Raw genomic sequence first — 144,179 nt, forward strand, 5'->3', positions numbered from 1 at the left:
CGGGTTTATTATCCACCAGAACAGGTGGACAATAAACTCGAGTTTCTGGGTGAAATCTGGACTGTAATCCCCGTGAAACATATAGGGATTACAGTCAGGAATATCTACCTAAGACCCAGCCATAGGTCTGATTTGTTAGCTACGGTCACTAGCCCGGATAAAATTAAACGTATTTTATTTATTTAACGTATGATGATACAACTGCCGTGAGGCCTTTTTAACGGAAAGTACGGCACCATCTCAATCCCCCCCCCCCCCCCTAATATAGAAATGGGCTGCTCTGTGGAAGAAAAGTGATGAAATTCCCGAAGCACGCAAAGAAATATTTTATAAATCATTTAGCCATATTTACTGCCTAATGCAATTAAAACCTTCAAGATTATATATTCACATAAACATCGAAGAACTATTTATTCAGATTAAATGAATGTTTATTTGTATTTTAAACGTATAACATGAAACTTTTCTGGTAAATGATATATGTTATATTTGACATTCTATGTGTTATCTGCTATGTACACAGTGTCATGGAAGCCTTGGCAGCTCAGTCTGTTTCGAGAAATTTCTTCTGTTGAAATGATCTGGTATTCAAATCCTGGTTTTTCCAACCAAAGGATCTCAACCAGAGGTTTAGGTTGGTTTCTGATAAAGGAATCAATAAATTCTTCATAATAATTTCGTATCAGGGCTTTTCAACTAAAGGCGAGTTAACCAGTGTCATACGGAGATTTTTATTATTTTAATCTGTCTTACGAAAAACGGTCTTTGATACAATTTTATAAGGAATATATTGCCTTCAAGTGATATTTTTAAATAAACAATAAGGCTTAGTTATACAGTATGGATAAACACTAATTATCCATACTGCATACGCCTTTCTCCACTTTTATATGCATTTATTTTTAATTTTTTATGCTTTTTTCCCGTCTTTATAATTATCACTCTTAAATAAAGTATTACATCATTATTATATTATATTTTTATTATAACTTGCATAACCTCAGTAGCAATAAATTTGGTGCCGATCATCAAGTAAGCAAACCTTGAACCGTTTTAACTGCTTATTTGTCTGACAGTCTCCATAACGCAGTCGCACATTTTCATTTCACCTGGAGAGAAGTGGGTTCGAATCAAGACAGTAGGCGGGACAGTTTTTCCTTTGTACATTCGTGTATTTCATCCAAAAAACAAACTGGTCGGAGAATTATTCTATCTGGCTTTCTGAGAAAATTATTTTTTTAATTTTTTACTTCTTCCTATTTTGGACTAAGCTAAATAACTGATGACTGTAAAACGGATTTAAAATAAAACTGGAGAAAAACAAATATCCTTTAACAAAAAGCAGAATACAATAGACAATGAAAAAAAATCGTTAACCTGAGCTGCTTACTGGGCCTTATTTTTATGTCGCATAGTTCGATTTTGCTATGTTTATTCTAAATGTTACACATTGACTTTCTCTTGTGTCTATTTTTAGCATGCATGTTCCATTAACGGCATCGTTCGCTTTCATTTCTGGTCTGGTTCTATTATTAATGTGATGATGTTGGTAATGTTTGAAGTTGGTCTCTCCGGAGCACCAAACATATCTAGATTTTACGTCATGGTTATTTTGACAGATCTGTTGATACGCTTTGCTTTTCTAATTTTTTTTTTCTTGTTATTTTCTTCTTATTCGTTTTCTCTTTCCGAATGTTTATTTTTACATTAAAGACTCTTTAGTATCTTCAGTCAAATCGAACATTGATTAAAAATTCATCGACTGTTCTGGTTGTATTCTGCTTTTAAGTTAGCAAAATTAGTGGTTAAGTTCGATGTGATGTCTCTCTTGGGTATATCCTGTCAGAAGTACTGGCATCATTTGAATTAATGGTTCAATCAGAAGTTAAGCTATTCGCTTCAAATTATAAAGTTTGATAACTAAGTTAATTTCAGTTTTTACCCGATACGATCAAAAAGACCATTACAAAATACGAGATTTTACTCAATGTGAGTCAAGGAGCTTGTACCGACAAAATTCTACTGACACTATATAGAAACCCCCCCACCCCCCACCCCCATCAAGCTGTGTTGTTAGGGATTTTGATTTTTTTGTTTATATCGCTAATTTTTCCTTTCATCTAACTGGACACACTGTAGTATTCTCTGGCATTATTTCTTCTTCTGAAGCTTATCAATTGTATTGCATTGATGCTTTGCTTTCATGGAAAATAGACTAACGATGAAAGAATTGTGTGGATATACTATGTTAGATTGTGCATACATACTGTAGCTATAGATATGCAATGTACGCACAATCCAAATTAAATGTAAAAAAGTAAATGTAAGAACTAGAAATATAATCACTGACCAATATTTAATAGAGAATATAACTGGCTGTACTGTACATATTAATTCATAAAAGAAACGAACAATATGCTATATAACCATTTTGATTTCCATCTTAGTAGCCTTATATGTAGCTTATCCTATTCTTTGCCTATCTATGACCTTATTTGAGATTACTAACTGAGTAGGGATTGTGGTCTGCTATACCTACGGATTTGGTTTAGATTTCTCTGCAATAAAATTGATGCAGGTAAAGCCTATCATATCGATCGAATCATGCTGAGTAATGGATGAAGTAATACCTCAGATGCCTTCTTGAAGAGCCTTTGAAATTTCCATTTCGACCGGTGCATTAATCTTATTTTGTTTTTAATAAACGAGATAGTTTGCGACGCCTGATCCTACAGATCATTGCGGATATGCAACCTGTCTGGAAAATGGATTATCATAATAGAGAATGCTTTTATATTCTTCGGTATACTGGGAGATGAAAGGTCCTGTACGTCTTGGTGAGCTTCTTGTTAATCGCTGCTGCTTGATCTTTTTCTTCTGATGTTCTTTATATATTAGCTTCTTGTCCTAGGATATGGAATGAGATGATATACATCTCTAGTACCGACTGTACGTTCAGGAGAAGTACGTTTCTGCTGAAATAGAAACTTACTTCTATTCAGTAGTACGTAACTTTGATAATGAAACAGAAATTAACTTGATCGTTCATATCTGTTTCAAACGAAAATCATACCCAGTAGTATAATTTTCTAGAATGTTCAGCAGCGTTTTTGAATGGAATCGCTTATATTTAAATATCAATAGTCACCCTAAAGATATTGACTAGTTTCTTCCTCTTAAGTTTTGGATTTGTTATCATCAAACTCATCCCAGTATCGGATTTCAGCTAATACAGGAATTTCTGTTCGGTTAGTGAATAATTTGTTAAAGTGTAGAACTCATTGCATGCTGTATGAGTCAATTCTTTTTGTTTACTTTTTATGGAATGAGATGGTTTAATAGCATTGCTTTTTGCATTATTCAAGGCATCATATTGTCAATGGAAGAGGATGATGTCTATTCCTGCATTACGTATACAGTCTTCGTGTTGTAGCCAACATTTTGAGAGAATTATTAGTTCTAGTTTAAACCTAATGACGTAGTGAATTACCTGGAAATCACATCGCAATATATGGACGGAAAACACAGATTGCAACTGGCCTTCTGACAGTATCTCAAGTGAATAAAAAAAGGTAAGTTGACTTTTTTCCCACCTAATAAATACGAAATTAAAACATTGTATTTTGAAATTTCCTTAAAATACAATATGATATTAATAATCATGAACCATAAATATTTCAGAAAAAATTATAAATAGGTTACTGGAGATTGATACAAACCTATAAATTTGACGTTTTAATTTCTGACTAATCGGTAAACTTAAATAGGGATTGCACACAATGCTATACAGTCCTTCCTTCATAGGATTTTCATTATTTTGCTGATATTTTGAAATGTACTAGAGGTCTTCCTGAAGATTTTAAAAAGAGTTATAGCTGATTATTTTCATAATCATACTGATTAAACGAAGGACTTTTTAAGATGCATTATTTTTTCAATTGATGCCACAAATTTAGTACAATTGTTGCGGTATTATGGGAAAATTAATGAGTGAAATTTAGCTTTCAAAGGTTAGCAATATTGCCTAAAAAGAAGATCCCCCCCCCTTATAGTTCCTCTTTATAGATAGTTTATTATCTGAATGATCTGAATTTCCATCATTGCAGAAGTTGTACAGGAAAGCCAAGGCTAGTGACAGATAATTTTGGAAATAGAAAGCTTATTCAACTGTTAGAGGATTTTATCCCTTCGTCACATGCACCCCAGAATTGAAGCAATGAATCAAATAACACATGCTAACTTTATTTATTTAAAAATAAAGCCTTATTTGATTCATCGAGTTTATATGACCGCTGGTTTCCTGTTTTGCTGTTGTATAGTTGGTCTACGAGAATATAGTTAAGTGGAATTTTGTTCACTATATTCAAGATATAAAAAACCCTTCCTATCATGTTCTGTTATGTTTGTCATCAGAAAAGAGCCGACTTTTATAGCGATATTCAAAATTAAAAAAAAAATCAGAGAGGGAGAGAAAGAGAGAGAGAGAGAAAGAGAGAGAGAGAGAAAATTCGGAAGAAAGGATCCCTCAGTAATGAAAGATCTAAAATGGTGGAGTCTCAAATATTATATATTGAGTTACAAATGATGTACTGTTGTTTATATTCGATAATTTCCATCGAGAGAGAGAGAGAGAGAGAGAGAGAGAGAGAGAGAGAGAGAGAGAGAGAGAGAGAGAGAGAGAGAGAGAGGGAGAAAGAGAGCATTTTCCTGGGATAAAAATGACCGGAGCAGTGGCATGTCAAGAGCAGACCACAAAGGGAGGGGGGAATAAATAACCAGTCCTCGACTATTTTTAGAGAGTTCACTAAGGAGACAAACACGCCTGACTACCTAATGAAATTCCCCGCATGCCACTCCTCCTAGTGGTCGATTAATTATTCGTTCTTGAAGTATTAGTTCGATGGTCCACAGTACTTTGCTCGATAGGGTATGTTCCATATTAGGTAAAATATTCCTCCCAAATTGATCCTTGGGGAAGGGAAATATTTTGTGCGCTCAAAAAAAAACAACAACATAAGATGAACTGGATGTTGAGAATATTAAGAAGACATTCCATTATTACCCAAAAGAAAAAAATCTATCATTCTTTCTCCTCTCTTCTTTCAAAGTTTAGCTTTATCATTTAGCTTTTTTGTGTATTACCCTAATATGACTACCGTAACAACTCTATGGATTTTGAATTAGCAACTTATTGTTCCAGTATGTCGGAAACAGTTTTTAAATTAAAAATGCTCTGAAAATTAAGAACTTTACAAATTGTACTTAAAGTAAATTCTCTTCTCATTCTATTGGTTGTTGTAATGATTGTTCATAGAAGAATGGATGAGATAGCTATGCAGATTTCTTCATTTACATAATATATAATTAAGGTGTGTTAGATTTGTTTTTCCTGTGATGGATGTTTTAAAACATATGTTAATGTTGCGTAAAGTTTCGTATCTTGCTTCATTCAGAATGGAAAACAGTTATTTACGTGCATCAATTTATTGGTTGAATATTGTATAAGTATAATATAACAAAAATATTCTATAAAACATAAAAAAAAGTTGAGCAATTGTTTTTTTTTTTGGGGGGTAAAGAAACTGTATTAGTTATTTCCTGTGGTTTATTAAGTATAGAAAACTTGGTATTACTGTATACAAAAATATTTATATTTCATTAGTTTTTTTAAAATTATTATTCTTCATTATTTTAAACCATAATATTGTAACTATAATATTACTGAAGGAAAAAAGTATCATAAATATGCAATATTCTTGAAATAATGTTATATTTGCGCTGCACTAATAAAACTTACTTATTATTTCAGAGATAGACGAGCTCTAAAATTTTCTTTTTTATCTTTTAATTGTTGCTTTTTTATATTTTTATGACTTTAACATATACAGTACATGGAAATGAATTTAAATGGTGATTGTATTTCTTTTTGTTTTTTTAAATTTAAGTACAGTACAGATGGTAAGTGCAGTACGAAATATTTTTCACATTTGTATTAAATTTCAAACATATGGTGATTAATAACTTCACAAGAGGGATACGATTCAATGAGAATATTATTATCTTATTAAGAACTTATTATTTAATAAAGATGTCATCACTGGCGTATAGATTCAAGAACTGATAATATGTATATTGAATTATTTAAGATGTGTAAATAAGCTAACGTTATTGATATAAAATTACTACAGATGTAATTCTTTGTTCAACTGTACAAATATACATTTTCAACCATGCATTTTAACAATATTTCTTATATGGAAAGACGTAGTCAACAGTAACTCGGCGATTAAAATAATATAATGATAACTTTTAATCTCTAAAAGTAATTCATCTTTTTCTTCATATCATTCGTATTTTCTCACTGTTGTTATTATCTGCATGCTTGGAACACACTCCCACATACAGGGGCGATATTTTAATATTCCTTAAGTACTGTCAAATCTATCAGCGGCCATTTGACATAGAACTGAGCGGAAAAAAAATACGGAGCTTCGATGGGGGAGTTAAAGACGTGTGCGGATATCGCGTGACACGAGTCCATTTATAGGTGGTCTCGCTACAAGACAGTTGACGACTGTCTCCGTTGACATGTAAGAGAACGATTTTTCTTGATGGCTTCAACCTCCGGTTTAATAACCTTCTATTTACCGTGTGTGAAGGAGTTCAACTCATTTCTCCCTTCTTGGATAAAGAAATGTCGCCGTCAAGTTTTGTACTATTGTTAAAATGATGCACCGAGAGAGGCTATTACTCAATATTCTTCAGTAGCCAATAATATTCGAGAGAGAGAGAGAGAGGGAGAGAGGGGAAGGCAGTCACAAGGCAACGCACATTGTTAGTGTTTACTTCTGAATTCAGGTTAGTTTCATTTTTTTCCCTCTCCTGAGCTGAGTATCGAAATGGATGTGAGGACGTTTTTTTTTTACGAGTGCATTATAGCATTTCCGACTTTCACGAGGTATTCTTTGAAACTTGAGCATGCTTTATGTCTCACGGCAGAATTCCTATCTCTGGAATTTAGCTCAGATGGCTGTCATATGATTTGTTCACTTGAAAAATACACTACGGTTGTATATGTCATATTCTCGTTATTTCAATTTTTCTTTATTTCGTACTTTTTCTACTTTATAGTAATTCTGTTATTATTATTTTTTTTTTGAACACCTCTCTAAATCAGTGGTTCTTAACCGGTGTTCCGCGAACTGGTTACAACTGCTGCTGAACGATGTCAAATGACATCTTTCTAAAACATTACTGGCAATATTAAAACCTGTACTAGACCATGTTGTAAATATGGTAAAATACACGTAAAGTTTTTTTAAAAAAACTTTGCGTGTCTCTGGAAGCCAAGTACGAATCTTTGCTTTTGCACACTAAAATAAGATGGTTATCGGTAAAGTGCTATTCCGAATTTCAGAACTTAAGAATGAATTGTTGGCCTTTTTTCAAAATGAAGGTACAGGTGCGTTTGTAAAATATGTTCAAAATAATATTTTTTGGTGCTAAAATGGTATATTTAGCCGATATTTTTAATTACTTAAATAGCGTATTAATACAAGTATCCAATAGAAAATGAAAATATGTTGACATCCACTGACAAATTGTCAGCTTTTCAGGAAAAAGTATCTCTTTGGAAAAACGGCATATCAGAAAAAAAAAATACAGTAGATATGTTTCCTTCACTCCATAATAAAAATGGCGAGGAAATTATTTCCGTTATAAGAGAACATTTAACAATATTGGTAGAAAAGATTTCAAGTTACTTTCCTTCCTTAAATATACACAATTATAGGTATTATTTCTGGGAAGATTCCCATGTTACGCACACATACAGTTATGACTGGATACGAAATTCATTTGGCACAGTTAATACGTCAAGTAGTGAATTTTCGTTACAAGAAGAACAAGGAGTTACTTTCTCAACGGATCGTACTCTAAAAATGAAATTCTCTGAAACAACTCTTGAGGAATTTTGGATTTTTGTCCAAGCCGAATTCCCAACTCTCTCCATAAGGGCACTGAAAATTTTGTTACACTTTTCAACATCATATTTGTGTGAGCTCGATTTCTCAATATTAACCAATATAAAAACTAAAAAGCGTGAAAGACTTACTAATATAGACAAGGAGATGAGGGTAGCTATGTCGCATATTAGACCTGATATTGCTGAAATCTGCAAAAGCTCAAGTATCGCATTTAAATACGTTCCATTTTTATAAAAGGCAAGTCCATGCATATTTTTATTGTTAGTTGTATGACCCTACTAATGCTTTTGGTGTTCCCCAATTTTTTTTCTTATAATCAAAAGTGTTCCGTGACTTCGAAAAAGTTAAGAACAACTGCTCTAAATGCACTGTGGGTTTTGTAATTATTTATACTAGAGCATCAAACAATGTAGTTTTATTATGTCTATAAAACAGATAAAATGCATATGACAGCAAAGAACAAGAGAAAGCGATACGAAATTTAAATATTATAATTACGAGATGAAATTGCATTCAACAAATTCGGGAGTCAATATGAACCTTCTAGAACAGACAGGAAAGCATATGACGAATTTCACCGTATTTTTTCTCACGTAATACGTAAATAATACGCTTTTTATTTTAATTGCATCTGTTTCATGTTTTGTTTCGTGATAACATTAAGTCTTCTTTGCATATACTAGATGAAGAAGAATCAGTGTATGCGTCCAATATTTGGAGATGAATGCGATGTAAAGTTTCTGTGTCTGAATAGAAAGAATTTGTTTTGCTCGCGTACACCAGGTGGCAATGTATATTACTGCAGTAAATGCTGCTATGAAATATTTTCTTGAGATGTCTTACCTTGAATAGTAAGAAATGTATTTATATTGAAAACGAGAAAAGAGGCAAGACAAGAGAGAGAGAGAGAGAGAGAGAGAGAGAGAGAGAGAGAGAGAGAGAGAGAGAGAGAGAGAGAAATAGCATAAAGTATTTCCCCCTTATTTTTAAAAATAGGTCTCTATTTAATGCTGCCTAGTTTAATAACTCGTGTATTATCCCTGCATAAGCCTGTAAGATACACCTAATCGTAGAAGACTATAATGTGCGACTGTTACCGTATTTCTTTGATGCTGAGTAGAAAACTGGTTTCCCATCCATATTCTGTTTGCTGGCACGAAGAGATTTCTAACACACAATAAGTATTTCACATTGGATCGCTGAAGTCCTCTGAAAGAAAACTCTATAGCTATTGAATGTAATCCTCGGCTCAATAGATGTCAGGGGCTGTGTCCGTCGAGCTTGAACGACACAAAGACGAAAATGCAACTTGCTCGCACTCCGACGGAATAGGGAGATCCAATCATAGGAAAATAACAAATTTTAATGGTTTTTCTAAATCTGTTTTATGCCATAAGTGGCGCGGAAGAAAATGAAAACACTTAGGGTAAAAGGACGTCTTATCCATTTTCATCATACGCAGCCTGGCCGGCAGTTCCATTTTTTTTCGACACTGAGGAACTTGGGTGAAGGGCAGTTCAGCGTTCAACGCTTTGAATAGATAAACGGATACGTCTCTCGCATCTTTTGGGATTACATGCTGGGAATGCATGCATTATACGAAAAAATAACCTATTATTAAGAAGGGGTAAAATAGAAGATGAGGGCGGTTTTGTGTGAAAGCGATATACTAATGTATCGTTTCAAGTGTTTTCTGTTTCATTTAAAATCTAAAGCAATGGCTTTTTTTTATAAAAAAGAAACAATATAAACTTTGGGAATATTAACAGATCCGTTTCTGCTATTCAATCGCTATTTGTATTATTAAGAGATGATTATGAGATAGTTAACAGAAATGCTCAAGATAGGACAAAATGGAGGACTTTGGTGGTAGAGGCCTTTGTCTAGCAGTGCAAAGAAAACTGCTGCTGCTGATGATGATGAATAAAAGGAAATATTTTCAAGAAAGAAAAATAAATTTTATAAGTTACATCGATGAACAGTGATTTATTTTCTTTTTGTTCTAGTGTAAACTAGATCCTATCGAATTTTGAGTGAAGTATAGAGTAGGTGCATGCGTAATACGCATATTAAAAGATGGAGTTCGATAAGGAAATCAAACGGCTATACATCAGCCTGTTGTTCTTGTGGTATTAGCGAGTTTGGTTAGAGACTACCAAATTAGTTCTGGAGATATCAGAAAAGATGACTATATAATATGTTCAAAACGAAATTCACAAGTAGGATCTAACTTTAAATATTACGCTACAAAAACGTGGTAATAGTCCCAGAAATAAGTACGAGTGATTTGCCTTATCATCCAGTTCAAGGAGAATGAAACAGGATATAAAATAAAATCTGACTCATTAAAAAATGACGCACATACACAAATGCATTAACTGTGGAATATTTCAGGACTGAAAAAGCAAACTCGTGTGTAATGAATGTTGTTTTATATAATATCTGCATCTTGGGAAGTACAGTATAATATTCGTACTGTTAAAAATTAAGTTGATTCTGATGAAGTAGTACAAAGAAATACACTAGATCAGTATTGTCTATGTGGCAATACTATGAATCATTTAATTAAAATCGCATGATGGGTTCAAATGAAAGTCATTGACATCACAGAAAATTAAATCAACCTAAATTATTTTGGAAAATTTAGTCAAGTTTTCTCCCCGTATCTGCTCTTTCTTCTTCTTCAGTCTTTTTTTCATCCACTGCCGGATATAGACCTTCCGTTTAACTTTTGCAGTTGCTTGTTTCTGCAGCTAATGTCCACCATCTCTTGTCATATCTTTGTAAGTCATTCTACATCCTGTCCTTTGGCGACCTTTCCTTCTCGTGGTATTCACTCAGTGCTTCATTTTGTCCATCTTTCATCTACTAATTTAGTTCAGTTGGATCTGAATTTGTCACAAGATTTGTTTCAAAATTAAGTTTTAAACTCTTTCCTCCGAAAAGGTCATTAGCATTTTTTGAGCTTCTTTACTTTTTGCTAACAGAACAATGTCATCTGCGAAACGTAACTAATTTAAATTCTTACATTCATGTTAATCCCATAGTTTTCCCCATGATACATCCCTAAAGATTTTTTATAATGTAGTGAAATACAATTCGGATGAAGTTAGATGCCCTATAACTCTCTCAATACCGAATTTCTTTCCCTGATGGTGTAACTTTATACCAGTATAAAGTTACACCATCCTGATATACAGTGTTTAATAAAGTGTATACTTTGCTCGGAATAGTTTGTTGTTTTAAGCTATTGATTATTTCTGACTGATATATAAAGAATCAAAGGCTTCTTAAAAATCTGCAAATCCTAAATATAAATAAGATGATATTCATTTACTTTATCTATTATTCAAGCAATAATGTGGACATGTAGATCGTAGAGAATCTTGCTATGATGCATACTTATTCATATGACTGCTGTGCATCATCCATAATTATTCAATGAAATAATATACGGAACTGTGGGGATTAAATTAGATGGTAATTATTAACTCTCTACCCTTTTAAAGGCTATTAAAACAAACACTTCTCATTTGTAAGATATATGACAAATAACTCCTGCAAATATTGTTATTCCCGAAAGAAGTAGACATCACTCTTTTAACCCTAACGTTTTCGAAACTTAGGCGCTTGGTCGGCCCCGCTTTCAAATGGTGACTTCATTTCTAATAAGTCAGTGTTTTCTAATCCTAACTAATATTTATTTTTGCGCATTCAAGTATGTTTTAGGGAGCGACTCTTCTGAGTTATGAGATTAAAAATCAAACTGCCAATGTACATTCGATTCTAGTTGGTAAATAGAGTCAAATGTGTGTTGGTGTTGTTTCTTCCAACCAAGTCTCATGAAAGTTAAAGAGGTTAAGCAGATCACCTTAGTTGTAATGTTTTAGCGGAGTTCAATTATGAATCTTTTGTTCATCGTTTTCTCGAAATCATTACAGTATGATATTTGGACGAGGTTTTTCTTTGGATATCGGACTATATACGATCGATGACGTGTACACAATCAGAATAGAGTGCACAGGTCACTTATTAGACTACAAATAAATCATTGAAAGGTTATAGGTTTCGTATATGTGCAGTTCCTTTAAATAACCAAGTTCTGAAAAGTACTGGAGCTTAGAAGGGGGAGGAATGCTTCAGAACTGAGTGGAGAACTACATCATCGGAATCCTAACAAGAAATATGGAAAATACATGAGAATAGACAAGAAATAGATAGAATGTAAGAAATAAAAAAAAACATATAGTTCGGGATTGTTGTTGTTATTGAGCATCGAAACGAAGACAACGGTACAACATCTATAAAATCGCTTACAATAGAAATCAAATAACACTTCTGTGTTTCGGCAGATTCAAAATGCAGAATGATAGCAATTTATAAAAGGAGTTCATTATGCGAAATGGGATTATTCAGTGGAGGAAAACTAGAGAGAGAGAGAGAGAGAAAGGCTAGTGGTTAGATCGGTGTGTGTATGTATATATATATATATATATATATATATATATAGTATATATACACCGATAAAAAATATATATTTTATATAGATAAACTGAATAAAGAAAATAATAAAAGGAAGAAAGGCAGTTCACATAACTATATGAATCACATAGTTCACATGATTCATATAGTTATCCCATTACTGTGTTCCAACCAAATCCTATACCCCGAGGACCGAAGCACGAATATTTTAAACACATTGACGTCATAGCTATGCTGAATATTATGACAAAATTGCCAACGTTGAGGTAAAGTTTGTTACAATGGTGTGGAATCGGCAACAGATATCTGAGCCGATAAATGTCCAGAGGGTATACGTATATGCAAGCAGCGTTACCTCCAAATATTGGGGGATTAAACTTGAAATTCAATTAACCGGACCATGTCGTTTGGAAGATTTCTAGTGGGGTGTTCATTTTCAATGGGGGAGGAGTGTTTATCTGCCGGTGACAATATGATGCAATAAGGTGCATCCTCTTTGAATAGATAAGCTAGGTAAATCCTGGTGAGTTAATAGTGAAATGATGAATTGTGGTTTGGTAGAAACATGGACAACAATTTATTATGATTGATAGATATGCTTCGTCAAGTTCTACTGCAAATTAGACATTCCGAAATGCTTCTCTTAAAACGTGATTATATGTTATTTTGAAATATGGTCCTAAAGTGTAGTAATTATTTCTAGATATTAATTGGTTCAGGGCGTGGTATTTTTAGTTCTCTAGAACAAACGGTCCTATCGTTGCAAGTATTACAAACTGCATCTCCACTACTATTAAAAATTTTGGTTCGCCATGAAGAAAATCGAGATATCTCTGATTATATGGGACTTTTTGACTCTGATGTGGATAACAGTGAAATAGTAATCCGTTTTTACCTGCTGCTTTTCCAGACTATTTATATAAAAATAAATGAAGAGAAAGATTCTCTCATCCGAACTACATTTCGGTTTGCTCTTTCTCATTTACAAATATATGTAACAATTATCGATTTTTTAAAAGATTCCAGTTAATAGGTTTGTCATTTTAGAGTTATTAGGTGTAAAATTATTTCAGTGTATTTGAAACTAATTATTAAATTAAAATTATATAATAATTGTTTGCTGTTAATGTTTTAGGCAAGTTTAAACATCTAAGAATGTATAAAATTGTAAATATAAACTAGTATTTACATAGAAAAGAGAAAATATTTAAAATTTAAAAAGTAAAAGGAGAAAAACTGACTGTGCATTAGTTGATATAAAAAGACAAGTATATAGTTATATATTTTAAGGAGGATTGTTATATAATCATTTTATACTAGTGTGTTTTTGAATAGTTCAAAAACGTCAGTTATTCACTAGTTAGTAATTATTAAGTAAAGAAGGTGTTGTGGATGTTACTGTCTGTTATTGTTGATAAATTTCGAACGATAGTTTTATGATAATGTGTACTTCAAGTTGACATGAATAGAAAACTAGTTATTTGATAATATAAGCAGATAAACATTTGATGATATTATGTAATTAGCACTTCTGAACATATTAATATTGTTTTTCTGTTGTATATCTCAAAATTTAATGAAAATAAAAAGATTAGAGGGAAGAATACAAGAGAAACATTGTGAGTGTAAGGAAGCGGCAAATCATCCAGTTCAAAATGAAAATTAATATGATGACATGTTTCAGTTGTTGCCACAATAGTTTAATCAGTATGTGGCTTAACTCTATTTGGGGTTGGTTCTTCTCCGGGACCTCCAGTTTTTTCTAAAAACATTGGTGTGTCTAACTCCTCAAAGTCATTGAGTGGGCATCCTTGACGCACTAAAGTCTCCTCATGGAATACCTAAGTCTTTGAAATTGTTATTATTATTATATTATAAAATGATGATTCTTCCTTCAACATTTTTTTCATGAGGAGACTTTAGTGCGTCAAGGATGCCCACTCAATGACTTTGAGGAGTTAGACACACCAATGTTTGCAACAGAAAACTGTTGCCTCAGAATTCTGTGTTCTTTTGAACACAGAAATCTGAAACTACTGTTGATATTTATTTCTATATTTCCAAAACTTTCGTTCTAATTCATTACTTACATGTTTGAAAATTATGCGTTTGTCAGAAAATGAATAATAAATCTGGATTAAACTTGATATCAATGACAGTCATGCTCAATATTTCGCCATCCGATTTACACTTTTTATACATTTTTAAAATGTTTTAAATTAACTGATCTACTCACCATTCCGACTTATTATAAATGAACGTAAACAAATTTCTGAAGTGATGTCACATTAATGATCCAAGAAGGTTTTAGAAATCCTTCACAGACAGAGGAAGAGAGTTTCTTAAAAAATACGCAATCAGTTAAAATCTTCGATTGCTTTTACGCTTATCATGTAGTTAAACTCGAATTTGCATACTTCTCTTACCGTTTCACTACATTAAAAATCACTTAGCCAAAATTAAAAATAAATTCCTTAAGCCGATTGCTTTCAAGTTTTGGTCTGTTCTTTTATTCCAAGATTGAAAACACACTTCAGATGTGATTAAAACAACAAAATTTTATAAAATCATAGACAACTGCCCCAACGACTTTGAATCATTCTTGTCCGGTATTCTGATAGATTTCCATCAGAATTCTCCCGAGGGTCGCGTGGATAACGCGCTTTCTTTATTTTAATAGCTCTATGAACGGTGAATTTATGGGCTGAAATATCCGATACAACATGGTTTTTCTTCAATAACCTCTGGTTTTCCTATTAAATAAAATATTTACTGGTTTTAATTTTATGCCACAGAAGATGAGTACTAATAAACGAACCCAGCTCACAAGTGAAAAATCCCAATACGAAGTGAAGGTTTTCGGAGCCAGAAATGGACACTCAGTGTCACATCTAATCTCTTTTCCACTGAATAAAATCACATTCATTAAAATAATTTCAGGGGCATAACGTGCTGAATGTTATCACATGAAGGCAAGTTTAATTATATATTTTTGTAATACCGAATGATTATATAATTTGTAATATCGTAAAATGATCATGTAGTACTATCACAGTATCCTGTAAATCCCTTGAGGGTACAAGTGATGAGGATGATGAATTTATAAACGTTTTTAGATCGATCGACAGGCATCAACATCTACATGCAGACCTATGTAGAGCTGCCAGCCTCGCAGTTATTAACCCACGTTTCATGTTAGAACGGTGCAATATTCAATGTGCTCGATATTTGGGCTTCATAAAAACATTTTTCGATCTTCAGTTTCGCTTTTTAAATAGAAAATATATAATCTTGGAAATATTATGAGTTCGTAAGTGACACTGTAAATTTATATAAACACACGTTAAATTTAACTTAGTTGAGGAAGTCAACTAAGTTTGTACTTAGTTGACTTTCTCATACTACCAAAACTTCTATAACACGTTCTGTTCTCGGATTATACTATTAAAGTGTGTGTGTGTGTGTGTGTGTGTGTGTGTGTGTGTGTGTGTGTGTGTGTGTGTGTGTGTGTGTGTGTGTGTGTGTGTGTGTGTGTGTGTGTGTGTGTGTGTGTGTGTCCTCTCAAGGATAAAGGTCTTTTTTAAAACTAGGAATAACTGCCATCCTGATCGTGTTGCTGTCGTGTTACCCTAGCAAAAAACATACAAGTTTCATCTAAGATGATATATACTGTACATCAAGATGGACACCAAAAATGAAACAAAATCCCTTAAAAATTAATTCACCAGAATCCAGAATGCACAAGAGATTAGCTATTGATTTGATTTGAAGAATTGATTTCAATCTGGAAATATTATGAAGTCGGCTCAGTTAATTTCACCAAACCATTTGTTAAAATGAGAGAGTCTACCATAAAAAGACATCGCGACTTGGTTTTAATTGTATATAACAGCTTATGACAGAAATAGGTCTTTTATGTTTTGCCGCAGTTGTGAGTGTCCGTTGGCTTATTTGTTAATTTGCAATACATCGTAATCACAAAGTATTTCAAATTAATAAAAATTATCTATAATAAGACAGGAATATTCATTTTTTTGTCATAATCTCAAAATGTCATGGTTTCGAGACTAGTTTATCACTAAATTTATACGAATCGTTTGATTTGTATAATCTTTTTATACCTAGTTAAACATTACTTAGTTCACAGATAAATTAAAAGCGTGTTGATGTCGCGACAGAAAATCTCGATGTAAATTAGTCAGTAGATGTTCATACATTTTTATATTTGATCTTGAAGCAAGCTTCTTCGTTAAGATCGCAACATCCACTTATGCGAGCTACTAATTTAGAGTAGTCGTCTATCGGTTTTCTCTAGCAGTAGCATCATCATCATTACGTTTTTGGTATCGAGTTGGTGCATATCCTCTGATGTCATTTAGCAAATAAATAAAAAAAGATTTTTGTGTGTTTGTTTGTATCCCATCCAAGAGAGGTTGTACATGTAACCCATATTAGCATCGAGGGAGCTAAGGATTGGATAATCCGACATTCTTGCTGTAATGACCAAACATGGAACTTTTTAAAAATCCTTTCGCGTTTCCGATAAACAGGATGGTGAAAAATACATTACTTACTAAGTTCGCACAAAAACACAAAACGGTCTAGCAATTGAAATTTACACAAAAACTAATGACACAAAAAAAAACGAACGTATGAATTCTACTGCCAAAACATTGGAGAACTCTGATCAGACGATGTTCGAGTATACCTCCAAAGTGTTATCAGTATAATGAAAAGGTTGTTTGAACATGAATGCAGAGCCTCCGTAGCTCAGTCGGTATAGATAGACTAATCCCTTTAGTCGGTAAGACCTGGGTTCGATTCCCATCCTTGAAGTAAGGAACTTTTTTCTGGTCTCTTTCGACTAAACGTGAGTTATCCGGTCTCATACAGAGATAGAGGATTTTTTCACCCAGAATCTCGGGTTTTTCGTCCCTCACAACGGGCAAAACGTCCCCGTAAACACACAGGGATTTACAGCCATGAATACAATATGTGAAAGCGAGAGGGTGCTCACTACATGTTGTAACGCCCGTAGTTAATCACGAGTCACATCACGGTAGTCAACCTCCTAGATGGGAGACTGTATATGAATGGGATGGGAACATGCTCGCACAAGCCACTTTATTAATTAATTTATTTCTATGTTATTTATTTTTTTTGGGGGGGGGAAGCAATTGAATGCGGCAGATAGGTTAAACTAAATGGAAAGACATTTAGGAAATAGAATGCACACACATACGAGAGAGAGAGAGAGAGATAGATAGATAGATAGAGAGAGAGAGAGAGAGAGAGAGACTAGAAATGAACAATAGAAGCTAAACGTAATAACGACTTGCATGTAACGATTTTTATTCTTAATTGTTTTTTTTAATGCGTTTTATTGATTACGTAATCTGGTAAAAGTTATACGCGACGAAAATCCTTGACACGCTTATTGTTCAACTTCTCTAGGGACATCGCCTAGTCGAGCGGCAGACGCGTCTGAAAAACAACCCCGCTTTGCCACCGCTCATCGTAAAAGCAGGAGCAGCGAGTGTTTTAAAGAAATCCCAAGTAGATGTAGCAAGTCGGAGTATTTATTTTTCGAGGATCCTCATCTCCCGCAATTCCACTTGAGATGGTCGATGGGCGCGCGGACACGTGAAGTGCGTCATTACGAAAACAAACAGAAGACGATCATTTCTTCTCTTAGGACGCACCATTGCGAAAGAAGTTCCTGTTACTGTTTACCTGGTGTGTTCGCACCAGTAAGCGGCGTTGACGGCCGTCAGCTAGCACGTTTGTTTGGTCGGAGCACTCCAAAGTGTATTTTTTTTTAGTGTTTCCAGAAGTAAAAAAGACACTTGGAGGTCGGAATTTAGCAAAGAAAGTAATGGGGAAGAAAGGAAGAAAAAAAAAAAGAAAATTATCCCAAAGATGTTATTTTAAAAACATCTTGGTTGTCTGTCCTCAGTTAATGAAGTCTTCGCGATTAATGAAATTATATTTTTCTCCTTATCTTTTTTTTTTTTTTTTTTTTGCTAAAGTGTGAATATCTCACATAACATGTTCAATTCGAGCTTTATCTTAACAGAATCGGATAATTAATGTGTATTGAAGTATCCTCAAATTTGGGAGTTTTTCTGAATGTTTTTCTTCTGAACCGTCATCTACTTTTACAAATATTTTTTTATGAGCTGTGGAATTAAAACGGAAACTCCACAAAAATGCAGATGAAAATTTATCAATGGAATAATTTTATTGTTCCCCCCCCGCCCGATAACAATATTTATTCTTGCACATTGATTCTTGCACTGAAAATAGAGTATTTTCATTTCTTCTTGTCACATGAAGTTGAAACTGTTCTGAAGCTCCGGTAACTTACGATTTCTTTGTTTCAATTTATTTTTTTGCATTATTGACAAATATTTGTTATGTCTATACTCAAATATTATAATGGATGGAAAAATTCAGCCAGTAGAAAAACGCATTCCGATGTATATATATATATATATATATATATATATATATATATATATATATATATATATATATATATATATATATATATATATATATATATATATACACACACACACACACACACACATATATATATATGTATATATATATATGTGGGTGTGTGTGAAGGGAGCAAGTTTAAGAATAGGTGCTGTTTTGGAATAAAATCCAAAAGTTAATTTCTGCATATCAAATTGATGTTTACTTAAAAATAAGAAAGACAATCAAACATCTCTTAGTAATTAAAAAAAAAACTATCAACGCATAACAACTGACAATTTAACGTGCTCTAATCTTTAAAGATAGTTTCTCCAACAATGCAGTGTAACACAGGCTTTAACTTTAACTTTACTGACTCGAAGGGTGAAGCAAGATGCTTTTCATATTCCGCACTGTCTGAATGGATACACTGAAAGAAAACGTTTATGAGCAATATGCTCGCCCTGAGAGGGGAAAGGAGATTATAGATCATGTCTTGAAATCAGGATGGCTTTAGGTCTTTTGTTTTGTAGAGATTCGTTTCATCATAGTCAGAAGCTTGTTGCACCAGTAGATTGGGATGTGTAATCGTTTTTAGGAAATACTTTGCTGCAAGTGACCGAAGGAAAGAGTAGATATAAGGGATGTCGGTGTCCCGATGAAGTTGAACGTCTCTGAAAAACTATGAGGCGTTCAGTATCATACGAATGTACTTGTTTTGCACTCGCTGCAGTTTGAGGATATTAGTATCAGCGGTATGATACTAATGATACTAATACCATGCTGGCGAAGCATATGTGATTATCGCACGAATCATCAGTTTGTAGAGGAGCAGTTTGATTCTGGTGTGTAATTTACTGTTTCTGTTTATTAAGGGATAGAGCTGGGTGATGGCTTTCGATTCCTTTGGTGTAATTTGGTGTTAAACATCTTCCTGTTTAACACCAAAATTCCTTGGAAAACAGAAGTCGGATACCTTGGTATACTGCAGGACAAAAGACTAACTTCTGTTTTCCAAGGAATTTTGGTGTTAAACAAGATGTCCCCTGTAGGAGATACTGTTCTTCTGGATAAGGGCACGGCTATGCTCTTCAAGGGTTTTACTTGTAATCTCCAATTGGAGAACCATTTGTCTAATATTTGTAGGTTTTCTTTGAGTTTTTTGGTGATTAGGTGTGGGCGGAGAGATCTGGTTAGTATCGCTGTGTAATCAGCGTAGAAGGCCAAGATATATGACATTGGATTGTATCGAATATCTGGAATTAATATCGAGAACAGACGTAACACTAATCAGATATATATAAAAAAAGGCGTATTTAAAAATTCTCATGTATCAATTTAAAATTTTCATAACAAATAAACTCTTTTTAAATATTTTATTGAAGTATATATTTTCAATATATTTATATGAAATATGTAATTTTTTAATAAAAATTATTTTAGTTTTGTTGTTTTTATATTATTTGTTAAATCAATTCTGGAGCATCGTGTTAGACATAAGTGTGTTAGTACTGCCTTCACTAATTAAAAACGAAAAATGACCAGTGATTAAAAAAAACATTCAACCTTAAATGAAAGAAAAAAAAAGGAAATGAAAAACTTATATTAAATTGTATTAAACAATAAACGATATTAAATTTTCTCAATTGGAAGATATCAAGAAAAAAAAAGAAAAAAAAATAGGAAATGTACGAAAAAGGAGTGAAGAGAAAGAAAAAAATTAATAAGTGAAACCGCAAAATTGCAGTTTTACTTATAAAACTGCAATTTTGCGATGGGCAGGTCACAGATATTAGTCCACAGAGGATGTCTACACTTTGGCATCATGCCTAAGTGAATTACCTTCAGCTAGCTGTTTAAATGTCGCATAATTCAAATAAGTTATTAGAATTTTCGACTTTGTCGTTCCATAGTAGGGTATGCATTGGAACAAATATTTGATTTTTTTATCCCTTTCCTGATTATATCTTTTCTATAGGAAATGTTCATAAATTAATAACGAATCTCATAATAGACTTTTAGAACTGTCCGTAGAGAAATAAAGGTGGCGACCGAATATCTAAAGGATAATCCCAGGAACTGGACGCCGCCCGGAACTTTTATGTGCATGGTTTTTGTGATGGGCGGAATTGGGCAGAGTGAACTAATGATGCAAATCTTGTTTGTAACGACATTTATGGTATGAACGAGGGTGTGTTTGTATGTTCGATGAGTTTTGGAGGGGGGGGGGGAGGGGGATTAAGAACTAAAATTATCTCCTAACATCTCGCTAGAGACGTCAGTGAATGAGAGATTGGAGTGAGTAATGGCGCTGTGCCTAATTGGCGAAGATAGAGTTCAATGATCATTATGTAGGAATTGCCATTATAGAGGATGGATTAATGGGAATGGTGTAGGACAATGCCCGTTGGTAATTATGTAGGTCAGAAGATATGGAACTCATAAATTATTGGGAAAAGAGGTAGTTTTATTTAGAAAGTTATGAAAAAAAAAACGACTGTAGGATAAATGAATAAATACGAGATTAATATAAAGGGGAGAGAGATTTAAATGACAGTAGTGAAATGATTATATCCAATTCCTGGCTTAAAATAATAGAAGGTTTTTTTCTGATTGTGTGCCATCTGTAGTCCCATCATTTTTATTGTTGTTGTTTTGTTTCAAATAGCGCATTTCACATTTAATAAGGTGATAAGGGAATTGTTCACTCAAGGAAAAAAATAAAAACTGGAAATAAAACTTGATTAACATGTCTTTTTTTTAATGAAAGTGCCCACTGCTCACCATCATATCAGCAGCAATTGCTCTTTTTGATACGAATAAAATCCAATCAAATGACCGAGTTCTACTTCCTATGTCCTCAACAAAAACCAGAGCAAATTTCAACCTCTTAAAAGTTTCTTCTTGTGGAAATTGAAGCGCATGCTCAAAACACTACAAAGAGTATAACACATATTAGCACGTATTACTTGTCAATAAATCCACTATAGGACACTGAAAGAAATGGGAAATGACCCACATTCTGCTCTTGCTAGCAGAGGAAGTTTTTTTTTTACTAACTGCAGTTAGCGTCATAGGGGAATAAATTTAAGAATTTTTTTTATCACATCCTTCTAATTAACTTGAGTGTAATAATATAAAAATAGAGAGACTTCTGACATTTAACAGTTTAAAATTTAGTTTTAGATCACGTTGTTTCTAGTTTCTAAAAATCCGATGGAGGCTCTGTTTTTGTTTAATCGTAGAGAATAATGCAGTTAGAAAAAACTACGCTTCCTGTTATGCTTAAAATACATAAAAAATAACTCTCGCATCACTTACATAAGTGAACCAATGATAATACTGTTACAGGATTATAAGATTTTTGTCCTCTGTGCAGAATACGATGTAATATTCATGCCCTCTGTTTCAGAATGCCCTTAATGCTTCTGTTTTACCACAACTAAATTCATATTTCTAGAAGTTATATAAAAAGGCATCTTAAAAATTATAGCACAAGCAATCTGATCACAAACCTAATCTCAAGATTATCATGTTCTATTATTCGTGATTTTTTTCCTAGCTCAATACTTCGACAACATATTCCAATAAATAATGATAATTAGCTTTCTCTTAGCCTTCTGTTCCTCATACTCTGACCCTCAGCTCTTTTAGCCTTTAAGCTATTGTTTACCCTTTAATTTGAATCTCATCTACAAAACGTAGTAAGCCTGTCCTACATTGCTTGTATTGTGACCTACTCTTAAAAATCATACATGGAAGTTTGGTTTCTGAAACAAAGTTACTTGAAACACTTCTACAAATCACCTAAATTTTTCATGAAGTACGATGTTGGTTTCACACCACGAGACAAAAATCATTTATCACCTAAAATTGCCATTTATATGAATTTTTTCAACATCTGATGATAAATTTCGGGAATTTTGTTTTTTCATTGGCTAAATAATCCGGGAAGATGCAGTGTCATAGCTAACGGTAGACGTGAAGTGGGACATTTACAGCAGCGAGTTAAACATGCTCGCTGATTTATAAAAAAATTCTTCAAAGAGAAAAAAAAAGCAATTCTAACTATTAAAAAAATTAATTAAAACCACAAGTCAACCATAAAACCATAACTGATCCAAAGTTAATTAAAGTACGCCATTCAGAAAAAATCAATTAAATTAGTGCGGATTTACAAAATTTTTACTTAAAAACCAGTTTAATTATTTTTTTGTCTAGAAAATATCTGTCTCGTAAGAATGTTTCAAATCATTTTGGTTCATAATCACGCAAGGGTACTTTTATATAATATAGGCCCTACCCACGAAGGTTTCGTAAACTTGTAGAATTTTTGTACTGTGGGTGGGCTAAGGATTTTTTCTATTTTTGTAGTAATTTTTATTTATTTTTTACACATTCCGGAAACTCTGCTCTAGAAACCAAACAAGGGAATTTTTAAAGCCACTTCAAGCCTGTGGTGGTCCCATATTGGGTTATGAAATTCATGTGGTTTTGAAGAACAATACGCCAACCATCGGTCAGTCATTATATATTTCTTAACCCCACCCAAAAGATCGCAAATATATTACTGCACATTAATATATTTTTTTTCTCTCTTAAATTAACATCATACACGAGAAACTGCAAAGCCTATTATTATAGTATGTTAAGGCCACGTGTGCGGCCATTGGCTAATGGTTAAATAACCGGAAAAACCCCACTGTACAGATTACTGTATTAACATTAGACATTAAATCCGGGCCTTCAAGCAGGATGCTGGTCTAATATCGGGCAACAAAAACTATCGTGCCATTTAGAGGTATCAAAAACCTCTACGACCACACTGAGATTCGAACTCATAGCTTGAGGTTAGAGGGCCGAAACGTTATTCATATAGCAAATCAAGCCTTTTTATTAAAGAGACACACACACACACACACACACACACACACACACACACACACACACACACACACACACACACACACACACACACACACACACACACACACACACCATCAAAAGTATTTGTGAAGTAGCTAGGTAGAGAAGATTCAGGAATGTGCGCGATTTAGCCATCAATTACATAGTTGATGTTTCCTTGCTGAAAATAATAATACAAAAAAGACTTTTACAGAGAAATAACCAAACTGTTCATTACCCAAGTAAACAGACTTGAGTGTAAAAACGATATTCAGTTCATCCATCATCTCTGTTTATTCACGGAGAAGGAGCGCATGCTTTATTTCCTGACTGGCATAGAACCAGTCATTCTGTCGTGCTGATTATATTTGTACACCACCCAAACTTGGCAAAAAACAGTGTCGAAATTGATGATAAACCCTACAAATAAATTCCATTCTTTTCTAGTTTCAATATCTATTTTTTGAATGTAGATTATCTTCTACTAAATAAAAAAAAGCCTTAGTTTCCTATTAGGTGACTTCCCAAGAGCAACAGTTCGACTTCATACTCATCCACATTCTCTGCCTCCACTCGAGACACGAATGCTAAAAACCCATTTTTAGAGAGTTTCAGCATCCTAATGAGATGTCTAACAGGTCCAATAAATCATCGCTATTACTGCCTTTTGCTCACATAGAAAGAGACGAGCTATAAATAATGGTGTTCTAAGCTGCCTCATCACGGCTCTCACAAAATATATACGGAACGTGTTAGGAATATTGGCACAAACCAGCAACTACTTCTGTAGGAGGCTAACTGCAATTCTCCTAATAAGTTGCATACCATAGACTGGAGAAATCTACTGCCTATTTCATATTTTAAAATATTGTTTACGTTTTCAGCACTCCATACAGAATTCGTGACAATAATGAAATCTTGCAGTTGTTACCATGGTACCGGTTGCTAAGGAAACACGTACATCGTTAAAACATCAGAAGGCTTTAAAAAAAATCAAAAATAGCTTATGCTTATTAATAACGTACTTAAAAGATAATAAATAAAATAGTTCATGATCTCCACTCGTACTTTAAAATCCCACTACGTCAACACGTTAATACTATTCTATTCTCATTGTAGCTAAGGATATTAAACTTACTTTGAGTTACATTCAGTGAAAAAAAATTCTCTTAATTTTTTCAAGTCTGGTCTTTTATTGGACCATAATTGCACACTACACGACTGATATCATTTGAATGATTAATGCATCAACCGAAGTTATACCTCTCTATTATAGTCTTAATTTTACTGTTATCTTGAGTATTAGCAGAAAAGGTGTAATTTGCATGTAACGTTCCCAAGACAAGATGAGTTTTGAGATTTTAGAAGTTTTTTTTCTTTTCATCCTTGAAAATATGGATTGCTGAGCACGGTGAATTGCAGCAAGAATTCTGAAAGAATTAAGAGATTATTGATAAGGTAGGAATTAACACCAGATGTGTCCTTTCACATGGGTAAGGATAACTATTACTTTTTTTTTGATTCTCAGGTTTTTCACTTTGTGTAACTTTGTTCGTAGTTTTTAATGCATTTAAATAAACTACCATATCGACGATGTTTGCAATATTCAACATTGTAAAGAGTTTATATATCCAACCGGATGTAGACTGCATTTTGAGTCTGTTTGTTATGACGTGTAGGTAAATCAATGAATAATCCAAACAAAATTATATTTTATGATTATTTACACTTAAAAGGCATGAATTTATTAAAAGAAATGGAATTCTATGAGTTTTTACGTTGTTTTAAAAATGACACAAGTGGTTTCAATGATTGACACATCAATAAGCTTGAACAATACCTTACATCCGTACTTTTCGTTTAAAATACACCACAAATTTATGCGGACTTTTATTGCATTCACGTGCTGTTTTGAATGCCATTATGTCACAATTAGCATTTGAATGATAATCGATCGCTTACTCGATTACGAAACGCATACAGAAATGCAGGTTTTTTGTCATTCAATGATCGTAAAACTTCTCTTGTGGTGTAATAAGGATATATTAACACCATTGGGAGCATTTACTGACTTTGGGATTACACAAACTAGAATCAATCGCAACACACGGATAATAATAAAAAACATATTGGCATTCTATATCGTTATTTAAATACTGTAAATAAGTTGTGATAATAAAAATAATAATATGAAGAATTGGCGGTTTATTTTCACAATAAATATTTAGTTGAAATATGAATTAAAGATTGCATTGACAAATGATATTTAAGCTCATTTAATATTTGCCAACCTCAGTGTATTTTTTGTTAACAGATAGACAATGTAATAGAAAGGATCTTAGTGGAATGCAGTTTGGACATCCCCTGTCGAATAGTCTTCTGGGAGTGTACGGCTGGATTTTGATGTTCTTGACTGGATATTGGTAACCCTATTTTGTATTGATTTAGTGTCAGTTTGTTTACATTAAGCATTCTTTGATCTAACGCATTAAGAGTATTATGGATAACTGCGTCCGAAGGAAGTTATTAACTTTTTTGCAGGATTTCTGTTTCTTTACGAAAAAGAGGCATGCATTCAAAAACTTTTTTGTCTTTGTTTTAAAATCCTCTTTCCCTGTTAGTATTCGAACTATTTTCATCGTGAAGAAACTTAAATCATCATGGAAAGGATGATTTAAGTATCTTCATCCTGGAAAGGATGATGCTTCCTTTCCAGGATGATGCAAAAAGACATATACCTATAATTTCTTGGCAAGTTTGTAGAAACTTGGCAAGATGTAGAAAGTTTCTTCACTTATAACCAAGAAGAAACTTTCTACATCTAACTCTAATCCAGATGATAAAATCTTATCACTTATATACATACTAGGGAAGTGACTATGAGCAAGGTAGGTGGTTTCCCGTTGCCTTCCTTGCCGTACTAACTGTGTCCTATATGTTCACGGGTACGGTTTGCCTGTTTGTGGGATGAAAAACCCCAGGATAAACCGGGGAGAAAACCCTACTGTCCTCCACGCCCAAGACCGGCTAACTTGCCTATGGTTGAAGAAGAAGATCCTTCAGCTCCTCACGTCTTCGACGAGATTCGAACCTAGGACACTCCTTCCCCTGGCGGACAAGTAAAACAATAAAAATTAAAAAAAAATCAGTAAACAGAAAAATCATCATCATTAATTATTTTCATCGTTTCAACTTTATCTGTTTTATTCTTCTTTACTTTCTTTTTTCTAAATTATGACTTAATTATACTACTTAATGTCATAATTAATTAGTTGTATTCTAAATTAATTATAAGTGAATATTTTCAAAAATATTTTTTTTGGGGGGGGGATTTTAACAGTACTTAATATATATTCAATTTTGATTTGTCATTAGCCGTTAAATCTTTCGTCAAAAGAAAAATAATATATTTTCATGTACAGCATGCACAATTTATATGACGTGCTATTTCTGTGACATCATATTTGCAGGACCGTTGAGGTGGAAGCGACTAACCGTGTCAATCAGAATATTTCCGAACTACTGGACAGTCTTCTGGAAGGATATGATTTCCATTTACGTCCGGATGTAGGAAGTGAGTTTGAACTATTTTCAATATAATTCGTTACAGCGGGTTTCATATAATTCAATCACAGATATAAATTATTTGAATAGTAGAAAGATTTGTTTCATGAATGAGTATTTACCTTACACACAAAAAAAATCACAGCCGTCTCACTTACATCCCGGGATCTAGAAAGTTGCTTCCCTCTGTTGACATAGCAACGAGCAGCGTCACGAATTAAAATAATTTCAATTATTAATAGAATTAGAATTAATTTTGTATTCTGATGAAACGTTGCAAGAAAGAATATTTATAATTTTGTGAATGTTATTAAAATTTTCCATGGTTTTAATTTTAACTTAACATTCTCAATAATGTTAACGTCAGTATTAGCATTCAAGATTAACTTAATCAATAATGTTAATGCTATTGCATGCTAATCCACCCAACACAAAAAAACTTCTATATCACAGTATCTGCGAATCCCTACTCAGATACGAAATAACAGTCTATGCAAATACATCAAACAGCCACCTAACAAAATTAGAAACACTACACAGGAAAATCGTGTCAACAGTGATCTGGACACCTTACACGCAACAACCAATATCCGACAAGCACATGGCGATACACAGAATTCTGAGCATTAAAAACCTGAAACACTACATGATATTAACGAGGAATTATTTCAACATCATCTATCGAAACAACAGAGATACATATTGTATAACACGACCTACAACAACTCTCTACACCCTTCAACAACTCATACGGTTCTTTTGTGAGATCACATCAGATACCCACGCAACTCAACAATCTACCAAGAAAGTTAAAACACGTGGATAACTACAGAACATTAAAAAACGAACTCTAGAAAATATACCAACAAAGTTAAGAAACCATTAACAGTAATATACACATCACAAATCACTAGCATCCAATGCCTACATCCCATACATAAATTAGCAACAACACAAATAGTGAAGGCTAAATCCCACTCTCTTCATGAAAGCTAACCCAAGCTTCGAAGTAGGTGGGATTAACTTGCCTCACTCATCTACAAGTAATCTTTATAAGCAAATACAGAAATTTGTATGTATAATCATTCTTTCTCAAACTTAAAAAAAAAATAAAATAAAAATAAAATAAAATAAAAAATTATACAAAAAATTTTGAATAATCTTCATTGTTAATATTAGAAGAACATGCGTTGTAAATACATAATATAAAGACAAAAAAGTATTATTAAAAATTTTAATTGAAATCCAATGTAGGAATTGCAGCACTTAGTGCTGAACTCTGTAAAATTATGAGATGCAATGTCACACAAGATGTTTATTGTATGTATAAATATTTTAGCAATCAATAAATTATTATTATTATTAAAAAAATTAATATATGTATATAATTTATCTCAGACATTATCATATTATTATTATTATTATTATCCATTATTCAAAAATTCCATGTAATCTTCATTGTTAATATTAGAAGAACGTGTTGTAAATATAGATGCAAAAAATTATTATTATCAAAATTTTAATTGAAATGCAGTGTAGAAAATGAATCACATATGCAGCACTTAGTGCTGAATTTTGTAAAAATTACAAGTTGGAATGTCACTAAAGATGATTATTGTAATTGTGTAAATCTTTTAGAAATCAATAAAAAAATATTAAAAAAAATAAAAATAAAATAATGTTAGTGCAATATTAACATTATTGATAATGTTAATTTAAATTTAAATACATAAATATTTTGCATTATATTAACAAAATTTTTCCAGTCGAACTAATTTTCCATTACTTTTGAATCGCACTCAATTGAACATGAATGTACTTATCTTGAATATTATAAAAACATTTTTCAACTATAAAAAGCAGTAGAAAAACAATAAGAAATATTACGGTAATCGCAATAAATCTGAAAATAATATATTGCAGATTAAACGACATCTGAGACAGTCGCTTTCTTACTTATTGGGATGCCTTACAGCCATTTGTAACTTAACTTCCTCTTAACACCAAATTGTGTGTTGAACCGGATTTCTTACGGTTATTTCTGTTAAGGATCAAAGTGACTCGGGAACATTCTTCGTGTGTTTATTTGACACTAATTATGCAATGTACGAACCCTTGGTATTGTGTTCCGCATCTTTATTAAGGTCGTTTTCTTAGGTCGTAAAGGCCGAGGATAGCTAAGCAAGTGCGATACGATTACTAACTCTCTCGTTAGCAGGAGAGCGAGATGTTAGAAACAGAAGTACATCGTGCCACCATTACCGACCTTGTCAGCTATTTATTTAAATTCGCGCACGACTCAATAATGCACACACAGACATAATTTCTACGTTCTTCTCCATTCCAGTCTCGTACAAAAATCAGCGCAAATAGAGGCCCGCCTGCGGCGGTGATTGGGTCACCACTAGCGGCTCTAAAGTAGTTTAAGGCGAATTACAGCAGTGGGTGGTTAAGAAGGAGAGAGGGAGGGAGGGAGGGAATACAAGGTAGATGGGAAAGTGAATCAAATGAGCTGATGTAAGCGGCTTTGTGACAGGTGCCCCGTCAGCATTTCTGTCTCTATTGCTTTATCGTAATGAGAAGACATTGTTATCATGTTTTTGAAGTCATCAGCATCCACTTTTCGCCGTTCCATCGTAACCAGCTGGTGTTCACACGTGAGTTTTCTTCTCCCCCCCCTCTTAGTTTGTCTGTTTGGTGTGTTGGTAGGTAGTCATATTGAAGGCGTATGGATTGATGAAACGATACTGTATTGTGGGTAAGTGAATACGTACATGCTTATAGATTGTCTGTACGGTATTCACGTGTTTGAAAGCTGACATCCCAATTTAGTTTTCTAAAGTAAAGATTTAGATGGAATCATCAAAACAAATATTTATAATCAGTTCATTTATTTAAAATGTTTTTAGTCTTACAGTTTAGAGACTATTTAGACTTAAATACACGATTGCGTTGGTTTTATCTCTTAAATAAATTTATAAATAAATTGTTTTTCCCTCACAGAAGAAAACATTTTCTTCTGAGAAAAATTTATAACATATTTATTACATAATCATTGTTATGAATTTCATGTAAAACTTAAAGATCGCAGTTTAGTGGCAAATATTTAAGTAGTTTTTCGCCATGATGAAAAATTCCTACGAAGATGAAAGCTCAATACTTTTCTTATACTTTTCTTCTAAGCATTAGCAAATTACTCACATTCAGTCTCTTAGCAATGCTCGGATGTTTTAAGAAGTTTATTGTATTATTCAGACAAGTGTAATACATCCAACAAGATGGATGGTTTCGGTATTATAGTCTAAACACTGTACAATTGAATTATAGATTTTGAAAAGAATGTTGTGCATAGTACAACTTGATAGAGAAGTAAATTTAGTCTTATTTTTACTTTTCACTTGAACTACTTTTCAACTAGTTCGCACTTGATTGAATCTTTATATTATATTTGTACTTTATCAATTGCTTTGAAAATATCTGAAGTAAATAGAAGTACTAAAATTTATTTGAAGTCTTTTTAATACTAGAAGTAGATATAAGTATTTGAAATCATTTTGGTTGTTCTGCTTGGTTTTGATCTGAAATACTTCGTCATGCCCTCAAGTACTTTACTCGCTTGTTATCTGCTACTTTAAATACCAATTCAAGTACATGACACCTCATTCTTCAAGTAGGTTTTTTAACACTTTGTCCTTTAAGGAAGGGTATCTTTTCCCCCTAAAATTGTTTACATTATGTTGAGTGTGCTACTTTCATACAAGTAAATAGAACTAAATGTAGGCACAACAGGAACCAACTAATCATTATGAATATTTCCTCAGTGTGTGCGTGCGTGTGTGTGTGTGTGTGTGTTTGCAAACAGTTTAGGCCGTGGAGACCTATTGACTTGTTCCGGTACTATTTCTGCTTTGGCATTAACAACCTTGCTCCACTTATTAGCAGATACAAACTGCGTTCTCCAATTGCTTGCTGGGATATCTCCCATAGAAACAGTTACGTGTTTCTTGTCTCTTTCCTAGTAAGTTTCTGATGAGCTGATCACTGAAGGCATGCTAATAGCGTTCATTTTGTTCCTCCCATTTTTTTTATTTTTTTTATCTCGACCTGTTGTCTGCCCATTTTAATTATAGTAGGGAATAAACTTCGCACGCTCTTCATTATTCACTCCTTTCGTGTCACTGATGTCAGCTTTGAGTAAAGAACCAATTTTAGCGTACAATGGCCAGGAATCCTCTATGGTAAAAAAAAATCATTATTATGTTCGGTGCACACTGCTACCTGTCGCTCCAAAGTCCCGACTTTTTTTTAAACTCTACCATTAACATCACTGTTCTGAGCAGCCTCTTTGGAAACCGCACGTTCCAATGAAAAAGTCATCTAGAAACTGTCAAACGAAGGAGAAAAAAAAATTCTTCGCCCTTGGTTTAATGGGTCGTCTGTGAGAGGAAGTCGAAGTACACACAGGCGTCGTTTTTAAGGGTTCTGGGAAGGGGAATGTCGTCGGAAGCGAACAGTCCGATGGCTTTAGGCGGATTTCAGGTTTTTTCCGATGACATAGAAAGGAAGATCGTGTAGGGTTAAGAGAGTCGGAAAATTTCACGGGAAAGAATGCCAAAGCGAAAGATGTCGTGGAAGAATGAATAGTAAATGCGGAAGAAAAGATGGATGAATTGGGTCTCTGGCGCAATGTTGTTATTTCCTGCGGGGAAGAAACGGAGAGTTAGAAAAAAAAAAAGAAAGAAAGAAACGGGGGGGGGTGAACGTAGAAAATTCAAGACCGCAGGTAGAAGATGAAAACCAGAGAGAGAGAGAGAGGAGAGTAGAATTCGATTAAGGCTGTTTTTTGTTTTAGTTTGAACAATTCAGATCTAAACGTTATGGATTTAATGAAGCAAAATTCCACAAATGTTTGGGGGAAGATAAAAATATTCACGATCATTTTTACACCAAGTAGGTAAGAGCACAGAACTCTAAAAGCTTCGAAGGCGATCATTATTTGTACGTCTTACATTTTTTACGATTTTTTCCGCCATCTGTTGTGTTGGTATTGCAATTTTGACAACAATTCTATATATTTTTCTGTTTTAGTAGCGCTTTTAATTAGAGGTTTCATCTTTAATCAAAACAGGGCAATTATGATTGACGCACCGATTGCTATTTAACTAACGAAAAAATAGTTTTTTTTTTGAAAGATAAGTAATTGTAGTATACTAAGTCTCTACTTGACTTTGAGAGGGGAAGAATAGTCGAATCAGCGGTGGCAGCATTAATAAGAGATGAACGGAGTTCGTATCTTTCAAGTAGTGAATACTATGGCAACTCGCACCAAAGATTTCTAACTTCATAAGTTTTAAATTACTTTAGAACAATTTTGATGCTCTAAACTACAACTGTTCTTTTAAAGAGCATCAAACATGTATTTGCTTGCTCATTTGTCGGGTTTGGAAAATATTGTGCATTCGTGCTGACAAATGCTACCTGAGTTCAGTTCATGAGGCATGTATGGAACTAATAAACTCTGAACCGAGTTACACTTTAAGTTCCTTAACCTTACAGATAAGCGTTTTTGTAACACTTCTGATTCTCAGTGGAGATTTTAAGGCAAGGGAAGTACAAATCCTCAATAATGATGAAGTTCTTGAGATTCGAAAAAAAAGTCACATTATTTAGAGAAAGATAAAGAGCAAGTTTCATTATTCATTAGGGTATAATTTCACTATCGTCTTGTCTTTTATTTTAGAACAGCGCGCGATGTGTTAGTTCCCATTAAAAACAGTTTTAGAACATAACTGATTTATCCGTACGTCTTACTACTTTTGGGAGTCAACATATTGCGTAATTCAGGATAATACGTGTGATGTTAAAAACAGCGAAGATAACTATTGTTAATTTACATCTCTTTAGAGTAACTAAAATGTGTTTATTACAAATGGGAACTTATACATCTTATTTACTTTTCAAGATTACCCAACGAAAGTGCTGATTGACGTCGAAGTGCGAAGCATGGGTCCAGTATCTGAGATTGACATGGTGAGTTCAGCATCCTCGTTGAGAATATTCTTCACTTCAGGTCTGCATGAAAATTTTGTCGAAATATGAGATAATCTATCTTTTGTAATGCATCAGTTCTGAAATAAGCATTTCGGGTTAATTCAGTTGTTTATACAATCGTATTCAATATCCAAATATAATATCTTAGTTTTAATTACAACTTGACCATCAGTATATAAATTCTTCTCTTCAGTACACAGTCCTCCTGGTGTAAACATCAACTGTACGGTGTTGAGTTTTGAAAAGTTTATTTTGAGATGCTCTCCAGAGAGTTATAAGGAATGATCAGAATATTTCACTGTAATCCAATTATTCCTAAGAGAGTTTTTGTGTTATTAATTATCAAGAATAATTCACTTAATAATTGGTAATTGCAATTGTTTACTTTTTTTTTTTTTGCAGACCTACTTCATGGATTGTTACTTCCGGCAAAGCTGGGTGGATAAACGATTAGCCTTCTCAGGGAGCATGTCTACTCTAGCTCTCTCGATTTCCATGCTGGAGAAAATATGGAGACCAGACACTTATTTCTATAATGGAAAGCATGCGTACATTCACACCATTACCACCCCTAACAAATTTGTTCGTCTGCATAAAGATGGAAGAGTCCTTTATTCTTCGAGGTGAGAACTTATTGAAAAACTTACAGCTAGTAAGATTGCATATGTATATTACAACGTTTTTGTTACCATTACTGTACATGGTATACATTGTACCGATGTTTATATCTACAATGGTTTCTTAATAACCAGAACAAAGTCTTGAATAAAATGAAGATTATCATATTTTAAATTCTTTTAATGTTAATCTGAACAATTTAGTTTTCATGTTGATTTTATAAAGTTTTAACTATTAGTGTACAACATTCTAATCAGTGAAGCCATAAATTTAATATAATCGCTCATGTTTTCAAATGTTTAGTTACAACACATTTTCTGGCAATAGTCAAACGCTATGCTGAATGCTTAACAGGAATACGATGACAAAAGGACTGCCTTTTGTCATTGTAACTTCTTTGCAAATCGACTTCATTGTAAACGGAATATTTTACAATGAAGTTGTTTAACAGTTTAATTTTAAGACAAAAGCATCACAACTTCATTAATGCAATAATGTTTGTAAACGTCACTGCTGATCGATAGGAGAAACGAGAAGCGATATTTATGAGCAAACCTATAGTGCATTTTGTACGCGAGTAGGATAAGGATTTCTTTTTTTCTATTTTTATCAATTTTATATACTTAAAAGTTATTTTTTACACAATCCAGAAATCCTACTCTAGAGACCAAACATGAAACTTTTTCGAGCCACTTCAGGCTTTAAATAAGAGTGGGAGATGATCTCACACCGGAGGATGAATTCATCTTCCACTTAAAAGAAATCGTAAACATCCATGCCCAAGACGGAATTCAAACCCGCAGCTTGTTGGTTGGAGAGTGGATACGCTAACCACTAGGCCAACCAGGGAATTTCTGCCATCTAGAAGTTGTGGTCTTCAATAAAAAATATCAACCAGAAGGCAAACTGTTATATTATTTCCAATTTGCAAATTTTGGGACAAGTAAGGATGAATGGATGTTTTGTTATACTTCAACATCATCTCTGTATTACTTTATTGTTATGTGAATCTTCCCCGTAAAATTTTCTTTCTGATATACTTGTAAATATGCTTTGCTAACTTGACTTTACATAGATTGTGTGTGTGTGTGTGTTTGTGTGTGTGTGTGTGTGTGTGTGTGTGTGTGTGTGTGTGTGTGTGTGTGTGTGTGTGTGTGTGTGTGTGTGTGTGTGTGTGAGAGAGAGAGAGAGAGAGAGAGAGAGAGAGAGAGAGAGAGAGTTATAGAATTTCTTGAAAAAAGAGAGCAGTATCGTATTGTAGTATATCATGTTTCAAATAAATGTCAATAGCCGGAAGATGGTTTTTACTACTCCAAACACAGGTTGATAGGATGATACATATCATCCGGTCAGCCAAAGCATTTGGTTGACATTTTATGCAACAAGTTCAGGTGTGTGAGTTTAAACCACAATACTCGAGGAATTTTTCTCTACAGGATGTATCCTTCAGTCACTTTCAAACAAATCTGGATTTTTCATTTTCTGAGTATGACGATCCCCAGATGAAACTCAGCCTAATTGAGTTTTAAAAAAATGAGCAAGGGAAGGCGGATTCCTTGTCATATACCACAATAGGTTAAGTTTTTCAATCGATTTCAACCGTATGTGGAATATATTATCCTGGTGTTAACGTTACTTGAAAAATTGAGACGTATATTTCGATGCGATATGCCATATATGGATATGGTATATCTCATCGAAACTATGCCACATATGGATACCTCTATTGTTTTATTTCCTTATTGTTTTCATTTTGAAGAATGAAAACAATAAGACAATAATCAGACAGAAGATCCAGAAAAGAGAAAATTAACAATGTCAAAAAGTAGCGAGGACATCTAAGGTGCTTAGACCTTATTAAATAAAATCTCAGGATGAGAGATAGATGTAGAAAGTTTTTTAACTTGGGTATATTATTATTCAAGATACCAAGTAATTTTATATAAACTTGTTTTTAATCCTTTTACTTATTATCCTTTTAATCCTTTTTACTTGTCTGTTTGCTCACTTGGAAATAGGATTAAAAAACAAGTTTAATATAAAATTACTTGGTATCTTGAATACACACACACACACACACACACACACACACACACACACACACACACACACACACACACACATATATATATATGTTAAAGATATGTTATAGATACCAAGTTATTTTAAACCTGGTTTTTACTCCATTTCCCAAGTAAGCAAACAGACAAATAAGTCAAGTTTGCGCCTGCACGTAATGCAAGTCTAGCTGACCCGTAAAGTAGTACAAGTCTAGGCAACTCGTTGGAATAAGCTCTGATCACTATTCGTAATATTTACCCTTAATGCAAAGCCCATCTCCTTGAGGAGATGTATGATGTTATGCATTAACTTTATCCAACTTTACCACAAGTTGTCTAGACTTGTACTACTTTACGGGTCATTTAGACTTGCATTACATGCAGGCGCAAACTTGACTTATTTGTCTGTTTGCTTACTTGGGAAATGGAGTAAAAACCAGGTTTAAAATAACTTGGTATCTTTAACATATATTATACCCAAGGTAAAAAACTTTCTATATATATATATATATATACACACAACAATATCTTCGGCATAACTTGTATTCGGAAGCGAATTGAAATGAAGTTTTATGAAGTTCTCTTCCGAATACCTTGGAAGAGAACATCATAGAACTTCATTGAAATAAAACGGGATAAGAGAAAGATGTTCAAAATGAATATGTACATTGAATTGCGTAAAATTAGAAATGTATAAAACAAAGATTGCTGAATCAAGATTAAGAATTAAAATTATAAAAATTAAACAAAAATGAAAACTAAATATTTAAGAGCAAAAAAGAACAAAAACTAGTAAAATATATACAGAGGCTAACAACATGACGGTGTTTGGTTGAATATTCAAAGTATTCAGTTTATATGTACTGCAGAACTGGTGTTACGTTTGCACTCTTTATAATCCGACGAAGATTCCCACGAAAGATCCAAGCCAACACACCAGATTCATCATCTTTTTTTTGCCAGTTTTGTTCATGTTTTCTTTTGCTTACTGAATATACATATACAGTATTCTTATTAGTTTTTTGTTCTTTTTTGCTCTTAAATTTTTAGTTTTCATTTTTGTTTAATTTTTATAATTTTAATATATATATATATATATATATATATATATTAAAATTATATATTTTTTAATATATAATGGTTTACAGTCCCTTCTTTCAAGGAAAGAAGGGACTGTAAACCATTATGATAAAGCATGAAGTACCTGATAGTTTGAGCTTCTTTCTCAAATGTCAGCATTTGTTTATGCTCTTATTGTAAGAGAGAGTTCTCAGCACTAACAATTATAACTTTGATCACTTTCATATTTTAGTGATTCAAATTCAACGCCTGTTTAGAAAAAAGGTTTTGTGAAATTCGTACACGCAGTGCCTAAATAGGTTGGGCACTCCCCATATCCTATAAAGTGTAACTAAATAAAATCGGGAATTACAAAACTATCTGATTGTTATCTGATAGCACTTCATATAAAGTGCTATCAGATTTTTATACTACATGAATTTCAATTATTAGAGAAACCCTGAACTACGTTGATTATGACACACTTTGCATTGCTAATTGATTGACTTTTCTATTATGAATTCAGCGTCCATTGGATGCCACTAGTATACAATTGGAAAATGCACTCTTGTTAAGATATGACATTTCTCCATACAGGTTAACTATACAAGCTAGTTGTCCCATGAATTTAGAAAATTTTCCAATGGATACTCAAAGATGCCCTTTAGAAATTGGAAGCTGTAAGTAAATACTTTTTCGTTTTAATAATTTAAATATATTCCTCATGTGTATGGATGAATGTAAAAGTTAATCAACTATTAGTTTTATAGTTTTTATATTATATTATGATTATTATAGTTTTATAATAACAACAACATTAATTTTTATGAATACAGAGGAAGATAGGAACGTAAGGACGATATGAATACTTAGTTTTGATTTAAATTGAGAAAAATTATTTAATAGATTCGCATTTGTTCTTCAATGTAATTCCACCTGCAAATTTCGATAATTTTTGTAATCATTATCATAATAATAATCAAATTAATTACATATTTGAGCCCTCTTGAATAAATGGATCCCATTGTTGTTAAAATGCTTCGCAAGTGCTATATATTGATTAATTATTGTTTATTAAATTGAATATTTTTTCGTTTTTGTTGCATTTTAATTACAAATTTAAACAAACCTTATTCACGCTTATTGAATGAAACATGAGGTTCTATTATTCTCCATTATTTATCTTTTCACAGCTATATACAACTAAAACGTATATACACACTATGATAAATTTCAAATAAATATAAAATATATTAGAAACATTGCAATTTATATCAAGATGGGGAAAATCAGTAATAAATTCACTCAGGTTTAAAATCCTTTTACTGTGAGGCAGCGATATATCCTAGAATCACCTTCAGACGCTGGGAATGGACTCGGCGAATTTCCGCAAACTCTCCGAAGATATCTTACCCCGACTGTACATGACGCATTTCTTCAGGTTCGTTAATCGTAGGTCCGTTTCATCCCAGTAGTTATATAACTAGACTGATTCAGTGAACATCCATTTAAAGTCTATCACGATCCTATAACCATTCCCGGACATCACATCATCTGTGACATGACAATATCTTGTAGGAAGTGTCCATTACATGCACGATGAATAATGTACATGAGCGAGGGTATACCTAGTGGATAATAGTGTTTAGAGGCTGCACCGTTCCTACCTTACTCTCTGATATTTTAAAACAGATTAAGGAATGCGATAAAATGTGCCTCAATCTATGACACGTCACTCACACCTTGCAGTTTTGTGACCAAAGATGGATACATGGTTTTGTGCTGTTGTCTACATACCATTGTCCTTTCGTCGGCTAGAAATATCAGTCTTTGGGATTCATCATTATACTCGACCTTTCTTAAGTTTTCTGGTGTCTGATGTTCTGATGTTCCGTCATCTACCTTAGTTGCTGATTGTTTCTGTTGCACAAAAGAACTATGATTGATTGCTGTTTTGCTCCCGTTCGGGACAATGTTTGACAAAAGATTTTCAAATATATTCAGCTCAAACTCGGATTGTACCATGCTGTCTTTCATCATTTGTATCCTGTTACGATTTGCAATTCTGTTTGCCCTTCCTTCGTCTATTTTTCCAAAGATAAGCTGTTTCCAGCCACATGCTTGGGATGGACATTTGTTTATTTTCGGTATACCTGAGACACTGTTGCACGTAGTCATTCTAGCAGAGCTGCGGTTTCGAATAATCGTGCATTCCCGGCCAGCGCTTAGTATCCCCCCACCTCCACCTCCACACACACACACACACACACACACACACACACACACACACACACACACACACACACACACACACACACACACACACACACACACACACACACACACACACACACACACACGCACACACACACACACACACACGCACGCACCCACGAAATATGATTCACTCATGAATAGTATTGTGTATGATCACACACGCACTTGAATGTACAGTACATCTCCTAGAGGTAACTTAGTGTCTAGTCGGTGCAAGTACCTACCCTGTACTAGTGTCGGTATCTTCCCTGGTCGAGGGTTATTCGTGGATTCCTTTAACAAGAAGATCTCTCTGTCTCTCTCTCTCTCTCTCTCTCTCTCTCTCTCTCTCTCTCTTCTCATATTTACGACACTGTGTGTAGAATAAGATGTTTTTAGCGATAATTTTACTACACCATTCTCGATTATTGCAATAAATATCATAAATGAAGCTGAAAAAACAAAATACTACTCTGTTGTTATTACTTCTTCAACTGTACCATATTGATATGCCATTATGTAGGAATTCGACAACTTTGGTAGATATATCAAAGCCTATAAACTTTACATTTCCATATACATTATTTTGCTCAAGTCTGTTCTTCTGAAAAAATGTCATTCCATTTCAAAGGAGGAATTGTTATCTATTTGTGCACATTAGAATATATTGTACCATTCAGTATATTTAAAATGATTTAAATATACTGAATGGTATATTTAAATACAGGCTCTTTCTTAATAACTTATTTAAGAAACTATAAGGTTAATCAATACATTACCGTAATATTTTATTATCCTTTATTCTTGTATGAATAGGGGATTATTCACAGAAATATTCGTATAACAAAAACTAATGGAGGTAAAGTCTATTGGATCAAATGGAGCCAAGTTGCTCTGTTTTTTGCCGAATGCTAAATGTCAGATGGTTCTTGAACCTCATCTTCAAAATTAAGTTTGCTTACGTATTGTCAAAGCTGTTTCTTAGGTTTTCCTCTTCCTTTGTGTCCATTAGTAATCCTAAGCAAAAGAAATAATGTAGGTGAATGGTGAATTTTGTTGACTCAGTTTGACCTTTTTGAATTGTTTCTCTTAGGGGGTTTTGTTGGCTTTCTTAAGAATGAAAGTACTAGGAATGTGATCTTGCCATGTTCTAGTATATCTGTTATTGTTCTTAGGCATGCTATCCTAAAACTATTGATTATATTAACTGCTCGTCGAGTAGTGATGTTCCATTTCTGGGTCCCATATGTAAATATGACTCGACTGGTGGTTTTGTACAGACGACTTTGAGATTTGTGGCGAAGAGATTGGATTTCCAGATATTAGTTAGACGTTTATGGAATTGAAGACATTTGTGTTTTCTTTTTACTATGTTCATCGATGTACGAACCAAGGTATACAAAATCGTCTACTTCTTCAAGAATGTTGTCATTTAGTGTAATATTTCCTTCTTCTGTTCTTTAGGACTTTAGTTGTGCTACTGTTGACTGCCAACCCAATCAGTGCTGCAAGTTTACATAAATGATCTAAGTGGTTTTGGGCAGTCTGAATGTTAGAAGCAATCAATACAACATCATCTGCAAAACAAAGACTGCTTATGTAGGTTTGTCCTGATGAATCTTCAAGAGTTATTCTGTGAGTCTAATCGAGGGTAATAATGAAATTATATGATGCCAAATGTTTCTCTGAAGAACTCCAGTAGAAAGCTCTCAGTGATCTCTCCATTAACCATTACTCTTTCATATTAATTCTGGTACGATATTGCTTTGATTATTTTCTAAAGTGCGCCAAATAAAAATAAAAATAACTAAGAATTTTGAACCTCCTTTGTATATTGATTGAATCAAAAGCTTTTTAGAAAAAAAGTTTACGATCAAGGGAAGGTTTTCATCTCTTGCTCATTCTAGCAGCCTTCTAAGGCTGCTAGATGTGTTCAACAGTGCTTCTGTTTTTTTCCCTTTTGCAAGAACTTACTTAATTATTGAGTAGAAGAGGTGTTGCATATAGTTCAGTTCGATTTAGATGTGCCCAAAAGCGGTTTTCAGTATGGAATTGGAAGTGGTACGATTCTTCGGTAATTTTCTGGATTGTTCAGATTTTCTTTTCTGGGTATTATTAAGCCTTTTCTTCATTGTGATGGAATGTTGGACGTCGCTAGAGCTGCATTACATTTGGCTAACAGTGTTTCCAAAGATTTTTTCCTCCCTGTTTAATAGCTTATATTGTTATACCACGTGCTTTCTTATTCTTTGGGGTTTTTAGCACAGTTTCAAATTCATCCATCATAAAACTGTTTCACTTAATGAAACAATTTTATCTGTAGGGTAGTTCACTGATGAATTATCTAATAGTTTTAAATGGTTCTTCCGTAGTAAGAGTTCTTCACTTTTATCTTCAGGTATCTTGCCATTTTTAGCTTTAATTCTTAGTCTTTTTGGGCTTCCTCTCTTCGGTTCATAAGGAATTAGCCACCTGGTAGATTTGCCTAATTTTATGGGTATTTTGATATATTTCTAATTTTTCAGAGATAGCCTGGATATGATTTTCTCTTCTGTCATTTCTAAAAGCCATACATACGAGTATTTCATCATTTACTTCTTTTACTGACTAAATGACTGCATAGTCTACTGACTATGTAGATTGTGCGTCCTCTTATTCCCATATAGCTGCTTAATATTATTGCGTTTCTTTACCAGTGTGTGTGTGTGTGTGTGTGTGTGTGTGTGTGTGTGTGTGTGTGTGTGTGTGTGTGTGTGTGTGTGTGTGTGTGTGTGTGTGTGTGTGTGTGTGTGTGTGTCTGAGCGAATTCCGTTAGTTTGCTTTGTAGTGTTTTTTATACTGAGTTTGTAGGATAGGAGGAGCTAGTCATTTCCAGTGATATTTATTTGTTAAACTTGTTTTAAGTTTAAAAGTACTAAGACGAAGTTTTATATGTGAACGTACTGTTCTATGGTCGGAGTTTAGTTCTACACTGTCGTAAACTCAAACCTTTTGAGCTAATCCCAACTACATTACCAAATTAATGTTTGCATTTCGAAATGACTTCCTTTTAAAGTTTTATACTAAGAAAGTATTCAGATCCGGTTAAATGTATTTCTATATTGTAAATCCTTTTCATATGAAAAGTAAATGGACAAGTAAAACGTTTAGCAGTTAAAAGTGATTTTTAAAGAACAGTATGTTATTGTTTTGATCAGTTGTATTCAGATTATTCAATAATTCTCAGCTCATTGTTTCATTAGTTGGCTATTCCATGAAGGACGTGTGGTATAGCTGGAATCCTAAACGTCAAGTCGTGATAGCTGACGACATGAAGATGTCGCAGTTCGATCTTACAGCTACTCCCACTGCCAACGCGACAGAGAATCTAAGAAAAGGTAAGCGTTCCATTCGCCATGCTATTCAAGTTTTGACTCTCAAATATAATTTGATTTCTCCATAGCTTTGTAAGTACTTGGTAAATTATTAAAAAAAGAGACTGCACCAGATGAATATTTTTTTTTATTAATTCTGCAACTGTTGAACTTGATTCATATTGTAGTGCAGTCTGTATTGGTTGGAAATATTTGGTATTTTTATCAAGAAATGAAGAAACATTATGAGACCTTTTCAACTGGAAGTAAGATAGGACAGCTAGTCTCATACGGAAAGGAAAGTTTCCTTCGGATAACTCGTGGGTTTCATTCTGTAAATCTGGTAAACCAACATGAACAATGAAGTGTGTGTGTGTGTGTGTGTGTGTGTGTGTGTGTGTGTGTGTGTGTGTGTGTGTGTGTGTGTGTGTGTGTGTGTGTGTGTGTGTGTGTGTGTGTGTGTGTGTGTGTGTGTGTGTGTGTGTGTAATTCTAGTCAACCCAACTGAACCAAACTCATATTGTGGTCTGAACTGTTTCCTTAGAAACCAGAACGTTTTTTGCAAAATTGTCAACTGATTTCCAGAGCAGAATTCACGAAATTAACAGTGTGATGGTGTTATAATTTATATAGCTATATGTTCCCGTCCAATACCATAAATAATAAATCCTCTTATGGCTCTTCCTTTCAAAGCGAGTGGACTTAAATCTTGTAGTCCTAACTTATTTTAGCCTTAACAAATAATGATTAGTAATAATTATTATTTGTTTTTAACGACAAAGTGACCATTGCGTTTTGCGGTTGATTATAAATTTTAAGTGTGTTTATTATTATTTTAAATCGTTTGGAAAATTTAACCTGAAAAGGGAAATTCGTAAATTAACTAGTAAAGAAGATCAGTCCTCTGAACACATGAAACTGATAATAAGGGGAAATTATTAAGTACGAGATTTCAAAATAGCCTATACATTAATCATAAGGTCCATCTGATAAGTAAACATTTAGTTAGATTCAATTAAAACCAGTCCATAAAACACCAGGAAGCCTCTCCCCAAAACTACATCACATTTCCATTTATTGAATAGTTTTATAAACCCTTATGAACTTCTTCTTCCTCTGCGCGTTTATCCCGCTTCTAATGCAGGTTCCGCATGCGTTAGAAGCGGGATTGATATTGATGCGACGTTTGTTAGTACAACCCAAACTGGCCTGTTTGGGTTGCTGGGGAGGGGGAAAGGAATGCATTTTTGACTATTGCAGCGTGTGTTCATGGGTCAGTTTGCCTGTTCTGGGGGACAAAAAATCCGAGATTTTTGTCCTTCAGAACAGGCAAACCGACCGGGAGAAAACCCCTCTACCTGCATATGGTGAGTTAAAGGGTTAACCGCATACCTCCGGTTAACTCACCTTTAGTCGAGAGAGACCAGACAAAGGTTCCTCACGTCACGGACGGAAATTGAACCCAGCTCTTTCCGACCAAAGAGCTTCGTCTATACCGACTGAGTTGTGGAGGTGCTAAACGCAGAATTTAGACCAGAATAAAACCAGTCTCTTCGCAGAATTTCTTAATTCATTCATAAGAGTTTATACAACCCTTATGGGTAAGATATACACTACCAATTCTGCCGTTATCAACAGTCTATTTAGTTTCTGAATAAATTTCAGTTGCGAGCTCAACAGGATATAACCACGTCAGCGAAACATAATTATATCCTGAATAAAAGTTGACAACAGGATTAGTTCTGTTGATAATCATGAAATTTCAGAAACCAACTACTTATTGACAAAGAAATCTACAGATAGAATAAAGAAAATCACCCAAGTAAGTTATCGATAAGGGAATCCTGATTTAATAAAACAACTAGAAACACCTCTTCATTGTGTCAGAAGCAGACCAGTAAATCGTTTATGATCTAAGAAAGTGACTCTCTCCCTTGCGAATTCTTTATTTGCTTTCTGATTTCGTTTCTTTCAGTTATAAATAGGCTTACCAAAAAGGAAACACTTGGAACTGGAGAGGTAGTTGATTTACTACATTCAACTAATTTAATATGAAATCATGGTTTTCAGGTAAATAAATTTTCAGTGATGTAAAACATAATGAAAGCATTTGAAGTATTTATTTGTATCGTATATAAGGCTGTTTTGTCTTTTTTTTAATCAGAGCATAAGCAGACAAAGGCGAGATATATAATAAGCAAATGGAAATTTGGGTTTATCTCATCGTATTTCTCTATACAAAATTGTCAATAAATAAATTAATTTTCCAATACACCAATACACCAGTGGGAACTAATCGAGGATGCATTTACACCACCATGAACAATAATCATTTAGTAATAAATGTCACCTTTTTAGTTTAATGAAAATTAGTAGACTGCACGTAGCAACTATAAAAACGTCGTTAAAGATGCGAATTGCGATAATGTCAACCAGGAACAATTAACTGAGCCTGTTAGGCCAGCAATAAACCGATGGGTTACTGCATCACCCTGTATTCTAATTTAAAGAATAGGGACAGTCACTGTCATCGTTCATCTCTATCAACCCTGCCTTTTCTCCGTATGGGAGTACAAACTTTTATAGTTAAACATTTTGGTCTCTTTCCAAAGTAATTAATCAGCCCACTAATTGTTATTGAAGATAAAAAATTCGTAGGTGAAACATTTTTGGTAATAACGGATTTTCACAGAATATGGTGAGAAATGCTAAAGGTCGAGGTTTTTATTATCTCATCGCAATTGAAAAGGTTGGAAATTGAAACGAAATGACAAAAGAAATATCTTCTACGTAAGGAAAAATCAGTTGAAATGCTAAAAAATTCAGTTCCTAGGAATGGAATTAAAAAAGAAATCTCTGATTCCAATAAAATCATTGCAATAGGAGATAAAGGTCCAATGCTAAATGTAGAAACCAAACTTTTGTTAGCATGTTAATTGAAGAAAGGGAAGTGGGATTTATCTGTGGCAGGAAGAAGGATTTCGATCATTTACAGACTGAATCCGATAACTGAAAATCCTTTTTTTTTTCGAAATAATTATTATTGCGAAAAACAAATGATTTTCGCAATATTGTGGGAAAAGAAATTAATTTTACTAATTATATGAAGAGCCAAAGGCTTCAATTCGGCGACATGAACTTATTTAAGTTAAGGGATATTACATCCCATATTGTTTCTTAGCCGAATAAGAAACTCAAAGAGTTTCATTCCGAATATAGAAACTATATAAAGTTCGGCGATTCCAAGCGTAAGCAAATGCCTGGATAGTGCAACACCTGACCCATATGTTAGTGCAAACTGAGGCGACTCATAGTAAGGGTGGAGCAAGCTCTGATCACTATTCTTGGTATTTACTCATAATGTGAACTTAGCTCCTAGGAGCTGTATTACTGTTCTACATTATAAGAGAAGGTCACTACCCAGACCGGTTTCAACCTTTATTGAGGTCTCATCAGTGAGTAGGTAGACCTCCTTTGAAGCCTTTGGCTCTTCATATAATTAGTAATTTATTAGGACACCTTCTTGGCAATTCTCATAGAAGGGATGTAAGTTTTGTTCGCTACAAACTTGGTATTAACTAGGTCTACCTACTCACTGATGAGACCTCAATAAAGGTTGAAACCGGTCTGGGTAGTGACCTTCTCTCATAATGCATAGGAGCTAAGTTCACATTATGAGTAAATACCAAGAAAAGTGATCGGAGCTTGTTCCACTCTTACTATGAGTTGCCTCAGTTTGCACTACCAAATGGGGCAGATGTTGCACTATCCAGGTATTTGCTTACGCTTGGAATTGCCGAACTTTATATAGTTTCTATATTCGGCATGAAAGTCTTTGAGTTTCTTATTCTGCTAAGAAACAATATGGGATGTAATATCCCTTAACTTAAATGAGATTAATTTTTTCATTAGTGTTGTAGTCAATTGATCAAATGTATATTTATTAACACACAAGGAGAGCCATCTAAAAACTGAAATACTTACTTTTATTTATGTATATATTTCAAAATAGACATTGCGCATGAGATGTCAGAAAATTAACCACTTCTCAAAGTACACGAATTAATTTTCTACGAAATCAGTCTGAAGATCAAGATAGTTGCGAAGATTTGAAGGAAGTTCAAGTGCCTGGATTCCTTGAGGAAGTTGCCAGTTGTTATAGAGACAACTTCTGATTATGCAGCGACAAAGATGGGCCAGGTCAGGAGGATTCAAATACCGTTGTTTGAGTAGAGGCAACCAGACAAGTGTTGTGTCCAGGAACTCACTTTCAGTGAGAGTCCGAAAGGGTGTTCTTCGATTTTCATGATTAATAACCGTTTGTAGGGATCCAAGGGATAACTGAGGAGTGACACTAAGAAGGTATTGAACATACGCAATTTTGTTATGGAACCATCTAATTGCATCCATCAGAAGGTAGTGTCTATTGATTAGAATATCAAAGCAATGCAAAATGAAGTAGGCTCTGTGAACCTCGACATTATCGGACCAATTTAATACATGCGGCCAGTAATGCGTGTTTTCAAATTTTGCTCCGTATCTTAGCAGAAGTAACATCTGCTTGGAAAAGAGGCAGCCAAATGGAAGGAAATCTTGATTTGTTTTACAGATAACATCAACAAACCGATTGTTATCATCAAATACCAATTTAGCGTAGTTAGCGGCTCTAAGGAAGTAGGAAAGTGGAGATTCCTGCACCGATCGGCTCTCAGGAATGTCATTTCCAGGCCAAGCCCATGACTCGATGATCTCCTGATGATACACTTCCTCTTGCCATAGCAGTTCCCAACAGCAGTCAAATTCCTTCATACAAGTTATAACTTCGGCAACCAGAGTGAAGTTGTCAATGTTTTTCCAGAAACACACCTTAGCGACTGAATAAACTATATCTCTCATGGATTTAGTATGGTGGTTAAATTTACTCTCCAGTTCATCTTTCCACTTGTAATATAAATCCAGCACATTGCGGATGTTATATTCATCATTATGGGTTTCAGACTGTTCCCTGTTTTGAGGTGAATTTAAATTTAAAAGGTTGTTGAGAGCTGTATGAACTTTTAGTAATTTTCCTAAGTGAGCTGATAACTGAGCCATTTCTAGATTGTGTATGACTATCAGATTTCATTACTTTTGTTTGAGGTTCATTGTTATGAGTGGTACATTATTGGTATTCGAGTTTTTCAAACAATGCTGGTATTATTAACATCCATTCTTCATGCAGGACTGTATTCAGTCTACCAGTAACGTTGGCATTCACGGACGATCCATCATACGTTGTTCCATTTTATCCAAGAGGTGTTCAATCGGGTTTAGATAGGAGATCTCAACTAAACACGACTAACCAGTTGTTGAAATACGCGTGAGGAATCCTCCTTGAAGAGATAATACTAGTAATGCAAGGAAATGGAATTCTGCAGTGAAGGGCCACACTTTTTGTTTCGACGCACATTGTTTTGTTGGAACAACTCCATAAACACACTGGCAATTGAGCTGCCGACCCACCAACGTTTGTTGACCTAATCTGCGGACGACGCTTTTCATCCCACGAAAACAGATCTAGTAAGATTCTTCCGTCCAAAATATTACTTCAAAGTCTAGTTTTTGTGGCTTAAACCATCGCTAACATCTGAACGCGAGTTATGTTGAAGTTGTAAAATTCTATTTTTTTTAATATAATTCCCACCATGGAAAGGTTGTGCACTTAAACTACGTCAGTATCAGGGATGAACCAAAGATTTTTTTTTCTATTTTTTAAAATTAAGTTTCTTTTTTTGTATTTTTATTTATCTCTATTGAGTGTCATTTTAGTTCCTAGAATGGTATCGATGTAGTTTACCAACTTAAATTTCCACAGTCTTTGAGTAAGTTACGCTTATAATGGATATTCCTATAATAATCATTAAGGAATATCATCCCTTTAACGTCTACGTAACCATAAATTTTGAATAAGTAGTTAGTCAGTCTTATGCTTAAATATATACTTCTGTGGGTAAACTGCTTGCGTGTTGTTTCTTAATGGGTTTGCTTCGTTACGAAATAAAAAACTCGAGTTTTCGGAAAGAATACCCATTAACCTCAAATGAGACCGGCTAACTCACTTTCAGGTGAAAGGCCCTGATAAAGATTCTTCACAACATAGACGTATTCAAACCGAGGTCACTCAATAACTTTCCGATATCGAGTGCTACAGAGGCTCTGGAAAATTCCCTATACCTTTCGCAATACAGTATGAGTCCTCCGCCTTATACAGAATATTAGAGAATGGGACCAGCGTGTACAGTGATTACCATTTCCCATGCTTAAATGGATTGTTCGTTATGGGATTATTATGCTTAATAAAATCCATGAATAGTATCTTCATTTGAGAGTGCAACCAACTTATTTTAAGGAACTTAACTAAATTGAATTACAAGGAAAAACAAATAAAAGAAATCCACTTTGATTGAAAGTATCAACACAAGTTACTATTTGTGTTGATACTTGAAGATTGGTGAAAAAAAATTAGACGGTAAAGGGACATTTATCATTACGTACGTTGAACCATCAGAGAAAACATTATCTATTCATGCTTTCACAGCACAAAGAAGGTTACCTAAGTGACTAAAGTTGGTTTAGAAGAGCTTTGTGTCTAAGTAAAGTCTTTAAACAGCAACAGTATCTGTTCAAGTTTCTCCAGAGTTTTCCATGGCATTTGTTCAAACCCAGGTTACATAAACAGGAACATACATTGTATTCATTGTGCTATCAATCAACAGCGACAGAATCTGTGCTCGGGATCATTAATTAAATTGGAAATTTAATGGTAGTGTAGAAGTCGTTATGAACCTTTGGAATTGCTTCACTACTAGACGCAGAGCTGATTAAAGCCAAAAGGATGCTAATTTGATGGGAATTTCAGAAACATTTTAGGAATTTTGTAGACTTTAGGGACATTTCAGTGCTATAGAGAAACAGCACAGTAAAGTGGCAGAATAAAATGCTACAAGAACAACAAACTATTAACGTTTTCAGAATGGAAATGCTAATCAAAACATGGAATTGACCTTTTGACACAGATATAATTAATGACCTCTTTCTGATTAAAAAAACCTTCGAAGGAATTGAGTGGCATATATGTTGCGTGACAGGGGTTTACCCTTTGGGATTATCAGTGAATGGAAAATTTAAATGTGAAGAAATGTTTGAAGAGATTAGCTAAATTCTGTTTTATAAAGATAATTGAATCCAAGTTTTTTCCGTGATATTCCCGTTATACACTTAAGGAAAACATGAAGTGAAGCCATTTCAAGTCTTGAAAATACACTTACCGTACTGTTCTATAAGTGAATCTTTTTTTTCTGGTTTGCTTTCAATTAAATCTTTTGTTGCTGATCTGTCCAAGTTTGGTGTATCGAAACTGCGTTAGTCAGTTGGAGGAGTAGAACATGGCTAATAGTGAAAAGAGATTGGGATGGAGAGTTTCTTCCCTTTTGTGTGTTCGCTTAGATCACAATAAGAAGAGAACAATACATTTTCTTCTTTACTCAGCTGTTACTTCAGTATTCGACAGCCAGTTATAGGAGGGAAAAATAATTCAAAAATTTTTCTATTTTGTTACTATCAGTTTTGTTTCTTTGTCCTTTCGCGAAATGGAAACTTCAGATTGTAAGAAACTCACTTTCTCATTGTCTAAATCTTTTACTAACTAGGGAATCTTGAAGCGTAAAAATGTGTGAAGTTTCCTTTTCATTGAAAGACAAAGAAAGGAATTCTTGTAAGTGGAACGGTACAAAATTCCCCAATAATAACTGCCCATTTTGGTTCCTACTGTTATCACTTTTACATTTACAGCATGCAAGGTGTATTTTCTCTTTCTGCTACGACTACGCGGTTACAAATCTTTATCTTTCTCTCCTAAATTCAATTGAAAACGCATGATCTGAGTCTTAAATGGAGATGTATTCAAATTAAATTCTGCGTCATTCAATTTTTTTTACTTTATATGGCTTTATATATTGTGTTTACCTTTATAATAATTAATTTTTTCGCTGACAAAACCCGATCTAAAACTAGGATATTTAGGTGCATCAAATGCCTATGTATTAACCTTTATAATACCCGAATATAATTAAACGGGCAAGTTTACATTTTTCCGTTTTTGATTTCAAATTGTTTTTTCTCATGCTACATTCTTTATAGCACCAAAGCGTGCTATTCATAGGCACTTTCTCTAGGGTGAAATGAATAAAGTTATATACCCAAGTCAAACACTTCTCGATCTGGAAATGAAAAACTTGCCAAACAGTTTACAAACATCAACTTTCCTCGTCTCCCATTCCTCACGAATCCTCTGTGTACTTCAGTCATTCCGATAAACGAATGTGCTTCCTCCGGTGTATTTGTTTGAAATGTGATCTGCTAGAGGAACGAAAATATTTCTTTCGCATTTTTGCCTCAGGTTGTGGCAACTTAAGGGAAATCCTCAGAAAATGTGGCTTCGGGAAAGCAACAGATATGGCACTTTTTCATTTGAATTTCCCCAAAGAATCAAAAGGTGACATATAAAGAAGTGTGATGGCGAGTCTACCTGCAATATTTTAAGGTTTAACTTGACTTATCCACTATTTTAATAATATTTATTGTTCCAAGTGACATCACATAATTTTCATCGGTGTCGTTTGCCTTTTTACAACAGGTTTTCGTATGTTAAGAAAACTTTAGAGAATTCTTCCAGTTTCTTGCATTCAGTGTCATTTCACATCTGACTGGAGTGAATGGAGAATGTCTAAAGAAAGCAGAATGCTCACACCCAGCATATGTTTAATATGTGAAACAAAATTATATATTTATACTATTTGAATACCAAAAAAAAAAGAAACTTATTGTAGGTTTCTTTATTTTTTGGTATTCAATCAAATACAGATAACGCTCTATTCATGCTTTGTCTTTTAAGCTAAACCACTTAAATACGAAAGTACGTTATCTGTTTTATTAAAACTGTACTAGTTACGTTAATTTGTTTGATTTATCATACCCCTTACTTACGTACAAAAGGTTTTCTGAATTATACAAAATTATTAAAGGAAACAAAATAGAGAAGCGAAATTACTTTTAGTAGCAAATGCAATTTCGTCATAAAAATCACGAAAAAGCCGAGACGAAGGAAAATATAATTACATGTATGTAGCAATCAAGTGTATGTCTTCTGCTAAAAGTCTACCTACTCAAAAATATTCATATTATACGTCACTAGCAAACAATTCTGGACTGAACTACCAAATTACATTACTGCAAATAGTACGACATTACTGAAGATAATACGGTTCTTCTTTCTCAAGTGTAGGTACATCAAAATCTGTTGAGACATTCATCATTTATTGCGAAGTTGTTGCTGTTTACTTAGCAGTAATGTTTGGAGAGAGGGACTGTGTATTGTGTTCTTTGCAATTTCAGTTCTTTATCAAAATAGTAGGCATCAAGAAATAGTGACTGTGAATCCCTTTCTGCTTCAGTAACTGGTAAAATTGCAAGAAAAACCTTTTCACTGGGTACAGCTTGCTTTCAGAAAGGAAACAGTGAGCAGAACAGTTGTTGGTATTGTTTAAAATGATTACCGAAGAAACTACAGCTGTCGAATACGATTTATTATGTCTGTTAATTGAGCGTGTTCCTTAGGACAGTCTATCTGTTTAGCGAGAAGAAAACCAAGGCTTCCTGGAGAAAAATCACTGTCAGCCTTTGTATGAGACCTATTAAATTATCTTCAGTGAAACCATAATTTACTATTCCTGAAGTAGTAAATTATTGTTTCATTGCCAAGGGCCGAAACAGCCAACATTTCTATTTAGGTGTTCTGCAATAACAACTTCGGTGCATGTTTCTTGAGTGGCGAAAGCCACTCAAGAAATTAAGAACCGAAAACCTTTTTCTCCACCACTACATAATTCCAATTTGAAGACTAAGAATATGTGTTGGTTTTGCCTATCAGTTTTGGGGCCCTTACAAATACCTTCAAAGTAGACAAATAGTCAGTCAGAAGCATTTCCTTGTGGAGCAGCAATATCTATTAGATGGGGGAATGAAAATGTTTGGAGATGATAAAAGAGAAATTGACTCTTTCGTGTCCTATTATTCCGATTCTCTCATGGAATTTATGCGTTACATAACTGTCATATTCTTCATATAGGGTTCTCTTCGATTTCATAATCCAAGAGGCAATTAAAGAAAATCGAAGACTGCGTAAGATGTTTGAAGAGAACGAAAGGACGCTAAAACAGTGTACGTTTATCGAAGGGATCTATTTCCGAAGGTGATAATCAACATATTAGGTGAAGTTCACCTGGTTCCACTTCATCGCTTTATTCTCATCCAACTGCGATGCATCTTGATTTCCCTCAGAACTATCAGAACCAGCAAGGCCGTGTGAGTGTTCTGTATTTCTGTCTTAAAAATGTCTTTCTAAGGCAGATTTTCAATGGGAAGCAAGTAGAGTTTTTTATCCAGTAAAACAGTCCAACCACTCAGTACAGGTTACACAGAAGAACATATATATTTAAGTATAAAAGTAACTACTTTTCTTAAAATTATAGTTACGAAAGCTATTATATGTAGGTAGTAGGCCTTAAGGATCTATAAATATCTTAGATTATTATTATTATAATTAGTATAAAACAGGACTATCTTCAAGTGCCAGTATAAAATGATATATAGACTCTCTTTCTTTCTTTCTCTCTCTCTCTTTCTCTCTCTCTCTCTCTTTCTCTCTCTTTCTCTCTCTCTCTCTCTAATTTCAAGCCTTCCTTAATGCTGACTGCACCTTTTCATTGATTAGAAGTGCGGTAAATGAGTATTCAAGACGACAAAATTGATGTCGGAATCACTACTCCTGAATTCTATTATCTATTAATGCCTTTTATCAATCATAGTACAAATTAATGTCCATCGGAGCTAAAAACTTGCGAAAAATAATCAGTTTCCTTAATCATTTCTTAACAATCAGTTACTAGTCTACAACAGCCCAATGACATTTGCGATGCGTCCGAGTTCATTAAGAAACTCTTATTCAGTGAGTCGGAAGTGTTTCGTCTTAAATTCACCGTGAGATTTTAGCATGCCTAGAATGGAAATCCCGGTATCTTTATTCCGTAGCGATTAATTGCTAATCAGACGAAGACGTTTCTATCACCCAATTGGTGCTTCTTCGTTCTGTAATGAAGTTATTTAGTGAGGACGAGCTGTAACGAGAGAGAGAAGACTGAAAGATCAGGGTAGAAAACACACTTAAATATAATGGACTTTCTGCCATTATCATAGACAGCACTCGACTAATGGCTGTCTTAAAGTAATCGAGTTATGAAGACTTCCTTTAGCACGAGATAACCTCGTTATCCTCCATCCTTGCGGTAATTAATGGAAGCAATTCTTTGGTTTTTCGAAAGAAAGTATTGCTTTGGTAACTCGGAATTGAATTGCATTGAGTATCATAAGCTGTGAAAAGAAGCAAAAAAGATACTTCCAGTTGAAAGGGAGAAAATTCTTAAGAACTAGATGTTAGATTTTCATATCCGATCACGAGATCCTCCTCCATTTACTTTGATCCTTACTTCGAATCATGTTTAGGATTTTGTAATTTTTTTTTGACCGTCCACAAAAGCTATGACAAAAAGTTTAGCTACTGATGTTATTCAAGCTTCAACAATAGTTCTCCTCGTGGAGAAAGTAAAGCGTGACATCATTACTAGATGGTATTTCACCGTATCAGGCAGCAACACAAAATTGTACTATTCTGTATCTATGAAATTTAAGCATTCTACAACCGAATTATTTTTAATATTATTAAATATTTAATTATATTAACAATGGCATTATAATTATTTATGTTTTAAAGCATAATAAAATGAATTTCTGCTTTAAATTTTGCTGTAATTTATCAATTAAGATTAATTAGTGCCAAGGAGAACGTTACCTTATATGTGTATGAAATTAAGTAGAAGAAATAACATGACAGAATTAGTCAGTCTACACCATTTTCCCAGATATCTCTGATTCTCAGAAATCTGTTTCCATTGAATGAGCACGCATTTATTTTTATTAACGCTAAACCAAACGAATTCAGCGATAATAAACTTTTTATTATTTTGAGTAACATGTATTACATAGGCACTAAGAGCTTCAGATTTTAGAAATCTGTTTCTTGTATTGATTCTTTCATGCCATTTTTTCCTGGGCACTTCTAAAAAATTAGTGGAGCGAGAGAGCCAGAAATTCCAGGAATATTAAAGGAATTATGAATTATAAAATTTAAAAAACGCAGTAATACAAAATTCTAAGAAAATACACTGCTCAAAACAATTAGGGAATATTTTAGTTTCTGTCGGATATTTATAAATTTCTGCAAATAATTATAACTATTGGGTACTTTATACATGAATAAATATTTCTTACTTATGGATAGGATGTAATTGAGGAGATAGTGTTTAAATAATCTATATTTATTACAAATTTAACAAATTATATATTTTAGCGTGAAATAATTTTAACAAGAATAGCCAAAAGCGCTTTTGGTAATTTTTAATAGGGCGTATGATCGCCATTAATAGCGGTACATTTTGATTGCATGAACCAGATAAATAAGATGATCAAACGCTTCTGGTGGGATATTTTCCAACTCTTCTGTGAGAGCAATTTCGAACTCTTGAAATTCGAGATCTTGAAATTTCTGGTGGCAACAGTCGACCAGAAACGCACCTACCTAAAGCATCCCAGGCATGTTCGATTGGATTACAATCCAGTGAACAGGCAGGCTCTCCATTCGTTCTTCAAACATCTCTTGTACCAAATTTGCACGCTGTGGACGAGCATTGTCATCCAAAAAAATGAATTCTTGGACAGTTGCAGCAGCAGCATATAGACGAACTATAGGTTCCAAAATCTTATCGCAATACCTTTGGGCTGTTAAGGAACCGTTTATGATAAAATAGAGATCAGTATGGTCACCTGTAATTATTCCAGCCCATACCATCCAACTCCCACCTTGATGTTGGGATCTTTCACAAACAAACTGTAGATTATTTCTTGTTCCACTTTCACCCCGTATCAAGATACGTCGGTTATCTGGTTGCAGACTGAACCTGGACTGGTCACTAAAAAGTACACGAGCCCAGTCTTCATTTGTCCAATTGCTGTGTTCTTGTGCCCAAATTCTTCGGGCTCTTTTGTGATTTGCATTAAGTGGAATGCAAACATTGGTCTTCGAGCATATAAATTTATGGCATGAAGACGATTTCGTACTGTCTGTCTCGATACCAGCCTCCCTGCTGCTTCGCAAGTTTGCTTCGAAGTTGTGCTGCGTTAAACATTCGATTTCTTCTGGCAATTTTACAAATACTGATCGTCTGTTGGAGTTGTGATGATGGCGACCTTGACATTGTCTTCGGCAAACATTTCTCACCTCAAGAAGTGACTCCAAAGTCGCGAAATTACACTTTGAGATACACGACACGCTTGAGCAACAGCTTGCTGCGTTTGTCCAGTTTCTAATCGACCAATGGCTCTCCAAGCCATGGATTCCGGGATAGATATCATGTTGCTCTGCCATTTTTTACAAAACTGATGGGTGGTAGGTTACACAAGTTTACAATTGAAGTGATAATTATGCACTGTGGAAGTGAACGCAACAAGCCACCCTTTTATATCCCCACATGCCCCATAGAGCTCAGACACGTTTCGACAAGTCTTAACATGATTTTTTACGCAGTTCCGTGTTTTACACTGTCGTATATTAAGAATATTTTAAAATAAATGTGTTACATTTGTAAATTATTTTTATAACTTTATAATTTACACGAAAACCAAAATATCCCCTAATTGTTTTGAGCAGTATGTATTAAATGAATTTGTGATTTAATTTCTGGTTCACGAAGAGGATTAGGATTAATATGGATCAAAGTGATCCATATTACTATATAATAGTTATTGATGGAGGTATGCGAGTAAGTTAATGATGATAACGACTTATCAAGAATAAAATAATAGTGACAAGCAAAATACATACAGGATCGACTGTGACATCCAGTGAAGAAGATTGAAAGACATTTTGTTATGCAAAATACAGGTTGTGACACTTATTTTTGCATAGCAGTGGGAGGGTACCATTTCAGGTTTATTATGGCATCTTATAAAAATACGACAAGCATTTCCTCAACAACCCCAAGTACAATCCTGACATGGACCCCTCTCGAGTGTGATCTATTCCTTAAGTTGAAAGAACAATTCTCTATAGGAAAAGTTCACAACAACTCATGAGGTTTCCGTTGAAATGATTTGACTTATCAAATATTACAAGAAAGGTTTGCTGACAGAAATACAAGACGAAACCCAAACGGAGCGGTTATAAGGCAGACCAGAAGTTTATATTAAATGCTGTATATGTGTTCTATTAAATAAATGTTTGATTTACCAACCAAATTATAATGTGCAGAATGTTTGAAATGATGATTGTTAGTGTTGTTGTTATTGTTAGTGAGAAAGTTATAACTGTGCGCTACAGTGAAATGAGATCATGCTAAAAATATCTTCTTTCACTACGCGTTATGCTCGCTTCATATGCAGGGTCCGCGTGTTACTTAGATGCGACTTCTTGTTAGTACCACTCCCAACCGACCTGTCGCCTAGTCTACCGCTGGGGGGTGGGTATATGTTTGGCTGTAGAAGCGTATGTTCACGGGGCCGGTTTGCCTGCTTGCGGGATGAAAAACGCCAGATAAACTGGTGGAATAAACCCTACTGCCCGCGCCCAAGACCGGCTATGCCTGAGGAAGATCCTCAAGTTCCTGACGTCTTCGATAGGAATCGAACCTGGGACACTCCTTCCTCAGGCATATGGTTGCGAAGCGCAAAGCCACTAGGCCAACTGCGCGGACATCATGCTAAAATATATTAAGTGGAAATAAAGAACTAGGAAGAGACCGTAGAAATGAAGTTGTGGATAAGATATGTTATGAGATGTGAAGAGAAGAGCAAATATCTACTTCATATTTAGATTCTTCAGCTGATCAAAAAACTTCTAGTAGACTTATTAACATCTCATTCGATCTCATGTACTGACTAGCAGGCAGCCTACGTAAAGTTCTTTATTTCTGTATCTTCAAATGGAGGATGCACTAGTTACCTAATTCATTAATAACAGTGTGTTGAGCATGCTCAACAAGGCCCAGCCTATCATTCTCAAGAGTATGCTCGTTTTACTTAGAAAAAAATAAGCGAATTGTTATTTTCATTTTGTTTTTCATATCTCCTTTTTGATCCATCCATTCCAAATACTTCTATTGTTGATCTTTTCCACCCTAGAAGTCTTTTGATAAGTGCTTCATATAATTACTTCGAAATAGTTTTATTTGTATTTTATTATTAAAATTCTTCAAAAGTTTTAAAAATTTAAATCCCAATTCAGTGGATTGGTTTATTGAAAAAAAAAGAACACTAGGGTAAAATATTGAACTTTTCCCTTGAAAATAGAACATGAATAGACATAAATCTTATTTTTAACAGAAAAAAATATTTTCTTAAAAAAGAGATGAATATATTCCATTTTATTGTCGTAGGCGTTATAGTTTTTTGGTATATTCTGATCATTGATCTAATAGCAATCTGCATAAACAGCGATAAAGATGACAATACCACATCGCCATCGATAATTACTTTAAACTCACTTCAGTTTCTTCTTGGCGTCATCAAACTTAATACTTTTTCCTTCTAAAAAACTACAGTTTTTTTTTTTACTTTCTAAGAAACTTGTGTAATTAAACTGCCAATTAAACTCTTTAGCGAAATCTACAACTTAAAAATACTGAAACCAAAGCAACTAATGATGTGTTGTAGCGTATTTTGCTTGAAGGTATGGAAATCACAATCAGAGCAGAATATGTGAAAAAAATTTCTGCATGTAAAAAAAAAAAAAAAATTTAGTCTCTACATTTTGTAGAGACTAAAAGGTGTAGAGTTCTGAGCACAATCTTATAGATTACACTAAAGGTACACGCCCTTGGCCTACCGAAAAATATTGTAATTTAAATTTATACTGGGTAGCCCATAACTCATGAAGAGGTTTAAACATTTAATAACTTTTTATTTATTATTTATTTATTTTTATTTATTATTTTTATTCAAAAAGTTATTTGTTTTTTAAACCCTTTCGTGACAAAATAAAATCAACTTAAATACTGTAATACATAGGGGGTTGACGTGACTGGAAGAGGCTCATGACCAGCCTATTAACGGTCCAATATGTAATAAACAATACAAACAAGAATAAATGAAATACATAATTTTCTACTCAGACTATAGAGAACTATATAGAAAATGATTACTGCTACTTTACAGCTTTTGAGGAGATTTCGGAAAACACACAAGGAAAACTTTCAGCAACTGAAGATGTTAATGACTAAGGGTATTAAAACAATTTTGGTTGGTATAATCTCTTTCTGCAAACGGATTTCTGGCAAGGGAAATATTGCGGCCTTGTAAGCATACGAATAGAGAGGGTTGTCAAGTTCTAATAAACACGTAGAACAAAAATGATATCAAAGCAACGAATATAATCACGAGAGAGAGAGAGAGAGAGAGAGAGAGAGAGAGCATATCTTAAAAATCCTCTAATCCCCATGCTTCATCAAATTGAAATAATTTGTTCATTTTATTTTAGGATACATAAGAAGACATGCCAGAGGTTTTGAAGAAATTCAAAGACAGAGAGGCGCGCGCGCGTCATCAAGTTTTGCATACTGCAAGAAACGTCGGCAATTGAGATTCACCAAACTTTGTGTAAGACTTTCGGGAATCGTTCTCCAGCATATCCAATAATTTGAAAATGGGGGACAAGGATAAAACTGGGCATTCGGAGACAACAAATGCCCCAGGTCAGGAAGACCTTCCACAGCGATCACACCTGAAAACATCGCTGCATTGCATGCCATGATCCTTGATGATTGACAGATACCATCATGGCATTCTATGCTGACAATACAATGAGACATTGCAGCACACATTGTATGCTGCAATGAGAAGAGACCTCTCTTCTCATTGAAGCGCAGATGATGGCCTTGCTGAGTATAGTCAACATACTGTTATTAACAAATTACGAAACGAGCAACTTCTCCATTTCATGGTACAGCAGCAAAGCGATTTCCATAGGCTAGCCATCAAATAGTACACAGGACCCGAACCTGATGGTAACGCATTCGAGGCTTCCCAATAGGGCGAATAACGCTGCTTCATATTCTTCCATTAAAATGTTGGTATTCTTTTCCTTATAAAAGGTATTTCTCATCTGCGTAACTTAATACTTTATAAATACCAAATCCTACCGATTTTAGAACATTCTTCTCATTTTTGTAGTGATTCATTCAACTCCCCAACTAAGAATTCTTGGCTGTATATCGAATAGAGCACTCCACCGAATAGGTGACCCTCTCTCTCTCTCTCTCTCTCTCTCTCTACCCTCCTTTCTCATAGGAGCATTGTTTCTGTATTATGCTTTTTCAGATGCTTTCATGGTATTGCTCTTCTTTTTTCTACTCATATAGGACAACATGGGCAATCGCTGGTGAATATTCACTCATAGTCAATTCCAAACATATCGAAGAAATTCTCCATACTGTTTTCCCCACTGATTACAGCCGTCATTTTCAATCCACATGTTAACTGCTTACGTCTTTCTCTTTCATCACCTGCACATTCATGCTAGTTTTGTGTTATAGGTCATGTGGCCTCTCATGGTGTGAAGTAAGTAAAATGTTTTCTGCATTTCGGAGTATTTCTGGTTTTAGATGGTTAATTCAAGTGTTATCCATTTTAAAATACCGGGATTTACGGGTGAAATAGGATAATATTAGATTAATCCACTTAGGTAATGAAATTAAATAAGGAGATATTTAATTAGTTAACTGAAAGAAAAGTTATTTTTATATGAATCCATGAAGAGTGAGAAGACAAATGATTAAAAGAAAAGTTCAAGAATATGTGTATAATTCATATACGGCAAAAGAGTTGAAACCGACGTAAAGTGAAGCTTTATGTACTGTTCTAGTAGTAGATCTATAGAACTGAAGCGAAACATCATAATCGTTTCATAATAATCATCAAGGAAATTAATTTTGTTACATTTTATTACTCGTTTCATTTGATGAGTTAATAAATTCATCAAATTGCATTAGTCTTTCTAAAGCAAATTTGAATTCATCCCTCAAAGAGAGAGGCTACGTGATCATGTATTAACAAACAACGACCCAGGAGATGGAGGAGGATCATAAGTTACGCTAAAATGATATTAGCTTAAATTACATCATCATTTCGCAAACATTAAGGATTGTGTACCAACTCGAATGATATGGTATTAATTTATTAAAATGAATAGGGTTATTAACTTGATGTCTATAACGTGCAAGAACTTTGCCACATTCCGAATTACCTTAATTTTAGAAAAGAGGAGGGTGGGAAACACATTAATAAATAAAAGATAAAAGCCTGCCTTACTTTGGATATAATTTAATATTCAACCTCTCCGATCTCTTTTTCATCACTTTCTCTTCTCTCTCTTTTTCTCTCTCTCCTTCTCTGTTTTGCACTCTCTCTTTATCACTTTGCTTTTCTCTCTTTATCTGTTATTCTTTTCTTTTTTCTTCGCTATTTATCTATTAATTTCATTTTTGAAAAACACTTCCATCGTTTAATTATCCTTCTGTCACTCTACTGTTTTTTTATTTTGTTTTTCACTTTTTTAATATTTTGTAATCAGTTTCCGTCCCTTCACACTCTGTTTTTACATATTTGCATTATGTTTTGGAAACTAAAATTCTAAATTAATATCTTAAGTATATCTGTTACAACAGAATTAAAAAAAATGTAGGGTTTATTCAATATTTGAGAACTGACTAATAATAACAATGTAACAAAAGTTACACTTCAGAGATTTTTATGTATAAATTAAAAGCTCATTAATACATCTTAATCTTTTTCATTTTAAGGATAACTCCTTGTGAGCAAAGACACATTTATTATTCTCAGGCTGCAGTCGTAACACCTTTTTAGCTCTCATTTAGCGTCACTATGTTCCATTCTCTGAAGATACAGCTGTCGCCTTTCTTCTCCATGGAGAGATCAATACGGAGTAGTGCGAGACTCATTATTTCAAACTTTTCATTGTTAAAAACTTATTTCAGTAAGTCGACAAAGTAATTTGCTAACATCTTCCCGAGTCTTTCTTACTAAAACAAGGAAGGATTATGAAAGAACTGTAAGAGGTTAATAAACGTAAAGAGATTTGGACATAAGAAAGTAAAATAAAGGATAAGAAAGATGGAAGAATAGGCTGAAGGATTTCAAAATACATCATACAGGTGTGAAGAGTTTTATTAAGCCAAAAACTATGTGGTAAGTAATTTGAAGAGAGTAAGTAGCTTGAGATGTCCCTTGATGGCTTAACAAATCTTCGAACAACTTTTTCGCATCTTCGTTTGGGCATAGCCGCCGATAAATAACACTTTACTTGTTTATGCGATGCGAGACTGTTTTTTGCTCAAGTTAAGGCAAGACTTTTTGGTGTGTGTGCGTGTGCGGTATATAAATATCGGAATATTTAGCCATGTAAATCGTAATTCTTATACTTCGATCTCTGGGAGGGACCATTAGTGCCCGATAGCTGGATTCAGTATAGCCATCGACTTACCAGAAGAAGAAGGGATCACGTTTCTTCAGAAACAAGAATTGTTTTGTTATTCAAATTCTCGCTAATGTCTTCTCTAGACCTGAAATTGGATTGAATATTTTAAAACGGCTTTCACTTTGAACGGATTTTAAGATGAAAACACTTTTTGCACGCTAAAGGACTATTGGAAAAGGTAAACAAGAAGCGATAAAAATCAGAGGAAAAAAAGAGAAAATATGACTGAAAAAAAGTAAAATTGGTGAAGATGGAAGGCAGCCATTAGTGATATAGTGGAAAAGGAAAAGAGAAGAAAATAACAAGAAGATAAGAATAAAGGAAAAGTAGATAGTCAAATGCTAAACTGCTTACGTTTTTGGGAATTACAGACGACGTAAGATGCCTGAGCTTCTCCTGAATTGTAGTTCTTTAAAATCCTTCGTGATTTTCCTTTCCTTAAGCTCTAAGTCTTTAACTATATATCTTTATTATTGTCTTCTTCCTATAGATTGATCTTATTAATATCTATGAAATACATCTTAGTGTTCTTAAAATGTTCTGTTTCGAACATTCTAAGAACACATTTTGAAGTAAGCTTGAAAAATATTCACTGAATGCTGTAGCTATATTTTTCTACTTAATTAAAAGAAACAAAAGGCCGTGGATCTATTCGATCAAATATGACGATTTATTTATTTATTTTAGGAAGAGAGATTAGAGAGAGAGAGAAAACATCAATCTCAGATTGCAGTACTGAGTTTGACTTTCCTTTTTCCTGCTTGCAAATAGGCCGCATTATTAGATGAGTGGCCATTATTATGAACAGAGATCGCTTCATTTAAAAGCGTGTTGTAACGTCATTAAAGTTAAGGACCTTTTTAAATGAAAGTGAGCTAGTCAGGAAATTCTGTCCTCCTACTCTTAGTTTTGGTTTCTAAACAATTCCAATTCCAACCTCATCAGCGAGAATCATCTGTTACCTTCACGATTTTACTGAATTTTTCATTGTGTAGTTTAAAACGTGATACGGCATTTTGGATTTTACTTAAGTAGTTTTAGATTTTAAAATTTCTCAATGTTGTTTACATGAAATTCAGCTATTTGATGGAAACAAATAGCTGAATTTGTTAACATATCTACAGATAATGTCTACAGTACCAGTGATATTTACTCCATGCCAGAAAACTTAAGATCTTCTCTGAATATGTACAGATTTTTTTTAAACGAAGAACACCAGCCAGCAAAACTAATAGGTTTACAGTCGTGAAGGAAAGAACGCTTAGGACTTTTGACGCGCTCAGTCGTAATAATAAATGAACTATTGGAAAACACGAACTCTGAAATGTACGCGTATAAGTATTTTATAAGTACATTTTTAAGATTCTCCAGTTAAACATTCATATTTCAAACCGCTGATGCTCTTCGATGCAGCTAATATTACCGATAGTCAGAAATTTTTGATACTGACGTCATTGAAATCAACACATACTATGGTTTTGGAATTCATGCCTTTTATAAGCACATGGTACGTGACTGCTTGCACATAAGCATCATAAACGAAATTGCATAACTATTATTATTATTATTATTATTATTATTATTATTATTATTATTATTATTTTAGGCATGCGATTATGTTTTAAGTAAAATCTGTATTTCTTCGTAAAGATCAATGGAATCTATCATGATTTTCTTTTCATTATGAAATTTTCCCAACACGAATACATTGATATTTATATATTTCTAGTTCTCGTATATTTCGTAGTGCGTTGAAGAACGAGTGTTGCCTTTAGTTATAAAGATCTGTACTCGATTTGCATCAAAGACACAAAAAAAATTTACGGCTTTTCAACTGAAGTGGCAAGCTAATACCCTTAACAGATAGGTGACATACTCTATTGGGCTTAGATAATATAGAGTTTAACTTTTTTCTATTTCTGTTTGAATAATTTCTTATTATGATTTATTGCTATTTTACTAATTGTCTATAATAACGAAGGAAATAACCGATTACTATAATTTCAATTATTATATGAAAAATAAGTAGCAATCCAGATCGTAAATTGCGCAAGTGAATATTTCTGGCCCTTTCCATCTTTGCAGATGAGGATGACATTAGAAAATATTACATTTTAGTTGTTTTTATGTATACGAACAGACATTTTAGAAATTCTCCTTCTGTTTGCATATTATGAGTAATTTTAGTCAGAAAGAAATTGGATATTTGGGATATTTTCTAAAACTTATTGGGTCATCTCAGTTTTGCTTTTAAAAGGAACCAGTTTTGGCGAAATTGGGAAAAAGATTCAAAACCACAAAAATGTATTATTACAAGTGACAATAAATAAATTATCTACAACACAGAAACCAAAAAGGGTTCCAGGATTCAAGTTTAATATGAATAAAGTCTCTATAGAATAATGCGACTGCAAATTAATTTTTTTCCCAACTGTCACTTATACACTCCTGTTATGAACGGTATTTCCTGAACCAAAAGTTCATGAAAGTTTTAACTGCTTAGTGTTCTGTGGTTTTCACTGTTGAGTTACATATAGTTTCACTGTATGACATTTAACACTGCAGTGAAGCTACATGTAAAAGGGATCGTCTGTACACAATATTACCGCAAATATATAAAAATATTTTATACAAATTAAGAGAAATGACAGCAAAAAAGGTCTTTCTTTAAAAGAGGAATAGAAATATATTTTATGAGGATCATTTCAAAAATATCTATTTCAATTTAGAAAAACATATTAACACCTGGAAAGCTCATTTAGTGTACTGGGAGTGACGAAGAGCTTGCCACTGATAGTTTTCCGTAAGGTCAGATAGTGATATTTCAAGTGAAACATGTAGCCTTGCACATTTAGTGCCAAAGGATTGTAGTCTGGCCAGAGTTCAATTATTTCTCCACTTTTAAGTCTTATTTTACAAAAAAAAAGAACACCAAAAGAGAAAAAGAATTCACGAATTTTAATCAGTTTTATTGCGACTGACGTGAAATTCAAAATTATCATATCCTCCCACTAGCCACATGTGACTAATGTGCCTAAAGTTGGAAATGACTCTCTTAAAACAACCATATCAAATTATGTGGAAATTAATGAAATTGCTAAATTAAAAGCTACAGACAGAAGAAAATACGGGGGGAGTAGAAAGAAAATATTAATGGTGATTTGTGTACACGAATAATATATATCGCGTTCAAGTGCTTATTGCGTTTAATCCCCTTGAGGCGGATAAAGATATCACCTCTGGTTTGTGATTACATCGTTAACCAGCAATGCAGTCATCCGAGTTTGACACAGGGATCAACCCCTCATTAAGTGATGATTATTAGAACAGCATGATGAAAAGTGTATTAGTCAAAGATAAGTGTACAAATAAATGAAAAAGGTCCAAAACAGTTTGAACTGTTTTGGACCTTTGGACACTAAAACGTGATATTCGTAATAAACACACTGGAGTGTTGTGAAAAAAATTGTTCCTTGGAATCAAGAAAACGTTCTGTCATTCAGCAAAAACAACCATAATTCAAGAATTCAAATTTGATATTCTTCCTTAGTAACTGTATCTCGCCCATATAGATTATGATGAACAATTCGAAATCTTGACGAATATCTGTGTTAACAACATATAATGTTATTTTATACACGTTAAGAATCACAAAAATTGTTGTCCTAAAGGAATCGAAACACAAGCTAATTGCCATAAAAATAATCCTACTATTCTATTAACTTTATCTTACTACATTAAATAAAAATCGATTGCTTTTACTTTTTTATTTCACATAGTATGTAAAACATTTTACAAAAATTTATGGAATAGTAATGGAAACAATATAAACACTGTCTACACTTCAACATAGATTAGAAATCAAATTATTGTGCGATCTGAGCGATGTTTAAAACAGTGCAAACTGAAAAAGTCTTCAAAACCTCATACCTTCTACTCTGTTCTCTAAATCGCTGATTTATTTTATAGCTTAATATTAATGTTAACCTTTACTCAATAAAAATTGAACTAAAATCTACTTTTATTTTAATATCTATTTTAATACTTTTCTGGCTATTCTTATTAGTCAGTATAGTGTACTCTCATATGTTAATTTACTTTAATAATCTCACTCTTTATTCTTCCCTTGCATCACATTTTATCTTCTTTTGCGTCCTTCTTTTTTGTGAGCAAACGTTATGAAGAAAGATTTTTCGAAGTTATTAGTTGTTGGATCGAAGCAGAATAAAGTGGATGGAGGTAGTACGTGCTAGCACATGCGTGTCTCATGGTCCGGTCACGCAGACGGTTGACGGCTGCCAGGAATATTCTATACGCTTATTAGCCTAGTTGTATGTTGACGAACATTCAGGAAGTGTCTCCAATACGGTAATGCACTATTAATGTGCCTGGTAAAAGTGTGTACCTCGTGCGATATTCCAGTATCATTTTTGGCAGAAAATCCTATACTCGAGCACTGCTAGAATACTTAATTACTTTCCTGGTTTATTTATCTGTATAAAAACCCTACGAATACTTAGTTTAAGTCGTCATATTTCTGAATATGAATAGATTCTGAATAATACCAGTTTAATCATATTCGATCAATCAGTATGCATTACATGGTGTAAATGTTTAGTTGTTCCTCAGGCAAGTTTTAACTGCTTACTGTTCTCTGGTTTTCACTGTTGAGTTACCATATAGTTTCACTGTATGACATTTAATACTGCAGTGAAGCTACATGTAAAGGGGAATTTACAGTACATGTAGCTGTCTTTGCCATACGTTTCAAGTTAAAATAAACAAATACACGATTGATTAATGAGAATGATTTATAAAGTTTTGGACGCACGTCTGTGCTCATTGGAACGTGATATCATGTTGTAAATGTTATTCATAATAGTCACTATCAGATTTTACGTAGATAGTTTATTAATAGCTGTCAAAGCCGACTGCTTCCTTGAGTCATTGTTAATACCTGCATGCTCTCAAGCTAATAACTTCGTTTTTTTAAAAGCCACGTTCCTTTCTCGCTGTAGCGGTGACAGGACATTGCTGGCAACAGATGGCCAGCGGCAGTCCTGCATTAGCCTATAAAATCAAAAGGGTCTGAGATGCACTGTGGAGACAGGTGTTTACTACATGAAAAGATGTCTTCTGGTCCTCTCATTAGTAAAGTCCACAAGTGGGTCTGCACAGATACTTCGAGAATGCTCTTGTTGCCAAGACAACATCGAATTTTGTATATGTGCGGGACTTGAAAGTGAAGGGTTACTGTGGCGCTTCCGCAGCCTCATTAACTTGGTGATCTCAACTCTGTAGCGCCTTCCGGAAGAGAAACAAACACGTGAAATAGTAGGAAGCCATCCTTATTTAGATCTACTAGAAAGATCTCTGTGTTATTATCCCCCATGCTAGATTCATGTGGTAACATCTTTCTGCCTCACACTGGATACGAAGTAAACTTCAAATTATAGTTTGAGCGAAATCATCTTTACATGTTCTTCTCTTTGTGTTCTTTTCAGGTCCTTTCTCGGTTCTTGTAGTGAGTTTCCACCTCAAGAGGCATATGGGGTACTTCATTATTGAAGTGTACGCTCCCTGCATTATGCTAGTAGTCTTATCGTGGGTCGCTTTCTGGATCAATAGAGAAGCTACAGCGGATAGAGTCGCTCTTGGTAAGATGGGTGTTTTCTGCATGCACATATTTTAATGTTGTATATCTCCGCCTTTCAAACAACATATCCTAATATTTTACAGGAAATTTAATAACATATCGTAGCTAGCTTATAGACAACTTCATTTACTAGTTGGTTTAACTTAAACATTTTACTTTATTTTCAATGATTCCACGCTGTGGAATCATTGAAAATAAAGTAAAATGGGATGTTATGGAATGAGGAATATATTAATATATAAGCCTATTGTGGAGGCAATTTCGATGGATGTTAGCTATAGGAACAAATGTACTGGGCTGTAGAATCTTGATTAGGTTTAGTTAATTAGACTTAATAGGCGAGGGAAACACACAAAACAACAAGCACTAAACATTTCATTGTCTTTGCTAACAATATGAAATCGTTGCGATTGCGATGTATTTTGTAGATAATTATTCTGTGGTCATTCCGTAATGTTTTAAATTTCGAAATATTCACTGTCGTAACCGTTCTTCCTGTTTTTAACAAAAGAATTTCCGTTTCTTACCTTTTTGACTTCGCTCAGCTTTTGTATAATGCATAATGCAATGTAATTTGTTTTTCTGAAAGAAAACAACCATTTATTTTCATTAAATCCAATGAAATAAATTGCTAGTAATTAAAAATCCATCAAAAAATAAAATAAAAGGCAGTTTTAATGTATCCTTATTATATAATGTTTCAACTTCACCAGAGGTTATGTTATGTTTGATCTGGCTTTCAGATTATTTTTCTTGAAACTGAATTAATTAAATCACCAATGATTAGAAACAAAATGTAAACATCAAATGCGGGGGAAAAAAAACAAGAAAAAAAAAACAGTATCTCCCATAACTATTGATTGGGGCATAAGAAATAAATGCAAAAATTAATTTGCCATAAGAAAGAAACAATGCGAAATAATTGACACTACTGCATTTAAGCAAAAGATTTGGAAATAATACAGGTGGGACGAGATTACATTCACTAACTTCTTGCATTCACTAAGCGTGATTAAAATCACAAGTACCCACAGGTCATTTTCTCTAGAAGAGCTGCACACAATCCAATATACGAAAAGAAAAATACTATTATAAAGAAGATAATGGAGTTCGGAAACGAAACGATTCAAATAATAGTCTTAACTCTAAACACAATAAATTCTAATTACACTGGCCAACAAAAATTTTTTTTTTCTGCTGATTATGATCTGACACTTGTTTTTTACTAATTTGGGTGCGCTGATTTCAAATATCAAACCCATTTTTCTCTATCAGGTTTTTCCTCTATGGCATTTTCTTATTGCTAATTTGTAAGTTTTTGATAGTTTTTAGGAAGCAGTACTATTTAGAGGTTAAAAAAATCGATTTTTAATATTATTTTCTAAAAGTATGTACTTTTAAAAATCTGTTCCTAACTTTTTATCGAAAAATTCGAAAAATTCCTGAAGATATAGCCTATTATTCAAAGCGGTGCGCAAATCAGAATCGGAGCGCTCACCGCTCTCGCTTGTTAGTAAACGAATAAATGCCTAAGAACCTGCAACGGTACGTACTGGCGCTTTGAACGCGAGAGAGGCCGATAACCGACCTAATACATTTAGGTGATGAATTGCAAATTAGAACTTTAATGAGAGACCCAAATTTCATCAACTTTATGAACGAAATTGAGAAAGAGGCCTGGACTTCATTTACGATAGTTGAGAATAATTTTCTTGGAAACAAAAAATCGTGCAATTACAAAGATCTAGTGGAAACAATGCTTGAAAATTTCCAGCGCCTAGGTTGCAACATGAGCATAAAGCTTCATTTCCTATACAGTCGTCTTGATAGATTTCCAGAGAATTTAGCTGCTGTAAGCGATGAACAAGTCGAAAGATTTCATCAAGACTTAAAAACTATGGAAGATCGGTACCAAGGAAGATGGGATTCTCACATGATGGCCGACTACTGTTGGAGTATTCAAAGGGATTGCCAAAACAGAACACACAGCAGAAATTGCTACAAACAAAAATTTATTCCCTGAAACTCATGTGTAAGTAAAATTGTTATTTTTTTTATAAATATTCTTGTAATTTTTAATGAATATTGTTAAGTAGTTATGTATCTAATTATCGGCCTCTCTCACATTTAAAGCCCCAGTACGTACCGTTGCAGGTTCTTACGCATTTATTCGTTTACTAACAAGCGAGAGCGGTGAGCGCTCCGATTCTGATCTGCGCACCGCTTTGAATAATAGGCTTTATCTTCGGGAATTTTTCGGATTTCTTGATAAAAAGTTAGGAACAGATTTTTAAAAGTACATACTTTCAGAAAATAATATTAAAAAATCGATTTGTTTGATCCTCTAAATAGTACTGCCTCCTTAAAACTATCAAAAACTTACAAATTAGCAAAAAGAAAATGCCATAGAGAGAAAAACCTGACGTGATAGAGAAACATGGGGTTGATATTTGAAATCAGCGCACCCAAGTTAGTAAAAAACACGTCTCATATAAAAGTCAGCAAAGATTGTGTTGGACTGTGTAATATATTCTTTTCATTAGTTTCTCTCTTTGTAATACCAACGACAACTGTGAACGAAAAAAAAATTAAAGTGTATTAATATTATTATTATTATTATTATTATTATTATTATTATTATTATTATTATTATTATTATTATTATTATTATTATTGCTGCACAGGAAGCATTGTCATAGTAGTTATAATGTTACTATATAATGCACGTAGAAATTTAAGCAGTTAAGTCACTTCAAGAGATCAAAAACACGGAAAAGTGCTGTCTTCTGAAGAAGAAAGTCTAAGATAAGAATTACTTTCTTGATTTTCTATTTTTAGAATAGTCAGTATCTGCGCGCTTAATAGTATTCAATACAATACTTGCTGGATTCTGAATTTAAAGTTTAGCTATTTACAAAGCGGTCACTGTGAAGCTCGCGATTTTTTTTTCTGTTCAAGTTGCACTGTCTCAAATAATAAGGGGAAAACTTTTGATTACCTGTTTATTCTAAGAGAGAGGTTATTTAATGCTTTCGTCAAATACCCTTCGTAACGGAAGGGAATTGCTTCTCTTCAAGAAATACTTTTAATTAAAATCAAAGAACTGCAAATGGAATTTTTTACAGATTTTGCATAGTTACGAAGTAGTCGAACCCGACTGCTTAATTTTAACAGGGATTTTTTTATATTTTTTTAACGTGAGTAGTGTTATCCGGACGCTTTATTATTTCTCATTTTCAAGTTTCATTCTCTTAAAAGAGATGAGATTTCCAAAGAGTTATTTATTGCATACGGGATGGGAAGAAAATGAGATTGTCGCGTATCCTAGCCAACTAATAGAGTTTCTTCGGATTTCAATATGACCTTTATTGCAAATACTTCTTTGTTGGCTAGGATACGCGATAGAAGAGTGATCAAACATTTAGAAATGGAAGGCTTTTCATTCGATTTTAAACTTCTAGGTTTTGAAGGATCCATCCTGAATTTCCTTTCGTTAAAATATAAAAGTAGTTGCTTGTTTTATTTATTTTTTTGGAAGTCGCTGAAGAACAGGTGGCAATTACGTTTCTCTTTCAGTAATAAGTTCACGATCTGGATATTATCACCGGATTCGTATACTTATGCAGCATTCTAGGATAATCTCTCTCTCTCTCTCTCTCTCTCTCTCCTCCTTCTTCTTAGTACAAAAAAGGTGTTTTCTGTTCCCTTTCATTCCATACATAAAATGTTTTTAATGTCATGTGCAGAAAACAAATGCTGGGAGTTCAAATCTGCTTGCTCAGATGTATCTTTTGTTTTCAGCTGCATGTTTGGAATTGTCATGTGAGGTTGAAGATTTTATTTTGATTAAGATTTCCTCACAGTAAGAAAGCATACATTCACTCGTGACCTCTCACACCAACAGCCACGTTTCATTAAAATATTTTAATAGAAATCGTACTTAAGTTTATTGACAACATGAGCATATTTTATCCTTTAAAACGAGCCCGTGTCATAACTTATGATCTGCATCCATATTCAATCAAATTTACTGAGCAATATGAAGAGGAAATGAAACAACATGCTAATTGGTGTAAACCAGGCATTTGTACAGTTTTAGTGCTTACGGTGCTTTTGGCCAGTGATCCAAAAAAGTAAGTCAAACAATTGCTTTATTTTTCACGTCATACAGAAACAGTTGAAGAAAAGTATTTTATGCTCTTTTGGAAATTCACTCTGAGAACTTTTGTGTAAATTTGATGGATCAATCAGATGGATCAATTTGATGGATCAATTTTTTTAAAGTGTTTTGTAAAGTTTGTTTTTTGACCAGCCATAATAGAAGTTTCTTAATATCACCATATTCGTTTCTTCATAAAATTTCCCATACGCTTTACATTCGCATTTTATATTGACTGTAGAGTTACAGTAACCAAAAATATGTAATATTCACGTATTTTTTTCCATAAAAACTTTCTTTTCATTTGTCCATGTTTAGAGAGATGAATATTCCGAGCATTTCTCCTTGTGTTGGTTGACATATTTTCAGAACCATCAAAACTATAAGGTTTACACAACATCTTTTACACTTTTACGAAACAAAAAAACCAAAAAATGTTGATAATGACAATGATGAAAATAAACAACATTAGAGAACGAAGTTTCGATTATATCCTAAGTGGTATGTCTATCTCTTTAAAGCACTTTATTTTTCTTCAGTTCAGGGTCACAAAAGCAGAAAAACTAGATTTAGACAAATTTATTTTTATTTTTCACACAAACAGTACGAAATATTGTGTGCAATGTGCACACTGTGGGTCCGAAAATTATCTATTTGTATCAAAGAATTATTCCAATTTGAGATTTATCTGATTCACACTATCATTAAATATCCACTCCATTCAAAAATGCCGCTTATTTCTAAGATGGATAATTATGATAATACTGGGAGGCATAACAGAATTCTGGTAAGTCCTGATTGTTTGCGATCAGTAACGATGATGAACAATTCATAAAAGAAGCTGTAAATATCATTTGGATCATTGAAGAATGACAGATGAAAGGCAAACAAATACACGTCCCACAGATGCGGTTATCCAGATATGTGTGGGATTGACAATTATGCAACTTTTTAATAAAAAGAACTTTAAATTTTGTTGAATATGAACATAATACAATTATTAATTTAAACGTCACGATTTCAAACTATGGTGATGCAGATTTTATGATCTAAATTAAAAATCATCCAGCAGTATTAAATTCCATCTGAAAGTTGAATGCAAAACAGTGCAATATTTCTTTAAAATGTTAAATTGTCATATTTGGAAGTGTGAACATTCCTCGAAATGCCCAGTTTAATTAAAAGACAGTTTCTAATTAGAGTGATCGATAAATATCGTTGAAATAAATCATCTCTCTCTCTCTCTCTCTCTCTCTCTCTCTCTCTCTCTCTCTCTTTCTATCACACACACATGCACACGCACTCTTTGTATAAAATAGTTTCATTTGTGTAATTATTTGACTAAGCAAATGCTATGTCAGCTTTCACGTTTCCATGACAACAACATTATTCTTATTGCATCTATGAGATGGCAGAGGATGTTAGGAAATAGCGAATGTCACCGTGCGCTACGCTCCTCAAAGCAATGATTTTCATCCAGTATTTCACCCAATCATTCATAGAATACTTTATTTAAAATAAAGTATTCTATGAAACTTTTAATCATTGAAAATGTCCTAATTACAAACATCTGGAGAATTAAGAGTTATGCTTTTTGTCATTGCCTTTTGAAATGTCATTTCCTTGACCTACCATCGCAAAATATAAGCCATACAGTTCTTATGATCATGAAAGAAATAACAATCCAATCAGTCATTTTTCCTGACCATGTTACGATCATAAACCGAATTAGAATAAGATCTGAAGACATCTCTGTCTTAATCTCTCCATCCAGTTTATAATCTTGGAATGTTTCTGGAGTTGACACATAGGAACAAAATTCAATACTACCAATCATCATCGAGGCCTCCGTCTGAAGGTACAGTTGATATGAGGATGACTCTAATACCTTACTGGGTGAGCGCCATACTCAGTAAGTTATTAGATTATGTTATATCATACCGTTTGTCATTTTACGCTGAATTCATCCTGCTGGCAAAGTATGTAAGAGTTCTGCATAATACTTCAGTAAGATGTCTAATTATGAAGACAGTTATGTGCCCATAAACATTCATCTGGAATTATACCACACTGAAAAGGTAATTAAAGCATACACTGATTTTATTCCTAGATATATATACATAACTATATCTTAGGGGTACATTTAGCAACCAGGGGATGGAGCCATACATATACTCTTGGAGGGTAATGGATGGCAATGCTTTAGCCAATGAAGTTTTCACTGAGGCTCGGCTGTTGCTGTTACCCTCCTGCCATGATCAGAGCTTTAATAGCTGAATAACACCTTAACCCTACACTGTCCTCTACAGATAACGGGGAAGATGAAAAGCATTCTTGCTTCGCCCCTTTAAGCCAGTCCTTATAAGGACTATAAGGACTATTTAGCAACTCAACAAGGTTCAACAGTGAAAAGTTAAAAATAGTTTCCCTCTGATTTCTCATTCAAATGTTTCCCATCTGTTTACACGCTGTAGCTTCTGTTTGTTTTAATGTAGCTAAAGGAAATGACCTATTAAAATATTCCTGCATACAAAGGCAGTGGAAGTAGCAAACAACTTTCTGTGATAAATTCGTTGCCTGTAGCGATTAAATTAGTTGTCCTCTTCCTCGTTCAAGTCTCATTCTGTCGTATACAACTCTTTCGATTAAACATTCGAAGTAAAGTAAAAATTTGCATCTTACGAAAGATAAAGTGGTACTCGAAGAGAATAGACTATTATTCAGAAGAATATGTACAAATCGAGTTATTAATCGTAAGAAAATATATCACATGAAAATACAATTCTTCGGAAGAAAATATTCTTTTCAAGGCGAATATTTCATTCAAAGCCAATGTTATTTATGAAGTTTAAAGTAAGATTTTCTCTCCAATGCAACTGTTACACAATTCTACCACAAGCCAAGATATGCAGATAAAAACATAATTCATCTTTCAGTAATCACTAATGTCCTATTGGGATTAGTTCAAGGATCAGTTTCAGTCGACATGTTTGCACTAATTTCTTGAAACACAGCGTTATTATTTTGGAAGGAATATGGACTGTGGTATTATCCATTTTTACAACATAGGACATACACAGTTGCCAAGAACATCGACGCTGTATCTAGCAGTTTTTATACCATACATAAACTTAGTGTACAAACTTCATATAACGAGAAAACTATTCCATATCGTTATACTGCACTTCAAGCCTCGTTGATTAGACAACACACTCGGGTAAAAACCATTTGCTAGCTATCCTCCGTACCTAAAGAAACCCATCCATCTGGAAGAGTATGTAGAATGAATCGGCGCTTCACAGAATTAAATTTTTACTGTTCATAAAAGAACCTGTTTAGGTTCTTCTATGCGCCCTGTTCTTTCATTGCTCATGCTACTATTGTTGTTGTTATTTAGAATTATGGACTATTAATGTCTATTAATTATTATTATTATTATTATTATGAAGGCACTTCCATGGAGTCCGAAGATTCATCGCGGGAAACCCTAACTATCCACACAATCTCTCATACCTCTCTTCCCACTAACAGACAAAGCACTCACAACTGACTCTGACAACCCATTCCACTCATTCACCACTCTGCAAGCAAAAACATCTAGTCATCACACACCTTCTGATCACCCCTTTATTCAGCTTCCAGGGATGACCTCTTGTTCTTGTCCCTCCAGCCAAGTGCTGAAACATTTCCTCTGCATCTATCCTATAAAACACTTTAAGCAACTTAAATGTTTCTATCATATCCCCTCTTTTTCTCCTATCAACAACCTCTGCAATCCACACATCCTCAATCCATCCGCATAGGGAACATTATATAGGCCACTCACCATCTTGGTTACTCGCCTTGAATCCTCTCCACTGCTTCCACATCCCGAAGAAACCCAGGAGGCCAGACTTGAGCACAGTAATCCAGATGTGAGGGTATAAAGGCCTTATAAAGTGGAATTACAAGTTCCTTATCTCTACTTGTAAATTTGCTCTTCGCTCGCCAAGTAATATTATGTGCTACCTTAGCGATGTGTCCTCTAAACTTTAACTCTTTGTCTACCACCAGGGCTGGCATTACCATTTAGGCAAACTAGGCAACTGCCTAGAGCGCAAGCTATGAAGGGCTCAAAACTTCAAGCTATGCTTTATTCATACTTTACTAAAATATCAAAATTAAATAGTGATATATGATTTAGGTATCGATTCTTTTTCCTTATCCCTCACACATCACACTATTCTACTATTTAACTCTTGGTTCTTTTTTGTTCCTTATCTAAATGATTTGAAATTACCGCTAAGGAACGTTAACATTTTAAAATATTAAATTTCGGTATTTTATAACTTTTTTTTTTGTAAATGAATTATAACGGAGAATTTTCAAATTAATTAAAAAAGAAAATAAAAAAGCCCTATTAATTTACCTATTAATTTAACCTGAAAGACAATTTTATTTTGTTTAATGTCAATTAAAAACATTTTAGTTTATGAAATAACGGACGCACTTGTAAACTTTGCCTAGGATGCAAAATAACCTGACACCGACAGTGTCTACTCCCCCTAAATCTCTAGTTTCATCTGTTTTCTGGAGCACAGTGCCATCAATGTGATACACAGCTTATAATCTATTTTTCTCAAAATGCATAACTCTACATTTCTCGACATTAAACTGCACCCATTAACTTTTGCCCATACTGACAGCCAATTTAAATCGTCCTGCAAAGCTCTCCACATCACCTCGATTAACTGTTACTCTACTATTGCATCATCAATAGAGAACTGGATATTTACTTTCAGGTTATTTCCTATTTCCTATATTAATGTACAAATTAAACAGGAATGATCCGTCCCAGCACTGAACCTTGTAACCACTTAACCAGTGTCATATCATCCCCATTTATTCCAATTTGCGCAAGACAGTTCCATGTGGTATTCCGTCAAATGCCTTTGCAAAATGCATGCAACGGAATCATCCTTGTAGCCATTTCCTTTATCCAACTCAGCTGTTTCTCTATTATAAAAAGTTAGTAAATTACTAAGGCACAACAGACCCTTCGCAAAGCCATGTCAACCTTCATGCAGTATCATATTTGTATCTACCCATTCTTGAATTCGCTTTTTGACCAATTTTTTCTAGTACTTTTACCACCATGCTGAGATACTGATTGGTCTATAATTTTCTACTGTAGTCGTAGACCCTTCCTTATGCAAAGAAATAATTTTGTCCTCTTTCCACTCACTTGGAACTCTACCAGAGCTGAGACTTAAACAGTTTAATCAGAGGCATTGTCAGTTCCTTTGCACATTCTCGCAAAACCTCATCTGATATCCCATCTAATCCCACAGCTGTATTTATATTGAGATTCTGCTATATCCTAAGGACCTCCAATTCTTCTACCTCCGTTCCCCCATTAATGTCTTCGCATGGGTTAAAGCAGTTACCTCACTAGGAAGATATACCCTTGCAAAGTGGTCACTCAGTAACACAATTGTTTTATTCGCGTCTGTCTTCTCCTGACCATCATCACTCATTAAGGTTCATCTTCCATACTCATTCTTCCTTTTATTTGTCTCATAACGAAAGAACACTTTGGGATTTCTTCTGGCCTGCTCGGCTAAATTCTTCTCATAATATGATTTTGCCTTAAGTGTCATGCTGGTCATCTTTCTCTTTATATATCCTCCACAGCATTTCTTCTTCTGCATCTCGTGCTAATGATATTAATCATCCATCTAACGCCTATCCAATTAACCCTCCTTACCTTAGGTATACAATTTAATACTGCTTCTTCTAGATCAGGGATTCTCGACCTATGGTACGCGTACCACTGGTGGTACGTGAGCCACTGCCTTACTGGTACATCTAATATCTTGAATTAAATATAGTGGTACGCCACTGGAAAAGGTTGAAAACTCCTGCTCTAGATGATCCTTAACTATATCCCATTCACTACTAACATTCTTATCCTGCAGCATTTTATGTCATGTTACAGGTTTAAGTTTTTTCCTAAGCATATCCGAATCACCTGCCTCATAGTTCCAAAAAATACCCCTTCTTGATAGAATATTCCTCATGTTTTATAATCTCACAAGTCAATATCGCACAACAATCACTTTCACTTTCACAGTGAGAATATTGGAGGCAATATTCTCACCTTGATTACTAGACTTACAATCTTCACCTTCTGGCTCTTCAGTTGTTCCTCTTCTACCAATTCCTTTACATCCTCCCTCACAGAATACTTCTCGCCTCTCAAATCATTTGTACCAACTAAGACAATCATTTCTTTCGACTTACCTTTTTGCATTCGGATGGCGTGGGCAATATCGTGAATTTCTGCTACTGGGAAACACGATTTTGTCATACTTTCGTTAAATACTCCCCTGATTATTGTCCCCATACATAATGTTCTCGTTTACTTGTTTTTCTTGTTTGTTCGGCCGGTGTTTATTATTCTTTCGGATCATCTGCTTATTTCTTTTTTCAGCCTTTCTTAACTCTTGTCGCTTCTGCAGTTTTTCAATTTCACTCTTTTTTCTACGAAGGATAAAATTTAAGCTCGCTGTTTCTTTATTGGTATTCATTTCGTTCTCCTCTATTTCTGCGGCTGCACGTTCGACATTATTAACATCGTTTCCCATATTATCGTTGGTAATTATTGGGTTCTCTTCACCGAACAGACACTCACTTTTAAAACACTTAATACATACTCTCTCTCTCTCTCTCTCTCTCTCTCTCTCTAGTTTCAATTTCTTTCCGCATATTCTATAATTTTCTCGAAGCATATATTGCGCATACGCTGCACTGAATAATATCCTGGAAATTCAAATCACCGGACAACGTGCCCGGTGGTCTTTGCCGCCATTGTTCGTTGCGTTGATAGAACGCAGATCTTTCTAAGAATTATATGTGCCTGTTGTTATCAACAAGGAGCTGTATGCTCTTCTGCAATTATTCGTGGCGTTTAGCTGTTTACATAAAATAGAAGGACTTGGATCGCTGGTGAATGACAGATTGATCGGCTCTCCAAATGGATTCTCTAAGATATCACAAGATAAGGAAAACAGCTTTCTCAACAAGCATTGGCTTCGGAAGTCAGTATTTTAGGTTTTTAGTGTTAGCTGAGGATTATAATTCTTCACGACTTTGTCAAATGCAGACTTGATATACTTAATTACAAAGTCCAGAGTTACGCATCCACATTTACAGAAAAATTTCCCAAATACATCCGACTATCTTTCTCTTCTAAAATATTCTCGATTAACTCTTTGCATGTATTCATTGTTCGGCATATAAGATAGATATGTTTTCCAAAAAAACCAAATGAAAATTTTCATATATTTCTCATTCAGTCGTATGCCTTTTCTGGCAGTCTTAGAGATATCCAATGACCCTTGGAGGTACAGTATTTTATAAATATAGGCTGCAACTCTCTCCATGTTTTTCGTCAAAGTGTGTATTTGAATGAATTTTAAGACATGCAATGTGAGTGTTTTTAAGGATATCTCATTCATTCAGATATCATGTTATTACAAATTGCATATTTGAAGGTCCAAGTTATTAAGTTTATTAAATTGGCTTTATATAGCTGAAATTCTCTTAAAGATAAATAGTATTATTAAGAGAAATGCAGATATGTTCGTTCATAATGAAAATAAGTAAATATTTTAATTCTGTTAAAAAATTCTTGCATATGCAAAAAAAGCTTGGCTTTTTTGCACATGCTTTTTCCCCATGTAACATATAAAAAAGTAAATGACCATATTAACGAAATTATGTGTACACTCTGTTCTCACTAGGTGTCACCACCGTCCTCACAATGACTTTTCTGGGCCTCGAAAGTCGCAATGATCTTCCAAAGGTGCCTTATTGCACCGCTCTGGACTTCTATGTTGGCCTGAGTTTCGTGTTCATTTTCGCTACCATAATTCAGTTCGCAATGGTGCACTACTTCACCAAGGTTGGGAGTGGAGAATATTATTTTCCGCCTGGAACTAATTCACCAGAATCCTCCAGTGATGAATGGGAAGATGAGAGTCAAGAAGAGGGAGACGAGGAAAAAGAAGAAGAAAAGCATCCCAATCCAGGACCAGCTAAAGCAGGAGAATTGAACGCTACAATAGAAGGAGGGAATGTTAATCGAGTTAGTAAGCATTTTATACTGTTTTTCGTTTTGTTTCCAGTATTTCTTTTCCAAATATTTTTCTCTAATATATGTACATGTCTAGCTTTGAATAATGAAGGGTAACCTGCAGAGATCCAAAAATTCATGTTTTCGACTTTCTAACATAGATGGCGCTGTCATTATTCTTAATTGTTTTTACTGGTAATTATATTTTTTTAATAACAAAGTAAATTATCTATTTTTTTCTCTCTGAGGCATGCTATTTTCCAATATTAATTGATTTGCAAGGTTAATAAGTCAATAAATTTAGTTTAAAAATCGCTGCTCATTTTAAGAGATAACAGTATTAATTCAGTATTAATAATTCACTAATAACAGTATTGATTTTCTAACACAAATAACTAATACTGATTTAATTTTACTACTAATGCTCATTAATGGCGATTTTAATAATTTTTGTATATTAATAATATACGTATACCTTGATGTTATCACTAATGTACCATTTATTTTGATTCTTTATTGAAGTTATTTAATCGCAAGTTTAATAATCCTCATTGATATGAAGAGGACTGTGTTCTTACACTAGTGATGTTTTTTTATTCATTACTTATGATGTTTACTTTTTCATTCGGAAGATGGCGCCATGGTATTGTATCCCAATATCTGTGGAGAAGACGAATGAGGAATGGAATAATATTGTTCCTTATTTCTAAGGTATCCACAATTATATGAATTTTAAAATAGCATATTAAACGGAGTGAACCTATTACCTTTCAAAGTCTTATAGGAGAATGACTAGTTGTGAGCAATAAAATAGAGAATTATATGATAATGTTCTTATTAATTATGGTAATAATCTTTTTCAGTAATTTTATTATTCCCACACCCTAATATTTCTAGTAATGTCTATTAATAATTTAATTATAGGATCATTGCATATTGAAATTGAAAAGCTTTACAGTTGAATATACACAATGTTTCAACATTTAAAATTATGGCATATTCATTTTTGTCTTCTGGAAATAATTTATTTGATATATTTGATATTTACTTATCACATTTTATATTTTTGTTATGCTTCAATAATTTTACGTTTTATAATTGTTACATTTCAATCAACAATTTATTATGAATTAAAAGTTTTCAATACTTTTTCATAATTTTATTTCAAACTTATTTAATCATAAGCAATCTAATTAGGAATAAACTCAAAATGAAATGGAAAAATGTCTTTATATATGTCTGTATATGAAAAATGTGTCTTAAATTTTTATTTATTTCATTTGATTCTTATTGGCTGTTTTTTCTTAAAATTATACCTTTGATTTATTAATTTTTTCCTTTTTTTAAATAAAGCTTTATCTTTTTGATTTATTCTTATATATTTGTCGCTAACTTAATTGTAGATTCTTACCAGTTGCTCTGTTTAATATACAATCTAAACTTTATCTATCAGATCAAAATTAAATGTATCATATTTTATTTTATTTTAGATTTTGGGCTTAATTTAAAGTTTAATTTAAAATTTAATTCTTATAGTTTATTATTTGAATTATTTTCGCTTATATAGATACAATAATTTTATTTAAAGAATATTTTTCATGATTTTCCTAATTATTACATGATGAATTCTTTGCCATTGGAAGATATCGATAACTTAGGAGAATTGTGTTTTCATCCGCAGGTTACAGTGTATACCACTGATCGTGAGTTACCAATTACCGATGCCATTCATACCCGACCAAATTCTGTTGTACACGTGGCAACAGTACCAGACAGACTTCCATTACGACCACGACAGTCCCAAAATGGTCGAATCACCAATCAGTCTTCTGCCCCTCCTTCTGTCCATCCAAATCATTCTTGTGTTCAGAAGAAAGATCGACGACGAAGAAGAAGAAGAAGAGCTTCAACGTATCATGGTTTCCAGTTGAACAGTGTCAGCAAAATAGATCGAGTATCTCGAATCTTGTTTCCTGCGTGCTTTATGGGGATCAATCTAATATACTGGTTTACGTATTTGTGGAGAGACACATGATTGGCGCTTTTAGACGACACTTATACGCAAGAATTTGTTCAATTTGTTCACCAGATGATTCCACTGGCAGATGCAGACGTTAAGCTAACTGCAATAGTGAAAACGGGTACATATCATGACGTCATGAACAATGAACCAAAATACCAACAGACATCGAAGTGTTCCCAATAATACACGTGTTACTGCTGGACTTATATATACATGAATTCTATTTTTGCTCATGATGATGCGAAGAAAAGAGGATGGATAGATTCTTTAGAGAATATAATACAAGACGAATAGCAGAATCAGAATATATATATATAAATATATATAAATACTGTGTATATAGTTATATATAAAATCTATCATTTTTCATGTATATTATATCGGTACTAAATCGTTCTTTTCTCCGAGGGTAATGTAACTACAACTAGGTGCCATTATAGTCAAAGTCTCTTCCATTGACTCAACCAATCAATGTCTGTGCTATTTATGCAGACTCCTGTCGATGGTTAATATGCCAAGAAATATTTAAAAAAAATACAAAAAAAAATACATCTTCCAAGTTGTGTAATTTTATGTGACTGATCTGTTTTTGTTGTGTTTTGTGATATTTTCCGGCACACATGCGTTAGTATTCCCGTGTAAGTTGTATCTAGTTTGTTGTTTGCTTCAAAATGTTAAGTTGAGATACCTTTGCCATAAAGCAGTTTAGTCTGAGTGTTGTTAGTTGCATAAAGATATCAAACTGTGTTAGTAAATATTGCGTTTTGAGACCGTTAAAAATAATCAAATAATAGTTAAATTCACTCATTATTCGCATTGGTTTCCCCGTGATTCCTTTAAAGTTGGCAAAATATTACGGTTTTAATGGAGAATGTGTAATTTCTGAAATATAAAGATAAAAAAAAAGAAACCAACTGTTTTTCTTGCAGTAAAAAAGATTGTTAGATCCTATTCCTTTTCTTTGGAAATTGAAAGATATTTAATGACCTGAAAACAAATATATTTAAGAGAACGCAATGAAAAGTTGGTCTTGAACAGCCCAGACTAGTTTTTTGAAGCATAAGAACAGGTATTTAACGTTGCATCCCAATCGCATAAAATTTGGAGAATGAGTTTAGAATCAAATTCTATTAACTGAGTCGCCAAAAATAAAATAAATAAAACATATTTATATTAAATTTATTTCCTTTAGAATGTGTTTTTGTAATTTTTGTAATATGTAATATTTTTTGTAATATGTAATATATTAATATATTATATTACCCATAAAAACAGTCATATCATCATCATCAAAAAAAAAAAAAAGTAAGTTGAAAAGAAATTTAGAACTGGTATTTCTTTGTTGCAATAATTAGCATCATCATCCAAGTTTATCAACTTATATCATATGAAAAAATGATGGGTTATAATCAACTTTTGTTAAAAAAGCATACTTTCTTTGATTTTGATAAATTTTTCAAAATGTTTTCAATAAATAACGTTTACATGTTTATTTTTATCACTTGGCATAGAGTACACAAAACATTTTCTAAATAAACAAATTATGGTGATAATGAACGTACAAACGAAATACAGGCCTCCTATTTAACCGATGTTGGGATTACAGGCAAATCTGTATTCGTGTGTGTGTTTGTGTGTGTGTGTGTGTGTGTGTGTGTGTGTGTGTGTGTGTGTGTGTGTGGTCCTATTTTAATTATATCGCATTTATTTCATTAAAACATTTCCTCGCATAATTGAATTATCTCCAATTTACTATTTTATATATTGTTAATTACGATTTTTGACTTCGATAACTGCGATTAAATATTTTAAGAAAAGACATATTTTTCTATTGTATTAATTGTATTTATATTGCCATAAGCTTTAACACACGGACAATACAATGTGTAGATTTAGATATTTTCCACACAGCACCTAATGATCTTTAGATCCAATTTGCACAAGAGTCTTTCAGCTTTCTTCCTTTACATACAATTCATATTAAATATTAAATATAAATTTCGTCTTGAAACTTCACGAAGGCTCACATTAATACAGAATCGTACAATCTTCAAAATTATTTTTCAGAATAATGTCATTAGTACATCACTAGGATTATTATATATTAGAATATATAATTTATTTTCTAAATTTGTTTCAAAAAATGTGAAAATGGACTATTTTACCGAAAATTTATTGAATGCAGTTGTTGTAAAGAAATTTTTTTTAAAAATGTATTCAAAAAAATCCAAAGTCTTTAAAAGAGTAAATTCGAACTCTGATTAGTCTCCGATTCCAGAAAGTTAAAACAATTGTGTTTTGAAAAATAATTTTTAAAAAGTATTTTTCAAAAAATATATTATTATTTATAAAAATTTTTCCACAGTAAAGATGGTATTAATTTTCTGAAGATTTCTTAAATTAGTCAACTTTGATGACGAAGTAATTATAATTCTTTGATAAAAAAAGCTGATTTTTGTGTTGATTGTTATTATCCCATTGTAATATATTCATGGAATTCAATGGATTTTTTTATATAAATGCTTCCAGAAATATTGTTAATATTTATCATCCCATAACTCTACTTATTCGGTATTTATTGGAACTTTTGACTTGTTGTTGTAAAATATCATGATTATTTTACAACAATAACAACAACAACAGCAACATAATAATAGATTTTCGATGGGTATATAAACATAATATTAGTTTAAATTCGTCATTCCTAATATCTTATGAATTTTAACTTGTCTTTAATATTATAAATTTTTCGAACAATATCATTAATGATTGTTAATTGTTGATCTTCTGAAGATTTCTATGGCTTGTTTATTTGTTAAAGGATACATTATTACATCTGCAGAGTTTTATTTGCATAGTCGACGTTTTAACTGTTCGTTTGTGTACCATTGCCAAATGATATATAATTATTTTTCTCATATTTTTAAAATTTCTATTTAATATCTGCTGTGTCTTATAAGATTAAAATGATACCGAGACAAGCAATAGAACTCGAAGAAAAGTAACATGAAAATTCTTCTAGATCGCATTCCTGTACAGCAATTTGAAGTAATAGATGTCTCTAGTAGTGACTGCTCAGTAAAAATAAAAGTGATACATAGGTCTAAGCATCCTTTATTTAAACTACATTACAGCAGTTGACAAAAGAACTCGAACATATGACAAAGACAGATTTACTTCACTTTTAATACACAGAACAGATAAATATTTGGGAAGAAAGTGTAGTAGTTCTTAGGAGAGAGAGAGAGAGATGGACGTTTAAGCTGACAGTGACAACTTCATTCGTAGATCACCTTTACTATGTGGAAATAGAGACACAGTATCAATCATTGTTAGCAAATAATTAAAAAACGTAGTGAATTCTTTGTAGTGTGTTGACTAATCGCAAAATTATTAGTTCTTTAACAATGTGAATTTCAAATAATCGTTTTCCAACAATGCACAAATTCTTCGTATTAGGACAACTTCGAGTTTTGCTTTATTGATGACATAGCAGATAACAGGTTGCGTCATAAAACAGCATTAGGATATAATTATACAGTATATTATTAAAAATATGTGTTCTCTTAGGAAAAAATAATTTAGATTAGAATGCATCCTAACACAAAAAAAAGATATTATGGGAAATAATTAAAATTCAGGAAACACATTTTCTAATGATGATTGGACTGGTTAAAAAACTATTTTTATAAATGAATTATACCAAAGTAATATTTCCGTAATTAAAAGAATTATGAAGGGAAATAACTTGTAACCATTTGGGCCATCTTATCTGAAAATCATTTAAGGTAACAGCCTATAATGCGATTCCATTTTTTTCTTTTCTAAGATAGAAAACGTATGACACACATTAAGTAGGAAACGTACAGAAATGCGTCCATAAATAAACCACCATCACCATCTGTAGGTAAAGTGAAACTCGTTTAATGCCAAGGAAGTAATGGTGTGATTATCATAGATAACATCTCTGATTTTCACTCTGAATTCAATTCACATCTCCGCTTGTATTTCGATTTTTCAAATGACCTATTTTCACTCTTTCATGGAGTAGAAGTTTCAGAAGTCTTTCTCAGACCTTTTTATAAAAGAAATCTAATTCGTGGTCAGCCGGTGAAATACTACAAACCCACATTACGTTGAAAGGTTGGATATATTCTTCCTGCTAATTGTAAGGAAGACACGGAGGTGTGACTGTTGAAGATTTTAAGTGTGTAGTTAACGAACAAACATAACAGAAACCCTCAACTTTCAAAAATTGTAGTTTAGGAGGAATTACTACTTTCTATTGAAAGTAGCAATTAGTGCTATACTACAGTATTGTTTCGCCCTTCACTACGGTCTCCGAAGTCTATGTTTTTTTAAAGAATGAAGCTCTTCGGTATTCCCACACGAAAAGGAAACTGCGGTCTTGATTCAGTGGTTCCTTTGCATACAATATTTCAAATCTCACCTATTTCTAAGTGGGATAAAATGCATCTGAACCACGGATTTACTGACCATCATTCATATTCTTCACTGTAATCGTTTCCTCATGTTTTAAAGCTGACCTTTTCCAAACTTTTCCTGTTTCATCCCAAATGTTGAATAGCCTAAACACTCTTTTAATGTTAATTATTTTTTTCACATCTGGGATGGCGTCCAAAAATCCCCTCAAAAAGTACCGACTTCGATAATAAGGGTATGTTATACAGGTAGGTTTTTATAATAGAAAAAATAACGCTGCTTTGTTTAATTGACATTTCATGTAGCTATTTTGATTGGTATTGAATTAACATCAATATTTCTTTCGGTTTTTACCCGAGTATTAGTTTTTCAACATTCAAGAAGTAACTTTTCTTTCTCTTTATTCATTCTTGTATTTCAGTCCTTTGGAACAATTTTCCATTCATCTTCATGAATACTTTCCAGAAGCTACAACCAGAATTTTCTTTTCGCAGAATTACATTCGATCTCAGTTCAGTTATTTTATAACCAGTTATGCTTGGACTAACAATAAAAAGTATATTAATTACCAGAAGTAGCAAATATGTGGCCCCAAACAGAAAGTTCATATTCACTAATATCGTTTTATTATAATTTTTTTTGAATCGATCCAAAGAGAGAGAGAGAGAGAGAGAGAGAGAGAGAGAGAGAGAGAGAGAGAGAAAATAAAACGTCATCGCATATACGTGTGTAGTACAGCACTCAAATCTCTACCTTCAGTGAAGCTCTTGATGCTCAGTGTAGATTCCAACACAACTTATCAGAATGCAAAATTTCCGTAGTTAAATGGTTCATGTTCGCTTTTGTTTAATGTGGAAAGTTTATCATTAATTTCTAAAAGTACTCCAACTTAATTGTATCGTACCCCAGAAGTCACGTGGATTACCAACGAAGTATGCTGGCCTTACTGGTTTGCTGTGCTTATCTGACTAAAATAAAGTTACAAGAAATGAAAGATTATCATTAAGATTCTCAAATTAGTAACTTAAAGTACGATGCATGTGTTTGTACAAACTATGCAGATGAAAAGGCCTTCAAGCCAAAAAAAGGAAAAACAAGTTTTGTATGATTGAAACTAAAGTTAAAATTCACTACAATATTCTTACATTACTGATTTGCGAATGCTTACTGCACTAGGAAGACCGTAATTTAGCCATAATTCGGAGACAAATTCTTCATAAGGCACTTACAATTAAGAAAGACAACCGTGACTGGCGGGTTTTTAACTTTCGAAACTGGAAAATGTAGTTTGTTATCAGCTAGGAGGTGATCGGTAATGATATCAACCAAGATGTGTTTGACTATCTGTTGGCTCTAATATCACACATCATGGTGAAATTGATACTGTTTTGTGATTGAGTTGGTGAAATTTGGGTACATTTTTCTATCAATATCCATTGATGCCGAAATTAACAATTGCATATAAGCTACTTTCAACGGACTGTCCATTTATGCGAATGGAAGAAAGATTTATAAATAAACTTTCCACACGATACAAGAATCAGGGAGTTTGGGAGACAACTCGAAGGCAACTGCATTAAAATATCAAACTGAAGTTTACTTGGAAAGTATTTCCAAGTAAAACTTCCGTACTCGGTTATTCTTCGTGTGTGTCCAGTCGCAACAAAATCGTCCTGCACTGCCACATTATTCATAAAAGGTGCCTACCCTCAGTGTAATGCATGTCCCCTCTGATATGAAATCTTTACCATTAAGACAACATATTTTAAGACAATGTTTTTTGTTTTGATTGAAGGAGTCGTTATTCCGGACTAAATTTATAACTATTGACTATAACAACTGCTTATAGTAAACGCATGAGTTCACGAAGTTATCTGTGACAAATGGCTTGACTCTACCATACATAATCGTAGAAGATATATTGAATATCTGTTATTATCTTTATTTTGTTACTGATATTTCTGTGGACAGCTTTCGAAATGTTTCCCAACAACTACAACTTTCAACTCTTCAAGAAAGATGTCAATAGATTTCTTCTTGCTCAATCCTCACCTACATTTCGCACATGGCACTGATAGAGCATGATTTCTGAGAGGAGATGCGATATCAGAGCTGAAATATAACATCCCTGATAGATTGAAAAATAGGTTGAAAAGCTAATAATTATAATAATTCACGGCACATACAGGTCCTCAAGGTCCACGACCTACCAATTAACATTGGTAGGTCGACATTTGTAAACATGAGTTTAGAAAAAGGTTGCTAGTCTAATGCCAAAATATACAGTATATTTTGGCACACACACACAAAAGAGAATTTGTGTGTGTGTGTGTGTGTGTGTGTGTGTGTGTGTGTGTGTGTGTGTGTGTGTGTGTGTGTGTGTGTGTGTGTGTGTGTGTGTGTGTGTGTGTGTGTGTGTGTGTGTGTGTGTGTGTGTGTGTGTGTGTGTGTGTGTGTTCTCTAAGCCGGTTTGCCTCTAAACATATTTTCATCTAAAGAGGAGACCTGATAAACGTTTGCATCCTATACGGAATTCTAACTCTGGACTTTCTAACCAATGGGTTTCGTTGAAATTGATTAAACTGAGGAAGCTGTGTAGATTTTTATTAAGGTATAAAATCCTCAAATAGCCTCCTTTAATTTTCAGTTTACATGAAAATAAATAAATAAATACTGTCACTGCTACATCTGCTAAGTGAATGCATGGCTCGATGGTAGCTTTTTTTCCAAAATTACTTCTGGACAGAAAGTCCAGAAAGTGAATTGATTTTCTTCTAGCATTAGTGGATGATAGGAAATCGTATAAAGTTACAAATATCTGTATATTTTGAATGCGTGAGTGTCAGAGAGAGAGAGAGAGAGAGAGAGAGAGGAGAGAATAGGAAAATGAACTTAATATACTTAATATCCCTCTGTTAATTTTTTCCCAATTAATATGAGAGGGAAAAATTAGTTTCAGGTTATAATGATGTCGACAATAGCAACGTGTCAAGTTTGATCTCAAAACTTTGGCTATTATTACCAAACTCAATAACTTTGTCTCAACCATGAAACTGTTCCGACAAAAGAGAGATTAGCATTAGTCTTTATGGATTTCTTACTTAGTATCATTGCGAGAAAAAAGGTCAGAGAAATGTAACAGACCATTAGATATTATCGAGAATCTTGCATGATATCTTTTTCAGAAACTGAAGAAGATATCATGCAAGATAATCCTATAATTTCCGACGTGATCATTTCTAGGTAACTCACATATAAGAATATTTTAGCCATTTTAGAATGCTGCAAGTTATTTTAATAACAAATCATATTTTCTTTTTGAGATGCTAAAGACTCATGGATTGATTTCAAAGATGGAGGATTGCAGATGTACCTTTCTAACAGACTTCATTATCTGCTTATACTTTTCGTTTTCTGATGTATGGACGAATTGGAATAATGTATTATTTTTATGTTTCTAACTAATCAAAATACAAATCGTGAGATAAAAATATTTGCTATTAAATGCATTTGCTGACTGTTAGGATGGTCTTGAATCACGTGTTATTCCAATCAGAAGAACTGTGGTCACTACCGTACGAAAACCAATAGAATAGATTCAACACGATAAAGCTGAATGGAAAGAGAATTCTGGACAATTCATCGATCTTGCTTACACTGTTCACAGTCCCCACGCGTCCTGCGACTCTTCGTCTCATTTCGGCTTTGTAATGTTCACTACCGACTATGCAGTTCCAAAACTGGATGCAACAGGATCGGATATAGCGACTTGTTGAACGAATTTGACGAAGTTTTCCAGACTGAATGGATCCATCTCTAGCTCTGGTGTAGCGAGAGAAGCCATCCTGTGAAAATAAACAAATTATAATATATATATATATATATATATAAACAGTGTTGCACGCACGCACGCACGTACACACACACACACACACACACACACACACACACACACACACACACACACACACACACACACACACACACACACACACACACACACACACACACACACACACACACACACACACACACACACACACACACACACGCACGCACGCACGCACACACACACAGACTAATAGGCAGGCCTAGTAGTTGCAGATCCGACCAATAGGATGTGGGTTCAAATCTGCTATGTGTTTAAATGTTTGTGAAAGTTGGGAGAGATGATTTTCGTTGGCCGATGTGAGGCCACCTTGTGTATTAGAAACCTGAAGTGGCTTGGAAGATTTTTGTGCTTAGTTTCTAGAGCAGAGCTTCAGGATTTGCTAACTTTCAGTTAAGCCACAGTATCAATATTAATGGTACTGCCAAGGTTACAAGCTTTCGTGAGTGAAACTCAAAATAAGGAATATACGAGTAGTTTGGGAATGTGATTACCTGAATGAATAGTCTATTGATAATATAAATACATCTGAGTTGTTATTAGTACTGGCGAATTCTACCCAAACGATGAAAGTATTATCAGAGCGGTTAAAGACATTTCTCTAAACTTTCAAATGCCCAAATGCGTTTGGGATGTTCTTTAAAATTTTAATCAGTCAAGATGATGATGATGATATTAAACTGCAATATTAATAACTTATCTCCTTCCCTCTCTCTTTCTGTTTGTTTTTTTCGTATTTCTAATTTGATGAGGAAAAAATTGAGTCCTTTTGGTAACACTTTGTTGCCAAAATATTGTAAATTCTGAAAAATACAGATAAGATCAAAATATTATCTTTATTTTTTTTTTAAATAATGTGTAGGTCGCTTTTATGGCTTGTGTCAATGTATTAATATGCTACTCTATGCACATCAGGACCTCCGTATATCCCTTTTGAATAGATATTGATAATTAATTCTTAACTGGGAAATGCATCTGGACCCTTCCAACAAGACAACAGTTCATGTCACAAAGCTCACACCTCTGCTAACTATGGTTTGAAGAACATATTCCCTGGTCGACTGTCTAATTCTCTTGATTTAAATCCCAACGCCTGCGCATTTGTATAATCATGTGAAAAGCATCATCTGCCACCATTGCTTCGCTCGGTCGCTGACTTTCTGGACTGTATTCTGTCTAGCTGATTTAGAATACCTCGGGACACCTCCGTGGTGGTGGTCTAGTGAACAAAGGGGCTCTAACACGTTACTATATAGGTGTTCATAGAGTTTTGACTCATTAATGTATATGGAATTATATATGTATATTATGTCAGTCCCACTTTGCTTTAATAAGAGAATGAGATTGCATAAGTACACTGATTATTTAATAATTAAAATTTACTAACTGTAACTAAATTCAGAATACCATCATTGGATACATTTCAAATGAAATAGTTATCGCAGAAAAGAGCTGGATATTATTTATAGAATGATTGCAATTCCAAGATACTTTTAACTGATTAGAATGTTAGTGAATGTGTTAGTTAAGCAAATCAGAATAAGTTCATTTCTATGACTTGATTTTGAATTCTGTGTTCATTGTTTCATTTTCTTACCTGTTCTCCTGGACAAACTGTTGCACATGTGTTTCTTGGCACTACGATTTCTGACTTATCCTCCTGAGTTGAGTGAAATGAATCATCAGTCTCGGGATATTCGCCGAAGCCGACTTTCGTAAAATAATGAACCCCTGCAAATTCCAGTAATGTAGCTATGACGAACATGAAGCACATGATCACAAACCAATCCAGAGCCGTGGGATAGGACACTTTAGGAAGATCTGTTTTGGTGTCGAGGCCAAAGGTTGATAGTGTTAGCACTGTAGTAATACCTGTAAAATTAAGTATTTGTTTGTATCCTTAAAGCGATAGTTTTATTTTAAAAGCAACTTGTGATAATAGCAGTGAAAGTAACTCTAATTATTTGTGTACAAAAGAGGGACAAAAATCGGCAAAAAAATTCGAATTCTATGAAGTGTTTTGGTGATTAAAGTCGCTCTTCTGAATACAAAAATATAATCTTGCTAGCATTATAATTACTGTGGTGTCCCCTTATCAAGGCTTTTATCCCCCCCAAAGATATCAGAGGGAATTCAAGCCTAAGTACGTTTGGAAAAAAAAGGTAGATAGTCGGTCTCAACCGATAGTTGAATTCACTAATGATGAGGTTGAAGATTTTGGAGGACGAGATTATGGCAGGCAACCATCATCTTGTAGTCCTAAACCCTTCCTGATACTACTTTCTTACGAATGTTAGTTTTATTTGATTTGTCTGAGCTTTTAGGTTAACCCCTCCCCCAGTTGTCGGTAAAAAATAAAACCCTTACTTTGACTGCAGCAAAGACCGTCCAACTGGGGAACAACTTAAAGAAGTCTAGCAAAAATTCTTTTAGTTTGCGGCCAAAACAGAGCTTGTAAATTTTTCTTCTGAAAGTCTATAGAATTCTGAAACTATACATGCCCTATAAAGTTGCGAATTCCCCTATAAAGGTGTTTTCCAATAGATTTTTCTAAAAGAAAAGCTAACAGAAATATTAACGCATTTATTACGGTGGTTTTTGTAAAACGTAGTATGTACTTTAAGATAAGATAAATATTAAAAGATAATAAAATAATCAGATTGGGATTCAGTCATTTGTTTTGTATCTCTGAAAGCAACTTGATATTTGACAAAGTTATTTTGAAATTCAAAATAGATTTAAGTGAATCACATTTATTAATCTCAAGCAGTGCCTGTGGAGAGAGTTCAGGTGGCAAGGGACAACGAACGGTATAATTGTTATTTTTTTATCTTTTTTATCAAACCGACATGTGAGAGATCCCAAAGGCTATAAGATAACAGTGCTGTATGTGGACAAGTGAAAGAGGAGGATAAAAGGAATAATTTGAACCTAGACGTTTTTCTCGAACATCTAGAGTAGTTGTGAATAGCCGTCCTCACTGACCAAAGCACTGAAGAATATTGGGTAAACAAAGTGAGTAAGGCTATTTCAAAATACAGAGGTAGATGAATGAAAGAGAAATATGAAAAGTTGATTTGATAAGTTTAAAGGCAAACTATGCATTGATTTGACCTTCGGCTACTCGTGTTTTTTCTACATGTCAAGAGGAAAGTGAACGAATGATGCCAGGAAGTTCGGTGAAACAGAATCTATTAAAATATGTATAGAAAAAGGCATAATGCAGAAACAAAACGCCTATAAAAGTGATTGGAGGAAATGTACCAGAGAAGAGTAATCTATTATGCAGACTGTCATCTTGTGGATAGTCTCTAACATTTTATGAAAGTTTTGGTGCATCACCTCAAATGGGAGAACAATATTGGTGGGAATTGAACAGGTCAGAGAAACGAAAATATGCTTATGCTTTTAACGATGTTTCTAATATCTTTCTGACGAAAGATAAAGCGACGTATACTGCGAGCTGTTCTTGGTGTGTATGTGTGTGTGTGTGTGCGCGTGAAAGAGAGAGAGAGAGAGAGAGAGAGAATCAGAAAGTTTTCTGCATATGGACTTCTTTAAAAGTCGGGTATTATTGATAAATTTTACGCTATTGTGGGCTGTGTTGTACGATAAGCGTGCAGTTTGTGTTTTGATTTAATCTACTTGAGAAATACCGAATTTATTTATTTATTATATTCTACTTTGGCACGCTTATTGGAAAACTATGTCTTGGTTAGTGATCCGAAGTTTTGAATGTAGTGGGAGGTGAAGTTCCTCATTCAAAGATGTTCGGTTAGAATAGATATTTAGAGTACAGTAGGAAAACAGTAGCCATAGCCAAACCATGAAACGGAGGTATGAAAATCGTAGCCGTCATCCTAAATGACATCATTGTTGGATCAAAGGATGAGAGACGAGATTGGTTGGATGACAGACGATCCAGAAAATAGGAAATTTGGATAACGTTATTGTCAGAGTTACGAAGAGAAGAACTTATATCAGCAGTATTGGAAGAAGAGCTATTTATGAGGTGATCCACGATGCTGAGAGGATGGAGAATATTAGAATTTTCTGGTATTCTGGCTGCTAGGTTATTGATGATTGTTAGAATATTGCTAACAGCCAAACTGGGGTCACTTATTGCTTGATCATTGGTGCTAAAGGAAAGCCTGCTTGAATTATGAATCTCTGTAGAAGAAAGCCTAACCATCTGAGTAATACAGAAAAATTAACCTTCAGAGCTAAATAATCAAAGACATTAGAGGAGTTATCATAATTTGGAGATTAACATGGACAGTAAATGAAACCCTAAAGCAGATAGCAACGAAATTTTCTCAAGCGTAGTTACGTTTCACATTCTCTGACATTGAATGTCAGATCTGACGAATGCACATTTACTACCGCTGAGATGGAAAGAATCATGTAAAGTGTAGTTTAGATACTCGCGATGGACACTGAAGCTCCGTTAGAAATACAAGGCCTTCTTTAGATTTATGTAAGTGGCAGTGCACATCATTTATGATCGTGTTATGGCCACGAATATTTTGAAAGTAGATGTGTGTTTTATTTGTATAGCGTTTTTGATTTTATTATTTGTTATGATTTTTGGTTTATTCTTATGTTTTTTAAGAATTGTTTTTTATTATTAATTCAATTAATGAATAATTTAATTTAAGAAATTTTATTATCATTATTACAAACTTTAGTAAAAGAGTTCATAATTTACCCAATCCAACTCTATCAGCTGTTGCTTCTCTGTTAATCCAAAATGATACCCAAGATAAAACGACAATCAGTATACACGGCACGTACACCTGAATAAGGAAGTATCCCATGTGTCGGCGAAGATTAAAATTCACTTGGAGTACAGAAAACCTTCCTAAAGATCAAACGGTAAATATCAAAAAGAAAGGTAATTCATATATCATCGCATTTGTATAAAAACTTGCTTCAATTATCATTGTTTGTAATTAAAAGTGACGTGTTTTATAACTTCTCCTAGTGGTACTGCGTTGAGGAATAACAGAAGCAGTTAATTGGAACCATAGTCATAGAGTGCTGGCCTTGTTACATTTACATGTACAGTGCATTATATTAGCAGACTACTGCGACAACTTCTATCAAAATGGGAATGGAATTCCGTTAACTGCTGTTGTTCATACTATTTCAAACTATTAAAATAATTAGTCCAGTATGAATTGGTCCTCTGGGCATACTCAATGCAACCATGGTGAATTTGAAAGCTCTCTTTAGCAAATACTGAAAATGATGCCCGACAGATTTTGATGTAGTTATAGCACGTTAAGGACACAGGAACAGTATACCATACCGCTGCAACGAACTATCAGTTATTTCTAAGAATACATCTCAACACATCTTTATAATTCTGCCACAAGCTACTGGAGGTCCGAATAACACCAGTTGAAAATTTTCTGCAGCAGTTTTTGATGTTATATCAGTGAAGAAACGAAGAAACGCAAATCGACAGTGAGTTGGATCATACTGCAAAGAAAGAGCAATGTCATGCTAATGCATCCATGATATTTTTATACCAACAGCACTATTTTTGCTGATTGAACTGGTAGAATTTGAAAATACTGTGCATAAGATTACATCGTTAGTTCATTGTTTATGATAAATGACATTAATAAAACGTAGCAACGGATTGTTATGAAGTGAATGAAAACAAACCTTTTCTATACTGTACTCGATTAGACGGATTTTCTTGCTGAATATCCTCTTTTTGTGGTGAAAATTTTCTCCTCTGATTGCTACTTTCTACGACGATATGAATCATTGTTCTGATCTTTCTGTTTAAAAAGTTTCCCAAGTAGAGATTATCCGCGCCGTTTGCCATATTCTCTTCTACAGTGGCACTTGTTGTATAGTAACGTTCATGTTAATTTTATTCTTTTGTTATAGGTTGATCACTGCTTGAATCCATGAATCCATATATTATACTCTCCTCTTTCTCGTGCCAATCACTCAATTCTTCGTAGGTCTAAAATTTAAAACATTCATCTTTTGGGATATTAAATTCTCTATTTCATATGCAGCTCTGCTTCTTCTACTTCATTATTCTATTTTTTTCGCTTAACGTGTTGACTTGTTATCTAAGCTAATCTTTTAAGAAAAGGAAGAACAAATTTGAAGAAAATTGCCTCTCTTTTCTTTTGCAAAAATCCTTTTCTTCCTCTGAATTTTCCCAATAGCGGACTTTATATTGGTTCTTTCGTGTTTTTATTCACTTTTTGTGCACACGATTAAGCAAATCGATTCCGTCATAACTCCAATATACTAACCTGTTTCCTTTTTTAAGTAAGGGATTATTTTCTTTATCAGCCATTTCTCTACTATATCTTCCTTCAAGAATATCTCATTATAGAAACGCCGAGATTATTTTTCTCTATCTCTATCTGCACACTCCAAAGCTCTTTCCGAATGTTGTCTAAGGAACTTTTAAGACTTCAGACTATATTATCGTAGTTGGCTTTGGATTTCTCCAATAGGAATTCTAGGGATTTGTGATCGAATGAAATTGACTGAGAATCCACTCATTCCAGAGCTTTTGCTGATTATTGTAAGAATATTTTCTGTGATATATTTCCAAGCAAGCAGACTGTAATATTATAAGTAAAGTACTCCAACATTCATTTCGTTGTTGTTATTTATTATAAAAGGTTTACGAATGTGATACTTAGCAGTTTTATTGAATGTTTTACGACAGTGTTTTGATCTGAGGAACTATTTTTGAGTTTCTTCAGGTGTAAAATTTCGATGTATCCACCGGTCTTTTTCTCTTCGTACATTTTCCACAATTTATTATTTTTATGTTATTATATTAAAACCTAATAAAGCTCTGTTATCTCTTCATGTCAAGCGAATTATCTTAATAAAAGAAGAATTTCGCGCATTTTGTAACGATGTTGAACGATTACGTGCAAAGAACGTCTCTTTAATTGCAGTTGAAGATTTGTTTTTAAGTTTAGAGTTTGGTCTTCATTTCGTTAACATTGTTTCTTTCGGAACTCTTGATTATTAATGTTATTTAACAGAAAAAAAAACAGAATAAATAAAGATAGCATTAATTATCAAAAGAAAATCAACCAAAGTTTGTTGCTCTTTCGCTAATTGACAACATTTTCATGAGATCGTTTGCTTTATTATGCAGTAAATGCTAACCATTGCTCTCTGACACCACTTTTCAATTTTTGTAAAATATTTTTCTCATCTGTTTGCATGGCAGTTAAAATTTTGTTCCGCACAGGACAGTAGAATATATAATAAAGTTTTCACAAATCTAATTTTCATACGCTGAGATATTTCTACTTTCCCAGTATATGGAAGTTCCGTTCTTGTCCTAGTAAACACGTTTAGGAAAATAATAGCACGTTCGGAAAAATGAGAAAAAAAAACTGTATTAAAATCTTCGAGCCTTAATAAGGAGTGATATAATATACACTGGAATGATGTAGATCCTTTTACACTGCATACAACAGATGCGGCATCTTCCATCAAGAATTTTAATTATTTTGTCAAGGAAGAAAATGTACCGAACTGCTAAATCAGCGAGACTTGTAATCAAATTACGCTTTGTTAACCAGAATTCGATCAAGGTGAACAACTTCTTCCAGGAAAGTAATTTATAGAGGAAGGCAGCAGCAGAGAAAAGATGGGATATGAAAGGAAAATTCCACGTGGTGCGCGATAGGGTATTAATCACGGTTTGCATTTATTCTTGCGCCATTTGAAGTAGAAGCTTCGTTTGAATTCCTTTGGAATAAATTTGAAAAGATGATGGTTGAGTTATTTTAATTTGCTTTGCTGCTAAAGTGACAGAGTCTTCTATAACAAGAGTATTTCTTTCTGGTGTGCATCCGTTAAATACTCTGTAATTTTCAGGCCTCCTTTCTACTTAGTAATAAGAATACAGTTTCCTATTAACTTTCATGTTTAATTTTTGATAATTTGTTTTCCTTTTTAGATTGCCACATATCCTTAGCAAGAACATAATTCGATTTTCAATAAACTTTTATATTTTTATTTAATTATTGTACTTATTTATAATTGGATTCCACACATCATTTTTCTCTTGCTTTACCTAAACCTTCCGTTTCCGAACTCGACATCTTATTTCTTTCTTTTTTTACTGGCTTAAAGGGGCGAAGCAAGAATGCTTTTCATCTTCCCCGTTATCTGAAGAGGACAGTGTAGGGATAAGGTGTTATTGAGCTATTAATGCTCTGATCATGGCAGGAGGGTAACAGCAATAGCCAAGCCTCAGTTAGAACTTCATTGGCTACAGCATTGCCATCCATTACCCTCCAGGGGTACTTAAGTTCGACATCTTATTCTTATAGTCCTTATAAGGACTGGCTTAAAGGGGCGAAGCAAGAATGCTTTTCATCTTCCCCATTATCTGTAGAGGACAGTGTAGGGATAAGGTGTTATTGAGCTATTGATGCTCTGATCATGGCAGGAGGGTAACAGCAATAGCCAAGCCTCAGTTAGAACTTCATTGGCTACAGCATTGCCATCAATTACCCTCCAAGGGTATTTAAGTTCGACATCTTATTTCAACAATATGATTTTATTTTAGGAGACAATATACATTTATTAAATAGGTGTATGTGTAATATTATCAGTATTTAAATTTTTTTCAAAGAAATAAATTAAAAGGAAAAAACATCTTACCTGTTGGAAAATGTACAGTATTATTTCTAAATGGAAAATTAATAAGATCGTATTGTGACAAAACAAGGCCTTCGTTTAGGCTCACTGCTCCATTTGAATCCCATTGATACTGTAAGTGGTCAACGGAGTAGCCATCTACGGAAAAAAGTCAACAATCAATCAATAAATAAAAATAGCATATGGAAGTAATAAAAAATAGATTTTTAAGATTTTAGTGTAATGTTACTTGGTTTTCTTGATGAGAAATGAAATGAATGAATGAGGGAAGAATAACAGTTGAAACTGCTTGAATTATAACGAAATTGTTAAAGTTTATATGAACAGAGTCAGTGAGTTTTATAATCAAAATGCACTTACATTTTGTATAGTGCTTGTTTGGAATTTTATTGATCAAAAATTAATCCAGCAAAGTCTCTTCTTTTTTTATACAAGATAGCCCATAAGTCAAAAAGGCGTTTGAAATATTAACTTTTCATTTTGTTTTTCAAGTATTATAAGGAATATTTGTGAAATTAATAATCCCAACAACGAACCAAAATCGTGCAATTTTACTTTGAAAATCAGCATTCGATTATTCTAACCCGAAGAGCATATCGCCACCATCATATTGGAGAACGTGACTGGCCATCACGCTCTCCAGGTCGGACGGCTCCCGACTTCTTCCTTTTGGGGTTACCTATGGGGTAACATTCGTGCAGAAATTACGGCGCTGCAGCCAGAAACATTAACAGCTCTAGTGGAAGATGCCTCAGAAAGGACCCGCCTTTGTGAAGCCGAAAGTGCAGAGAGGACTGAGATAAGAGTTTATTGATTTTTTTTTTTGAAGCGCTGTAGGTTTTGGGAGTACGTTTTTAAGGAGGGTTGCTCCAGAATACAGAGGTGGACGGAATACAATAAGAAGAGGAGAAGCAGGCTCTCAATTACCTCTTTTTTGGAGGATAATATGAAGATCAATGTTTAAGGCACTGGTTGTAGACGATCTCGTAGCCTGGGATATCAGAGTACTGCACGATTTTTCAAATGAGAATGATGAGTAGAGAGTACTGTCATTTGCAAAGCCGTAGATAGAATTAGTGGTGATTGTGAATAGGTCATTTATGAATGGGAATCGATGATAGAACAGAGCCTTGAGGCACTCTAGCATTGGTGGTGAAGTTCAAAGAGAAGGAGACATCAACCATGACTTGAATGGAACGACCAGAAAAAGAAAGAGAGAGAGAGAGAGCTACCCGGTTACAAAGGGCAGTAGGGAGTCCAAAAAGGATGGTAACTTTTAAGCAGCCACGATGACAAACTGTCAAAAGATTTGGAAATGTTGAGGACGATTGCACAAGTTTCTCCGAGCCTTTCTATGCCACGTGTCTAGTGGCCAGTACTTTTAAATCAAGATCAGATGTGGATCCTAAAAGGTGGAATAGCTGATTGATTTTTGGGCCTCTAAGTAGTGGAGGGCTTAGCTATTGATAACTTGCTGTATTATTTTAGAGAGGACTGAAGTGATGGCAGTTGGTCGGTAGTTTGATGGTATATTCCTATCACACTTTTTGGAACAGGATCAATATGAGATGGCTTCCATGCATTGGGATAAGTACTAGATATAGAACAGATTCGAGGGACTATAAGACGTTTAGTCTCCAAGTTATTTAGTAGTTTTCTGATTTCTTTTTGTAAAAAAACTACAGGAAGTATACGATGCTGGGATTCATCAAATAAAAAATATTCGAAATATATTATTATTATTTTTTAAAATTTTCAACCAACATATTGTTCTAAGCTGATATCAGCATATTCATATTGAAAAGAGAAATTAATCGACGAAGTGGAACTTTCTTGAATTATAACCAAATAGTTCAACTTTATATGAAAAGAGTTACTGAGGTTCATAATCAAAATGCACATACATTTCGTACAGTGCGTGTTTGGAATTTTATTGATCAAAATATAATTAATGTATTAAGTCAGCAAAGTCTCGTCTTTTTTATACAGGGTAGCTTGTAATGTGGGAACTAAATCAGTGATTTCTCCTTTCAAACCAACCTCTCAATCTTCTTCTTTCTGAAGCAGGTTTAAAGTATTTCCAAAGATGTTCAGGCATACAACATTTCTTTCCAACACACATAAGCCGCTGAATAAAATAATTCTCTTTACTTTGTAACGTTATTCGTTGTACATTTTACATTTAAAAAGCAAAAGTTTAATGAAACAACTTACAACTTCCGAATACTAGAGGACACGACTGTCTGTCCATAGGAAATGAATGGAGTTGCATTGGACATGTTGCTTTTATTGTTAACCTAAATAAAACGGAAAAATGATCAGAAATTAGGATATTACTCCATGATTATGCATTATATAAAGTTTCAGTAAAGGACACTCTGCCTAACGCATATTTTAGAATAAGAATAACAACAAATAACACGAAGATATATGAATTGTACTAGTAGTTTTGATGCTTGTTTATTTGATATTTTCACTAATTAAAAGTTCATTGTTACACAAGTTTCATTTAATTTACTTTCCCATTCAAGTTAAAAGTTAACTTCAGGGATCATTTAAGAAAAATTCGACTTCTAGTTGGCAGACGAGTATTGGATTAAATGACGATACAGAATGTCGCCGAGAATTGAAAACTTTTGAAACTTTGGACATGTTTATTGTTGGAATGACTAAACAGTGCAAGCCAAGGGGAAACTGCGAAAGACAGGAAAAGGACAATTAATTTAGCAGTAACATTAACTGGACTCTGGGGGAGTGAATGGAAATCAATACACATGCAGCCTTTCCTGTATTTAAATTAATGGAAAAATAAATATCCAATGAATTGCCTTTCGATGTTTCCATCAATCCTTACACGTTGAACGGACAGCTCGGACATCACGTGATCAGAGTACATTTTCATTTAAAATATATTTTGTTGCTGTGAATGGAAATTACCTCATCGAATACAGAACTTCTCCGTTCTGAAAGATGCGAAGCAGCTTATTTGGGACAGTGATAGTGTGCAGATAGGAACCTTTGCCATTATGAAAGTAAGTATCTGGTTTCCAAATCCTCTCTAACATCTTTATGTTGAGACTAAGACTTGCGATTGGGCCGTAGAACTGAAGTCTCCTGTCAGTCCACTTCTGTCGGAAGTAGCAATCCATGGAATACTCCTAGAAAAAAATGAATTAAAAATGACATAAGAATGTCTTAAATTTTTCCCCTTGACTTCCATGAAATATATAAAGCTGTATTTCGGTATTAATCACATAAACATATTCATGTTGCTAATATTCCTGGGGAGAACATTGAAATATATGCGTATAGTTTTACTATAGGCATATATAGCTTATATCTTTGCTTAGAAAAATATGAGTAAAATGTAAAATATATATTTTAAATCTTATGATGTATTTTTTGTTATATTTCTTTATTTTCTTTCCTATCATTATTTTATGTATTGAGATAAAAAAAATTCAAAATCCAAAATTGCATTTAGAAAGATAAATGGCTGTTTGATGACGAGAAAACACGCACATTCACCTCTCTCTCTCTCTCTCTCTCTCTCCTCTCTCTCTCTCTCACACACACACACACACACACACACACACACACACACACACACACACACACACACACACACACACACACACACACACACACACACACACACACACACACACACACACACACACACACACACACACACACACACACACACACACACACACACACACACACACACACACACACACACACACACACACACACACACACACACACGAAAATCTTATAAAAGTGCTTAGCCATCACTCTTTATTCATTTTTCCTTTTAAACATCCTAAGTAGCAGAACAAAGAACACTAACTAGTCCAAATTGAAGACGGTGTTCGCGCCTAGTAACATTGGAGGAACATATCAAAGGCCTCGCTTTTCTCTACTGGAGAAAAGTGCTAGCTAGGAGCACGTACACTATACCAATGTAAGGTCTGCTGTTTATTTAAGTCGTTTTTTTGTTTGAATAAAAGAAAGTTACTTGAATCTGCTGGCTATTCAAAGAAAATGCTGTCTTTCGAGTTTAGGTCGTATTGAACGTTTTCCATTTTGCAACTTTTCTAGTCAAATATTCGTTTGTTTGATAGAAGAATACAGAGAAACCTCAATGTGCGAAATGAGAGCTCAGAGAAAGTTTAAACATACAAAATAACCTTTCTTCAGCATCACAAGTGTTTCTTGGAGAGCAAGAAGAACTAAAAATTGGACAGTTCTAAGTTTACACTCATGTTGTGTCGGACCTTAGTGTTTTAAATATATTTTAGGTATATTTGAAAGTATTTGAACGTTTAATCTCCATGTGTAAACATTTGAGATTATTATTATCTTTCTTTCTTTCTTTATATTTATTTTACAGAAGTGTAAACGGTGTTAAGTTATATTCTTGACTTATAAGTTATATACGTCAAGAATAGCAGAATTTTCAACTCTAAAATTCGTTATTATTGTTTGATTGTAGTGTTATGATCTAGTTCATTCCATTGTAATTCCAATGTTCATTCCAAACTACAACTACCCGTCAATGCGTTGTTGTTTTTAAACAACGCAGCAGAAGCAGTTTTGAAATATCGATAACAGGGAGGAATTCTATAAGAAAGAATAGTTTGATAAATATTGAGCGAATCGATTTACGGAGTACTGCTGCCGTGGTAACTTTACTTTTACGGAAAAATTATCCGATAAACGTGATATTTAGATATTAAACCAATCATATAAGTTCCTTTACCATACGTGGATTATTACATTAGATTTTATATTGCAGACAAGCTTTTACCTTTAAATACATACATTTGCAAAAATTATAAGTAATTCATATAAAACATATATGAAACATATAAATTCTACTTAATTTAATTTAAAAAATTTAGAATTTGAGGATTTCCTGAATTAAATTGATAAATTTTAATACATACACAATATAAATATAAAAATGAAAACAGTATATCAATAGAATAAACATATCAATAGAGTAATTGGAATTGAGTCCTTTTTAGGACTTCCAGGGTAGCGGATGGCAATGCTGTAGCCAATGAAGTTTTAACTGAGGCTCGGCTATTGCCGCTACCCAGCCATGACTACAGCTTTTTAGCTCAATTAGCTCAAAATAGAGTAATTGGAAGCTTAAGAACTTAAATCCAAATCCAATAGAGTAATAAAGTAAATAGTATTCGGAATCGACCGTGAGATGCGGAGATTAATACCCTCGGAGGGTAATGGATGGCAATGCTGTAACCAATGAAGTTCTAAATGTGGCTCGACTATTCCTGTTACCCTCCTGCCATGATCAGAACTTTAATTTAATAGCCCAATAACACCTTATGTGGCTCGACTATTACTGTTACCCTCCTGCCATGATCAGAACTTTAATTTAATAACTCAATAACACCTTATCCCTACACTGTCCTCAACAGATAAAAAGATAACAAAAAGGGAAGATAAAAAGCATTCTTGCTTCGCCCCTTTAAGCCAGTGCTTATAAGGACAATAGAGTAAATAGAGAAAACAGGATGAATGGAAATTCTGCTTTTGACTTTTGACGAGGACAGACGTATTATTTTAGACTGAGCCTGATTAGATTGCATATAAATTTTTTTAGGAATCTCACATTGCACTGGCGCTGACACAGTTTGATTCCTACTGTCTCTCCCTCTGCATGAAACATGCAAGAGATCTAATGGCCGACAGGCTCCATCAGCTATGAGGACCAGTGGTGGATTTAAGGTATTATAGGGAGGTAGGCTTTCAATCTGTGGGCAAGTGAGATACTAACACTCCTTTCCCCGTCTAGTAGAACGCTATAAGTCTAAATATTGATAGTAGACCAGCTTGGTCTACAGGATTTTTTGCTGGCAGGCCCTTAGCCCTGCTGGATTATATATACTGTACTCAAACAAATTCAGCCGGTAGGAGATCCCCGATCCGATATGGAAAACATCAAGGAGAAGATCCGGATCCTTAATAAGGAGCAGTCCCTAGAGGTACTGAAGCTCATAATGGACTAGCTTGAATCTGACTGGCCGGGTTTTATAAAGCAGTACATTCAAATTAATTACCAGGATGGAGAAGAGGAGGAGGAGATATCACAAGGAGAATTCAGTACTGTTGTCACCAAAATTCCCCTGTCAAAACAACTCACATTCTAAAAAAAGACGTAGAACCACAGAGGACCAGATGGATGAAGACTCACAAACACCAGATGTCCTGAGGAACACTGAAAAGGTTCCACCTGTTATATTAAGGGACAAGGACAAATGGACCACTGTCTCATCAGTCTTTAGGGAACAAAGCCAGAAAGAGGTACCATAACAAAAGAGCCCCCACAAGACAAAACAACTCTGAAAAATCTAAACAGACAAGTCCGTGAAATTGGGAATCCAAGCTGACGAAGCTAAACCCAGAGGACAACGCCATTTGGAAATTCTTGAGAACCCTCCGCACTAAAAGGCAACTTATACTCCCAGTTTAGACCAAGAAGGGAATAGCCCATACTGACAAGGAAAAGGCAGAGGCTCTGGTGGACAGCTTGGAAACTCAATGTAACCCCTCTTATGAAAATTTGAACATCAATCCTATCGACAAGATTCACTGCCGAGTCAAGCAGGCCATAACACAACAACAACAGGATGACCCAGAACCTATCATACCCACTTCTCCAGAAGAAGTTATAAATATCATAATCCATTTGAACAGCAATAAGGCTCCAGGTCCAGATGGAATCACAAACAAAATAATCAACCTACTCTGCAGAAAAGCCATGTGCATCTAGTGAATATAATCAATGCCATCCTCAGACTCAAGTATTTTCCCTTAAAATGAAGATGGATGATATCACGCCAATCAAAAAAGATTGGAAAGATCTCCCAGCTCCCCGAAAGTCACAGACCTATCGGTCTTCTGTCCGGCCTTGGAAAGGTTGCAGAAAAAGTCATCCTTACAAGGCTTCAATCAGCAACGGATAAATTAGGTACAATTTCTAATGAGTAGTTCGGATTCAGAAAAAAAAACCATAGCCCCGTACAAAGATACACCGACTGGTCGAATTCATCAACAAAGGCTTCAAATGGAACCTCCACACAGCTGCAGTCTTTATAGATGCTGCGAAGGCTTTTGATAAGGTGTGGCATCAGGGTCTTCTCTACAAGCTCATAACATTCAATATATACCAACTAATCTAATAAAAATAATTCACACATACCTCAAAGACAGATTCATGCAAGTCAAAATAAATGAAACTGTGTCAACCAGACGCAAGATCCTGGCAGGTGTGCTGCAGGGCTCACTCCTGGACCCCCCCCTGCTATTTTCTATCTACATAGCTGATATCCCTCAAAAACCAAGTTCAACAATCACTGCGTTATATGCAGATGATACTGCATTATTAGCAAGATCTCTCAGCCCCAAAAGCTAGCTATCAGAAGACTCCAAAGCAGTATTCATACAGTAGACAAATGGTTGATGGACTGGAGGATCCAAGCAAACCCATAGAAGAGTTCAGCAATACTCTTCACTAGAAAGAAGTTTCAGACCAAGAAAGACATACATCTGCTAGGAGTTAAGATTCCATGGCAGAGCGAAGTCAAATATCTCCGCGTGATGCTCGACAAAAAACTACAATTCACCAGTCATATCAAACACAAGCTCAAAGACATCCAAAGTAATCGCACAACTCTACTCCATGATCAACAGAAGAAGCAAACTGGATACTCGGAACAAACTACTCATATACAGGATGATAATACGCCAGTCATCACTTACGCATCTCCTGCATGGAGCCATACCTCAGATACAAATATTCAAAAACTGCAGAGAATATAGAATAAATGCCTGAGAATGAGTTGGATGTCCCATGGTTTAACAGAAACTCCCAGATTCACAGAGAAGTCAACATTCCCTACATCACATCCCTCCTCAATGACCTAGCAGAAATGTTCTTCACCAAGACAAACAATCATCCGAACCTGCTGATCAAGCAAGCTTCAGACTACAATGAAGCAGAATTCTGCAAATACAAGACCCAAATCAATTCCATGCTCAGTCGAACACAACTAATCTCACAGCCCTTTCAGGGAGAGCTTAAAGCTCAATAATTCTCCATTCAAAGAATTTCCTTTTCAGACAAAGGGGAATATGAAAAGCATTTATGCTTCACCCATCAAATCAGTATCATTCTGCGAATAGAATAAAGAGAGAGGAGGAGATCCTGAGTAACGGACGACAATGCTGTAGGCAATGAAGTTTTAACTGAGGCTCGGCCATTGCCGTTACCCAGCCATGACTAGAACCTTTAGCTAAATAACACCCAATCCACACAGAGTTTCTTCAATCAGATGAAGGGATAAAGAGTCAAGGACTCAGTCCATCTCTCAATCTCTCTTGATATAAATATATATATCAATAGAAGAAACATATATCTATCAATAGAGTAAACATATATAAAATATAAATTTAAATAATTTAAAATGGAGTTAATTCTTACCATGTCCAGTTCAGATATTGGTCCCATACTTCTGATGAGAAAATTTGTAGTTACAGCAGTTGGGGCACCTAAAGAAAAAGTAAAAAACTCTTAAAAATTTTCATTTGAAATATTGGAAAGTATATTTTTTGTTCAAAATAAAGTTTAATTTCGAATTCTAAAAAATTTATGGTAATTAACTTTGGTAATATCGAAGTTTCGGAAACATTAGTGGAGTCTTATTTGTTGGCAATATTTTTATGAAACAATATTAATTTAATTGTTTGGTAACAATGGCTTAAATCGTTTGCATTTAGAAACGGATATAAGAAATCTACAAATAGAGTGATTTTCTATTTAAGTTATATACTGCATGAAATTTACTTCAAAAAGGGGAAAAATCTGAAAAGCAACATGACATCATTAAAATAAATCAAAGGAGATAAATAGTTGTTTAGAATCGAGGTAGAAGCGTTATACGAGTTTTAACTACAAGGCTATGACGGAAGGCGATAAAGTGAGACCTCTGGATGACGAAGGAAATGTTTCTCCGGCTACTTTATCGCGTTAGGTAACGGAGCAGTGTGACAGCATTACGGAAGTATTCGTTCTCAAGTGAGTTAGCAGTGCGCGCACATACACATCGTCCTTTGTCGCTAGGAAGATGTGTTTCTGCTGTTCGAGCTATGCACTGGATTCATATGTTATGCGGGTGATGTAGCGGGTTGTGTGAGACGAATTTAGACCCGAAGAAAGGACGCCGTGATTGAAAACAGACCAGCACATTAAGGAAGGCTGACTTGTTGAATGAAGGAGACGCGCAGTGCACAACGGGAAGTTCTGCGTGCAGAATAAGAAACTTGATCTTTGTAAAGAGTTTCGAGAGAATAACGGGAAGAGTCTGTAATGTTAACGACGGGAATTGAAAGCCTTAAGTTGATGTAGGCGTTTAACAGGTTCGGCTAATATTGTAATTCTGATTAACTATATTTATTTATTAGTAAAACAAGCAATAAATATACGTGTTTTCTCCCCAGTGAACAGAGAAACGGAGTATATATTGGGAAATAATATATTTCCCAATATATACTATTGGGAAATATCTTCGAAGAAAAAAAAAACAGAAATATTATTATTATTTTATATAACTCATTAAATGGAATACCAGAATAATCGCAACACTACCGAGTGCAATAAAGGACTAAAACGTAACACGACATCATTCAGGAAGCAAGAATAAATTTATTATAATATTGTTTTCACATCCATTGTTGAGTTATGAAAACACGTGTACAGAAAGTAACAACACGTTTCATTCTTTAATCAACAAAGTACTATTAATAACGAATTCCTTTAAAGTCTCTGTACATGGTATTATACTAAATATTGCCTTAGTAAAGTCATGAACAGATATAATGTATATAAATCTACTGATAAGTAAAATATTTTTTGAGCTTCTGAACAAAGCAGATCTTTACCTCCGTGCCCTGGACGTTGATGATGGTCATATTTATGGAGTAGATTTTCCAGCAGTATGCTGATATTGCGGCTAAGCTCCAAAGTTTCTGTTGTGGTCATTGCAAGATGAGAATCAGCAAGGATTGCCGAATCATCTGTGGTGGTAGTAGTAGTGATAGTAGGAGGAGGCGGAGGCGGAGAAGCAGTGGTTGCAAAAGTGGCATTTATTAATGAGTGTTTAATGGGAAGAGACCATTCGGCAAATGCCCTGGAACTGAAAGGAAAGAATTAACATACTAAAATTAATAGAAATCCTAGAATTTATATATGCGTATTTAAAATGATCTCATAGCGGTATTTATAAGATAAACATAGTTTAAATTATAGGATTTGAAGTAAAATTTATAATAAAGACTTTTATAAAATCAAAAGGTATGTATTTAAATTTTGTATTATATTTCTACATAAATATAATATAGGATATATAATATATATATATATTTTATATATATTTTAATATATTTTAATATATTTTATATATTTTATAGCTGTATAACTGAGAGGAGACCTCCACATACCCTTTAAAGGAAATGCGGAGAACCGACCAGAGCTTCTGACCTAATGTCCAATCCTCATCTTCTCGTGGTGCACCCTGTTGGGAATCTATCTGGACACTGAACGAACGAGGATGGGCTGGCAATTTGGGATTTAGCCGACCAAATTGTATTCTTATTGGTTAAACCAAAATATAGAATGATGGTACAACATGACAAACTTTCATGCCGGCTGGGGCGTCGCCCGGTTAAACAAGGCCCCCGTTGTTTTCGCCAGGGAACCAGGGCGAACAGCGAAAAGTCAGCTACTGGAACAAATCTGAAAATAAACCCCAACTCAACATCACCAGAGTTAAAGATCGGTACTATCAACGTAAGAAGCCTGAATGGCAAAGAAATGGAGCTAGCGGAGGAATTAGATAAGTACCAGATCGACATAATAGGGGTGACTGAAACAAAAAAGACCAAAACTGGTGAGATCTTTCTGAGCAATAAATATAAAATGTTATATTCAGGCAATGACAATCAAGGAAAAGAAGGAGTAGCCATAGTATTCAACACAAAATACGAGGCTAATCTTCTTGAATGGCAGTCAGTCTCAAGTAGAGTAATGTGGGCAAATATGAGAATGGGGAACTGGACAATGAGACTTATTTGTGCCTATGATCCCAGAGAATTACTACTAAGGTAGAAGTGGAGGAATTTTTTGAGGCTTTAGAAAAAGCAACTGACACAATGAAAAATGAAAAGTTGGTCCTTGTTGGAGATCTAAATAGCAGAGTAGAAAATGATTGTGAGACATACAAAAATATTTTGGGAAAATTTGGAGAAAAGAGCAAAGCTAATAATAATGGCAAATATCTGTTGGATTTCTGCTGAGGACATGGACTGGTTATTACTAACACCATGTTCCAACATAAAAATGTGCTCAAATTCACATTGGAGAGAAGAGGCTAGGAATAAGAAAAGTCTCATTGACTATGTTATTGTTGATAGTGATGTTTTCTCCCTGGTGCAGGACACCAGAGTGTACAGAGAATTTGAAATTGGAAGTGATCACTATTTAGTCTTGAGCAGGATAAAATTGCATTTCATATTGAAAAGAATAACATGTAAGAAAGTTTTAAAGCGAATAAAAGTTGAGCAGCTCTCACATGTGAACTGTAGACTAAAATACACAAAGATTATTGAAGAAAAATGAAAGAGTTTGAGAACAGGAATCAAACCTTGGAGATTCAGTGGCAAACTCTGAAGAAAACGTTGATTGATTCAGCCAGAGAGGCATGTGGTGAGGTTATCTGTAAGGATAAAAAAATCAGAACTCCCTGGTGGACACAGGAAGTTAAAGAGGCAGTGAAGGAAAAGAAGAAAGCATATCAAAAGTTCCTGGCAAATAAGTCAGCTTGTGCTCTTAGAGAATACAGAGACAAATGCAAGAATGCTAAACACTGTGTAAAACTAGCTAAACAAAAGTCATGGGAGTACTTTGGCAAGAGTATAGAAAATAAATATCAAGAAGGTGGCAAAATATTCTGGAGGTTGTTGAAGAAGCTTAAGAATAGAGGAAAGAGTGCTGTAAAAGGAATTAGAGATGATAAAGGTGACACGAAAACGGGAGAAAAAGATATCCTTGAAGTATGGAGTAATTACTTTGAAAAACTGCTAAATGAAACAAGCAGTGATTACAGCACAGTGGTAAAAAACACTGACCAGGCATGTAGTCAGGAATACATATCCATACTAGAAGTAGAAAAAACCATCAAAGGCTTGAAACGTGGAAAGGCAGCAGGAGTAGATGATATTCGACCAGAAATGCTGAAGTATGGTGGTATAAGAGTCTTACAGTGGCTGCACTGCATAGTTCAGAAAGCCTGGACAGAGGGACGAATTCCTGATGATTGGAGTAGAGCTCTCATAGTACCAATATATAAAAAGGGAAATAAAACTGCATGTGAGAATTACAGAGGTATTTCCCTACTGAGTGTTCCTGGCAAGATCTATGCAAGTATACTTGAGAAACGGTTGAAAAGAATTGTGGAAGAAAAGCTTGGTGAAGAACAAGCTGGATTCAGGCCAAATAGAGGCTGTCAGGATCAGATCTTCAATTTACGACAAATAGTCGAGAAAGCATGGGAATATAACAAAGATCTGTATTTAAGTTTTGTCGATCTGGAAAAGGCATATGACAAGGTGCCAAGTGAGAAGCTATTCAATACGCTTCAGTTATATGGTGTCAATGGGGCATTATATCATGCAATACTTAGTCTTTATTTGAGTTGTAAGTCATAAGTTAGAATTGAATGGTTTAATGTTAAATCTGGTGTGAGACAAGGATGTACATTATCCACTCTGTTATTCATTATCTATATGGATCACATTATGAAGGAAAGTGGTATTAAACATGATATCAAAATTGGAGATGTTAATGTCAGCTCTTTGCTTTATGCAGACGATGTTATACTTCTAAATAAATCTGCTACAAGTCTGCAAGATTCTCTGACTAAATTGAATAGCTGTTGTAATAGATATGGTATGAAGGTCAGCAATAAAAAGACAAAGACAATGAAAATAGGCAGAATCATTGAAAATGTCAACTGTGTTGTGAATGGAGAACCTGTGGAACAAGTATAACATTTCAGCTATTTAGGCACGATTTTTACTGAAGATGGTAAATTAAATATAGAAATAGACAACAGAATCAGCAAAGCTGGTATGGTGGGAAGTCAATTGAAAAACTTCATATGGAATAAGAGAGAAATCAGTCGGAACACTAAATTAGCTGTGTACAAGACAGTATTCAAACCAGTTTTAACTTATGGATCTGAGAGCTGGGTCAGAAGTAAAACACTTGACCAAAGACTAGAGACCACAGATATGAGAGTCCTGAGAAAGATTATAGGCATGAACAGATGGCATCAATGGCAATATCATACTAAAAACGAGGATATTAGGAAAGAACTTGACATTGTCAGCATCCAGGAATGTGTTAGCAGAGCTAATCTTAGGTGATATGGTCACTTAAACAGAATGGGAGAGGAAAGATTATCAAAACAAGTGTTCTCTGCCAGGTTGGCAGCAAAACGACCCGGAGGAAGACCAAGATATAGGTGGATTGATACGGTACAAAATGCTTTAGACGATAAAATATAAGATCTGATAATGTTGGAGTCTTGACAAGTAACAGACTGATTTGAAGGAAATTTGTAAATAGGAAATTAATAATGATGTAGTTTTTTTCATGTAGTACTATCATATCCTGTATACCCCTTTTGGGTACATGGCAGGAATTTGATGATGATGATGATGATGATAATGATATAAAATAAGAAATAAAAATTTAAAAGTTTATATTTTATTTTTAAAATAAATATATAACAATGAGAATTTATTAATACACCTTTATATTTTATAAAGATAAATTTATAAATAATTTATAATCACAAAACTTTTTAAACTAAAAATTAGGTTGGGAATGAATCAATCGACCGTGAGATGCGGTGATTAATACCCTTGGAGGGTAATGAATGGCAATGCTGTAGCCAATTAAGTTCTAACTGAGGCTCGGCTACTATTGCTGTTACCCTCCTGCCATGATCAGAGCTTTAATAGCTCAATAACACCTTATTTCATCTTCCCCTTTATCTGTAGAGAACTGCACTGTCCTCTACAGATAACGGTGAAGATGAAAAGCATTCTTGCTTCGCCCCTTTAAGCCAGTCCTTAAGACTATACGCTTTTAAATTAGGAAGATTTAAATAGTTTATGATCCTTTAGTTTGCAAATTTAAGGAATATATTGCGCATGTTTCTATTTTACAATGCTTCTTTTGTAAAGCCATTCTTAAAATGAAACTTAATAAATACGACCATCATTTAATTCTATTTTTAATGAATTTCCATTATAGCTTTATAGTTAATAAAGCGAATGATTCCAAATAAAAAAAGGGTCCAAGTAGATGGGATAGAAAGGACATATTCTAAAGATAGCACGAGAGATTCATGCTATTGCTTTGAACGGAAAGATCCCCACCCCCCCCTCCCACGGGCTATGTTTTACGACATTTTACTTGTAATGTCGGAAACTGTTTTCATGTGAAAGTTTCTCCAAGAAATTCAACAGAAATGAAGACAATTCGAAACACGAACATTGGTCATTAGTCTAGTGATCGTCTGGCTGGATGCTGTCAGTAATTCATCATTGCGATGGAGCTTTTCTGACGAAAACGAAAGAAAGAAAACTCTGAAATTGTCGTCTTCTTTACTGGTTGTCTCGAATCCACCTTATGTCAGCTGATGCATCAGGAAGGTCGCAATCGAACACAGTTTAATAAATGGTGAAAATCGAAATGGGATAAAAAGAAACCTATCAAAAATGTGATGTCTGTCAACTTTCTTACACTTTTGTTATTTACTTCGTTGTCCACATGTTGCTTGCTCACTGGATGCTTCACTATAGTGCGGTTCGCACACGATATTTCCATAACGACGTCTTAAGATAAAAATTGTGAGCATTATTTTTTACTTGTCCAGTTTACAGAATAATTTAATTCATGGCTGAAGTAACAAGGGTTTTCTGGCTAGTTTTCATAAAGCGTACTTAATCTAAACTGAGATTTTCGTTAACTCATTTATCAACCAATTCTTGATAGGTGGAAAAGCAGAGAGCAAGCTATCTGGCATGGATTCAAACACTGTACTTATTGGCTGTTTCAGATATATGAAAATAGCACTATATTGGTCTTAAGGGCCTAACGAATTATTTAATTCTTCATCCACATATGGTGCTAATGTGATGTAGGTTTCCTACCTTTATGTGTAGGATAATCTAAAAGCTACGTTTTACAGATGCTTATGATTATAAAGGTCAACACGCAGTCGTCCTTGCAACCTAAAAAGACTTCAAGGTCGGCTGTTTACGACCACTAGCAAAGTTTATCCGGGTTTCATGTACTATGAAACGCATTTGTTATCTTTAGATTACTAACATATCATTATGATACTAACTTCACTAAAGAGATCCATTGTGGTTCTTTACATATAATTTGCGATGTATAGCACAGTTTATTATAAAACTTATTAGAATTATAATTATATCCAGACAATCACCTCATTCTGAGAAATAAAGACTTACACGACTAGAATATATTTCCTAAAAGATGAACAACACAAACTAGATTAGTGCACACTTTTGTGATGAGTATTATCGTTGATCTTCCATCAGAGACGGACGATTAAAAGTACACGCTTGGTTTATTAATTTAATCAAAACAAGGATTTACTTCCTTCCTTATCTTAGTAATTATGTTTTATATGTGATCATGAGGTATATACGTAGGATAGCAAAACTGAATGATTTATGGGCTCATAATAAGACTGAACATAAATCTCACTGTTTTAACATCTGAAAATGTCAAATATCGCTCCTTTTCTGACTATCTTTAGCAGTCAACGAAGCGTAAATATCCTTCATTCGAAATCACAAAACAAATGTGAATGATAATGAATAACTAGCTACGTCACCTGATGGCCGTTTGAATGCTTGCATCCATAGTAAACACCAAACTGGAAGTCGAATATAAAAAGTATGCTATCATCACTTGTCAAAAAATACTAATTAAAGTCTGACACGTAAATTTATGAAAAATATTTTCTGGAGGTATTTTGGCAGCTTCATTGGTGCAAGTTTGCTGTAAGAAAAGAACTGGAAGAAAAGGACCAGTAAAAATTAAAACTTACTCATGTTTTCGTTTTAGAGAACGGTAATTGTTGCTCTGTGCAATAAAAATTGTAAGAAGTTGAACCAAGATACTTCCAATTAATACATTTGCTGAAATGACTTGAAAAAAATCTTTATTTCTTTCCATGCAGAATTTTATCTTGTTGTATAAACGATGTTCCTGCTGTTGATTATAACTCATTTGCGAGTGTGGAGGATAACCAGAAAACTGCGCGAACAGGAACCTAATAGCATTCGTACTATTTTCTCAGCCAACACACTCATCCTTACGTTCTTTATAATGTCAAAGGATTCATTCTGCATACCCTTCTTGTATGCATTTTGCTGTTATTCTTATTTATTCACATATTATTTGACATTTATTACAGGTTCATTTCAAAACTGGATCGCATTGGTAAAAAAGAAAATTTTGATTCGCAAATAGCAATAATGGACATTAAACAAAAAAATGAAACGCTATTTTTGGTTTCAGAATTCGAAGTTCGTAGAATGGATGAGTTTCAAACTTTTGATAAAAGAATAAACAACATTTAAACAGTCGATAATTAAATAGTGGGGAAAAAGTAATCAAGAATGTTCAGAACGATTGAAACATTTCTTCATTTTCAGAAACATTTTTAAATTAAAGGATCTGCGTAAGAAGATTTCACAAGAAAAACAGATGAAAAAAATGGTGTCAAGATTTTTCTAAAATGTCACAGTTTCATTAAACGCTCTTCTAAAAATATATGAATTAGCTGATTACAAATTTAATTATTAATTCGAACAAATATATTTATAATTACAGGGTACAATACTTTTAAAAAGAATAAACAGGATAGGAGAAGAGGGGGCGTGCTACTAATGATATTGGATGACTTGAATCCAGTTCGTGTTGAGACCTAGGATGCACTGTAATACTAGTGCATAGGAGAGAGTTAAGAGAGTTAAAATGATATCAGGATTGTGGAATACTGAGTATGAAGACAGATTGAGAATTTGTAGCCTAAAGACACTAGCGAACAGGAGGAAAAAGAGGGGTGATATGATTGAGACTTACAACTTCTGAAAGGGTCATATAGGATTTCAATTGATGAAATTTTTCAATTTATTGAGGGTGGGGAAAGAACAAGAGAACATCATTGGAAGCTAAGAATGAATGCTGCTAAGAAGTGGGTGAAGGCTAGAATTTTCTTTCATAGGGTGGTGCGTGATTGGAATGGATTGCCATTGGATGTTGTGAGTGCAAGCAGTGTGAATGAATTCAAGAATATGCATGATAGCTTGTGCTTGTAGTATGTGGCCTCCTTTGATGAGTCCCTGACGGCCTGGAGGTCTCTCTTAATAATAATAATAATAATTAAAGAATTAAATAAATAATTAATTAAATAATTAAAGAATTAATTAAATCAAATAGCGCATTAATATTGAATCCAAGTTAATTATTATATTTTAATTATAAGTATATTTTTACTTATTAGTGGAAGAGCAAGTGTATAAACCGAAACAGTTTCTGAAGGAAGCGATAAAGCACTAGGGAAATAAACTTGGGAACGCGTCTGGCGCAATGACAGCCACTCCATTCACCTCAAGTTATCATAATTTTATCTGTATTATTATTATTATTATTATTATTATTATTATTATTATCATTGCTATTTAATTTTTGTTTTCAATTATTTTAGTTGTTATTTATTTAATTATTGTTATAAAATTTAATTAATTATATTCAGAAATCCATCACGTCAGCCAACTGATAATATATATACAACCATCCAACATCCGCTCTCCAACCTAAAAAAAACACACGCAGAACAGTAAAACCACTAAAATCACTCAGGTTGAAACAATACGATACCTTAGAATTTACTTCGATGCAAATATGAACTGGAATAGCCACATAAACCATCTACACAACAAACTCTGAACAATGACTGGCAAACTCTACAGGTTAAAAGACATAGTTTCCATACGCCTAAAAACACTAATATACAAAGCACTATGCCAAAATATACTAAGATACGCTATAACAACGTATGCTTTCTGTGCACCCTACAAATTAAATAGATTAATGTCGCTACAGTACAAAATGAAAAAACTGATCTTTTGGGAACAAAGAGAAAATAACGACCTTATAAACATTGCAATGTCAGAACACAAAATACTGACAGCAAAACACTTATGTCACTATGCTAAATCATTTGTAAATCATCATGTGCTAATTGTATCACATATAAATATAATAATCCCTACAGAAAGGCCACTCGAAGTTCTACATCCCAGATATACTATCTTTTGAAGACCGAAATCTTACAAACGTAGCCTAAAATGAGCTCTAGGGACCTACTACGATCGAGAAACACGCACCCTACACACCTTACAGACTTAATAAAATGCAAGATATTCAGGAGGCTTTTCATTTCAGTAACACGTCATGCCATTCCTAATTATCATGTGTGTGTGTGTGTGTGTGTGTGTGTGTGTGTGTGTGTGTGTGTGTGTGTGTGTGGTGTGTGAGTGAATGAAGTTCTTATTCTACGGCTGTGGTAAATATCAGATCTATCAAGCATCAGTATATTTCCAACAGAGCAATCAAACCAATAAATAATAATTAACCAGTGCCATCCTCAGATAACACCTGAACACTTGATCAATATAAAGAAAAATCCATTTATTACAACTATAGCATTTAAATGAATTTAAATAAATAAAAGATTAAATGAAAAATTTGTAAACAAATGTATATATTAGTAACTAAGGTATGTGTAAGTGTATTATAAATAAATTATAATTATTGTTATTGTATAAATACAGTAAAATGTAATTTTATTCAACTGCAACTGTAAAGTACTAATTACAGTTACTATTATTAATCAATTAAAAATCTGTTTAATCATCATTGTTAATATTATAATAATATGTGTTGTCACGTATAAGCAAAATCTAACCAGAATTTGTAAACCGTAGACTTTTACCCAAGTTTCACTGTTCATATACACAAGATTATAACTTAGTTGCATTAAACTTATGTTTCATGTTCTTGTATGTAGATATGTACATATGTGTATAATGTCTATATTGTAGTATGTGGGGATAATAAAGTTTGTGTGATTAAACGAAATTGTTTCCAGAACATTTTCTTTATTATATATATTTGAAAGTTCAGTTTATTCATCAATAAATTTTTTTTTCGGTTTTAATTCAGTGACTTGATTAAATACTTGACTGTTTTCAAGGCTCTTTATCATTAGGTTCTAATTTTTCAGTTTATTGTTTATGCGAATTAATTTATTCAGGCCAAAGAACTATAAAAGGCCATAAAAACACTTTCTTTTAGTGGTGTGTTTGCAAAATAGTTAGGCACCTGATTAGAATAGAGATTTGATTACACACACTTTAGAATGATCCCAAATGTGGTCAAAATTCACGGAGCATGGGCTACTATTAGTTCTCGAATTGATGTTCTGAATGTTCACCCTATCATATTAACCCTTTCAAGTTTGTGTGAATCCGTCCTATCTATACAAGGCTGATCATTTGCATAGGCTCATTAAACTCATTATAAAGCGAATTGAATGTCTGAAAACATTAAATGTGGGACTCACAACTTATTGTAAGTATAGAAAACAAATATTCGTTATCCCAAGAAAAAAAAATTGACAAGACAACGCATTTTTGTTTTTTATCTTTGAAGTGTTGAAATTATTTGCTTCAACGAATAAGATGCTTGTCTTGTTTTCTTTTAAATCAATTGTTCAACTAAGTTTCCACTTAAAACTATAAAAGGAAATAATATTTTTTTCAGGTAAACAAACCAAATTCTGAATTCTTCAAAAATAATCTTATCTTTGAAATTTCTTTGTAAACAACGCAGCTCATTTCATGGAATAATCTAGCTATATGTAAGTATTTACAAATGTAAATACTTACATATAGCTAGATTAGTAGGCATAATATTTTCATGAAAAAGTTCAAAATATTTGAATATTCAATGCACGTAGTGAACTAGAAGATAGTTCATCAGTACAATTTATTTGTTCTATTTACTATTTTTCACAATTCTTTCTTTCATCTTTTATATTGAACTACATTAAGAGTCACATCCTCTATTCACTACACAATCAAAACAATTAAAAATATAGTAAGAATATTATAGTAGCCACGAGAGCATTTAAGTGTGGCAAGAATGCGCCAAAATTCCATTGTTCAAATATAAGAAACCTCACTTACCACCATTCTCCGTTGCCTTGGAGACAATCGTATAAGTGATGCGCTAGTTGAGGTTCTGAACAATGTCATTGAGTTTTAGAAGACTATTTGATTTTTGAAGACTAACTTTAAAAGTCAGATATTTCTCTGCACTGTCAAATTCTCCGGAGATCTTGCTAAATATTGAGTTCTTCGGTCAGACAGTTCTCTGTAAATACGAGATACACAGCTGCGCAGTTCGGGTGAGATATGCAGCCGGTAAATTTCCATTGCACCCGACTGCTAAGTTCGATATTAGGGGTAAAGTGTTCGGGCTGTTTGTCGCAAAGTAAAGATGCCGAAGTAGAAGGAGGGTAAAGATGGGATATTACATGAAGAACCACAAAGAGATTATTATTAATAGATGTAATTTGCTATTAAATTATCAAAACTGTAATCTCCTTAAAGTCCTTAAAAGGACTAGCTTAAAAGGGCGAAGCAAGAATGCTTTTCATATTCCCCGTTTTCTGTAGAGGACAGTGTAAGGATAGTGTGTTACTGAGCTATATAAAGCTCTGATCATGACAGGAGGGTAACAGCAATAGCCGAGCCTCAGTTAAAACTTCATTGGCTACAGCATTACCCTCCCTGGGTACCCATTTAGTCGCTTCGTACGACATGCATGAGCCACATTAGGGCTTATATTTAAGTAAAGCCGTCTCTAAAAATTAAGATGACCTCTAAACCACACAATAGTGGCCGAAAGACCATCTAACTCAGCATTGGCTCCACTCAGTGACGGGCCCCCCCACCACAGAGCAGAACCGCTCATATTACAGGGAAAAGCATCTACCGATAAGGCCCCTGACGAGCCATGTCGGAGAACACCTTCCCCCAGAGATTCAAAATGCTCTCCAACTGCAACTCCCCGGAAATCAAGCTCCCCTCACCTGAGAGAGCGAACCCTCGAAACTCAGCGTCCATTTAGTCGCGTCTTACGACATACTTGAATTTGCATTGGGGCTTTTATTAAAGTAAAGCCGACTCTAAAAATTAGGACGATCCCCAGACCACTCCATAGTGGCTGAAAGATCGTCCAACTCAGCGTTCGCTCCACTTAGTGACGGCCCCCCCCTCCACATGGCGGAGAACACCCTCCCTAGAAACTCCAAATGCTCTCTCAGGGCAAACCCGAGAGAGCGAAATCTCGAAACTTAGCGTCCATTTTAGTCGCCTTTTACGACACGAATGGATTTACCTTGAGGCTATTCTTATCCCGGCCACCACACGGGTAACAAACCATTCACAACTTCAATCTAACATTAACATTAACATTTCTGGCTAGATGGGTGAAGCAAAATTGCTTTTCATATTCCCATTTGTCTTGCAATGAAAGAACTTTGAATGGAGTGTTTGTGAGCTATATGCTCGCCAATTGAGGGCAGTGAAGTTAGCTGTGTTCAGCTGAACTTAAGTAATTTTCTTAATTTTCTGCTTCATTATATTGGAAGGCTTCCTTGATTAACAGGTTTGGATGGTTACTTGTCTTGGTAAAGAACTTATCAGCTAGATTTTGGAGAAGGGAAGAGATATAAGGGATATTAACTTATCTATGGATCTGAGAGTTTCTTATAAACCAAGGGGCATTCAGAATCATCCTCAGGCACTTATTCTGTAATCTCTGAAGTTTTAGAATGTTTGAATACAAAAACTTCAGAGGTGTGACTCCACGCAGGGGATGCGTAACTGATGACCGGTCGAATTACCATCTTGTAAATTGTTAATTTTGTTTGCGTGTCCAGTTTACTTTGTCTGTTGATCATAAGGTAAAGCTGTGCTAAGACTGGATGTCTTTGAGGTAATGTAACTGATATGTTTGCTGAATAGGAGTTTACTATCAAGAATCACTCCAAGATATTTAACTTCATTATGCCATGGAATCTTTACTCCCAACAAATAAATATTCTCCACGGTATAGATTTTCTTTCTAGTAAACAATATAGCTGAGCTTTTCTGGGGATTAACTTGGATCCTCCTGTCTGCTATCCACTTTTCTAAAATGTGTATGCTGGTTTGGAGTCTTTTAGTTGCCAGTTGTGGGCTCAGTGATCTTGCCATCAGTGCAGTATCATCTGTATATAATGCAGTGAATGTTGTTCTTGGGTTCAGAGGAATGTCCGCTACATAGATTGAGAACAGGAGAGGTACCAGAAGAGATCCCTGAGTACGCCTGCCGAGATCCTGCGTCTGGTCGAAACCGTTTTGCCGACCCTGACCTGCATATATCTGTCTTTCAGGTAAGAATGTATTATTTGTATTATTTTTATTAACTTGACTGGCAAGTTAAATTTTATCAGTTTGTAGAGAAGGCCTTGATGCCATACTTTGTCAAACGCCTTCTCTGCGTCGATGAAGATGGCAGCTGTATTGAATTTCAAGTTAAAACCTTTAGTAATGATTTATACCAGCCGGTGCACTTATTGAGCCTGTACTATGGGCCTTACGGAAGCCGAACTGTTCATTAGGCAAAATTCCTAACTTATCTGTTTCTGCTTGGAATCTTGAGAGGATCACTTTCTCTGTCACCTTTCCGAGGCTGGACAATAGGCTTATGGGTCTGTAGCTTTCGCGAAGGTGAGGATGTTTTCCTGGCTTCTTAACTTTAATCTTAAGTTCTTAAAAGAACTGGGCGATGGACTGAGTCCTTGACTCTTTATCCCATCATCTGAATGAAGAAAATCTGTGTGGATGGGGTGTTTTTGAGCTAAAAGCTCTAGTCATGGCTGGGTAACGGCAATAACCGAGCCTCAGTTAAAACTTCATTAGCTAAAGCATTGCATTTGTTATCCTGGAAGTCCTATAAAGGACTTTTCGCTTTTCTTATTAGTAGTTTATTAAGGAAAGTTATTCAATGATATTTATGGTGTACAAAGTAAAGGGTCTTTAATTTCTATAAATACGAAACAAAATCAATTTTTAAATCAAAACATAAAATATAAATTTCAATACGCAAATTATGAATATAGTTATAATTTATTTAAACACTTGAAAATTACTAAATTCCTGCATTTGCGTCATCGCGCATCTGACTAAAGAATAAAAGAGCCATTTTGTTTATTGCCCTGAAAACTAGGACATGAAGTCAGTAGCGAAGGACAGAGCCGAGAGCAGTGCATCATGTGCGCTTTAATTAATTTAGTAGCATTGGTATAGTGAAGCTGTTGTCTCTATTTGACGACAGAGATGTTTGTTTTCTACCCATAAGAGACCATGATTGGGCTAGACTGGTTGGAATTACGGCCAAATAACTAAAGCTATAAAGCTAGTGTATCATATTTGTTAACAGTATATGGCAGATTTACTTGTTTTAATGATAAAAAACCCGACTTAAGGAAAATAGAAAAAAAACTTAATTTAAAAATTCCTTATAAAGTTAATTGCGTCCTACATAGGAGTGAAGCCGATGTTTAGCAAATTGCAGGTCAAATGTCGCAAAGTTCTTGTACTATAATATACCATTAATCTATCACTTACATAAAAGAACATTACGTGAAACTGCCTAATTTTGCAAGCACATTTATTTTTTATTTGGACAAAGAATGGAAAATGCACCTGTAACATGAGCGCCGTAATGTCCATTGATTGAATCTTTTTTTGTTTTTTTTTTAAACTTTTTTTTTTCATGTTTAATGTTGCACCCACACCAAAGGCTGCAATCCATTGTATTTTTATTTTAACAGTTTATTCACATCACGTATACAAATTATACATACTATACTATTCAACTCGTATAATTATGACAATATTTCACAATACAATTCAATGCACAGCACAATGTTTCAATAATAAAATTCAAGTATTACTGTCGTATTCTGTTGGTACTAACACTTATTTTGGCTATTATTTTATTATGGTTAATAAAAAGTTTTCTCATATATGCAAGTAGAATATAATATATTTGTATTTCGAACGGTTTCATAGTTATGATAAGTAACTGGTTTAGAGTAATGTAAGTTAGTTAATGCAAATATGTGTAACCAAGGGCAGTAGCCATACTGGTTACTGGAAAAGTAATTAGCTCAAAACAGACACTGAGAGTCCGGGGACCGCATCTAAGAGGGCTCCCTCACCAGTTATAATAACGTACATGTTGATATTTTAATACCTAATTGAATGAACCAATTTGTAAATCAATAACTTAATTGGTTATTATATATGAGTTATAATGACCTTTTTTATTATACGTTTAAAGTAATTGTCAACATTCTTTAATCCCATAAGGTAGTTTCTCAATCTTTTTCTGAATACATATTCTGAGGTTATAGATTTAATTTCATTCAGAAGTTTATTATAGCTACTCGTCGCAATGTACTCGAAAGATTTATGAAAAATGTCTTTATTAGCCTTAGGTACTTCCAGCGTGTTTCGACCGCAGCGCAATCCATAGTCTACATTATATATCAAGAAACTTTCAGTGTTTCTTTTTACATATAACAGACAATCCTAGAGATATAGTTTCTGAAATGGTAGAATATTATGAACGATATACAGATCATTGATTGAGTGTGCGAAGTCTGTAGTAGTTATGGCTCTAATTATTCTGTTTTGTATTTTTATTAATGGAAGCAGATTGTTATAATAGTCTCCTCCCCAACAGGTAATGTTATATTGCAGTGAAGAATTTACCCAGGAATAGTATAATCATCTTAAGAATGCTGCATTTACAAATTTTTTAACATAATATATTCTGTTAATTATGAACCTAAACGTATTTGTTAAGAAAGTGGTGTGGGAGTTCCACTTCAAATTGCTGTCGATATGGAGGCCCAAATACTTGACGGTTTTTCTTTTTTTGATTAAGCTACATTTACAATTTAGAGTATCACTACATTTCCTTTCATGCCATTTTATAGTTATACTGTGATTTAATTTGTATGTTAATGTAAATTAATTTTATTTTATTTTATTTATTATTATTATTATTTTTTTTTTTTTTGCAAATCCGTATACCCTACTGTCAAAATCAAGCATAGAACTTTTTTCAGGTCACTTCTGACCTCTAGTAGGTCGAATTGTGGGCTCACACCGAGAAATGACATTTATCTCCCACCTAAAATTTCATCAATGTGGGAGATGAATTTCATTTCATCTCCTCATCACCTCAATTTTATACAAAAGGGAGATTAAAAGAAAGAAATAGATAATCTCGAAGTAGGGTTAAATGACCACAGTTGTGATTCAATAGCGATGTCTCTCCTCGTTTCAAGACGAATATCATCTTTAAAAGAATAGCTCATACATGATAATTTTACTTCTTCGTATACAGGAGGCAATTTTACAAGTCTCCACATGACAGACAGTTCAAGTGTTCAAATTATTTTATTTGATTTGATTCTGTCTATTATGTGCGCATAAAGCACTAGGCAGGCATACTTTGCGTTCTTCATCATGTGCCTCTTGTTAAAAGCTTTAATTAGAAACTATTAGATATACTGTTTGCTTTTATTGCATTTTATATATCAACGTTTTATTTACGCACTTATATTAAATATCTCGCAAGTAACACTCATTATTTGTTAGATATGTCGGTGAAGCAGACGAGTTGTTAGTTTTCTGCAGTTCTAATCTGAAAGGCGAGTGACCTTAAAATCCTTGGAATATGAAATTACTTCATAAATTAAGAACACTACAAAAATATAGAATAACGCAAATTTGTATTATGCATTTTAAGTTTATATTTTTGTACTGTTTAAAGTACACACCGAATTTATTTTAGAGGCGCGTTTTATTGAGAAAGTATTTAATTGCGCGAATATTAAGAGATATCAAGTACATTTGATGGAAAATTAGTAACTGCAATTAAAAGATATCCAGTACTATAATGCACCAATGTCACAGTTGTCCAACGATATATGGAACTCCTTTCAAACTATTTTATTCCATAATTATATAGGATATCAACTTCAGTGTCACAGAGGATGCAGTTCAGTACCTGAACTGCATCCGCATTAAAGTTTGAAGCTAAACTTCGTGTAATATTATCTTGCTTAGTGAATAAAGATGATAACATTGTACTTATAATAACATCGCTTATTTAATAGGGAAATTTGTTATGACACAGGAACGCAATATCAAAATCCCTGTCTCAGTATGACGAACATTTCCGACAAGACACTTTTAACAGAAGTCAATAATGTGAATCGAAGAAAGGATGAACTAGCTGTTAATCTGGAAACAGATTACAGTAATTTACTTGAACTTTTTACATTTACAGTAATTTACAGTTTAGCTTAAACTTTACTGTAGAATGCTAAAGCAAACACCAGCTTTCCCAAATATAAAATTCGTAATCTCTCTCTCTGCACCCTCTTCCCATACCCCACATTTCTCCCCTGCTTTGACGAGATGACAGGAGCTAGCTTATCATCCCCCTCCCCCACTTTGCGCCTGTCTCCAGGGTATTAATTTCAATAAACGAACTCCAGGGAAAGCCTGATTGCGGGCTATGATGGAGTAAAACGTTGACGTGTGGCACTTTATTAGCGAAACCTTATCTTCCTCAGGCAAATGACATCCTTATCTGCTTTCGTCACCTAACTCGGTAATTTTAAATATTTCTGGCTATATCGCCGTGGCGTTTTACTGCTAACATGTGTCCGCGATGCGCGCAGCTAAGAAAGTTAGATGGTAGAGGCAAACAGTAATAGTTTGGAGGTTTGGACAAAAATTAACTTACAGAACACATCGAGAAGACATGTCACATGACCATTCCAAATATGAAACTGGAAGAAAATGAGAACGAGAGAAATAAGTGTCCTCTTATCCAGTCTGCATCTTAATAACTTAGACTGTATTACCGATATCAGAGAATTTCCACGTATTATTTTAGGAATATCAGTTTGGATTCCATTTGGGATATCATCTAACATTTTATCTGGTTCAGTATAATTCGATAATATGCAAATTACAAAGAAATTAAGGAGTGTTTACATTCGATATTCGATTGCTTCGAGTGCTTGCAAGTCTATCGCAGTTTGCATTGAAAATTCCTATGGCGATATGAGTGGCATCACTTCGATTTTCAATAGTTTCGTTTGGCATTTTGCAGACTTTGAGTACGAAAGGAAAGCAGGTAGTTCTGTAATTTGATACGTTTCTTTAAAAATAATTCTACTGATTGAAATTTTAGTTCCATTTTTAAATATTGCAACCTCATAACTTAAGTAAATGAATCTTTCATTGCATAACGCTTCCCAACTTTCCTCCTCGAAAGATTGAGAACGTACAGTGATCAATACCGTTGGTTGGCTAAAAGATAATGAGGAAACGCTGCTCTGGAGACTAAATGTCGAACTTCTATAAGCCACTTGAAGCCTCCAATGAGCCGAGGGGGTAGTCTCACATTGGGTGATGAAATTCATCTTTTCCTAAAGACATTCACAGACATCTAAATCCACAGTGGGATTCGAACTCAGCCTGATGCTTGGAGACCGGAAACGCCACTCCCGGTAATCTGACAAGTTATGAGAGAATTCGCATTCCGTCGTGGTGGATTTTCAGCAGTGACGACACAACAGTAAATAAGCCATTCTTACTGTTGTCACAAGTAAATAAGTCACAAGTTGGAATAAAGTCGTTTAAATTTCCGGCATGGATGGTCAGAAAGAGCACGTTCATCTGAATAGATTATATCGTTGTCCAGGCAGTGTGGTCCTATCAGTGGAGTGGATGATATGAATTAAAACAGAGAGAGATTGTGGATCCCTTTTAAAGGAAAAAAAAGAAGTTAGTAGCTGTGAGGTCCATTTGTTTGGAGAATTGCCTTTCTCTTTCATGGACAAATACGCTGCTTGGAAAGAAGTCAACGAACACCTCCACGGACAAGGTGAATCGTATCATGTAATGAGTCACTTGTTTGTAGCCGGTATAAATTAGAGGAACACGATGTTCCCAAGTTAGTGCAGCTAGGTCCAGGTGAAATCGTTGTGAGAAGAGAACTAACGGAGTTTGAAGATGTGTCGTAATAGGATGCCATGTTGCAGGCCTATCTGTTTGGCAAATTGTGGAAAAATAACTTGACCATAGGCAGACCAATCAGTGAGTTATATGTATATATAACTCACCGACCTTATAACTCATATATATATATATATATATATATATATATATATATATATATATATATATATATATATATATATATATATATATATATATATATATATATATATATATATATATATATATATATATATATATATTCAGAACCGAGGCTCACAACATGGGTTTCCATGGTAGGACCGCAACATGCAAACCTCAGATTATCCGACCGAACATTTAGTGTCTTAAGTGGTACAAAGAGCGTGCACAGTGGGATAGAAGCTTGAAAACTCTTATGACGCAACGAATCACTCTACACACTCTACCAAGTAGATGGACGGGTGTGGGTGTGGCGAATGCTTGGTGAACGTCTCTTAGCAGAGTGCGTAACTCCAACTATGAAATTCCGAGTTGGCGGAGTGATGGTATTATTATTATTATTATTATTATTATTATTATTATTATTATTATCATCAACATCGTCATCATCTTAGATCTCCAGGAAGTCAAGAACTGATGAAAATTACTCAAACCCAGGTATCATATATTCCCTTAAGCACTTGTTACCTACCTAAAGGCAAACTATTCTACTAACTGACTGCTCTGTCAGAGAAAAACCTAGTCTTATCTCTTTAACTATGCACAAACACGACTTCCAGGGATGCCCCATGTTCTCTCCCCACCTTCCATATAACAAAATATTTTATCAGAGGGTATCCTAATAACACTCATTCAGAGGTTTATAGACCTCTATCACATCACCCCTCTTTCTCCTGTTAACCAGAATCTGTAATCCACATATTCGCAATCTCTCCTCATAATCTAAATCCCATAATCCAGATATATAATCTTTGTAACTCTTTTTTGCACCCTTTCCACAACTTCTTTATTCCCTAGTGACACCTTTATTCTAGGTGCGGTCTTATCAAGGCCTCATAAAGAGGTAAAATGACTTCCTTATCTTTACATGTGAAGATTTGCTTCAATATATGCTCTTGTTTTTCCTGGTTTAGCCTCGGACTTCTGTTTTGTGTTTCCACGAACATTGAACTTCGAGAGGTATCTGAACATTCTGGACAACACAATGCTTCCTACTTTGTAGCGTTTCTGCGGAATTGACGATTGTCTCTTTCAGCAAGACAGCGCACCATGTCATAAGGCTACTGATGCCGTAAGTGCGAGGTTCGTGGACATGAACGTCACCACACATGAATGGCCTCCCTGATCTCAACCCTGTTGAACATCAGTAGGATGAACTTGAGCGTCAGATGAGGTGAAGCGACGTCCGCTCCACAACAGTCCAAGATCTCATAAGGACCTACACGAAGAATGGTGCAAAATTCACGTGCAAAATTCATATATATATATATATATATATATATATATATATATATATATGTTAAATATACCAAGCTATTTTAAACCTGGTTTTTACTCCATTTCCCAAGTAAGCAAACAGACAAATAAGTCAGGTTGTTAAAGATACCAAGCTATTTTAAGCTATTTTGCTTACTTGGGAAATGGAGTAAAAACCAGGTTTAAAATAGCTTGGTATCTTTAACATATATTTTACCCAAGGTAAACAACTTTCTACACACACACACACACACACACACACACACACACACACACACACACACACACACACACACACACACACACACACACACACACACACACACACACACACACACACACACAATCATCTAACATTTTTCTGGAAACACGTCTCACGTCGTAGTTTTTTTTAGTTATTCTCTATTTCTTTTTTTGAATTTATATGTGAGAAATAAAATCTATTTTAAAATTTCAATTCAAATAGCTAAATAACAATAAGTTATTAATGTTTAGATTTCTATGTAACGCATTTCGTTTAAGATTTAACCAAATAAAAATTGGAATTTACTTTACTACTGCATTAACGATACGAAATTGCCGTTTTGTTGACAAGAACATATCCAGCAACAGCAAAAATTACGATATTTTTATCCTCTCTTCCTCGAATTGATAATTATGTAATCGCTACCTATACATGTTGGTATTCTGTTAGGGTGTGTTTAATTTCATGTTTTCATTTGGGAGACTCAGTTAAAATATTGGTAAATTATGGTTCCCATAAACAGTTGGTTAGTGCAAAAAAAAAAAATTTTTTTTTTCCCCTCTAAATATTAATTGCAAAGTACAGCTACGGACTACCGCATCGGCACGAACTATCTCATCATTGAATAGTTTTTTCAAACCATTATTTACGTAGGCTGTTATTACAGTGTTTTATTACGCGATGTTCATCATTGCCTGCAGTGGCTGCTAATTACCTTATCGTGTACTGCTAATTCGTTTATCTGCATTTGATCGCTAAAGGTGATGTTGTTAACGGTTGAAGAAATCAGAAGTCGACTTTAATTGATCGCTAAATTGGGGTTAAGAGTTTCTGTTTTCCAGTACGACACCGTCAGAATAAAACAACCAGAAGTGGACGTAATGCTTTCTTTCATTCACGAGGCAGAAACTTGAAGAAACTGCACTGCAGTAAAAAACAAATGGCCCATCAGTAAATGAGAAACCGGATATAAAGAAACAGCTTTACTAATGATTAGTATACAGTCTGATGTTACAAAACAACAAGGTTTTAAGCAATTCATATATCTATGTTAACCAGGAATCTTTTTATTCAACATTGTCCTTCAAATAAAACAGCGGAATCTCCGGAAGAAAACTCCCACATCCACAATTCGAAATTCAACGTATTTCCTACTAAACAAATGCCTTTTATTTTGTCCTGTTTTTCTCTTAAAATTCTTTTAGCATCACCGCAGTCGCTTTCAGATCCCACTAACAGCAAAAAAGAACCAATTTTGGAAATGCTGCAAAAAAAAAAAAACACTTTGCGTCCTTGTAATAATGACGATACGCTGTGTCTTCGACACTGCAGAGGGGAGATACTGTCCTGGAGGGAAAGGGGAGGGGCAGAATCGTACAATCTTTCCTCATAGCGAGTGAGGAAGCCTTCGATCACTGTCGAGATTGCACAATTTGTTCAGGTCAACAGAAGCAAGGGAGACATCAGTCATGGTAGCGCGGAGGTTACTCTCTCTCTCTCTCTCTCTCTCTCTCTGTGTCGGCATGTGAAATTCTTACAGTGTCCTCTACTCAAATATTTACGGCCTTCTCAAATATCGCGGGATTTAATTTTCCATACATTCTCGCTACGGATGAGGAGGTGGAAAGATCGCGGGCGACATGCCCATTACGACTCACGGCGAAAACACCGAACCTTTTCAATAAAAGTCGGACGAGAAGTTAAAGAAGGAAAAAAAGTTAAGAGAAGGAGTAAACAGACAGCTCCAAAATTTCTGCAAGAATTAAAAGGAATTGTTTGCTGTACTTAAATTCCTTTCGTTTGGTAGTTGCTTTATTCGTTAGGATTAAATTGCTCGAAGAAAACTTCAAGTGATTAATTTTGTATTTCTATAATGAGGGAATAATTGAGAAAAACATTTAGTTTTCTGTGTATTAATTTTAATTGATGTATTAATTAATTGTAAATTTGCCCAGAAAGTCGTATAAGGCGTGAATCATTTATTTATTTATTTCCAGAAATAACAATAATTATTAATAAATTCAGTCTTTGGATACTTTAACAATGTGTATTCTTTAGGTGATCGATGATTTTCATTACCCGTGTGAGAACATCACTTGCCTATTGATAATGTGTTCAAAAATACCTTTTGCTGTCTATAACAAGGTTTCTGAATTTAAACAATATGGAAACGCTCTACAACTCCATGTTAATATACCATAGGCTTAAAGCTTTCGCTGATAGGATAATCGTGAAAATATAAAGTGCTGTCTTATTTAGTTTTTATTACTCTCGTTCGTTTCTCTTACTATACATATTTTCTTAAGTAATGTTGTTTTGATCTTTATGAAATCTATAAAAGTCTTTTTTAAACTTGTTTCTAATATAAAATTTTTCTAAAGTTGAAACTAGACCTGACTCTAGATTTATGTTTTTTTTTTTTTTTTTTTTGGTTTGAATAGATGTGTGAAGCAGGAATGCTTTTCATATCCCTCGTTCTCTCTAGATGAATGAATGGGGTATTATTGAACTATAAGCTCTGGTCATGGCTGGGTGACGGCAATAACCGAGTCTCAGTTAAAACTTCATTGGCCACAGCATTGCCATCTGTTACCCTCTGGAATTCCCACCTCTAGATTTATGTCTTTAAAAGGACTAGCTTAAAAGGGCGAAGCAAGAATGCTTTTCATATTCCCCGTTATCTGTAGAGGACAGTGTAGGGATAAAGTGTTATTGAGCTATTAAAGCTCTGATCATGGCAGGAGGGTAACAGCAATAGCCGAGCCTCAGTTAGAACTGCATTGGCTACGGCATTGCCATCCATTACCTCCAGGGGTATTAATCACCGCATCTCAGATGCCATCTTAACCATCTAGATTTATGTCCTTATAAGGATTGGCTTAAAGGGGCGAAGCAAGAATGCTTTTCGTATTCTCCGTTATCTGTAGAGGACAGTGTAGGGATAAGGTGATATTGAGCAATTAAAGCTCTGATCATGGCAGGAGGGTAACAGCAATAACCGAGCCTCAGTTAGAACTTCATTGACTACAGCATTGCCATCCATTACCCTCAAGGGTATTTGATTGAATGAATCAATCACCACATCTCACGGTCGATTGATTCACCTTTCCTAGATTTATGTTAGATCTATGCTATCATTTTAATAACCATTATCTAATTATTTTTTAGGTGTGTTGCTAAGTGCGTAATTATTCTATTGTTAATAATTTTTATTCATATTAGATGTATGATTTGCGGAGATTATTTATTAGTAATAACTTACATTTTTTTATCCCTTTTCTCACATACTAAATAAATCACCCTGAAATGCTGACTTCTTATTTTAATGATTTCTAACCATATGAATATATACTGTTAGCAGCTGATGCATGTGTCATTGCTCATTTATTCCTTACTCAATATCTTCACGTTCAATTGGTTTAATGGGATGCGAGAACGTGAGAGCGAGCTATAGGGGATACAATTTTCAACAGACGGCAAAACTCTAAAAAGCTGTTTATATTTCAGTGCCAATGTTATGTTGCATAAAATAAAAGGGAAAATATATCATTGAACGTCAGTATTTCTTACCATTTCATAAACTTTTAATGTTTACGTTTTCTTTTCTTTTTTTTAAAGTTTCTTTAATCTAAATTCTCTATAACATATGATATTTTTTTATGTTACTCCCACTGTGGGTTTGTTATTCTCACCCAATCTGTAGTCGTCTGTTAATATTTATTCACTAGAAGCATTTTTTCTTCCATCTTTCGACATTAAATTATCTCCATTTAAATCTCCTATTTGCTTTAAAAATTTTATTCTTATTTAGACACCTTAGTTATGATCATCATTAATGAATTTTTGTCATCGCTTTTCTCTCTTTACAGGTTAATTCTAGTTTAATGAGCTAAAACAATCAACAATTATTATTACCGGTAAAATGATCCTGTTTTCAGTTAGAAATTGATATGTCGCCAACTAATGCTAACCATGCTTACTGATAAGGAATTATTTCTTCCATTAACCGGCCGTTTCCAAGAAACTTTTAGTGATGTTGAGAAATTGTGTATTTTCTAATGCCTTCCTGCTTTGCGATACCCTACACTTGTCATCCAGTAAGCTATTAGTTTGTGCTTCATCAGCACAAACGGTTTGGGTTATTGATGTCTCTGATATTACGTAGCAACCTGAACTGTAATTATGACTTCTATCTGCTTTACAACTATCGTAAAAATCAGTTGGAGGCCTTCGGAAAAACCGCGTTGAGAACACGCAAGCAACTCCTCCTCTTTGTTCCTTTTGCCCACTCAGCAGCTGCCTCGGGGGGTAACGTGGAGGAACACGCACTTACAGAAGTAGATAAAAAGGATACAGACACACATACGGATTCTCCATAAACGAAGCTAGTAAAGTTTCAGTTTGTAGTTAATGTAGCTTCCCCCATTGATACTGAAGTATATTATAAACTATAAAGTCTACAGCTAGCTTTATTTAGCCATCTTTCTGCATATCTATAATTTTTTTTTTTTTGAGAAAGACACGACTTCATAAGCGCGTTTTGTATTTTTGTCCCTCTTATAAATAAAAGTATAGCATGTAAACTATACTTATAATTTTAAATTTCTGAGACTAATGTTTTGAATAATAACCCAATTTAAGGATTTTATATTACAATTATAACATGACACTGAACTACCAAACAGTCTTAGCTATTAACGCGTGCTATACTTACTGAAGAGTATAGTTATAGTTTATGTTCACTGGACTGTTATTCAGTTAATTATATATTTATATAATTAATAAGAAATATTTCATGCCAGTGATGTTTTAAACAAAATAAGCTATCACCTAAAAAAGCGAGTCCATTTTTGTTGGAACCAATAAGCTTTTATTCCTGGAAGCGCTAGATTTTTAATCCAAGAATACAGAAAATTTGATCGTAGAACTCTTACCATTTCAGACAATAACAACAGTTAGAATTAGGAAAACTAGATGGCAGCAAATGTTTGTACTACTTTCATGATTTGGAAGTCTAGAACTCATAGGTAGAGGCGAACTCAACAATTAATGAAAAATAAGAGCGAATACCTGCGGTTTGAATATGTTAAACTTACTATGTTTTTATCAATCTCTCTCTAATTTTAAGGATAGTTGACGTGTATTTAATGTGTGCGAGTAAAATGTAAAGATTATTATTATTATTGAAAGAAATGTGCAAAAATGTGTTTGAAGGGCGACTTTAAGCTTTAGAGGCAAAAACCGGAACACCGGGTAGAAAACCATACTCATATAAAAGGAAAATGAGCTCACTCTTCTATATATCAAGGAGAAGATGGAAGCAAAAATAATGTTACCCCTATGAAAGTTTTGTTTCAGCAAACATAATTTAATTTGATCATCAGAAAACACTCATCATGCTACTTTTTGATGCAGAGAATTTGGACTTTGATCCATTGCACTGTTTAGGAATATCCTTTACAGTGATTTCTGTGTTACTCTGATTTAGTTTTTTTCCACTCTAAGAAGCGAAATCTTCCGTGAAATAAAGTGTTAAGTTTTGGTAAACAGGCTTTTCTGTCAGCTCTCTCTACCTTTGTCGTTTTTCTATTGCAATAGATAGTCTCGATAGCAGTAAATTGAACCGACAGTGCTTTCTTAAACTTTTAAAGTTTCCGGTAAAAAAAAGAAACGAGGAAAGAACGAAAAAAAAGGAAAAATACGAAAGAAAGAGCGTACGGCTATGGTTGGTTGCCTGTGCTGAGAGAAATTACAATCACAAAAGCGAGTATTTAAGGAAAATCTGCTTTCGGGAGAAAAAAAAACGGCACTGATTTGTTACAAAACCTTTGCTCAGCATACATCTAAGTAAAGAATAAAAAAAAGACTAACAATTAACAAAATGCCCATTTTTTATGATTAACAATCATTTGCACATTCAGATAGTTTTTCATCGACTGTTTATAACCCATAAGAACAAAACTTAGAATTTTTCTTCTAATCATAGATTAATTGGAGAACTTTCCAAAAATTTTATGAATGGTGATTAGAGAACATATTAATGGTCAATGAAATATTATTTTATTTATTTATTTAAGAAAATTGTATTATCCAGATGAGGAAAACCACAACTTGAATTACAAATATTAAAAAGAATTTACCGAAATAACATTTACAATGCCATTGAGCATGATACGTTAAGAAAAAGACGAAGAGGGAAGTTTACGATACGACAAACGTTTTAACACAGTAGATCGCAGTCTAAGGGTAGCCCGAACAGCACAGTAGTTTATTAAAATATCCAACTGTTTATAGTATTTTAAGCAACTGCTGTGCACTATTCTTGGAACAAGCTGAAAGATTCATTGAACAGAAGAAGCAACATAACAGTGACATCTGGGAGAGCAGAATTCACACAAGACAGATATCAGAAGGAAATAAAGAATCGACGCATAGAGTAGCCTAGAGTTTTCGTGGGGTGGGACCTGTTACCTCCGTATCAAATCACTTCCATGTTCGACGTAGAACGAGTGAATGTATAAGAGATCAACAAGAATGAAATGCATAATGATAGTGAGATTGAATGAAATATTGTTCAAAGTAACTTTGCTGGTGCAGGTAGCCGGTGATTAGCGTATCCACTCTCCAACCAGCAGGTTATGGTTTCGAATCCTACCGCGGAAATGGATGGTTATGAATGTATTTGGGTAGCAGATGAATTTCATTGTCATGGTGTGTGTGTGTGTGTGTGTGACCATAATTTTACTTCCTGGAGGCGTGAAGTGGCATGAAAATGTTATATCTTTAATCTCTAGACCAGGGTTTCTGAATTACTTAATTCTTATCTCACCCGTGCTATTGAAACTAACGTACTATATAGATTTATAGTTTTTCGTGGGTAGCATTCACATAAAAAAACTTCAGTCAGTAAGTTATGTAAATTATACCAATTTTACAGGTAACAATTTGGATCTCTACGAAGAGTAAATTCATTAGTCGAAATACAGCGTCGTCGACCAAAGAAAATATAAGATTTAAGTACATCATCTAAATCTGTTGAAATCTTAAACCTATATGAAATTGTGGGCATATTTTCTTTCTTTCTTTGTATTATTTTCTTCTCATCTTTCTTTCTTTTATTATTCGTTACTTTTTTCTCTGTTCTGTTCTCTCTCTCTCTCTCTCTCTCTCTCTCCAAATCTATCTTCTTCTTCTTTTAGCTCTACAACCCTTTATAGGTTTTGAATTGCTTCACACTATTTTTCCATTCTTCTCTATTCAGCGCAGTACTTTTCCAGTTCTTAACTTTAAGAATTTCAAGGTCTTTTTCAACCCCATCTAACCATTTATTTTTAGGTCTTCCTCTTCTTCTTTGTCTAATTATTTTCCATTTATATATATATATATTTAACTCCTTTACTTTCTTCCATCCTTTCTAAGTGGCCTATTCATACTATTCTTTGTGCTTAATAATCTAACAATATCTTCTCCATTTATTAATTCGTTAGTTTCGTTATTTGTTCTTATTCTCCAATTGTCATTCTTCTCTTTAATTGGTCCATAAATGTTTCTCATTATTTTATTTTCAAAAATCCTTAACCTATTCTCTTCTTTTTGGGGTAGAGTCCATCCATATGTTATTACTGGTCTAATAATCAATTTATAAATGTTCAGTTTAGAATTCTTATCTACAACTTTACCACCCAACAATCTTGTATGCATGTGATAGCATTTATTTCCAAATATCAATATATTAGTTATTTCTCCTGTTATGTTATTTGTTATTGTCAATAGGGATCCTGGATATTTAAGATGATTTACTGATTCAAAATTATAGCCATCTATATTACATTTAGAGGCTATTCTATTTCCATTTCTTCCATATTGCATATATTTAGTTGTTTGTTCATTAATTGGTAAACCAACTTCTTTTGCATTTAAATCTAAATCTTTAAACTTACTTTCTAAAACGTTTTTGGTATGACTAATTATTGCAATATCATCTGCATATGCACAGATCTGTACAGAGTTATTATTAATATATTCTCTTATATTGAGTCTTCTTATTATGTCCCTGTCTCACTCTAGAACTTATTTCGAATGCTTCTGTTAATTCATCGTGTATTTTAACCCCTGCCTTAGATCCTTCTAGTGTTATTTCAATCTATCTAACCAATGTTTGTGGGATTCCCAATCTTTTAAGACTATTATTCATTTTTTGTTTATTTATTTGATCCAAAGTCTGTTTAAAATCAATATATAAATTGTATAATTCTATATTATATTCCATACATTATTCATGTATATTCCTTAACATAAATATATTATCAGTGGTAGATCTCTTTGGTCTAAAATCGGATTGGTAATCTCCTACAATTTCTTCAGTCTATGGTTCTAATCTACTACTAATTAAACTTGATAAAATTTTATGTTACATTAACAATGTGATTCCTCTATAATTACAACAGTTCGGTTTATCTCCCTTCTTATATATTGGTTGAATCACTCCTATTTTCCATTCCTCTCCTAATTTTTCTTCATTCCATATTTCAATTATTAATTGCCAGATTTTTCCCATAATGGTTTTCCAGCATTCTTGATAAGCTCCCTTGTTATTCTATCTATACCTGGTGCTTTAAAGTTTTCTTATCTCTTTTATAATATTAACTACTTCTTCATAAGCTGGTTCTTTTATGTTTTCTTCATTTATTCATTTATTCTAAATTCGCTCAAATTCCTGTCTTCATCTTCATTATCATTAATTTCTTCTTGTGATAATAATTTTTCAAAATACTCTTTCCATCTTTCATGACTTCTTTTTCAGTTATTATTTCCTTTTCTTTATTCCTACATCCTATTATTTGAGGATTAAAATTTTTTACTAGTGAATTAATTTATTTATAATATTTTCTTATTTCTTTGTTTTTATTATATTCACTCTTCATCATCTCTTTTTTCTTTTGATTACATATTTAATTGCTTCCTTTCTCTTTTCTATATTTTTCTCTATTATCTCTTGTGCTTCTTTTTGTATATATATATATATATATATATATATATAATTTCCTTCTTTCTTTATTTTTAATTTCTGTTGCTTTCCTGCATTCATCATCAAACCATTTCCTTCTGATTCTTTTACATTTCTCTATTATTTCTTCTGCTGTATTTAAAATAGTTTTTATTTTTTAATTATTTTCCATTTACCTTCTATATTATTTTGATTTTCAAATTCTTTAATTTCTTCTATGTTTCTTTGTATAATTTAACAGTCTTGTTATTTGTGAAAGTTTCAGTATTCCATTTCTCAATTATTTCTGCTTTCCCTTTATTTATTATTGACATTATTTGTCTCAATTTTGCACCAACCAACCAACCAACATGTGATCAGAGTCGCAGTTTGCACCTCTAAATGTTCTTACATCAATAATTGATGTTGCCCACCTTTTTGAAATCAAAACATGATCCATCTGATTACACTCATTAGTAGCTGGAATAATCAATAATCTATGTTTCTAAATGCATCTTTTATGTGGAAAATTTGATTTGTGCTCATTACTCTTAATTTATTAGTGGTTGCAAACTTAGCAACTTTATTACCATTACCACTAGTTTCTTCATGTAGACTATATCTTCCAAACACCTCTTTATATATCTTCCTTCCCTACTTTAGCGTTAAAGCCTCCAGATGCAATCATAGCATCATTTTGGCCGTTACATTTTGTAAATCATCGTAAAATTGTTCGATAACGTTTTCATCAGCATTCTCAATCGGAGCATAAATATTTATAAATGTAATGTTATGAAATGTACCTTTAATGCTCATTTTACATATTTCCTCCCATTTATTGGTGTAAATCCTAATATTGATTTGTAGACCTTTTTTTGTTATAATAAAACCAACTCCATGTTCTCCTTGCTTTATAGGACCACTAAAGTATAACTTATAATTTTTTTTATTAATAACTCCCGGTCCTTTCCAGCTTATTTCCTGTAAGGCTGCAACTGCAACAATCCTGTAAGATATCCATACCACATTTCAATAATTCTTCTGCTACATTTTGCATTTACCAGCCTGTAATAACGTCCTGACATTCCATGTTCCGAATTTCATAATATATCTCGTTAACCTTTCCCTTTTCATGCGTAGTTTCCGTAGTCAGTCCACTTTCATATTGTTCAGCCTTCTCAACAAAACATTTGTTCTAGGAATGGGTTGTTAGTCCATTGCCAAATCTTCCTCATTTAGCCGAACTTGGGACCGGCAACAGTATCGATGAGCTACTTAATCCACCCATCGAATACATAGTACTGATAGATCTACCCATCTATCACTATTATTTAATTTAATTTCTTATATTTCTCAGAATCCAACATTTCTTTCTCTCCCATCAGCTCCAATATATCTCAGAAAATGCCCTTTAGAACAGGCCATGCTTCCAGTCATAGAAGAGCATTTGGAACAACGAACGTGTATGGCTGCTAAAGGAGTTCTTCTCAGATCATGGTAAACAATATATAAGTTTATCAGTTTCCAGATAGCAGTCAGTGTTCTACGACATACACACACACTGTCAAAAGTTACACGTTTCTATGTAATACAAAAATGGAAATTGTACTTTGCATTCTTTCCTCGAGACTATTTGCAGCTCTCTCTCTCTCTCTCTCTCTCTCTCTCTCTCTCTCTCTCTCTCTCACACACACACACACACACACACACACACACACACACACACACACACACACACACACACACACACAGCAGACTTAACTGCTCTTGAATATCTTCTGAATTAAGTGTAGCATACATCTACTTGTCCATCATTCTCAGAAGGACATTCATTGCGCTACTACGTGTCTAATACAAGTTTGCTAATATACGAGTATATACACAATACTTACAGCCAACTATCTAGCTTATATCCAGTGCTGGAAAGGCCAAGAAAACACTAAGGGAACCTTCGTTTCCAGTTGTATCCAAAAATCTCTGCATACAAATAGAAATATTACAGACCCACAACTCGACAATGTGTTTTCTTACCATAGGGAAATGAAAAGGAATGGAAAACATTGGAGACATTCCGACTTAGAAGATAAAGTGGAAAATCCTTAAGATATGTAAATAAATACTCACAAACAAAAATACATTGCGAGTAAGTAAAATTGTCAATCTTCTTAACCTTGCTTTACCTTTTAAGACATCCATAGCGAAAGACATCTGCATACCCTCGAAATTCCCATGAATCTGGCTTTCAACTCATACCGCTCGAACTTGTCTACCTCAACTACCAATCAATTACAAGAAAGCATGCTATTTTATGGAGCCACTGCATTTATCTTCACCTTCATCATCCTCTTCACATTCATATGCACCATTCAATGTCCAACCGATGTTTCGCACAAAAAAAGTCTGACCGAACAGATCTCCAGGGTAGACTGTGACAGAACACCCACAGTATATTGACAATTCCAACACAACTCCACTTGGAATCTGTACGATACCTATCTGACTTGTTCTCTAATCAAGGGAATTATTAACTATGTAATGGACATTAACTCCACTACCGCAGTTTAATCAACAGCTTAGAAGAATAACAGCATCTCCTTCATAGGTAACAAGAAAGTCAAATTCATTTCAGTGAAGAATGGAATCGAAATTCACGTTTCTCAAAGTGGAAAAAAATCTCTGAACATTTTCATGTAGCTGAGAGTCGGCTGGAAACTGCACTGCTTGAAGAAGAGAAAATGCTGCCCCCTTTCCTATGCAAACTGAAAATATATTTCCTTCTAAAGAAATAAAAAAAACGAAAAGAATTCGTCCTAATTTTAACTTAATGAGGAGTGGTATTTTTAAATAAAAAATTCAAAACATCCGTTTCTGTGTATGTCTATTATCTATTTCAGAAATATGTATTTCCTAAATGTAAAATAATTAAAAATTTCTTATTATATGTCGCATCCAAAGAATGTCTATTTTAATCAAGTTCGATTTCCCCGATTTAAAATATTTATATCTCCATTCCAATATTCAGATATCAATGGAGAATATAACCGCAGCAATTATAAAAGAGACATTGTGGAGAAGGCAGAAATTCCTAAAAAGGAAGTTTCTTCCAGTAATTTTTCGGAAGTTTCAAGGTCGTAACTGCCACTTGCTGTTAGTAGATAGTGACAGGTGTAAGAGAGAGAGAGAGAGAGAGAGAGAGAGAGAGAGAGAGAGAGAGAGAGAGAGAGAGAGAGAGAGAGAGAGAGAGAGAGAGAGAGAGAGAGTATGAAATCAATTTATCCCAGGATTAAGGTGACACCATGTTAGTAACGGTACGTTGGTATAAATGGGAAAGAGAACATGCTCAGTATAAACTCTGGAGTTCGATCTATTATTCCAACGATGAACGGAGCCTTGATCAAATTGTGTTGCTTGTATAAGTGAATCATTGCTAGTCGCCTCTTCTCTTCTCTCTCTCTCTCTCTCTCTCTCTCGAGAGAGAGAGATTCGGCCTTGGTTCATTTTAACCGAGTTTAAATTCAATTAAATGATAACCTAAAACAGTTTTTTTGTGATGGAAATCGCTAGACATCATTCTTACTCGTCTTTTAACAAATTTAAAATCCATCCGGGCACCTCCTACACATACCGACTTAATCGTCTGCCGTAATGTGAAATGAATTGTTCTTAACAGAACCAAATAACTTGCGTCCAAAAACAATGCGAGCAAATTATTTTTTTAGGCCTCCTTAATGGTTGTGTGAGTCATTCTACGGAATCATTCGTTTAATAAAATTTCATTTTTCAGTAGTTACAGGTGTTTTAAACGAAATTCTCTCTCTCACTGTATGCACTGAACACTTTATTGGAAATGGAGTTCAGTTTAATTTAAGAAAAACACAAAGTCAATCTTGGGCAATGGAACAGAATATTCCTTAATGTCCGTTTAAAATGTTCAAAGGGCATCATCGCCTATTGAGATTGATTTTAATGATGCAAAGAATCTTCTGGTTCGCTTAAACGAAATCAGACTTCATTATTGATAGACAGCTGATGAAAGAACTAAATCTTATCTTAATGGACATCATAAAGATAATTTCCAGTTTCCTTTTATTCAAGCTGTTAATCGAAATAAACAATAAATAAATTTATTTATTTATTATTATTTTTTGTGTAACGCACAATGACTAAAAAGTGAAAGATGAAATGGAGGTGGAAGATAAAAGTCATGGAAGCCGGAAGGAGCACTTATTCCTTTAACCCTTCCGATATCAAACGAACATTTAGCTTTCTTAGGCAGTTGTTCATTAAATGTATCTCAAACATAGAAGTAGAGTATTTCGTAATTTAAATGATCTAATTTGATAAACAAATATGGATATGATGAAAATGACTCGACTTGCGGATTTGAATTACATATCATATTAAATAAGTTAAAGAATCAGATCATGCGTGATGAAGGTTCCTATTTTGCAACCTTGTGATTCGTGACTCACTGACCAGAAGGTGAATATTCAACAATAACTGGAGCTGTTACCTATACCAAAGCATGAATAAATCTGATTTCATTAGATGAATTAATATTGTGGAATTCTTTCATGCGACAGACGATAGTAGCTGCACCTCTAAGGCTTGTAAAAAACTTGATTCACATTCCTCCTTCAAAGAATGCAAGGAATGTTTTTGTAAATTTTTTTTCAAGCACACACACACACACACACACACACACACACACACACACACACACACACACACACACACACACACACACACACACACACACACACTGGCGCAGAAAATAATTTCAGTAATTAAGACAAAAGCAACAAATGGTTTTAGAAAATAATTAAAAACTTTGATTATGTGTGAAACAATACTCAAAAGAAATCCTGAGTTTCTTTTCTAAATATTATATCAGATTACTTATAATTAAATACATCCTTATAAATTTACGTTTCAGATATTGTAATCGCAGCAATGTTCATTTTCATAATCCACAATGTAGATGTAGAATCTTGTACGCGATTGAGTGATCGAATAGCGAACCATTCATCTCACATACTGACCTTCATTGCAAGTTATTTGTAACTACAAATTCTAAGAAAATACATTATTTCGTAAAGAGAACTATAACTTTACTTTGAAGGCTAAATATTGTGGAACTTAAAGGAGATTTCTATTTAATTCCTCTTAATTTAAATTAGCACAGACTCAAGAATAATATCAAATCCACTTTCGTAAATGCATTTCGTACAATTTTCCAATGAGAAAGAAATAACCTGAGTCCAATCCCTTTATACTTTTATATAGTCTAATCTCGAATTCACCTATACAAATCTTAAGTGCATTCTTCATATCTTCAATCAAAAAGATATTTCGTATTTTATATTTACATATTAATTTATATGGAATAATATAAAATTAATCAAAACACTCAAGTAGATGCATACGAGACAGTTTTCGAACCATAGATATGAGTATAAAATTAGGATAGCGAGCAGATGGCATCAATTACAGCATCATATTAAAGTGAAGATATTAGGAAAGATCTTCACTTAATATGATGAAGATGAAGATATTAGGAAAGACATCGACATCGTTAGCATTCAGGAGTGTATGAGCATAACTGACCATTCA

General features: G+C 34.0%; 2 protein-coding genes across 2 annotated transcripts; one reads left to right on the forward strand and one right to left on the reverse strand.

The window, feature by feature from the left end:
• The first annotated feature begins 18,905 nt into the window (after window positions 1-18,905).
• Window positions 18,906-82,478, forward strand: LOC150107415 (gamma-aminobutyric acid receptor alpha-like). Its single transcript, XM_090391836.1, has 9 exons — window positions 18,906-18,946; window positions 27,326-27,429; window positions 33,382-33,449; window positions 33,873-34,093; window positions 37,805-37,887; window positions 42,706-42,840; window positions 68,017-68,169; window positions 80,112-80,455; window positions 82,032-82,478. Exons 1-9 carry the CDS (start codon window positions 18,906-18,908, stop codon window positions 82,476-82,478), a joined length of 1,596 nt encoding a protein of 531 aa, XP_090247962.1.
• A 7,967-nt stretch (window positions 82,479-90,445) lies between these two features.
• On the reverse strand, window positions 90,446-119,985 carry LOC150107416 (gamma-aminobutyric acid receptor alpha-like). Its single transcript, XM_090391282.1, has 9 exons — window positions 119,923-119,985; window positions 109,444-109,697; window positions 107,987-108,054; window positions 102,409-102,629; window positions 101,686-101,768; window positions 99,475-99,609; window positions 95,507-95,659; window positions 92,396-92,670; window positions 90,446-90,754 (listed from the first exon to the last, which is right to left on the reverse strand). The coding sequence occupies exons 2-9, from the start codon at window positions 109,541-109,543 to the stop codon at window positions 90,446-90,448; spliced, it is 1,344 nt and encodes a 447-aa protein (XP_090247408.1). The 5' UTR covers window positions 109,544-109,697; window positions 119,923-119,985.
• Window positions 119,986-144,179: the final 24,194 nt, after the last annotated feature.

This window comes from Typopeltis vanoorti, chromosome 4 (genome assembly GCF_054136105.1).
Source record: "Typopeltis vanoorti isolate ZY-2024b chromosome 4, IOZ_Tvanoo_1.0, whole genome shotgun sequence".
In the NCBI taxonomy this organism is placed as follows: domain Eukaryota; kingdom Metazoa; phylum Arthropoda; class Arachnida; order Uropygi; family Thelyphonidae; genus Typopeltis; species Typopeltis vanoorti.

Bases quoted from the DNA above. Each gene is read 5' to 3' on its own strand.
- LOC150107415 (XM_090391836.1), top strand. From the start codon at position 18,906: ATGGATGGAAAAATTCAGCCAGTAGAAAAACGCATTCCGAT. The intron at 42,841-68,016 runs GTAAGCGTTCCA...TGTTCTTTTCAG, and splicing joins GACAGAGAATCTAAGAAAAG to GTCCTTTCTCGGTTCTTGTA. The intron at 68,170-80,111 runs GTAAGATGGGTG...TGTTCTCACTAG, and splicing joins AGCGGATAGAGTCGCTCTTG to GTGTCACCACCGTCCTCACA.
- LOC150107416 (XM_090391282.1), bottom strand. From the start codon at position 109,543: ATGACCACAACAGAAACTTTGGAGCTTAGCCGCAATATCAGCATACTG. The intron at 102,630-107,986 runs GTAAGAATTAAC...ATTTTTTTCTAG, and splicing joins CAATATCTGAACTGGACATG to GAGTATTCCATGGATTGCTA. The intron at 95,660-99,474 runs GTAAGATGTTTT...TTTGATCTTTAG, and splicing joins TACTGTACATTTTCCAACAG to GAAGGTTTTCTGTACTCCAA.